Raw genomic sequence first — 117,743 nt, forward strand, 5'->3', positions numbered from 1 at the left:
CCCAAGTGCCACCTGCCACCCTGCTCCCACCACCAGGACTCCCTGGATTCCTGAACCACCAAGTGGAACCACCCCTGCTCCTCTGCCTCTGGCCTGACACATCAGGGAGCTTTCAGGACCGGCAACTGGCCTGCAACTGTTCTGATGGGTTGGTGCTTGTGCTATTGTGGTTGTTAAATGTTTGAAGCATCACCCCTGGTGTTGGACACTGAAAACACAGCAACTGCTATGTGTTTGCTTGTGCAGGGGAAGAGTGGTTATGATCCACAGGAAGAGGCCTGCCCCAACCCACCATGGGCAGTCACATGAGAAACCTGTTGTTTCCTTTCTCCCTCCTCCCTGAAACTCACACCAGAGAAGCAATCACAGGAAGGGGGTGAGTGTGTCAGAGCTCTCTCCCTGCCCCTAGCAGCTGGAGCTTTAAGTCTGCCTTTCATGGAGTCATGGAGTGGGGCTGGGAAAGAGTTTTGAGTCAAATGTGAAACTGAAACTTTAACTAATTGAGGTCAGTTCAGTCATTAAAGGTGACGGAGGGCTTCCTTGGTGGTGCAGTGGTTGAGAATCCGCCTGCCAATGCAGGGGATACTGGTTCGAGCCCTGGTCCAGGAAGATCCCACATGCTGCGGAGCAACTAAGCCCGTGTGCCACAACTACTGAGCCCACGTGCCACAGATACTGAAGCCCACGCCTAGAGTCCATGCTTCATAACAAAAGAAGCCACCGCAATGTGAAGCCAGCGCACTGCAATGAAGAGTAGCCCCCGGTCGCCGCAACTAGAGAAAGCCCGTGCGCTCAACACAGCCATAAATAAATAAATAAATAGAGAAATGAATTTATTTTTAAAAAAGTGATAGAAATAGTGGGGTAGGGATGGGTGGGAAGGTGAAAGGAATCTACTCCCTTCATCCAGGCGCTGACCTTCTGTCTGCTATTGCCCATCTCTGGCACATCTCCTTCTCCCTGGCCCTGGAATGCTCAGCCACTGAGCCCAGGGCAGGCCCTGTCCTTTGGCCACACACACACCCTAGCATGCCTGGTTGCCTCTTAAGACGTCTAAGAACCTTTGGGAATACCAGAACAGATCAAGGCATGTAGGGGCCAGCCTGGCCATTAAAGGAGGTGAGCTGACATGTGGCCCCATGGCCTCAGTCTCTACTTGTGGAAATACCTGTCTCAAGTTGTGCTGATCAGATGCCATCTCTGGGAATTCGGAATTTTGAGTGGAGAGGCACAGAAATCTCAGTGTCAATGGACCAGAAGCCCTTTGATGGTGGTGCTCTAGGAAGAAAGCCCTGTGATCTCTTGCTGGGGCAGGGGAGGGAGTGTCTGTAAGTCTGCCCTTGTGGCAATTTCTTGGCTGTTCAACCCTGTCTTGGAATCCATGATCTATCCTTGACCCTTCTAATGTTCATCCCCTGCTCGCCCCTCCTACCTTCTGCCTTTTTCCCCTTAAGTTAGCCAGAGCTAGTTCCTATGGCTTGCAGCCAAGCCACTCTCAACTAATGAAGGCCATGTAAGGTGAGAGACAGGAGATGCAATGAGAAGGAATGCCAGCAGAGCACACTCTGGGCTCACGTTGAAGGGGCCTTTGAATGATCTCAAAGGTCCTGGAGGCCTTTGAAGGGAAGACGGGTGGCTCTTCCTTTATGTATTTATTCTAGCAAGGACAGGGAGGGTGCATGAGGAGATGGTGAAGTGGAAGTTGGGGCCTCTGTTTCAATCATATCTACATCATTCACTTTACTCGCTGTGTGACCTTGTGCGGGTCACCTAACCTCTCTGGTTTCCTCATTTGTAAAACCGAGAAAAAACTAGAACCTACCTTACAAGGTTGTTGTGAGGATTAAATACAACAATGTATCTTTTATTTATTTTATTTTTATTTTAATGCATCTTTTTTTAAAAAAAATCTAAGTATAATTGATTTACAATATTGTATTAGTTTTAGTTATACAGCAAAGTGATTCAGTTATACATTATATATATATTTTTCAGATTCTCTTCCATTGGAATTCTCTTCCATTCCATTCCCTGTGCTATACAGTAAATCCTTATTGTTTATTTTATATATAGTGGTATATATCTGTTAATCCCATACTCCTAATTTATCCCTCCCCTCACCCTCTTTCTCTTTTGGTAACCATAAGTTCGTTTTCTATGTCTGTGAGTGTGCAACAATGCATCTTAATTGCTTAGGAAAAGGCCAGAGATAGAGCCAGAAAATAACAAGTAACAACAAAAGAGAGTGACTGGACAGTGGTCACTGACTTCAGACGCTTCTAGAGAACAGAGATGTTTTGGGGGCGGGAGACTTGGTGCAGAGGAGGAGGATGGGAAGAGGTGGAAGATTCTGAGGTCAAAGTTTGGTGGAACAATCTGGAAAAGGGAAATAAGGACACCTTCTCCTTTGAGGTGATGGGAAGGGCAATTAGGACAAACACTGGAAAAATTGCAGGTAGGCGTGTAAGTCAAGAGACTTCCTCCCCTCACACAGGCCTCCAGTCTTTGTGAAGCAGCCCATCTGCTCAATGAGGGGCTGGATGAGGAAGGTTCATCTCCTCCACATTCACAAGCCTGGGTCTCCTTTTTCATGTGAGTCCTATGTCATTCTTCTCTTAACTTGCATCATTTATTCATCCATTTAATATATATTTTTGGATTAAATGTACTAATACTAAGTGCTAAACTCTGGGCATACAAACGTGAACCAGACTGTATTAGCCAGGGTTCTTGAGAGAGACACAACTAAAAGCATTTATCTATCATCTGTCTATCTATGTATCTATCTACCTACCTAGAGAGAGAGAGAGAAAGGGAGAATGAATGACACCTACCTTTATGCAGGCTGAGAAATCCCAAGATCTGCCGCCAGCAAGCTGGGGACCCAAAAGAGCCTATGGTGTAAGTCCCAGTCCTAGTCTGAGTCTGAAGGCAGAAGCAGACCAATGTCCCAGCTCAGAGATAGTCAGGAGAGAGAGCAAATTCTCCCTCAGCTTTTTGTTCTATTCAAACCTTAGTGGATTGGATGAGGCCCACCGCTATGGGAAGGGCAATCTGCTTTACCGAGTCCATTACGTCAAACACTAACCTCATCCAGAAACACCCTTGCAGACACACCCTATATGGCCCTGTCCAGTTGACACATGAAAGTTACCATCATGAAGACCAACATGGCAACCCCTCTCATGGAGTTTACAGCCAAACAGACATAAAGTAACCAATAATTATGTAATTACACATTGTTGTCACAATATGCCATGAGGGAAATGACAGGATGCTTGACCGAGTAAGGGGGAGCAGAATTCGGTGCCAGACTGGAGGTGTGGGGAAGTGCCTCCACGAAGATGGCATCTAAAGGACTGGAAGAGGCCAGCTGCATGAGAGAAGAGCAAGAGTGTGCCAGGCAGAGAGACTGCATGGGCAGAGACCTTGAGGTGAGGAAGAGTGACTTCTCACATGAGCTCAGAGGAGAACTTTATGGCTGGAGAGAAGTGTCTTTGCTGAGAGAAGACCACGGCCAGGAGTTTGGATTTTATCCCAAGTGCCATCAGACTGCTTCGTGGCTGCGGGTGAGTAACACGAACCGCCTGAGTCACACTTTTAGGGATTACTTGGGCTTCTAGGTGTTCTAGGGTTGGGGGCCTGAGAGCTGGAGTGGCTGAGGGGATGGAGGTCTGGACTGGAAGTACTGGCACCCTATGGAGACGGGTAAGCAGATAAGAGCTGTCGGGAGAAGAGTCTGCAGACCCGCTCCCACGACCTCCCACACCTAGAATATGGGAGGTGATCGGGAGCCTGGCCCATCATTCCAGATATTGGGGGCATCTGGGTGCTGGGTGCAGGGAAGGTGCCTGTGCATTAGGGTTCTGGGGGTGAGTGGTGAAGCCTGAGGGGAGCCAACCCATGGAGAGTGAAGTGCTAAGCTCTTTCCTCTCTTCCTGGTAGACAACAGGTAGCTAGACTGAGTTTCAAGGGCACTTCTGGATCTGAGTTCCAGCTCCTGCTCTTGGGTGAGCATGTAGGAAGGGAAAGAGCAGACTTCAGGAGGCTTCAGGACAGGTCTGAATGGAATCCCAACTCTGCCCTATACTCTCTACTGGGGCTTCACTGATGCCTGGTGTCCTCCTCTCAGAAGCAGGATTAATCATGGTCCCAGGACCCTCCTACACTGTTGGTGGAAATGTAAATTGGTGTAGCCACTATGGAAAATGTTACGGAGGTTCCTCAAAAAACTAAAAATAAAGTTGCCATATGGTCCTGCAATCCCACTCCTGGGCATATACCCAGACAAAACTATAATTTGAAAAGATCTATGCACCCTTATGTTCATAGAAGCACTGTTTGCAATAGCCAAGACATGGAAACCCCCTACATGTCCATCAACAGAGGAATGGATAAAGAAGAGGTGGCACACGCACACGCACACGCACACACGCACACACACACACACACACACACAATGGAATAATACTCAGCCATAAAAAAGAATGAAATAATGCCATTTGCAGCAACATGGATGGATGTAGAGATTGTCATACTAAGTGAAGTAAGTCAGAAAGAGAAAGACAAATACCATATGAGATCACCTATATGTGGAATCTAAAATCTGACACAAGTGAACTTACATATGAAGCAGAACCAGACTCACAAACATAGAGAACAGACTTGTGGTTGCCAAGGGGAGAGGAGGGAAGGAGTGGGAGTCTGGGATTAGCAGGTGCAAAGTATTATATATAGGATGGATAAACAAGATCCTACTGTATAGGCACAGTATCCTGTGATAAACCACAATGGAAAAGAATATGAAAAAGAATGTGTATATATATATATATGAAACTGAATCACTTTGCTACACAGTAGAAATTAACACAACATTGTAAATCAACTACACTTCAATAAAATAAAATTTTTTAAAAATCCCAGGCTCATAAGATTTGTTGTCAGGATTAAGTGAGGTGATACATGAAAAAATACAGCATGGTATCAGGCACATAACAGGGGCTCCACAGATGGAGGTTGCTTCCCAGTGCCTAAAGAAAGTTCTAGTTTCTGGTTGAGACTAGGGGATGATCAGTCTGGGGCTGTGTGATCCGAGATGGGTCTGCAGCCTCAGTTACCCTCTCTTATTTGCAGACAGAGCCTGGATACTTTGGGCCATCCAACCCTATCAAATGGGGGTAAAGAATCACCAGATCTGGAAGGCAGAGCGGTAGCCTAGGGCCAGAGAAGGACAGGGCTCGAAGTGACCTGGAGAAAGTCTTACTGTCTCAAAATTGGAAACTCAGGGGTGACTCCTGAGAATCTGCATTTGTGTATCATAAAATTTGAGAATTGCTGACTTGTCCATCTTAGTTATTTTCAGTTCAGGGAAACTGGAGGCCAAAGGAGGAGAAATAAAAGCAGGGTAGTTGGTGCCCTTGGGTGAGGAGCATTGGATGGGAAAGAAAGGGCCCCAAAATAAACCAGCTGTGCATGGGGTGAGGACACAGGGTTTGCCTGCATCCAGGAAGTGTTTTTCCCATTTAAAAAGAACAAACGAAATGCTTCTACAATTTGAATTCTGAAAGGAGAATTTGCAGGTGGGAAGACCTCCAACTAAATCACCAGTTCGCCCTGCCATCCGCCCCCAACAATGGCGAGCACTAATGGGGCTGCGGGACAGGTATGCACTGTGAAGCCTGTGACAGTGGATGAAATATTGAAATACTAAGATACCAGTTGGCAAATGGCAAGCAGCAACTGCAATAAATAGTACAATTAATTATTTATAAATATGTTATAATATAAGCTCATCCGTTCATTGGATACCATCGTGACCATTGATAAACGAGCCTCTTAAATAGCCACTTCCGAGAAACACCGATGGCATTCTGCTGCTTTGCTCACATCCCCGTCCACAGCACACGCCACATTGCTCGTTCTTTAGGAAGAACTCTGCTGTGTGCTTTAGAGGAATCATCAGTTTATCTTTATCCTCAAATTACTCACTTGTTAGTGATTCTAAATAGTTGACCCTTTACTTTGGTTTTATTGTGGCTGTGTTCTAACACTGGTATAAGTAGTAAGTCAGCAGGGTTTTGTTTTCTTAAAAGATCCAGAACCAACTAGTGTGGCACTTGCACCATTCAGAAATGGCCATTATGTTCAGTTCAAATCCAGAGTTGATATTGATCATGGTTGGATCATACAAATGGAAACACGATGACCAATATAGGAAAAGGAATTGATTAAGGAATTAGAATTTATTCAATTGTTGGGATTCGTTCAGGGCGGAGTGGGGGAAAGTGTATCTTTGTTCCTCAGTGTCTGGGGCCTCAGTTGGGAAATTTTGACAGCCGAGGGCTAAAGTCATCTGGAGACATCTTCACACTCATGTTGGGTACTTGATGCCGGTGTTGATGGGGATCTCAGCCGGGGCTGCTGGGAGTGGACATGTGACTGAGAACTGGAAGTGATATGCCTCGCTTCCTCATACAGACCTCCCAGGCATGATCCTTTCTCCTCTCCATCTATCAGATGAATGGAGAGGATTTCAGGGACCCAGAAGAAGGCAGAACCCTAAGACGGGGGAAGTCTGGGTCTCTGAATGACCGTATAGAGCAAAGACCTCACCATCCTACATCGGATGGTGACATGAATAAGAAATATCTTTCTATTAAGCTCAGCCATTTACATCTGGAGATGTTTGTTCCAGCAGCTAACGTTACTCACCCTAACTAATAACCATCTCCGATCATTTATTGAAGTTCTGAATGACTGGAGATGTTCAGCTGGTGAGATCTGGTGTTGGGAACATCCATGGTGGTTTTTCTCACCATCACAACTGTTACGTAAGCCCTGTTTATAGTCACAGGTTGGTCTTGTAGCTTGTATTACTTAAAATGTGTTTGATGGCATTTTAATGATCACATATGCCTTTTTTGACTAATGGTCACAGCTCATTATATTGGCATTTTGTTAGGAAAAAAGAGGAATTCCATTGTCTTTCTATCACCAAGTTTACAAACCACTCATGTCTGGATCCATCTCTTCTGCCCCCATGAAAATGGAAAGTGTTCATCTCCTATCTAAAGGCAGTCCAGGGTACAAAAGCTCTCCACTCTACCAAATCCAATAGCAATTTTATATTCTTGTCCCTCTTAATCCCTTCAACAACTTTCAATGCAGTCGAACAAACTCCTCCTTGAAAAACTTTCCTCATCACCTTCTGTAACACACCTTTCCTGTAACTCACTGGCCTCAGCTTGGCCCCGTTTGCAGGCTCTTCAGTTAGGTATCTAATAGGAATCTCAAATCACACACATCCATATTAGAACTTTTGATTAATCCTGCCATGTCCATGCCTCCCAGACATCCCCATATAAATACATGGCACCACTATTTATCTCGTGGCTCAGACCAGCCACCTAGGAATCATTCTCTTCACTTCCCTCTAATACCTCCAAACTCTAATCAATCAACAAATCCTACCAAGTCTACCTTCAACTGATATATATTAGAATCAGTTGATTTCTCTCCATCTCTGCTTTTATTACTCTACTTCCAACAAGCATCATCCTTTACGTGGATGATGGCAATAGCCTTGGAATTGGTTTGCTTTCCTATACTCTTGTTCCTATATTGTCTATTCTCCTCACAGAAATGAGAGTGATCTTTTATTTTGTTTTTGGTTTTGGTTTTTTTTGCGGTACGCGGGCCTCTCACCGTTGCGGCCTCTCCCGTTGTGGAACACAGGCTCCGGACGCGCAGGCCCAGCGGCCATGGCTCACGGGCCCAGCCGCTCCGCAGCATGTGGGATCTTCCCGGACCGGGGCACGAACCCGTGTCCCCTACATCGGCAGGCGGACTCTCAACCACTGCGCCACCAGGGAAGTCCGAGAGTGATCTTTTAAAAGCCAAAGTTGTGCTTTCACTTCCCCTAACATACCAAGTTCTTTCCTGCTTCAGGGCCTTTGCACGTGTGGGTGTCTTTTCCTGGAACATCCTTCACCTGCTTGTTGAACGGCTGACTATTTCTAATCTTTCAGGTTCAGATCTAAATGTCACATCCTCAGAGAGCACTTATCTCCCTGTAGAAATTAGGTTCTCCCTCTCTACTATTCTCTATCACAGCACCCTGTTTACTTTTTAATAGGACTTGTAATTATATTTTTGTTTACTGGTTTATATTGTTAAGTTGTCAATCTTCATGAGACAGGTGCTGTGGATTGAATTTTATCCTCACAAAATTGATAAGTTGAAATCCTAACGCCCAATATGACGGTATTTGGAGACAGGGTGTTTAGAAAGTAATTAAGATTAAATAAAGTCATAAGGGTGGGACTCTAATCCTTTGATAGGTCTGGTGACCTTAGGAAAGGAAGCGAGAGGGAATTCCCTGGTGACCCAGCGGTTAGGATTCCGCACTTTCACTGCTGAGGGCCCAGGTTCAATCCCTGGTCGGGGAACTAAGATCCCGCAAGTCGCATGGCCAAAGAAAAGAAAAGAAAAGGAACAGAGGGATCTCTCTCTATCTCCCCGCTCCGCCACAAAATGTGCACACAGAAGAAAGTCCACGCAAGAACACAGAAGAAGAGAACACAGAGAAGGTGGCTGTCCAAAAGCCAGGAAGGGAGCCTTCCCCAGGAACTGAACTGGACTTCCACCCTCCAGAACTGTGATAAATAAATGTCTGCTGCTTATACCACCCAGTCTGTGCTATTTTGTCATGGCAGCCCGAGCTGACTAAAACAGCAGGCTTCCACTTTTTCATCCCCTACACTTAGCATAGTGACTGCTACGTGTAGGCAGGTAAAAATTATTTGCTGAACAAATGAATGAGCTGCGTACAAGCTTCTCCCGACTTGCACCACTGCTTCAGCTGTCTCTGCCACCCCCAGGCCAATCCTCAGATAGCCCACCTGGGCTGCTTTGAGGGAAAGACAGAGCTAAATGTCACACTCATGTCACAGGTATTTGAAGAGCAGCTCTTCCTTTCTCCTGCCCCCCCCCCCCACCCTGTCTGAGAGATTCCTGATGGATGACCACACCCCTTCCCTCTGCTTAAGACAGCTCTATCCAGAGCCAAGCTTAGCTCATCAAGATTGGCACATGAGATGAAACCTCTTTGCCTTCCCTGGACTAACAGAAACCAGCTCTGTTGAGAAAACCAGGCCTGTCTGCTTGGTCCTCACTCAGGACTGGGTTAATAGAAAACTGGGTTTGGGGTTTTCCAGGCTTGTTCCTATTTTCTGTGAGTAACCGTGGCCTGCAGTGCAATGACCTGTGAACAGCGGGGAGGAGGCCTGGGTGTTACCCACCCTGCCTCGGGCATGGAGGTCGGTGCTTCTTTTGGGAGCCCCCGTGTGGGGAGCTGGGGGCGCTGCAGCAGCCTTCCTAGGACACAGGCCACGCTTGAGGTGCAGAGCGGAGAACTCAGGCCCTGGTCCTGGGTAGAGCTCCGCGGCCTCCCTGTGTGGTCATGGGTGAGGCTGGCTCAAAGCTGCCAGAGTTACATCTCCAGCCCAGACCGCTGAAGTCCAGATCCGGAAACCCAACAGCCAAATGTCTCAGAGGCATCTCTCCACTTCTCACCACCTGCACTGCCACCTCCCTTTCTCGCCTGACCCCGCCACGTCCCCACCACGTGTCCATCCCTGCAGTGACCTCCCTGCCTCCAGCCTTGCCCCGCAGTCCATTCTCCTCACAACAGCCAGGAGAAGCTTTGAACACACAAGTCAGATGATGTCACCCTTTTGCTCAGAACCTTCCAGTGACTTCCCAGCCCACGTAAAGGCCAAAGCCCTCCTGTTGGCTACGAGGCCCCCCACCATGGGCTCCTCCCTCCCATCCTCACCTCTGGTCCCATTTCATAGGACTCACCCCACTGTTCAATCTCTTCTGCTACCCTGGCCTGTGTTCGTCAGAGTACTTCAGAGAAACAACCAATAGGATCATATTATAACTATGGTGAGAGAGATGGATTTTAAGGAATTGGCTCACACTGTTGTAGGGGCTGGCCACGTCTATAATCTACAGGGCAGGCCAGCAGGCTGGAAATTCAGGCAAGAGCTGATGTTGTAGTCTTGAGTCTGAGGGCTGAAAACTCAAGCAGAAGTTCTGTGTAGTCCGGGGGCAGAATTCCTTCTTCCTCAGGGGCAACTCAATTTTTGCTCTTAAGGGCTTCAGCTGGTTGAATGAGGTCCCCCCACATTACAGAGGGTCATCTGCTCTACTCCAAGTTGACGGATTTAAGTGTTCATCACATCCCCAAAAATGTCTTCAAAGCAACAGCTAGACTGGTGTTTGACCAAAGAACTGGGCACCATGACTTAGCCAAGCTGACACATAAAATGAACATCACGGGACTTCCCTGGTGGCACAGTAGTTAAGACTCCGTGCTCCCAATGCAGGAGGCCTGTGTTCGATCCCTGGTCAGGGAACTAGATCCCACATGCATGCCGCAACTAAGAGTCCACAGCTAAGGAGCCTGCCTGCCGCAGCTAAGACCCAGTGCAACCAAAAATTAATTAATTAAAATTAAAAAAACAAAAAGAACATCACATGGCCTCTTTGTCATTTCTTGAAGACAGGGTCATCCTTTCTCAGGGCCTTTGCCCTCACTATTTTCACTACCCAAATGTTCTGCTCCCAGATATCCACATGGCTCCTAGACAACCCCATAGCCCATTCCCTCCCTTTCTTTGGATTTTGCTCAGTGTCACTTATGGAAGCCTTCTTTGATAGCTCCATCTTAAGTTACAAGCCCTCCTCCGGCCCTAGCTCTCGCAGGCCTTCTCTGCTGGCCTTCCCTATGTGGTGATCTCAGGTGAGGCATGTCTCAAAGGTGCGATTTTCTACTGTTACTGTCCATTCATAAACAATTTTGTCATAGACTAGAAGCTCCTTCGTAAACAGACCTTATTTAACTTGTACACTGGCCAGAGCGTCCGCTGTTATCTCTCTGCTTCAAACTCTCCTTTCTGTACTCTCCCTTGTGAGGTTGGAGCTGGGACTCTGACACCCACATTTCTCCTTTGTGAACTGGCTTCCTGTTAGGCTCTGTCATGAAGGGACGCTACAGGGTGTTTTAAGGGTACCTGGGATTTGATTAATGTGTGTGACACACAGATATGGAATTGACCATCGTGAAGGAAGAAGTTTGCTCAGTTCCCTAGAAACAGGAGGCATGGCACACACACCACTCAGGGTCACATGGCGAAGCACCAGGGTGGGTCAGGGGGCAAAAGGCGTGAGGAATAAACATGGGCAAGAGTTCTTATTGTGGTTTTCACTGGAAGGAACAGGCAAGGCAGGGTAAGCAGGCTTAGGGTTGGCTAGTTTGAATAATTTCAGTGGTCTCTGAGGTATAGGGACTGTCCTTAGTTGTCTGGTACCCGGCCTTGGAGTGATTAGGGTGGATGGATAGTGGCCCAGAGTGTGAGAGCTCAACAGAGGAGATGGCTGGGATCATGGGCTCTGGATCAGTTGGTCTGCATATGAAAAGAACGCTCTAAGGCAAGTTGTTTGCCATCTCTAATGGGGATGTTAGCTAGCCTTAGAAGAAGCAATCCCTCCAAGGTCAGTAAGGCCCCAGAATGCCCAAGCAACAAATAGCAGGAAATTAAAAGGTGTGATTAATACACAGGGAGAGAGAACACGCAAGGACGGTGGTAGCAGAAGAAACTTGCTTTTGGTTTCCTATGGGCTCTCTGATGGCTTACACTTTCTGAGTATCACCCCAGGGATGCTTCTAATCCCTGGTAACAGCAGTTCCTTCCTGTAGCAGCAGCTGCATCCAGTCACAATCTCCATCACTTGCAGAGACAGCTCCATGGTGACTTTCTCCGAGATACCAGCATGAGCTGGCCAGTGCCCCGTCCCCGAGACGTCTGGTTCTCAGCCCCGTGGGACCCTCTTCCAGGTTCAGGGACACCAACAGCATCTAAGCAGTGACTCATCCTTAGGGATGTGAGTTTCAGCTCTGCAGTGCCCCTCTTCTACGCTCAAGCGTTTTGATTATTCACACTTCCTCCCTTAGTTCCTTCAACCCTGGGGGTGGTAGCTGCTTCCTCCAATTGCTATGTCTATGATAAATTGGTGTCTTTTTTATTGCTCTTTTACTTACCTCATTAACAACTGTATATCTAGTATGCCATGATTTATAATCAGTTCTCTCTGTTCAAATAACTGGTGGGGTTCTGTCTCCCCATTGGACCCTAGCTGATTGAGGAATTGGTACCAGAAGAGGAATTTTTTGACAATGCTTTGGTTGTGTTCTTGGAGTTGAACTCAGTGCTGACCTCCTTGACGATGGGAAATACTAGCAATCCATGGTGTGCAGTGACTTCATGATGGATCAAATTTTCACCTGTGGTTGATTGTGTGAAAGGGCTATTTGACAGAGTGGCTGTTTCACTTGGTCTTAGGGCACTAATAAGAACTACAAGGACTATGGTGTGGGATGAATCCTTCTGAATGCCCTAGAGTGCCTACAGAGAGGGAATGACAAGCTCAAATGAATAATCAGTTGGGATTAAGGCTGAATTTGAGGAGTACTTAACATGTTTTAGAAATGGATGGTATGACTCTCACTCAAAGATGATTTGATTATACAATGATTATTGCAACTTTGCATCTCGTCATTCAGGGTAGAGAATTAGATGTCTTCGTTTGAACGAAGGACAGTTGTAACTTGTTAGAAAGAAAAATAGAGTGTTTTTAATTTTCTTAAGGAAGTTAAAATATGTGAAGAAGGTACATAGGGATGCTGAATAGCCAAAGGGACGGATTGTGTCATTAAGGAATCTGTTTTCTGTTGGCTCCAACCCACCCTTCTATACTCTACATCGTGATGCTGGGGCAGGGACCAGAGTAACCATATTTCTGCTTTGCCAAAAGCAGGTTCCTCTTAGGCATTATGAATAGGTGGTACGTGACGGGGCTACAAGATTGGAGGAGGAGGAAGGAACTGGTTTCTTCCCTTGGGCTTCCTGAACTTGTGAACATCCTCCAGCGATGCTTCTTCACCCTGGCCGCAACACTTCCTTCCTGGGGAGGATGCTGAATCTAGTTTGCAGTATTTCCAACACTTGCGTACCAACCTTATTGTGCTTCACCCAGAAAATCCAGCAACAGCCGAACAGTCCCCCCTCCTCAGAAATCTGAGTTTCAGCTCAGCAGGGCCACTCCGCTAAGCTTGAGTTTTAATAATTTAAATATCTTCCATTTGTTCTCCCAGCCTAAGGGGCAGTAGATGCTTCCTTAATTGCTGCCTCCAAGATACCTTACTGTTCTTTTCTTGCATTGTCAGTTAACCGGTTAATAACTTTATACCTAGGTAACAATTCTTTATATTAAAATCTCTGCTCAGGGTTTCCCTGGTGACGCAGTGGTTGAGAGTCCACCTGCTGATGCAGGGGACACGGGTTCGTGCCCCGGTCCGGGAAGATCCCACATGCCGCAGAGCGGCTGGGCCCGTGAGCGTGACCGCTGAGCCTGCGTGTCTGGAGCCTGTGCTCCGCAACGGGAGAGGCCACAACAGTGAGAGGCCCGCGTACCGCAAGAAAAAAAAAAAAAAGCTCTGCTCAAATAACCAGTGTAATTTCTATCTCTTGATCAGACTCTTCCTGATACACACACACGTTTCAAAGTGTCTTTCAAATGGAGAATAGTGCCTGACATTGTAGGCACTCAAAAAAATATTTGTTGAACTAACGGCAATAGCACTTAGTGAGTTCTTACCACCTCAGGCTTTGTTCGGAGTGCCCTACATGTATCATTTCATCATCAAAATAATCTCATGAGATAGGGACTCTAATTCCTAATAAAAAAATAAATACTGATATGTGGTCAGTGATTAAACTGACTGTACTGCTGGGTAAGGCAGGGAAACTTGATCTAGTACGGAAGTTAGACCATGTAAGATTGGGTCTTCAGATGAAATGTTAGCAAACAACTCAGGATGATTAGCTAAAGCATAGAGGGTTTACTCTCAGGTAGGGAATCTACAAGGAAAAACAGGGCTCATGAAGACTGACTCCCAGTCCAAAGACAAGGATCGGCTTCTAAGAGCAAAAGGCACTGTACAATATAAGGAGAGGTGACTGGCTGGTTAAATAAATCTTTAGCTTGTCGGCACAAGGCTGTTTGGCTTGTAATGAAGCAGAGCCCCAATTCCATTTGTGGCTTTTAAGGACTTTATTGACCCAGTAGGTCCAGTAGGTTGAGTCCAAGTAGTACATCTGAAACACAGATCACAAACATAACAAGTTCATCATCAGGCTGGCTTTTTTTTTTTTTTTTTTTTGCGGTACGCAGGCCTCTCACTGTTGTGGCCTCTCCCGTTGCAGAGCACAGGCTCCGGATGCGCAGGCTTAGTGACTATGGCTCACGGGCCTAGCCGCTCTGCGGCATGTGGGATCTTCCCGGACCGGGGCACGAACCCGTGTCCCCTGCATCGGCAGGCGGACTCTCAACCACTGCGCCACCAGGGAAGCCCCAGGCTGGCTTTTGTTTTTGTTGTTGATTTGTTTTCTGCTGATTCTGATCAGTTCTCCAAGAGGGATGCACTTTGGTTCCTTCTTTTGGGACCCTGATTGTTTGTTTTCTTGCATTTTATTAGCAATACAGGCTCGAGTCATGCAGTATACCGCATATGCTCAAGACTCAGCAAAAATTTCCTTTTATCACCTCATTTTTACTGATAAGGAACCTGAGCCACAGAGCAAGTAAGTAACTTTCCCTTGGTCACACAGCTGGCAATAGAGCCAGAGGTTGGTAGGGTTGCTAGGTGCCTTACTCTTCATGGGACTCAATTTCCTGATGCCATTATGCCCCGCAGGTACTCACTGAGGCCCAGCCTCCCTAGTCAAGCAGACTGACTTTAGAATTGTTAAAAGTTGGTACATTTAACCAGTTTGATACACTGTTTCTATTGGGAAGAGAGAGAGAGAGAGGGAGGGAGAGAGAGAGAGGGGAAGGGAGGGAGGGAGGGAGGGAGGGAGGAAGGAAAGGAAAGAGAAAGAGAGAGAGAGAATGAAAGAGAGAGAATGAGAATATAGTGTGGTTAAGAGTATGGATTTTAGTGGGAAATAGATCGAGGTTAAAATCCCAGATCTGCTTTATGCTGCCTAAAACTGCTGTAAAATAATCAAATTACCTAGTTTTTCTAAGGCTCAGTTTCCTCATCTGTAAAGTGAGGGAAATAATACTTAGCAAGAGGGGCACTCAGTTTAATCTATTTTTAGGTAATGCTTTTTAGAACAGCCCTACCAATTTATGATCTATGACTGCCCTCTAGAGGTAAAATTAAAACATTGTCTCCATAACCATGCTAAATACAATCCCTGAGAGCCTCTTTCTTCCCAAATTGTCCAGCCAAAAAGCAGTAGTTTCTGCAAATCAAATTGCCCAATAACAACTGGTCTTTAGTGACTCCAATATTTTTGAACTGAAATATCAGACTTCCTTGAAGAGAAACAGGAAGGCTTGGACCAGTTGCGTAATGCAAGGCAGAATGGCACCAAAGAATTAATTGCCATGAAAAATAAGTTACCCGCCACCACCAATAACACACACGCGCACACACACACACACACACACACACACACACACACACGGCATGAAAGCCAGCTGGCTTCACAAACAAGTTTTCCACACTTTAAAGAAACAAATTATCCCTATCTTATGCCAACTATTTCAAATACACTGCTTCCCAACGCCCCGCCAAAAAAAAAACCCCAGAAAAAAACCTGGAAAATCTGACCAGTTTATTACGGTAAAATGGTTCACTACCCTCATCTTAAACTTTTTGGGGTTTGGAAGTTTAGAAAGATGATGCAGTGTGTAACTTGTGTATAAACACCCTTAGCACAGATGGGACCAGTCCCCTACAATTAAATATGTCAATATCTCTGCCATAAAACATACTAAGTGGGACAAATAAAAACTGTAAATAGTCTCACAGATCAAGTTTAGTGGCCAGGTGAGTTTGCTGAAAATGTACCCCCCCCCCAAAGAAAACCTGTTGCTAGTTTTCAGAACTTTTTGAATTTTGGAATTGCAGATAAGAATTGTAGACATATATAACTGATGTCAAACCAATCTGGGATGCTAGTATGAGAAAAGAAAATTTAGCCCAAACTCATGAATATATTTGCAAAAATCCTAAGATAAAATGCTAACAAATAGAATCTGGCAACTTATAAAAAAATCATATATCACGACCACCGGAATGGAAGGTGCAGTACCACCACTGTGATTATGGGTTCAAGTTGGTGATCAGACCCATGAGACACAAATAGATTTTTTAAAAATATTTATTTATTTATTTGGCCACACTGGGTCTTAGTTGTGGCACATGGGACCCTCGTTGCCGCGTGCGGGATCTTCATTGCAACATGTGGAATTTTTAGTTGCGGCATGTGGGATCTAATTCCCTGACCAGGGATGGAACCTGGGCCCCCTGCATTGGAAGCATGGAGTCTTAACCACTGGACCACAGGGAAGTCCCACAAATAGATTTTAATCTAGAATATAAAGCAGGAGATATGGCAGATGCCATTTTCATCTTCCTGGGAGGCCCAGCAGCTACCCAAGTTCACAGATTCTTTTGTCACTTACCCACAGGTCATGTACAGGAGAGCCAAGGTGTGTGAGGGTCACCTTGACTTACAGAAGCTGCAGCCTCTATTTCCCACCAATAATTTACACCATTTTGGATGTGTAAGCCCATTGACAACCCCCCAAAACTTAAGCACACAACAAAGGAGGTGTACACTATAACCCCCTTTCATCTTAACTCTACTGTTTCTAAGGAAACATTACTGTGGAAGATCAAGTTCAGTGTCAGGCAGGCTTGCATCAGCCCAGGTCCGATATTAACTTTCACTTTACTCACAGAAAGATAAGTTAACATTAGGAAATCTATCACTGTGATTTGCTAATTAACTGATAAAGGAGAAAATCAGATGATCCTTTCAAAAACTCAAAAATACCGCTCAACAAAATGAAACAGAGATTCCTTATAAAAATGCTTAGCAAATTGAGAATAGAAGGCAACTTTTAAAAGGTATCCACCCCAAACCTGACCTTTATACTTAAGATGAAAGTTTGGAAGCATTTCCATTGAGTCAGGAGCAAAGGAAGATTGCTCACTGTCACCTTACTAATCACCACTATCCCGACTTCCTAGCCAATGTAATAAGTGAAATAAATACAAGGGATAAGAATTAGGAAGAGACAACACTGTTTCTATTTTCAGGTTATATTACTGTCAATTTAGGAAATCTACAGAAAAACTATTTGAACTAATAAAAGAGTTTGGCAGGGCTACTAGATATAAGATCAACATACAAAAATCAACAGATTACCATACTGATTGTAATAGGAATAAGAAACTAGAAGATGTGATAGGCAAAAAGTTACCATTCACAATGTCATTTAAAACGATCATGTATCTAGGGATATATCTTTAAAAAAACATGCTAGACATTTACAGAGGAAAATACAAAGTATTTCCGAGTTATAAAACGAATATTTTTTAAATGGAGAGATATAACATGCTTATGCATGGGAATACTATCATAAAGATGTCACTTCTCCCTTAAAATAAATCTACAAATTCAATTCATTCCAGTAAAAATGTATGAGGATTTTTCATGTAATTTGATAGGTGGATTCTAAAATTCATATGAGGGCTTCCCTGGTGGCACAGTGGTTAAGAATCCGCCTGCCAATGCAGGGGACACGGGTTCGAGCCCTGGCCCAGGAAGATTCCACATGCTGCAAAGCAACTAAGCCCCTGCACCGCAACTACTGAGCCTGTGCTCTAGAGTCCGCAACCCACAACTACTGAGCCCGTGTGCCGCAACTACTGAAGCCCACTCACCTAGAGCCCGTGTGCTTTAGGTGTGTTGTCCACAACAAGAGAAGCCACCGCAATGAGAAGCCCGCGCACCGCAATGAAGAGTAGCCCCCCTCGCCGCAACTAGGGAAAGCCTGTGCGTGCAACAAAGACCCAACGCAGCCAAAAATAAACATAAAAATAAATTAATTAAATAATTTTAAAAATAAAATAAAATTCATACGAAAGAGTAAGCACCCAAGAATATACAAGGTAATTCTGAAAAAAGAACAAGATACAAGATATAAAAATTTATCATTAAACTATAGATATTAAATAGGATAGAATTAATTCAGGATCATTCTAAAGGGGTAGAGAGCCCCAATACAGACCAAAAACACTGGAGACGATATATGACAGAAAGGGCACAATCAATCCTACAGGATGATAGAATGGGGGCATTGGACCATGTTAATAAATAACATAAGAACTATAATATAGGAAAAATCAGCTTTCCATCTGGAAAATCTCTGTAGATCAACAGGAAGAAAACAACCTAATGGGGGGAAAAAACCCTAATGATATGTTCTAGCAAATCTCAACATAGGAAAACACCATGGCCATCCTCAGCATCATTAATATTCAGATAAATACAAATCAAAGCCACACTGAGATACCACTTCACACCAACTAGGTTGGCTATAATAAAAAAGACATACAATAACAAGTGTTGGCGAGGACGTGAGAAACTGGACCCCTCATACATTAATGGTGGGAATGTAAAGTGGTTCAATTGCTTTGGAAACAGCAAAAATGTTCTTTATTGTCTCTCTCTCTTTTTTTTTTTTTTTTGCGTTACACGGGCCTCTCACTGTTGTGGCCTCTCCCGTGGCGGAGCGCAGGCTCCGGACACGCAGGCTCCGGACGCGCAGGCTCAGTGGCCATGGCTCACGGGCCCAGCCGCTCCGCGGTATGTGAGATCTTCCCGGACCGGGGTACAAACCCGTGTCCCCTGCATCGGCAGGCGGACTCTCAACCACTGCGCCACCAGGGAAGCCCTATTGTCTCATTTTTATAGATGAGGAACCTGAGCCACAGAACAGTGAAACAATCTGCCCTTGGTCACACAGCTGGTAAGTGATACAACCAGACTTAGACAGAGTTCCTCTAAAAGCTGAATGCAGAGTTACCATATGACCCAGCAATTCTATTCCTAGGTATATGCCCCAAAGAATTGAAAACGTAAGTCCACACAAAACGTGTACAAGAATGTTCATAAAAGTATTATTCATAATAGCCCACAGTCCATCAACTGACGAGTGGATAAATAAAATGTGGTATATTCATATAGCAGATTATTATGCAGTAAAAGGAAATGAAGTACAGACACATGCTACAGCATGGAGGACCCTTGAAAGAATTATGCACGTGAAAGAAGCCAATCACAAAAGACTACATATTATGCGATTCCACTTATATGAAATATCCAACATAGGCAAATCCACAGAGTCAGAAAGTCAATCAGTGGTTGCCAGGGGCTGGGGGGCAGGGGTAACAGGGAGTGACTGGTATGGAGCATCTTAGGGGGAGGGATGAAAATGTTCTAGAATTAGATAGTGATGATGATTGCACACCTTTGTGAATGTACCAGAAAACACTGATTGAGCACTTTAAGGTGGTGAATTTTATGGTACATGAATTATGTCTCAATAAAGAACATGTTAAGTACCTTTCAAGTAAAACGAAACAAAAACAAAAAACAGAATCGACCAAACTCACTATAGATGTCTGTCAGAAAATCCTGCCCAAGCATCTGATTTGCCACATCTGCCCAAGCCCTCCTCCTCCCCTGCTGGCCCTCCGCAGGCTCCTATTCATTCTCCTCTTCCTCTGCTCGCCCTCACCTGTCCACTTCCATGATGTCAGCTCCACAGGCTCCCGAATTTCGGTCTCCATCTCACACTCAGCACACCCCTAACCAGCATCCATCCCTACTCCTGCACACCTGTTCCTTTACCACAGGAAAGAACACCGCCAGCCACCTAGTCATCAAGGCAAAAGCCGGGGAGTCGTCCTAGTGACCTCCCAGCCCCTTCTGTCCCACCTCCTGGTTCATTTGTCTCCACCTCTGCAGCCTCTGGCTTACTTCAGGTTGCATTGTCTCTTGCCTGCAAACAGACAAGAGGCAGAGAGCAGAACCGTATACACATCATTCCCTCACCTCCATCTCACCAATTCATTCACCACTCTGCAACCTGAGTGATTTTCTAAAAGACAAATCTAACCCTGTTACCTCCCAGTTTAGAACATAGCCTATTCTTGACCAATAACGGCTAACAACGATTGTGATTCACTTGTTGCCATTTGCTAAGCATTTTGTATGAATTATTTAATGCTGCAACAACCGTATGAGGTAGAAATGATTATTATTACTCCTGCATTATGGATAAGAAAACCAAAGCTGATTTTTCTGTACCTGTTGAATGTGATTAATGTTAAAACAACTTTATTGAGGTGTAATTTACATATCATGAAATATGCGCATTGTAAGTGTGTACTTGGATGATTTTTAGTAAATATACAGTTTGACAACTCTGTAAGTCACAACCCAGTTTTAGCACATTTCCATCATTCCCAAAAGTTCCCTTGTGCCCATTTTCAGTCAGTCCCTTCTTCCACCCCCAGGCCCAGGCAAACAGCTGATCTACTTTCAGTGACTATAAATTTGCTTTTTGTGGACATGTTATAAAAATGAATTCATACAATATGTAGCCTTTTGTGATAGTGTTTACATTGTGTTTTTGAATTTCACCTATGTTGTAGCATGTAAGTTTTATCCTTTTATATAGCTGAATAGCATTCCATTGTATGGCTATACTATCGTTTGTTTATCCATTCCCAGTCGATATTCAATGGATTCCACTTTTTAGCGATTTATGAACAATGGTCCTATGAACATTTCATGTGCAAATCTTTGTGTAGACATACGTTTTTACTTCTTTTGGATAGATACCTAGGAGGAGAATTGCTGGGTCATAAATAGAGTTTAAATTTTAGTAGTTGCCAAACTCTTCAAAGTGGTTGTACCATTTTACATTCCCATCAGAAATGTATGAGGACTCCAATTTCTTCACACCCTCACCAACATTTCTTATTATCTTTTTTTATAGCCATTCTAGTGACTGTGTAGTGGTATCTTATTTTTGTTTTAATTTGTGTATACCAAATGATTAATGATCTTGGGCATCTTTTCATGTGCTCGTTAGCTCTTTGTACCTTCATATCTTCTTTGGTGAAATGTCTACTCAAATTTTTGCCTATTTTTAAATTGGATAATATATTTTCTTATTATTGAGTTGTAGGAGTACATTATATATTCAGGATATATATTCTTTATCAATCATTGAGAGTGAGGTATTGAAAAGCCAAAACTATAATTGTTTATTTCTCTTTTCAATTCTATCAGTTTTTGCTTCATGTATTTTGGGACTTCTTTGTTAGGTATGTATAGATTTATAGTTGTTACATCTCCCTGATGTCTTGACTCTTTTATCATTATAAATATTCCTCTCATTGCCAGTAACATTTCTGACATTAACACAGCCACTTCAGCTCTGTTAGAGTTACAATTTGCATGGTCTCTTTCCATCCCTTTACTTTCTACCTGCCTGTGTCTTTGAATCTGATTTGTGTCTCTCATAGATAGCATATAATTGAATCTTGCTTTTAAAAAAAAAAATCCAATCTGACAATCTCTACTTTTTGATTGAATTGTTTAGTCTATTCACTTTTAGTGTAATTATTCATATGGCTGGCTTTATGCCTGTCATTTTGCTATTTATTTTCTATATTTATCCTGTTTTCTTTTGTTTCTCTTCCCTCTTTGACTGCCTACTTTTGTGCTAAAATATTTTTTAGAGTACCATTTAAATTTATTTGTTGATCTTTTTTAAATGGTATTTTATTGAGTCATCCAAATTCACTCAAGAACTTCAGCCATTTTACTTACTCAAACTATATTTGTAAGTAGAGTGGTTGCTCTGGGGACTGCAGTATTCATCCTGACTTACTATAATCTTCTTTAGGTTAATATTAGCTTAAAAACGGTTAAATATAGCAACTTTGCTCCAATATAGCTTCATTTCATACCCCCTCCTTTGTGTTATTATTGTTACATGTATTACATCTATATATGTTATAAGCCCAACATACAGTGTTATAATTAGTGGTTCATAAAATCTTATATCGTTTAAAGAAATTAACAGGAGAAAAGAGAATATATATTTGTACAGTTTTTTAGTAATTAATTTTTGGCTGCATTGGGTCTTCGTCACTGCACGTGGGCTTTCTCTAGTTGCGGCGAGGGGGGCTACTCTTTGTTGTGGTGCACGTGCTTCTCATTGTGGTGGCTTCTCTTTGTGCAGAGCACGGGCTCTAGGTGCGCGTGCTTCAGTAGTTGTGACATGAGGGCTCAGTAGTTGTGGCAAATGGTCTTAGTTGCTCTGCAGCATGTGGGATCTTCCCGGACCAGGAAGGACCTGCGTCCTCTGCGTTGGCAGGCGGATTCTTAATCACCGCGCCACCAGGGAAGTCCCTGTACGGTTCTTTTTTTAAAAAATAAATTTGTTTATTTATTTATTTTTGGCTGCATTGGGTCTTCGTTGCTGCGTGCAGGCTTTCTTTAGTTGCGGTGAGCACCGGTTTCTCACTGCAGTGGCTTCTCTTGCTGTGGAGCACGGGCTCTAGGTACGCGGGCTTCAGTAGTTGTGGCATGTGGGCTCAGTAATTGGGCTCGCGGGCTCTAGAGCGCAGGCTCAGTAGTTGTGGCAGACGGGCTTAATTGCTCTGTGGCATGTGGGATCTTCCTGGAACAGGGCTCGAATCCGTGTCCCCTGCATTGGCAGGCGGATTCTTAACCAACGTGCCAGCAGGGAAGTCCCTGGTTCTTTATACTTAACCACATATGTCACTTTTCTGGTGCTCTCCATTTCCTTCTGTAGAGTCAAGTTACCACTGGTGTTATTTCCTTTCACTGTGAAGGACTTTATTTATATTTCATGTAAGTCAGGTCTGCTAGCAATGAATTCTCTCAGTCTTTGTTTATCTGGGAAAGCTTTTTTTTTTTTTTTTTTTTTTTTGCAGTACGCGGGCCTCTCACTGTTGTGGTCTCTTCCGTTGCAGAGCACAGGCTCCGGACGCGCAGGCTCAGTGGCCATGGCTCACGGGCCTAGCCGCTCCACGGCATGTGGGATCTTCCCGGACCGGGGCACGAACCAGTGTCCCCTGCATCGGCAGGCAGACTCTCAACCACTGCACCACCAGGGAAGCCCTGGGAAAGTTTTTATTTCATCTTCATTTATTTTTTTAAATTCAATTTACTTAAACTAAAAAAATAATCCATTTGTGAAGGATAATTTTTTTGGACATAGAAACTTTTGTGAACAGGGTTTTTTGTTTTTTTTTTTTTCTTTCAGCATCTTGATTATGTTATTCAAATGCCTTCTGGCCTCTGTTGTTTCTGTTGAGAAAAGGCTTGTCAGAACTGTACTTAAGAGTTCTTTTTTTATTTTTTGACTGCACTGTTTGCGGGGTCTTAATTCCCTGACCAGGGATCGAACCCAACTCCTCAGCAGTGAAAGCACCAAGTCCTAACCACTGGACCACCAGGTAATTCCCCTTTTTTACTTTTTATTTTGGCCGAGAACTCTACTTGTGAGTTCTGATGTGCTGTTTTTCTCTTGCTGCTTTCAAAATTTTCTGTGTTTTAGGCTTTTAGCAGTTTGATGATAATGTGTCCAAATGTGGATTTCTTTATGTTTATCCTACTTGGAGTTCTTTGGATCTGTAAATGAATGTTTTTCCTTAAAATCAGGACATTTTTTGGCCATTATTTCTTCAAATATTTTTTCTTTCTCTCTCTCTCTCTTTTTTTCTTTCTGAATTGCTGGGTCATATGGTAATTTTATGTTTAACTTTTTGAAGAAGCACAAAACTGTTTCCAGAGTGGCTGCGCCATTTTACATTCCACCAAGAATGTATGAGGCTTCCAGTTTCTCCGTATTTGCTGACACTTGTTTTCACTTCTTTTTTCAATCATAGCCATCCTAGTGGGTATGAAGTGGTAACTCATTGTGGTTTTGATTTGTATGTCCCTAATGACTGATGACATAATGACATTGATTTTTTTTTTAGCTTTATTGAAATATAACTGACCTATAACATTGTGTAAGTCCTAGGTCTACAACGTCTTGATTTAGTACACTTATATATTGCAAAATTATTACCACCATAGTTAACTAATACCTCCATCATGTCACATAATTACCATTTCTTTTCTGTTGTGAAAACATTTAAGATCTACTTTTGGGACTTCCCTGGTGGTGCAGTGGTAAAGAATCTGCCTTACAATCCAGGGGACGCTGGTTCGATCCCTGGTCAGGGAACTAAGATCCCACATGCTGTGGGGCAACTAAGCCCGCGCAGCACAACTACTGAGCTCGCGCGCCTCAACTAGAGAGAGAAAACCGGCACGACACAGCTAGAGAGAAGCCCGTGCGCCACAACAAAGAGCCCGGTTCCGCAATGAGAGATCCCACATGTCTCAACGAAGATGCTGCAACTAAGACCCGACACAGCCAAAAATAAAATAAATAAATAAATAATAAAGCTTTTAAAAAATCTACTCTCTTAGTAATCTTCAAGTATATAATACAATATTATTAACAATGAATCTTCAGAACTTATTCACCTTATAACTGGAAGTTTATACCCTTTGAACAATATCTCCCCATTTCCTCCACCCCCTCAACCCCTGAAAACCACCACTCTACGTTCTGTTTCTACGAGTTCAGCTTTTTTAGGTTCCACATGTAAGTGCTATAATGACATTGATCTTGTCATGAACTTTTGATCATTTGTATCTCTTCTTTGGAGAAAAGTCCTTTGCCCGTTTGTTAATAGGGTTGTTTGCCTTTTTGTTGTTGGGTTTTAAGAGTGCTTTTCACATTCTGGACAGGAGACTCATCACCTATATCATTTGCAAGCATATTCTCCCATTCTGTGGGTTACCATTTCACTCTCCTGATATTGTCCTTTGAGGCACAATAATTTTTAGTTTTGATGAAGTCTAATTTACCTATTTTTCTTCTGTTTCTTGTACTTTTGGTGTCTTATCTAAGAAACGATTGCCAAATCCAAGGGACAATTTTTTTTGGACACTATCAATTGTTTATTTTTTATTGAAATATAGTTGATTTACAATGTTGTATTAGTTTCTGGTATATAGCAAAGTGATTCATATATATATATTTTATTCTTTTCCATTATAGGTTATTACCAGATACTGAATATAGAGTATAATATTCCCTGTACTATACAGTAGGGCCTTGTCGTTTATTTTATATGTAGTAGTTTGTATCTGCTAATCCCAAACTCTTAATTTATCCCCCCACTTTCCCCTTTGGTAACCATAAGTTTGTTTTCTTTTTTTTGCGGTACGCGGGCCTCTCACTGCTGTGGCCTCTCCCGTTGCGGAGCACAGACTCCGGACGCGCAGGCTCAGCGGCCATGGCTCACGGGCCTAGCCACTCCGCAGCATGTGGGATCTCTCCGGACCGGGGCACGAACCTGCATCCCCTGCATCGGCAGGCGGACTCTCAACCGCTGCACCACCAGGGAAGCCCATAAGTTTGTCTTCTATATCTGTGAGTCTCTTTCTGTTTCATAAATAAGATCATTTGTATCATATTTTAGGTTCCACATAACAAGTGATATCATATGGTATTTGCCTTTGTCTGACTTACCTCACTTAGTATGATAATCTCTAGGTCCATCCATGTTGCTGCAGATGGCATTATTTCATTCTTTTTTATAGCTGAGTAGTATTCCATTGTATATATACTTGTATATATCTATATACTGCATCTTCTTTATCCATACATCTGTCGATGAACATTTAGGTTATTTCCATGTCTTGGCTATTGTAAATAGTGCTGCTATGAGCATTGAATCCAGTGTTATGAGATGATATTGAAAGGAAGGAAAAGTGGCCACAAGCTCTAGGTTCTGGCATACCTGGACATCTGCTGCCAGTGAAGAAAAAAGTCCATAGCTAGCAGAGAGAATGTTTTAACTTCTAATCCTTCAAACAGTCTCCATGGTATAAACACTGACTCAAAGGAAGACTCCTGGAGAGTGTGGTTGCCAAGAATGGTGGGATCTAAGTTGGCTTTTTCTTTTCCTTAGGGGTTCCCACTGCACCGGAGCCGCCACTCATGCCTGGGCTCCTCCTTAGGCTTTTGCTCCACGGAAATGCACCCAGTGTCAGCAGCCCACATCCCATGCTTCATTCATCAGATATTAAAACTCCACTAAATGCCAAGGAATTGTGAGTGGGATGGCGTGACAGTGGTAAACAAACTGACATAGACTCTGCTCTCAAAATGCTCCTTCTGTAGTAGGAGAAAGGGGATTTTAAAAAGTAGATACAAAAAAAAATTAAATACAACTTGTGCTAAATGTGAGCACAGTGTCTAACTACTCCCTTCAGAAATGCAGGAGAGAAACAGATGTGGCCCACTGTCTCATTCACTTCACCTACCTAACGCTCTCTAAATATGGGAGTTCCAAAATGTAATGCCCTGTTGAAAAGATACGAATCCTTTCTTTTTTTTACACCTTTCCTTTGGATTTATTCTTCTTCACAAGTGAAGCAAGTACTATTAGAATTCTTTTAATTGGGCTCAAACATTACAATGCATGAATCCTTTCTATAGCCTACGAGGTCCTGCTTCTATGCCCCAGATCATCACTGACCCCACAGAAGCATCTAGACATTGATGTCTAGAAACATCTCATGTTTCTATAGAGCATTTTATAAGAGAGGGCGTATGGTATATAATAATTATAACTGGTCTGAAATGCATGCCCTTGGGCCCAGTCCTTTCTGGGAGTCCCTCCAAAGGAAATAATGGGGTCTTTAGAAAAAAGCTGTACTGCTAAAGATAGTTACTATAACTTTGTATGTTCAATAAACAAATTCAATACTCAGTTTTTATTTTGCTAATGTGAGCAAATGACTTGACCTCATTGGGCATCATGGGTAAAACTGGGTGATAATCTCTACCTGAAAAAGTTTATGGGGCTTCCCTGGTGGCGCAGTGGTTGGGAGTCCGCCTGCCGATGCAGGGGACGTGGGTTCGTGCCCCGGTCCAGGAGGATCCCACATGCCGCGGCGCAGCTGGACCCGGGAGCCATGGCCGCTGAGCCTGCGCATCCGGAGCCTGTGCTCCGCAACGGGAGAATCCACAACAGTGAGAGGCCCACGTACCGCAAAATAAAAAAAAAAAATTAAAAAAAAAAAAAAGTTTATGAGGACTAAATATCTGAGGAAATAGCTGCCTAGCACTAGGCCTGACACAGAGCAGGTGTGTCCTCTATGGGTTCACTTCACCTCCCCTTTCTGACTGTACTGCATTGTATTCCATACCTGAATAGGTACACAGGAATCTATATAGATTTTATATTCCCACCACTCCCCTCTCAGTGGACTGAATTTGCCCAGGCACCTCTCGTCTTCCTCTCCTGGCATGCTGAATGGTAGCATTCAGGTGTTGGATGGTTGGACTGTCCTAACCTCGACCACTGTCAAGTGTCCTTTCCCTGGTGCTAGCCCGCCGCCTCTCCTGGTTCCCAGGCACCCCAGCCTGCGGTCCACGTGCAGGGGCAGGAGGCGCTGGCCGCCTCCATGCTGGCCGCAGCACCCCTGCAGGAACAGAAACAGATGCTGGGTGAATGACCCATGTGCTTGCAGAAGAGGGGGTCAGAGCTGCTACTGACCTGGACACCAGCGTCCCTTCTCTACTGGGATGCCACTGGGTTTTTCACGGAATACCTTCCCACAGGTGAATGTTAGTTCCCGCTCATCCAGATGATGCACTCAAACCTGGCTGGGAAGATTACGGGGATGCTGCTGGAGATTGACAACTCGGAGCTGCTGCACATGCTGGAGTCCCCCGAGTCTCTCCGCTCCAAGGTGAGCAGGTTCCCAGACCCCCACGGCTTCCGCTCACTCGGCTCAGGAGGACACGGGGTGGCCTTGGACACCCAGGGGCGGCAGAGAGAAGGGTCTGCTGCCCCTGTGACCTCCTCGTGCCTTGCCTGTGACCTGAGGGCTGCCGGCACGTGGGTATCTGGGAAAGCGGTCAGCACCAGGAGAGGCCACCGCTGGGCCTGGGCGCCAGGGAGGGGCGGAGGGGCTCTCCTCAGGTGTCACTGACCACCTGGAGCTTCTCACAGGTGGATGAAGCTGTGGCGGTCCTACAGGCTCATCATGCCAAGAAAGAAGCTGCCCAGAAGGTGGGCGCTGTTGCTGCTGCTACCTCTTAGACAAGGACAAACCGTATGTTTGGCTATTTCATTTCCTGCGATGGTTTTGATTTACAATCATCTTCCTAAAAAGGCAGAAGGAGGAGGGAACGGAGAGAGCCCTGCTTCTGTTACTGCTTATCTTGCCCACTTATCCTGTTACCTTTGTGCCTTATCTGTCATCTGAAGTTAGAGAAAGGAGGGGATAAGCTGTGAGTTATAAAGGGCAAACAACAGTTTCCACTGTGGTTTTCTTCTACAATTCTCTGACAACAGTGGGGACCCACCATTTCAATTCAGTTCTGATACCATGGACCCCACAGGTTAAGGGCTCAGTCCCAAAAGACTGCCCCTACTTCAGACACCAGCCACAAATGGGGTCCCTAGGCTACCCACACTTATGCTCAGCCAACTACAAATTTGGGTTCCCATGAACTGCACCCCCCCAGGTTTGAAAATTTGCAAGAATAACTCACAGAACTCAGGAAAGAGGTATACTTATGATTATAGATTATTATAAAGGACACAACTCAGGAAGAGTCAAATGGAAGAGAATAATAGGGCCAGGTGTCAGAGCAAGGAGATGCGGAGCTTCTTTGCCCTCTCCAGGCACACCACCCTCCCAGCACAGCCATGTGTTCACCAGCCCAGAAGCTCCCCGAACAAACCGCATTTAGAATTTTTACATGTGGTTTCACTATCTAGGCATGATTGATTAAATCATTGGCCATTGGTGATTGAACACAATTTCCATCCCTTTTCCCCTCCCTGAAGGTCAGGGGTTGGAGCTGAAAAGTTCCAACCGTCTAATCATGTGGTTGGTTCCTCTGCTGAGCAGCCCCCATCTGGAAGCTATCTGGGGGCCTGTGATGGATAATTTTATATATCTACTAGACTATGTCATAAGGTGCCCAGATATCGGCTAAACGTCGTTTCTGAGTGTGTCTGGGAGGGTGTTTCTAGATGAGATTAGCAGTTGAATAAGTGGACCCAGTAATGCTGTTGCCCTCTGTAAGGTGGGTGGGCCTCATCCAGTCCATGGAGGGCCTGAACAGAACAAAAGGTGGGGGAGAGGAGAATTAGCCCTTTCATCTGCCTAATGACTGAGCTGGGACATCTCAATTCATCTCTTCCTGCCCTTGAACTGGAATTTATACAATTGGCTCCCCTGGTTCTCATAATAAATCTCTCCATATGTATCTATATGATGTATATATATTTCTCCTATTGGTTCTATTTCTCTGAAGATTCCTAACTAATACAGGACCCCACTATGCGTCACCACCTTAGGGTAAACTCAGGTATGGTCAAAAGGTTCATTATGAATTTAAAAAGGCCCTCCTAGGGCTTCCCTGGTGGCGCAGTGGTTGAGAATCCGTCTGCCAAGGCAGGGGACACGGGTTCGAGCCCTGGTCCGGGAAGATCCCACATGCCGCGGAGCAACAAAACTCGTGCGACACAGCTACTGAGCCTGTGCTCCAGAGCCCATGAGCCACAACTACTGAACCTGTGTGCCACAACTACTGAAGCCCGCGTGCCTAGAGCCCGTGCTCCACAACAAGGGAAGCCACTGCAATGAGAAGACCGCGCACCGCAACAAAGAGTAGTCCCCACTCACCACAACTAGAGAAAGTCCGTGAGCAGCAATGAAGACCCAACACAGCCAAAAATAAATAAATAAATAAATTTATTAACAACAACAAAAAGGCCCTCCTGTCATTCAGGAAATTTCAGGGGTTTTAGGGGCTCGGTGCTAGGTACTGGGGACAAAGACCAAATATATATATATATATATATATATATATATATATATATATTATACCATATCCACATAAAGGACACCTGGTCAGGTTCCCCTCAAGAGTGACCTGTTGGTCTGGAGTAGTGACAGTTTCACAAGGGGATTTTGTAATCAGATCTCACAGCCTCATTTCTATGAGCGGCACCCCTCTGGTTTGGCCTAAGGATGCTGAGGTTGGCTGTGTTTGCATCCACTGCTTAGCTCTGGGAATGCAGACACAGGCCTTGTTGTCAAAGAGGGAGACAGACACACACATGACTACAGTCACAGGGTGTGTTTCAGTCAACTGTTGGACTTGGAGGCCATGGCACCTCTCTGAGGGGTAAGTAGGACCTCCAACAAGGACAGGTGGATGCCTCCAGATGGAGAAAGGAGAGAACCAAATGGGCAGAGGCAGAGTCAAGAGAATCAAGCACATGTTAAGGGCCAGGGCTTGTGTGTTGGTAGGGCTTGACTTGACGTGGCCATGGCCCCTTGTGAAGGGCTCTAAGAGCCTTGTCATCAGTAGCACTGATTAAGAAGGGAACTCTAGGGCTTCCCTGGTGGTGCAGTGGTTGAGACTCCGCCTGCTGATGCAGGGGACAGAGGTTCGTGCCCCGGTCCGGGAAGATCCCACATGCCACGGAGCGGCTGGGCCAGTGAACCATGGCCGCTGAGCCTGCGCGTCTGGAGCCTGTGCTCCGCAACAGGAGAGGCCACAACAGTGAGAGGCCCGTGTACTGCAAAAAAACAAAAAAAAAAAAGAAGGGAACTCTAGAGAGTTGAGCTTTGTTTTGATGAAAGATCATCCTGCGAACAAGTCAGAGGGCAGACTGGAGAAGGGGGGCCACCATCAACTCTTCCTTAGTCTCAACTGCATTAACCTCCTGGTCTCCAGGTTTCCATCCAAATCATTCTGGGCATAGCGGTCAGAGCACGGTTTTATTTTTTTATTTATTATTTATTTATTTGGCTGCGTCGGGTCTTAGTTGTGGTATGCGGGATCTTTCATTGTGGCACACAGGCTCTGTGTTGCGGCGCAGGCTCTTTGTTCAAAGCTGTGTCCCCTGCATTGGAAGTTGAATTCTTAACCACTGGACCACAAGGGAAGTGCCCCAGAGCATTGTTTTAAAACATAAATGTGACAATGTAACTCCCTATCACAACCTTCAGTAGCTTCTCAAAGCCCCCAAATCCTCCACGTGGTTTACAGGGCCCTGCATCAAGCAGCCCCTGCCCACCTTTCCTGCCTGATGTTTCATGCCATTCCCCGCCCCAGCTCCCACACCTAGCCTTTCAGTTCATTTAATCCACAGAAGTTGTCTCCTCTCCCTGAAACCCTTTTCCCTGCTCCATCCTCTCTCTGGCTCCTCTTCCTCCAGGTTTCAGCTTAAATGTGGCCTCAGGGAGGTCTTAACCAACTGCTGTATTTAAAATAAGTGGCCCCATTACTTTGTACCACTTAAGTCAATCAATGATTTATGTATTAGCTGATTTATTCCAAGAGTCAGCAAACGCTTTTCCCAAAGAGCCAGATGGTAAATGTTTCAAGCTGTGTAGGCCCTGGGTTTGCCTTTGCATCCTGAAAGCACCCACAGATCAATACTAAAAGGAATGGGCAAGCCTGGATTACAATAAAATTTTTTTGGAATTTTTTTGATGAAAATTGAATGACATATAATTTTCACATGTCACGAAATATTATTCTTGTTTCGTTTCTTTTTCTTATCTTTTTTTTCTCCAGCTCTTTAAAAATGTAAAAATCATTTGTAGCTCCCGGGTTGTCCAAAAACAGACGGGCAGGATGGCCCGCGGACCGTAGTTTGTTGGTAGTTTATTACTTGCGGACACCGGCTGACTCCTCACAGGATTGTTTTCAGCACCACGGAACGCGGGCAGCGCTGTACACCCACCGAGATACACCTGTACAGCGCCCGCCGCTCAAAGGGAGCCGGAGGCGGGTTGGGCCTAAGCGGGAGTGGGCGGGGTCTGCGAGAGCGGTACCCGGGGGCGGGGCCTTGGGGAAGGGGGCGGGCTGAGCGTAGGCTTCCGGCGGAAGAGTGCGGGAGCAAGATGGCTACTACCAAGCGAGTGCTGTACGTGGGTGAGCAGGCGCGGGCTCTGGGTGGAGTCTGGGCGAACCGGGCAGCTAGTGGGCCGTGGTGTGGAGCTGGACAGGTTTCCGGGCGCGGAGGGCGGCGAGCAGCTGTCTAGGCCGTATCTTTGGCAGTTTTGCTTGGCCTCAGGGTGTGAGCCTGAGACGTAACGATCTTTGCAGCTCTTCCAAGTCCGCCAGGCTCTGACAGGAATCTCTTCACCTCCTGGGCCTGGGGCAGTGGTGGAGGAATATTAGGGAACTCTGAATCCTCGCGCCCATTCACTTTATGTTCACAGCAGTGAGGGCTCAGCCCCCGCTGTTGCCCTAAGCAAAAGAGTTCCCAGACTAGCCGGCTAAAAATGGGAATAACCTCAGTAGCACAGTTTGATGAGCGGTTTGGTGGGGACGGACACTGGTGATATGGGCCTGGGTGCGGGGAGAAGTGACCCCTCCATCTGGAGAGGTGAGAGCAAGCTTTGAGGATGCGGTGACGCCGCAGATGAGCCGGAGTTAGCCAGGTAGTAGCTGAAGTAGAAGCAAGTGTGTTTACTGAAAGGGAGCAAAATCCCAAAGGTGTAAAATAGCCTCACACTTGGAGGCAGGTGTATCATTTTGCGGGGAATCAAAGGGAAAGAGGCTGAAGAGGTGGGCAGGGGCTTATGAAGAGCCTTGCGTATACTGCTAAGCTTATACTTTATCCTTAGGACAGTGGGAAACCTTTGAAGTAGTTTAACCAGGGAAGTGATGGGTTAAAATCTGCACATTCCCGGGATCTTTCTAGTTGGCTTTGTGGAGGAGAGGAAGGTCAGTTATGAAGCTATTGCAGTAATCCTGGGGCTAGATGAGGGTCTGAAAGAAGGGTGAAGAGAGGGGTGTGCATCATAAGTAGGTGTGAGGGAGCATATGAGAGGGATGTTTATGAACCCAAAGGACTGGATGGAAAGACCCCTCCCCTTGGTGGTAGCATGCTAACTTTTACAGCAGGGACTTCTCAAGATGGGCGGGGTCTTGAGAGAATAGAGGACAGTGTCTCAGAAGGCCCTTGGCTTCTTTGCAGGTGGACTTGCAGAGGAGGTGGATGACAAAGTTCTTCATGCTGCTTTTATCCCTTTTGGAGACATCACAGATATCCAGATTCCTCTGGATTATGAAACAGGTAAGTCTTTTTAGTGTCTCGCCTGCTCAGAATCCTCCTGCAAGGAAAAGAGCTTAAAAAAATTTTTTTAAGTTATATCACAGTGCATTCTAAATATGCATTGGCCAGCATGACAGTGATCTTGGTGCAGAAGGGCTGTTCTGAGGCTTGTGGTTGTGAGCTATAACATGCTTTGCAGAGAGTCCCATCTGTTGCATTTGAGCAAAGACAAACTTTTCAGTTAGCCAGTAGGAAGATAGGTTTTGAGCTACATGGAGATCTGTTGTTTTGAACTACCTGCCAGACACTCTAGCGCACCTGCTCCCTTCTTGGCGGCTGTGCTATTAAACAGGGTAGCAGGAAAGCCCAGCTTCAGCAGTGGGGCCTTAGCCTCTGTGTACCTGGGAATAAGCTTTCCATCAATTAGTATCACATTTGTAGTTCAGTTTTCTATTTTAACCTTTGTTGTCATTTTTAAGATTGGAGTTTTAGGCCCAGATCTGATAGGGATAGAGTAGGCAGCTAGTTTAGAAATCCCACTAGGGGATCGTAGATAGAGAGGGAACTTTGGCAGACTCCTGTAAGTTAATGATCACTCAAGAAAGCAGGCTTGCTTAACAACAAAACTATACATCAAGTCAGTGATGCCTGCATCCTGCTGGTTGAGGGCAGTAAGTTAATGATCCCTAGGACACGCTTCTCTGCACACACTAAAAACAAAAACATAGGGGAAAGGTGACATTATGCTGGAACCTGAGGTGATTTACCATATTTTAGTGTATATTACCGCCTTTTTGCTCATTTCCATAGCGCCATGACAGTCCAGGTTGGACCAGATAGGGTCAAAAACTCCCTTGCCCAACCTGTAGGAGGAGTTAATTATGGAAGACTCGAAGAATGAGGAAGAAGGTGGTCTTCTCCCCCTCCCCACTTTTCCTTTAATTATAAAACTGTATGTAGCCCACTGAGTTCTCTGTGGGGCACTGTCTTTTCCTGCCCCCTTGTATCTCTCAGAAGTGTCCTATACTAATAAATCACTTCTTGCCTGTCACTTTGCTTCTCACTGAATTCTTTCTGGGCCAAGACGAAAGAACGTGAGCTTCATTAAGTCCTAAGACGTGTTTTGAGGTTTTAGCAACCTGTGCTCTACTGAGTCCCGAGTCGAGTTGTGTGTTTCAGCTGTGTCATCAACCTTGCATATAATTTTAACCTCCCTGGGATCTTTATATGTTATAAAAATGATAAGGTTATATTGACTCTCTAAGGTTAATTGGTTAATTAAACTAGTGCTGTTGTGCACTTGGCCTTTCTACTTAGATTAGTGTTTTGCTGAGGATAAAGACAGTGTCCTTACCCAGGTTTTAGGATTCATGCTTTATGCACAGTTGATGTTCAAAATGTATGCTTGGAATGAATAATTGATGGGTTAAATGACTTCATTTTTCTAGCTCCTGCACGCAAAGGTTAAGGTTTTAATTTGGCTTTGGTAAAAGAATTGAATGCTGCTTTTAGAGATTAAAACTATAGTTGATTATTCAGCTATGTTCACTACAGAACAGTTTAATATTGCTTGAAATGTTATTTAAACTAGAAAGAATCAAAGAGTAAGATTCCTTCTTCCTAAATCGTGATTGTGTAGAATTTCAAATGAATGGATAAGGCATGCAACTGACTTCACTTTCCTCCTGACCACCTGCTTCCTCCCATTGCCCCACATGATAATTGCTTGGCTTTGTTTGCCTTTTTTCAGAAAAGCACCGAGGATTTGCTTTTGTTGAATTTGAGTTGGCAGAGGTGAGAAAATTCTGTTACCTATGTTAAGTCTTTGGCTTGTGTCATTATTGTTACTGATTACAAAGGGAGCTGTTCTCCATTTGGTTGGGTTTTGGGGTGCTGATGCTTCCAGAGAGATAAGAAGTGCTATTTGAAGGAAAGTTTCCCTCACTTAATCAAACTGTAGGCTGTGGTTAACATCGTAGACAGGTCCTGCGCCTCTTGCTCTGCAGAGCTCTTGTGGCACTGGTGATTATTTCTTTGTCTTCCACTAAATAGCCAATAGCTGAAGTCACCCAGGAAGTGCACGTTGTTAGACACATACAACCTGGGCAGGGAGTATAAATAGACCTTTTCCTGTGAGGTTGGGTTTTTTTTTTTTTTTTTGGCTACTGAGTATGTTTAGACACCACAAGAAGCATTTGACTGCAAGCCTAAACTTTTTTTTTAATAAATTATTATTATTATTTTCTATACAGCAGGTTCTTATTAGTCATCCATTTTATACACATCAGTGTATACATGTCCATCCCAATCTCCCAATTCATCCCACCACCACCACCACCACCACCACCACCCTGCCGCTTTCCCCCCTTGGTGTCCATAAATTTTTTCTCTACTTCTGTGTCTCAATTTCTGCCCTGCAAACCGGTTCATCTGTACCATTTTCTAGGTTCCACATATATTGCAAGCCTAAACTTGTCCCTTGTCTTTCCTTGGCAGGATGCTGCAGCAGCTATCGACAACATGGTATGGCTAGGAATCCTCCTCCTTACAGAAGTTGCTTTTTGGTGGTACAGAGGGCACTTATTCATACATGAGTTTGCTGAACCTCCAAAGTTACAAGGTTGTATGGGCAAGTACAGATTATCATCATATGAAAATATTCACTGTGAATTGATCGCTTTTTTTTTTTTTAACATCTTTATTGGGGTATAATTGCTTTACAATGGTGTGTTAGTTTCTGCTTTATAACAAAGTGAATCAGCTATACATATACATAGAATTGATCACTTTTGATCAATTTGATAATAATGTAAATGCTAACTATCCTTGTTGACCAGTCTCTCACTGGCTGCCTGAGTCTAGGATAGGAAATTGCAAGCACAATGCAAATTGATTGCACAATGAAATTGCATATTTTACAAAAGAGGCAGGATTTCATGAAGTGTTAGACCAGTTAACAATTGAGAAGAGAAATTCAACAAGGATAAAGATAGGTTATGCTACTGATGCAAATGATTGGAATAGCCTGGAGAGCTCCTTGGGGAAAATGATGGAGCTCTTGATTATGTATTCCCTCTTCAAGATGCTTATGATTTTCACAGCAGGTAAGAAATGCAAAAATATCATACTGATATTTTGATAGTATTTTGTTGGAAAAATACTACAGATTAATCAGCATCCATTACATCTTTGTCCTATAAATTAGCACATAAATTAAACCTGAATTTTAACTATAAGACATTTATTTTCATTATTTTTAGTTTCATCACAGTAAATTCCCAATCAATCTTTTTTCCCTTCACTTTTTACCATGAAATTTTCTTCACTGCCTTAAGTGAATTCACATTCAGTGACTTTTCCTGGTACCAGTTATCTTAGGATAATAAGGTTTTCCTTTATTCCTGTTCTCTGTTTCCCATTCACCAAACATATTCCTCAGCTCTCAGAGAGAGAGAGAGACCATTTCTCACCACTTAAAGCTGATCTTGACTTTTGGAGGTGAACTCGGGTACTTGGAAACTGCATTTCTCCTTGTAATTTCAGAGTGCTCTGAACCCAGAGTCACCTTTGGAAGCACAGGCCGTTGGTGGTATTGAAAGAAAGGTCAGATACATGCTACTATATATAACATAGATGTACAACAAGGACCTACTATATAACACAAGGAACCATATTCAATATCTTATAATAACCTACAATGGAAAAGAAGTCTGAAAAAGAATATATATACATGTGTATATATATATATATGTGTGTGTGTGTGTGTGTATATATATGTATATATACACACACACACATATATATGTAAAGTATAACTGAATCACTTTGCTGTACACCTGAAACATTGTAAGTCAACTATGCTTCAACTTTAAAAAAAAAAAAAGAAAAGAAAGAAAGGAGGTATGTGATGGCTCCAGGGAGGAAATTCCCTGCAACCTACAGACTGCTTTGCAGTAGGTGCATAGCTTGGGTGCTAGGGGCTCAGGGGTTAAGGGAGAACAAGTCATGAGCTTGTCTCAGATTTTTCAGAAGGAAATGGAAAGCTGTCTGACTTTGTTTTAACCTAACAGAGTTTAAGCAGCTGGATTTTCAATCTTTTCAGAATGAGTCTGAGCTCTTTGGACGGACAATTCGTGTCAATTTGGCAAAACCCATGAGGATTAAGGAAGGCTCTTCCAGACCAGGTGAGTAGGAGCAATACAGATTCCCCATCACATCCTCCAGTTTGGCCTTGGTTGCCTTTCTGTCCCGATTTTCTTGGAAGTGGGAGCTGAATGCTACTCTGGTGGACAGGAGTAGAGCATGGTTTACATTGGCGAAGGACATGCGCCACCTTTGTGGGGAAATAAAAAGAGTTTGAGCTTCTCAGCCAAGCCAGGGTAATTGTTTGCTTTATGAGAAACGCAGCCTGATCTCTTACCTGTCCCCATTTTCTGAACACTCCTGGCAGGTTCCGTCAAGGGCTGGGACTGGCAAAGGCTGCACCTTTCCCTGGGGCATAGCTTTTTCACTTAGTCCTGCTAAGAGCCGGGCTTCAGGGCTGGCAGTCTCTGAAAGGTGGGAACTTTCCTTACCGTGGGAGTTCCCAAAGTGGAGTCCTGTGGCTGAGAGGGCCACAGAGCATGTTCTGCTTTGCTGACCAAAGCAGCTACTTAGCAGCTGGCTGATAGCTTGAATTTGTTCTCATTTGCCTGCCTCTTTCCTTTCAGTTTGGTCCGATGATGACTGGTTGAAGAAGTTTTCTGGGAAGACTCTTGAGGAAAATAAAGAGGAAGAAGGGTCAGAGCCTCCGAAAGTGGAAACCCAGGAGGTGAGACTGAAGGCTGGCACTTCCCACAGGAGACTTCGTTTTTTAGGTTTTTATGGAAATTTGCAAACATATATACAAAAGCAGGGAGAATGAAAAATGAGCTTTTAGTGTTTTGGTGGAGGTGCTAATGAGTGAACTAAAGGGAAGCTTTAGGCCTCTTGTCCTTGTGCTCTGCGTGAGGAGCTTCTCAGCTCTGCCTGGGTTCTGTTCTGTGATTGCCGCCGACGAGGAGGAAGCCTGAGGTGGGGAGGGGTGGTGAGCGCACCACTGCAGCCCTCCTCATCAGTCCCCCCCATCACTGGGGCTTCCTGTCCTGATGCAGGGGAGGCAGGGCTGGGTGGGGGTACCTTCCTGGCAGCCTGGGCACAGGTTTGAGGTTCTCCCTTCCAGAGAACCCGCCTTGGCACTTCCTCCTGATTCTCGGCATACCTCTCTAACCATTGCCTCTCAGGCTGCCTCTCCCCTTCTTCTAAACGTTGTTCTTCTGAATTTCTTGACTCACAGCAGCCCTCTCCCCTCTCTGCCAGAACAGTGGCAGTCACTCTGATTTTGCACAGCCTCTCCTGTGCTGTTGACTTTCCTGGCCTCTGTTTCTAGTCCTGAGCTTCAGATGTTTCTGCTGCAAGTCTCGCCCTCCCTTCTCTAATCCCGTTCTTCCTGTGTTCTCAAACTCACCACCTTGCCACCATCCATCCACATTGACCTCAGCCAGAAATCCAGATGCAAAGCAGAGCACATAAATGGCCCTCAGTCAGTGGAGTAACCCTAGGTCACTCTAGACGCCTCTTTAAAATAGAGCCAGAACATCATATTCTGCCAAGTTTTTCTCTTAAATCTTCTTGAATCCATCCTCCCCTGATTACTCCATCGTCCCAATGTAACTTCTCGTCTCATTTGGATAATTGCAATAGCTTCCTAACTAGCCTTCTGGCTGCAGCCTTGCTCTCCTCCCATCTTTTATAAAGGCAGCTAGAATGATCTTTTTAAAGCATACCATGGATCATCTGACTCTCCTGCTGAGAACTTTTCAGTGGCTGCCCATCACCTGTCCCGTGAGATAAAGTCACGGGGGGACTCTCCCAGCCTTGACCCTGCCCGCCTCTCACCTTGTAGTCCCCACTTTACGCTATTGGTAAAACAGTCTTTGTATTTCCCTGTATGTCTTTGCTTTTGTAAAGGCTACGCAAGTGCTTATTGCCTTTCCCTTTCTAGTCAGTAAATTCTGTGAGGATAGGGGCCTCGTATTAATAAAGGCCTTGTTAATAAAAATGTGGAATGTGAGGTGGGGTAATGTGATTAAGAACATGGACTTGGTTGGGGGATGGGGGGCTTAGGTGTGAATTCCAGGCTCACCACTTAGCACCTCTGTGACCTTGGGCAAGTTACTGAACTTCATTGTACCTCAGTTTCCCCATCTATGAAATGGGAATGATGGTAGGTAGCACTGATCTCACAGGTGGTTGTAAAGATTAAATGAGCTGATTACCTAAAACGTTGAGAATAGTACCCTGTACATGGCAAGTGCTATGTGAGTATTTGCTGTTACAACTATGCTACTGCTGTTGTTAACAGCAGATAATAGTCACGGCGTCCTCAGTGCCCAGCGTGACACCTCAGCGAGTTTGTCAAACTGAAGCACAAACAAGAGCACTTGAGTTTTCTCTTTGGAGCAAATGTGACAGCTGTAATAAATATCTCCTCTGCCCAGCCTTGTCTACTTGGAGTATAAAGCAAGGTCCCAACCACCTCCATTCTGAGCACTTAGGCCCTCCTTGCTTCCACTGCAGCCAGCCTGTGGATATGCAGGGCTAAGCATAGAGGAAGGGGGTGGTGTTGCACAAGTGGGTCCGTTTAACTGACTAAGGTGGGTGGGCTTGAACTGGAAGTTGAAGTTGTTGAGAGTTGTGTGTTTTGAGCCAGAAAAGCATTGTTCTGTGACTGCAGGGGAGAGTGAAGGCGAAGCGAGCTGACGTGTCTCAGGGAGTGAGATGAGATAAAATGCCTGAGGGGTGGGGCTCCGGGTAGACAGTGCTGAGGTCTCCTGTCACTGGGTGTCTGGCTGGGGGCCATGGCCACGGCCTCCGCCTTCTGCAGCCCCATCAGGGCCCAAGGCCTTTCCTGTCGGTGCCTTGCTCAGCCCGCTCGCTGCAGTGGGTTCTGGGGTGTCTTCAGAAGAACACTCGCTCTCCTAGTCAGGGAGTCAGGCTGTTCTCTCTAACCTGGCCATTTCTCCTGCGTCTAGGGAGAGCCCGCTGTAAAAAAGGCCCGGTCAAACCCTCAGGTGTACATGGACATCAAGATTGGGAACAAGCCAGCAGGCCGCATCCAGATGCTCCTACGTTCAGACATCGTTCCCATGACAGCAGGTGAGCAGGACTCCGGTCAGGCTGGCCGGGAAGCTGGGAGCTGAGCAGTGAGCCTTTCCAAGGTTCTCAGTGCCTTAGTTCTTGTGTCCTTGACGTTGTTTCTGACCTGAGTTGATTTGCGGCATCTCAGATCCTGGGATCTATTAACAGATGAGTCAGAGCAGGCATTTTTGAAGCTTTAGAAGTGCTGGTTTACTACTTTTTTTAAATATAAATTTAATTAATTAATTAATTAATTAATTTTTGGCTGCATTGGGTCTTCATTGCTGCACGCGGGCTTTCTCTAGTTGCGGCAAGCGGGGGCTACTCTTCGTTGCGGTGCCTGGGCTTCTCATTGCGGTGGCTTCTCGTTGCGGAGCACGGGCTCTAGGCACGCGAGCTTCAGTAGTTGTGGCGCGTGGGCTCGGTAGTTGTGGCTCACGGGCTTAGTTGCTGCACAGCATGTGGGATCTTCCCAGACCAGGGCTTGAAACAACCCCTGCGTTGGCAGGTGGATTCTTAACCACTGCGCCACCAGGGAAGTCCCTGGTTTACTACTTTTTAATAATAGTTTTTTATTTAATACAAGTAAATGTGTATTCATGGTTTAAAAAAAAGTATACACACATAAGTATATTCCAACAATATTGAAGACAATGAATTGAAAACCTAAGTCTTTCTTTCTTCTCCACATCTAGTCCTACTCTCCAGAAGTAACTACTGTTAACTAACAGTTTCTTGAGTATTTTTCATTTGCTAAATATTGACTTCTATTTATTCTTCTTTTAATCTAAATTTTATTATATAGACATATAGTTTAGAATGTTAATTCCACAAAGCTTGTTTTGAAAAACAGCAGTGCCCCCATGTTGTCCTCCCATCCTGCCGCATCCCCCCCTTTGCTGCTTCTCAGAGGCAGCCAATTTCCCCTCTTAGCTGATTCTTTTGGTTTTTACCTCCATATTGGTAGATAACAGATTTATGTTGCTACTTTCTGTTTTTTCTTCATTTTAGGCATCTATTGGCTTCCCACTTCAGAAGATAAGGAATTAGCTTTCTAAATCACCTTCCCTGATCCTTCATCCTCCTTACATTGTTACCATAATTGTGTTTAGGTCATAGGTTATTCTAACTATGTAAGCATCATTCTGTGATAACTTCCTTTCATGCATAGCACTTTGTTTTCCCTGGAATTCATAATTGTCTTGTTTTCACATTTGCTTAGTCTTCTGTGCATATATTCCTGAGTCTCTCCGAAATTCTCCTGCTTCTATAAATCTCTCATCATGTTCAAATACATCAGATATTCTGTCAATTTCACTGTTCCTCCTTGGAGCCTTCTGACCTCCTCTGGCCTGGACCAGTTGCTTTCCAGATACCACTGCATAGCTATTGTCATGGGATCTCCTATTTTCGCTTATGTTGGAACCTCTGTTGTCTTTTTTGGTCTATTCTCTTGTTTCGTTAGAAGACATACTTCTGTAGCTTCTGGAGAAAAGAGCTTGGAGGATAAGTTTTTTGAGACTGATGTGTGAAAATATCTCCTTTCCCACTTGATGGTTTTGTTGTAAAATTGTAGAGAAGTCTAGTATTCTGATTCTTGGTCCTTTATACAAAACCTTTTTAAAATTTTCTGCCTAGAGCTCAGCTGTTCAGTATGGTAGCCACTAGCCACATGTGACTATTTAAGTTTAAATTAATTCAAGTTAAATAAAATTAAAATTCACTTCCTCAGTTACACTATCCAAATGCATAATAGCTGTTAGATAACACTGGTCTGGAGGCTTGGAGTGTCTCTTTGTCCTGTGTTCTGAAACAGTGTGCCTTTGGAGTAAATCTCCTTCCATTCGTCATGCTGGATATTCAGTGGGCCCTATTATGTTAGTTTTCTCTTCCTGCTGTAACAAATTATCACAGACTTAGCAGCTTACAAGAACATAAATTTATTATCTTAACTGTTATGAAGGCCAGAAGGCCAAAACAGGTCTCAGCAGGCTAAAATGAAGATGATGGCTGGGTTGCTGCATTCCTTACTGGAAGCTCTAGGAGTGGATGGATCTGTTTCCAGAGACAGTGAGGTTGTTGGCAGAATTCAATTTCCTGTATCTGTAGACTGAGGTACCCATTTCCGTGTGGGCTGCCAGCTGAGGGCTGTTCCCAGCTTCTAGAGGCTTGTGGTCCCCTTCTTCTATCATCGCAGCCAACAGTGGTAGATCCAGTCCCTCTCAAGTTTCTATTCTCTCCTGCCTCCTCTTCCATCCACTTCTAACTCTCTTTCTGACTATAGATGGGAAAGGTTGTGATTGTATTAGGCCCACCTGGATAATCTAGGCTACTCTCCCCATCTCAACATCCATAATCTTAATCACATCTGCAAAGTACCTTTTGCTGTGTACAGCATAACATAGTCTCATGTTCCAGGGATTGGGACATAGATATCTTTGGGGAGCCATTATTCCGCATACCACACCGATCAATCAGGACAGTCCTATCTTTTGGTTTGGGAAAATTTCCTTGGATTATTTCTTTGCATTTGTCCCTTCTGATTTCTCTCTTCTCTCATTCTGGAACCTTCCTAAATGTCCTTTTTCATAGCATCCTGTGCTTATTTCATGCATGTACTGCCATTTCATCTTGGGAGATTACTAAAGCTTCTTTTTCCTATACAGCTTATGTTTCAGGTTACTTTTTTCTGAGTTTTTAAATTTTGTTTTGCTTTGTTTGTTATTGGTCTGTTTGCTTGTTTTGGTCTTTGCTTTTCACATTAGATGCCTTTAAGACTAGGGCCCTAAAAATCTGCTTGGAAACTCCCTGGATATTGGTAAGGCTTGCTGACTGAGGCTTCCACTGCAAGGTGGTTCTCTCTCTCTCTTGGACCCTGGATGGTCAGTATTCCTGAGTTGTTGTCTCTTGGACAAAGCGGAGTCCACAGAGAAGACTCTAGTCTCTTGCTAGTGGTCCTGTTTACAGCTCTTTGCCATCATGGTTGGGGGGGGTGGGAACAGTATATAAAACTTCACTTGATCTCCATTTGTCTTTATGGTACCTCGACCCTCGGCTATGTGTAGTGCATCCCAGAGCATAGACCCTCTGCTTTGACATACCAGAGGGCAGACCTCCAGCCTGCAGCCAGGGCCAGGGAAGGGAGAGGATCTGGGGGCTAGCTATTTTTTTAAACAGGCTTTCAATCACACTTACTGTTTTTAGAGCCATCTTCATTCTTGGCTCTGAGCTTTTGGCATTTCTGCAGCATAAATCGAATTGCTCTCGGCTTTACCAGCTTAAGCTTCAGGTTTGTTAGGTCTGCTATATCAGTTATGGCTCATCTATTTGTCTTCTAGGTTTCAAAGATTTTTGTTGCTGTTGTCTTTTCTCTTGCTCCTATTTTTTTTTTTTTTTTGGTCATTTTATCCATTTTTTAAGTGTACAATTTACTGGCATTAATTGCATTCACAATGTTGTACAACTATCACCACTATCTATTTTCAAAACTTTTTCACCACTCCAAAGAGAAACTCAGTCAGTACCCATTAAACAACAACTCCCCATTCTCCTCTCCCCTCCGCCCTGGAACATTTATTCTATTTTCTGTCTCTCAGAATTTGCTATTCTAGACATTTCATATAAATGGAATCATACAGTAGTTGTCCTTTTGTGTCTGGCTTATTTCACTTATCATCGTGTTTTCAAGGGTCATCTGTGTATCCATGTTTTGTTCATTTTTATGACTGAATAATATTCCATTGTCTGGATAGTCCACATTTTGTTTATCCATTCATGTGTTGATGGACACTTGAGTGTTGTTTCCACTTTCTGGTTATTGTGAATAATGCTGCTGTGAACGTTTGTGTACAAATATGTGTGTGTGTTTTTTAAATATAAATTTATTTATTTATTTATTTATTTATTTTGGCTGTGTTGGGTCTTCGTTGCTGTGCGTGGGCTTTTTCTAGTTGCAGCAAGCGGGGGCTGCTCTTCATTGCGGTGCGTGGGCTTCTCATTGCAGTAGCTTCTCTTGTTGCAGAGCATGGGCTCTAGGCTGTGGGCTTCAGTAGTTGTGGCATGTGGGCTCAGTAGTTGTGGCACGTGGGCTCAGTAGTTGTGGCTTGTAGGCTCTAGAGCACAGGCTCAGTAGTTGTGGCGCACGGGTTTAGTTGTTCTGCGGCATGTGGGATCTTCCCAGACCAAGGCTCGAACCCGTGTGCCCTGCATTAGCAGGTGGATTCTTAACCACTGCGCCACCAGGGAAGTCCCCAAATATGTGTTTAAATCCCTGTTTTCAATTGTTCTGGGTGCTTACCTAAGAGTGGAAATGCTGTGTCATATGGTAATTCTAATTTGACTTTTTGAGGAACTGCCAAACTGTTTTCTACAGTGGCTGCACCATTTTACATTCCCACCAGCAACGTATTAGGGTTCTAATTTCTTCACATCCTCACCAAAACTTGTTTTCTGTTTATTATAGCCATCCTAGTAGATGTGAAGTAGGATCTCATTGTGATTTTGATTTGCATTTCCTTAATGACTAATGATGTGGAGCATCTTTTCATGTGCTTAGGGGGAGGAGCCGTTTGTGTATCTTCTTTGGAGGAATGACTATTCAAGTCTTTTGACTATTTATTTACTGGGTTGTTTGTCTTTTTGTTGTTGAGTTGTAGGAGTTCATTATATATTCTGGATGTTAAATGCTTAAGAGATAATGATTTGCAAATATTTTCTCTCTTTCCCTGAGTTGCCTTTTTACTTTGTTGAGAGTGTCCTTTGATGCACAGAAGTTTTCATTTTGATGAAGTCTAATTTGCCTATTTTTTCTTTTGTTACCTACACTTTCGGTATCACAGTTAAGAAACCATTGCCAAATCCAGAGTCACAAAGAGTTGCCCCTGTGTTTTTTTTCTAAGATCCTGTTTGGTTTTTCTTTTAAAAAATTGCTTTACTGCCAGTTTAGTGTAGAACAGAGCTAGAATGCATGTGTTCACTCCTTCTTTAACTAGAATCCCCTCTAGTCCTTCAAGATGTCAGTATCTCAGAGGTTTATAATGAGCATGTCATATTTTGAAATGAAAATATGAACATTAAATACAACAGTTTTTCAGAGCCTAGTTAGAGGTTTCATTGGTTTGTTTTTTAACTTGGGTACCTTTTCCTTTCTCGGCGCCAGAGAATTTCCGCTGCCTGTGCACCCATGAGAAGGGCTTTGGCTTCAAGGGCAGCAGCTTCCACCGCATCATCCCCCAGTTCATGTGCCAGGGCGGTGATTTCACCAACCACAATGGCACTGGGGGCAAGTCCATCTACGGGAAGAAGTTTGACGATGAAAACTTCATCCTCAAACACACGGGACCAGGTGGGACCCGATCAGTGGCTGGTGATCGGTGGGCTGGGCTGGGGCAGGATGACTGTGTGGGGGGAGTGATGGGCTGTGGTTCTGGCTGACAGGTTGGGGGTCTGGAGGGGACCCACCCAGTGAACAGAGGAGAGGTGTTGGGCCTGGCTAAGCAGAGTGAGCTTGTTTCCATTCATGTACTGCCCGTCCCCCAACCACGTCCGCACTCCCTGTCGGCCTAGCTTACATTCTGTGGTCGGCCAGTGTAAGCCCTTGTCTTCCCTCAGCCCCACTACCTGCCTCGCTCTGTCAGGCTCATCCAGTAAAAAAGTTCAGTGCTTGGTCCCCCAGCAACTAGAAAAAACACAGAACTGTACTGAAATTTATGACCAAAGCTCTTCAGGAGGCCCTCGGCAGCCGTACTAGATAGAGCTCCCTAGTTAACACTCAGTCCTGGTCAGAGATAACAATTCCATCCCTTCCTTCATTCCCGAAGCCTTCATGTCACCCTCTGCCTCAGCTGATGCTTGGCCTCCTGCATCTGTCCCATGCCCGCTCTGACTTCCCTCCAAGTACAGGGGCTGAGCTGTCTTCCCTCTGCTTGTGGCCTGGACCCCTACTCCTCTCCCCTACTTCAGAACCTGGCTTCTGTGGATGTACCCCTGCAGCCTTGTGTAACGCATTTCCCCTGCTCTGCTAGATCAGTCCTTCAGCATAAAAGCGCACAGCATCCATCTTTCAAAAAAGTCTTTGACTGATGTACCCCCTCAGCTATCACCCATGCCTCTGGTCCCCATTGTAAGCAAAACTTCTTGAAAAAGTTATGTAGACTCCCTGCCTCCCATTCTCTCTGTCCCCCACTAGACCGACTTCTAGTGCCACCTGTCCACTGAAACCACTCTTCTCAAAGATGCTGGCAGCCTCCATCTTGCCAATAGTCGGTTCCAGGTCCTCATTCCATTCCCCCTCCCAGCAGCATTTACGCTCCTCCCTCTACTACCAGACGTCCTCAGGGCCGGGAGCAGGGTGGAGAGGGTCGATGTGGTTGTTCTCTCCCCCAGGCCTGCTCTCCATGGCCAACTCTGGCCCAAACACCAACGGCTCCCAGTTCTTCCTGACATGTGACAAGACGGACTGGCTGGACGGCAAGCACGTGGTATTTGGGGAGATCACGGAAGGCCTGGACGTCTTGCGGCAGATTGAGGTGGGCGGCCGCCCGGGCCCCCGGTGCACAGCCGTGTGGGAGGGCAGGAGCTGGGGCTCCAGGGCCTGGAGAGAGAGGCCACGGCTGCTGCTGCTGGGGGTGGGGGGGCAGGGGGCGGGGCGGGTATCCTGAGCTGCCCTTTCCTCTCCACCCTCCCTCCCTCCCCTGATTCCTCCTCTTCTGTTTTGCCTGCAAAGGCCCAGGGCAGCAAGGATGGGAAACCCAAGCAGAAGGTCATCATCTCCGACTGTGGGGAGTACGTGTGAGAGGGCAGCTGTCAGCCCGGGGAACCGGCAGCCAAGGTGTCCCGTTTGCAGCAAGCAGGGCTTTGTGTCCTGGCGCTTCCTTGGGGTCAGCGTGGGGCAGCTCCTCTGCAGGCACGGCCTGGGCCGCCTCTGGCTCTTCCCCAAGTGGGGCCGTGGGCCAGGGTGCTGCCCTCCCCACCGTGGACGGCTGTGCGTGCCCTTTTCAGGCTAGGGCCTCTCCTGGGCTCACCTGTGTGGATCCTAGACGTTTTCTTCTGGTAAAATAAATTCTCTTTTTTGTACTGCTGCTTCCAGCTAGTTCCTGGGAGTTGTCAGAGGTTGCATCTAAAGCTAAACTGCCCCCCAAGACAGGTTGGTGAAGGAATAGGAAATAGCGTCTTCCCCACAGCTTTTCTTTCTTCCCTCGGGCAATTCCCTGAGATGTCGGGTGATATATCTTTAAGCCAGATACCCTTGTCAGACCATTGTCAAGACCATGGGAATCAAAGACGGTGGAAAAGTTCCTATCTACAGTGCCTCCACTCCCAAATCATGCTGCCAGTCTCGTAGCCAGTGGGTGTACTGCTCAGTCTCTGTGATTCATTTGCTCACTTTCATTCTACAGGTTTTTAAAATGGTATTTTATTACTCAAAATGCCTTCTCCATGCCAGGTACTGTACCTATTTGTCAGGAGACAAGAGGTCAGCAAACCCGTTGGGTCTAATCCAGCCCACTGCCTGTTTTTGTGAATAAAGTTTTATTGGAACGCAGCCACACCCATTTGTTTACATATTGTCTGTGGCTGCTTGCTCACTGCAGTGACAGAGTTGAGTAACTGGTGACAGATACTGTATGGTCCCTGTATTAGAGTTCCCAGAGAAACAGAACCAGTAGGGTGTGCGTATATGTTCATAGAGAAAGAGATTTATTTCACGGAATTGGCTCTGCAGTCGTGCGGGCTGAGAAGTCTGATAGCTGCAGGGCAGGCCAGCAGGCTGGAGCCCCAGGAAATAGTTGATGTTGAAGCTTGAGTCCAAAGGCCGTCTGGAGGCAGAATTCCTCCTCCCTCAGGTGATCCCAGTCTTTCTGTCTTAAGGCCTTCAACTCACTGGATGAGGACCACCCCCATTATGGAGGGGTCATCTGCTTTACTCCAAGTCTACTGATGTAAATGTCAATCACATCAGAAAAATACCTTCACAGAAACATCCAGACTGGTGCTTGGCTAAAAAGTTGATAGCATGGCTTAGCTATAAACACAAAATTAACCAATGCCGTCCCAAAGCCTAAAATATTTACTATCTGAACCTTTGCAGAAAGTTTGCTGACCACTGATGAGACAAGTGGTCTCACCCATGCTGAGCTCACAGTCTGGTCCCTCTGTGCAGCCACTTCCTGGAGCTCAAGTCAGACTGGCTTCTCTCCGCTTGCCCTCCATGGACTGGTCAGCCAAGTGGCTCTAAAGGAACCCTGACCTGCTGAAGGCACTGAGCAGAGACTGAGCCCTGTAGCCACTAGATACCTCCCTCTGGGGTGGGGTCACTCAGACCATTCAGAGTCTACCCGGCTGGGCTTTTACATGTTGAGTAGAAATCTGGACGAGGCAGGAGTGTGGCCTGTTGTCCCCTGGCCCTGGTGACCCCAGGAGAGCTCCTGTTTAGGGATGATGGCACTCTGGCTCTACCTCTGGCTCCCATGTGCCAAGTGGACTCCTGGCCCTCAGCTGAGCCCCCTTTGCTGCAGCTGACCAGGTTTCTGTTTCCTTGGGCCTCAGATGTACCACAGTTACCCCTGATCCTTATGGAGCTGCCAAAAGAGACCCCCCATCTCAAGGCCCAGGCGCCCCCTCTGAGTGCAGACTGTGGCCGTCACAGGTCAGTCTACCTGACTGCCCACAGCGTTAGGGCAGGCTTTAGTGAAGCAGGGTGATGGCAGTGACTTCAGGGCTTTTATAAGAGCCAAGAAAGGGTATGTATGAAGAGCTTAGTACAGCCAGCCCCCCAAGAGAGGACCGACTCCTGACAGCCTAGGGAGCTTGAGACCAGCCAGCAGGTTGGGAAGCTCAGTGGGTTTGGAGCTACAGTGGCCTTCCCAGTGCCTCTCTGGGTGTCCACAGGTGTTAACCCACTGTTTCCACACCAGAACCCTGTGCAGAGGTCAACCAAGGCTCAGGTGACATGACTGTTCAGGTCACCGAGGATGACGTGGCAGAGCTGGGGTCGGAAGTGTGGCCATCTCCCCATCAGTCATAATGGAGTCCTGGGGTGTTTCCTGAGCTCTAGCCTCAGTCTACAGCAGGGCAACCCCAGGCCTGTGGGGAGACAGTCATGGTCTCCATGGTCTCCATGGTTGGCCTGGGCCCTACTGTGCCAGGCAGGACAGGGAGCCCAGAGTGTGGGGAGCAGTGGCCCAGCCACCTTGCTCAACCTGACCCTCTGTTGCTCAGGAGGGCTCTGGCTTGTGGGAAGTGGACCCGGGGCATTGTGGGGCCTTTGCTGCAGGCTGAAGGTCAAAGCTGCCTTCCTGGGACTGCCTGGCCTCCCCGTCCACGTTTCCATTGCTCTGTTGCTCCAGCACCAGGACTGAGAACATGGGGCTGGGCTTTGCTCATGCATCCCCTCACTAGCTCCTCCAGGGCCAGGCCCCACCTGTGCAGGCCCTGTGAGGGCTGCATGGAGGAACAGACCCGGGGGTGTAGCCCTGGGACCAGTCCTGTGACTGCTGGACTTTCTCACAGCGTGTCTATTCCAGATGCTGCCAGCACAAGAAAGAGGTTGTGGGACCTACTTTTTAGTGGTGAAAACTGAGTCTTACGGAGTTAGGTGATAGAAAACTAGACAGCCATATTTTCAAAAAATATTTATTAACAGGGAAAATTACACCATATAATAAAATGGGAAAAGCACATCTAAAGCAGTTTATATAATATAGTATGATCCCAATTTTGTACAAATAACTATCTGTAATATGTAAACATCTATATTTTATATGTATTCTAAGAAAAAAGCCTAGAAATAAATTCAAAAATTTTCTAGCATGTTTATCTGACTTAGAGGATTATAGTGATTTGAATTTATTTTTTGTTTTTTCTGAACTTTTCTCCAAAACTGCATTACTTTTGTAATAAATGAAAAGCACATTTTTTTAAAAAGTGGGTCAAATGCTCACAAAAGGCCTCCTCATAAGGAATAACACTTGGGATGGACAACCCCTGTTTAAACTGCCAAAAGGGCACCTGGTGGTGCTGAGTGCCCTCAGCAGGCCACTGGGATCCCCTTGTCTCTGGGAACACAGAGCACAGTGTCACAGCCCTGGCCTGCATAACTGGGCACTTGTCCCAGGCCTTTAAAGCAGGTGAGAACACAAGTCCTGCCCTCAAAGGATTGCGGTGGGAAAAGCACAGCTCTGAAATAAAACACCACAGGATACATCCTGGGAGGAGGAGAGGTTTAGTGGACAAGCACAGAAGGTGCTCAAAACTAGCAAATTCATTTGTAATAATACCAACAGGTACCAGTTGTTAAGCATTTACATGCCAGATGTTGTCCTAAATGTTTGTGTCCATATATGATCTTTTTAAATAACTTGGAAGGAAAGCCAGTATCCTGCTCTACAGAGGAAGAAGAACCAGGATTCAAATCCATTTGGCTCCAAAAATCTGTGTTCTTGCTGTGCTGCCTCTTTTCCTATTTCTTAGGGATTTTTCCAGAACATGTTACTACCTTAGTTTGAAGACAGTGAACCTCACATTATGATGACTTGGTCTTGAGGCCGGGATTGCATTGCAAACACCAAAACTGTTGTGCATTTCACCTTAGCCTTTTTCCCTACGTGTCCTCCCTGCCTATCAACTGTCACTGATTTCTTACTGATGTCAGTGAGTCTGAATTGACCACCCTTATTTATTCTAGTTGGCCAGGTAAACAAGCCAGGCCCTGAGCAAGGGTACTGCAGCTGCAATGCTTGGCTAAGCAAACAGATAACTCTCGGGATAACATACATGGGCTTCATGTCCACTCACAACTGTTCCACTCCTCGGGGCTTTTCCTATTTGATTTCATTTGGTAACTGGATGGCAAAAGTTGCTGGAAGTCTGACGGCCAGGTACATAAGCAATAACTTACTGTTTTTCAGTTGTTCTGCTTGAAAAAGGGTTGTAACCCCACTCCTGCTGTGCACAGCTTGATTGGTAGATGAGGTGTACTCCACATCTACCAACCTTTGGATAATATGACAGACATTCTTGGTGTACCCGACCAAGCTAATCACTGGCTGGGCCTAAAAATACCAAATTAAAAAATTGTCGGGGCTTCCCTGGTGGCGCAGTGGTTGAGAGTCCGCCTGCCAATGCAGGGGACGCGGGTTCGTGCCCCGGTCCGGGAAGATCCCACATGCCGCGGAGCGGCTGAGCCCGTGAGACATGGCCGCTGAGCCTGCGCATCCGGAGCCTGTGCTCCGCAACGGGAGAGGCCACAACAGTGAGAGGTCCACGTACGGCCAAAAAAAAAAAAAAAAAAAGTTGTCAAAAATAAAAAATTAGTTGTCAATTCCATTTTAATGGTAGTCATTGATGAAACTACCATTAAGACTACCATTTTTTTCAGTAATTTGTAGCTGGTGAGCTAACATGTTTTGATTTTTCCACTTCCGCAATAAAAAACAATTTGAAATTCAGAAAATTACAAGTAAAAATTTTCAAGTGAAAAAAGTTAGTTCTCAAAATAATCTGCTATTTTAAGATTTATATTTACCTAAGAGACAATCCTCCATGTTGGGAAGAGAGAACTGTTAGGTAAGTACTAGAATAACAAACAGGTTCCATGTTACGTGCCAGCTCTGATTCGTGATGGCCACCTGAGCTCCGTGTTCAGGGTTACCAGGCTGCCTCTGGGCTCAGTGTGAGACAGGGTTGGCAGACAGATTCCCTGGCTGAAGGCCCTTTTCAGATCAAAAAGTCCATGCTTCATGTTACAGATGGGAAATAGGTCCAGAGGAGGAAGCCACCAAGTCATGTTCCCTAACATGTAGGCCAGAGCTTAGATCCCTACACTGATGGGGAGCTCACCATTTTCCAGTCTCCTGTGTCCATGGGGAGGGTCTCTTCCTGTGCACTGGCTCCCAGAGGCCCTCCCAGGTCCAGGCGGAGGGGCTGCTGTCCTGCAGCAAGGCCCCAGCCTCCACCCCTCCTGCCAGACCTGCGCTCCCGGAGCCCCTCCTTGGGGCACAGAGTGAATTCCAGGGCTGCACGTCCTGGGCTGTGCCTGTGGGTTGGGGCGGGCCCAGGCTGTGCTTTTAATGACACAGTATTTCAGGGTTCGGGCAGCTGGACGCAGTCTGCTCCACCAGGTAAATTACAGGCTTACCAAGTCAGAAATCAAACACTCCAACTGCCGGCAGCCGCTCCAAGGAGAGCAGAGGTTTCCGGGAACCTCCCCACCCAGCTCAGCTTAATTGCTGCCTGTCACTCCCGTGGGATCGGGGCCTTTTCTCTGGCTCACAGGACCCCAGAGACAGGACAGGGCTCCTGGGCACACAGGGTGACGCAGACTTGGCTGAACAGTCTGTTTCTGACAGCTTCTGGACACGGGCAGGTGCTAACAAGCCTTGCCCTCGCCCCACGCCTGGCCCCAGGCTGCCCCGTGTGCCAGAGCACTGGAGGCAGGAGATGGCAGAGAGTTTTCACTCCACATGCCAACTCTAACCTGTTGGTGGTGGCCACCTGGAGTTCTGTGCTGGTCATTTTGAAATTCTATCCAGATTTGAAAGAAAAAATATCAAGGTTGATTATTGATGACTGCCGTGCAGAAGGTTAAGGGAAACTATGTCACCCGTGCTGGGCATTGTCACCCTGGGCCACCCGATGTAGCCACCATACTTGGCTCAGCAAAAAGATAACTTTTCCACAGACCTGAACTCCTGATGGTTCAACATGGTGACAGACAGACGGGGTCAATAAAGCCCCCAGGATTTTTTGTTTCCCTAAAGTGTCCGTGCCCTGCACGTCTTCCCCAGACAGCAGAGGCAGGTCAAGGGAGGAAGACAGGGAAGATGAATGCCATCGGCCTTGGCCCTAAATCATGCTGTTCATTTAGCTCTTTCTGGAGGCGACCCACATGCCTCCTTGTGGCCAGCGGTTTGGTAATTCAGATCCACAAATATAGCCCACCAAGGGCAACTCCACACTCTAACAGAAGTGACCAGAAATGCCCAGTTTTGCACCTGGGAAGGGCAGGCATCTGGAGATGGACCAGGACCTGTCTACACATCCCCAGACCCTGTCGTGGACGGTGAAGGGCCTGAGGTGGCCATCCTGGGCTGCAGGTGCCTCTGAGTTCGTCCCACATCCTCCCACAGCTGGGCCAGCAGTGGACAAGGGCAGGTCCTCAGACAGGACTCTCTGCCAGCCCCAAAGAACGGTCAGCCCGTGCCTCTGGGGAGGGGCTGGGGTAGGACCCTGCTGCGGACGCAGACCATCAGGCCGCAGTTCCACCACCGCCTCAGGCGCCGGGCGGGGGCGGGGCAGAGGGGTCTGGGGAGGACCAGCCCCTGGCAGGATGTGGGCAGCGGAGGGGCGCCCTCGCTGCCGCCCTGCCTGAGCTGTGAGGGCGCTGGGGGGTGCCCCCTGCGGAGGGCTGACCTGACCCGGTAAGGGCGGCGCAGCAGGCGGGGCGGGGCCTCAGTGGCAGCCGCAGGCGCGGACCACCATGTTGCGGTGCTTGCGCAGGATGACGTTGTTGCTGCTGTCGTAGTAGAGCACGGAGGTAGCGCTCAGCTTGGTGGGCGCGCAGCACGCCTTGGGCACCGCGTCAGGCTTCATCAGGTGCACCTGGCGGGGAAGGGGCGGCAGGCAGAGGCGTGAGAATCGCGGGGACCTCGTCCCAGCCCCCAGCTCCTGCCGCCCGGGCTCCTGCCGCTCGCCCCTCCCCGGCGCCATCTCGCCCCGCAGCCCGGCAGGTGCTGGCGCGAACTCTGCCCCGGCCCCGCCCCCTTGGCCACCCCAACCCCTCCCCCAGCCCCGCCGCTGCCCTCAGACCCGGCCAGGGCACCTGTGGCTTCTGTCACAGCCCCTCCCGTCAGACAGGACGACCCTGACCCTGCTGGCCCCCGGCACGTGTCCCAGGTCCTGCCTGCGCCCCTGCAGCGCCGCCCCCGGGGTCCCCTCTGCTCCTCTTTTGTCCCTGCGCTTCTGCAACGTCCCTGATCGTGTCTTGTCCGCATGAGCTGTTTCTGGTCCGTCTCCCCCTCCAGACTGGGAGCCGGTGAAGGTCCGTGTTACACCTGCTAGCGGCCAGACTTCTAGGCTCACCCTTGGGGTGTCCGACACTGTTGTTCCTCAAAGCACCTCCACCCTTCCTAACAATTTCTAGGCAGGGATTTTTCTGGGCAGATGACCACTGAGGGCACAGGGACCGAGTCACCTGCCCAGTTCCATGGCTGAGGCCGAGGCCGCGGCACGACTGGGACCTGGCACGGGGATCTCGCTACCCTCCTCCAAACAGCTCTACCCCTAAAGACAGTCCGACTGAGTGAGCTCTTGCAGCCTCTACAAAAATATTTATCTGGAGACTCGGCAGGATGAGCTGCCGTTCACCCTGGACTCTTCATCGGGGCCCCACATGGAAGGGCCCGGAAGGCAGCCCCCCAGCCTGTCAGGGGCTGGAGAGAAAAGGGAACCTGCTTCCATCCACCGGGACCTCCCAGTCCTCACGGAGGCCGCTGAGCAGGACCTGGGCGAAGCCGTCTCATGGGGGGCCCTGTCCGGCAGCCTGGCCGCCGGTCCCCAGAGCCCAGCCTTACCCCAGAAGCCCCAGCTCTGAGCAGCCTGCTGCCAGGACAGGCTCCATCACCCCTGACCTTCTTCAAGGAAGGCAGCTCCCCAGGGGTCCAGCAAATCCCATGTGACCATTGGGAAAGGAGGCATTATCCTGGGGTCCATGCTGCCTTAACTCATTTGCTCTAGGGCATCACCTTGAACAACCTGTAACTACAGTGTCCAGGTCAATGTTCTAGAAAGAAGCCTCAGCACTAAAAACATTTCAAACACTTAGCGGTAAGCAGCAGCAACAGTGTTCCTGTCAGAAACGTTTTCAGCGTTTAAAGTTTCCCCAGACACCGGGGCATCAAAAGCCTGAAGAGGCACAAAGAGCCCGGAGGGACCCAGAAAAAAGAGCCACGGGAAAGGAACAGGAGGGGAAACCAGAAGGGCACAGGGTACCTGGGGACTCGTGCACAGGAAGAGGGGGCAGAACCCACATGTGTGTCACCCACCCCGACCCTGAGGGCGTGTGTGACACACAGGAGGCCGAAAGTGCCAGTGAACATGGTGCACGTGTGTGTTCCGAGGGCACAAGTAGCCGTGTGGGATGCCCGCCTATCATGCACGGGCTGTGCCTCTGACCACCAGCAGGCGGGCCTTTGTAAGTCTGGTACCCACCGCATGGACGTGCAAGTCCCCCACGTGCACGTCTGTTTAGGTGCACGGGTTGGGGGTGGCCCACACGGGGACCAGTTTCTGCAGGGCTGTGGGATTTCACTGCACGTGCACGCAGAAAGGTTTTTGTAAGGCCAACTGGCCCGAGGCAGCGGAACGCAATCAGACTCACAGGTTGCAGCCGACCGAAACTTTCCGGACCACCCAGTTCCAGGAACTGACCTGGGGACTTTCCACCTGGCCCAGCCTTCCCGCCTTTCGAGGGGCGGGACTAACGGTCCCTCACGATACCGAAAAGACCACCAAATAAGGAATACCCTGCGCACTCCCGGATTCACCACACCCCTTTCCCTTCTTCCCCTATAAATTCTGCCCAAACCCTCGCCCGGGGCGCGACTTCTCTGGCCCCTTTCTCTCGGACCAGTGAACCTCGCCCGGGAGTGTACCCCGGGAGGAGAGCGTCTCCTCCGTTTTTGGTGCCGTTCCTTACAGTTTCCATGTAGAGAAAGCTCCCTGACACAGTAGTGCTGCCATCACCTGCTGGCTGCACGCGCCCCTCTCCTCCGCAAACCCCTCCCCTGGGCGTCCAGGCAGAGGGACGCGGTACTGACCAGGGACTGCAGGATGGCGTGGTTGGTGGCGTTCATGCAGGAGTCCAGTGGGAAGGAGCACTCCCCTTCACAGTAATAGGCTGAGTAGCCTTGGGGGGCGATGACCCAGTCCTGGGGGCAGGTAATGGGAGAAGGTGAGTCCCATCCATGTGCCCCTCCCGAGCCCCCCAGTCCAACACCTGTCACAGCACAACTCAGGGCTGCCCCTTACCCTCCCTCAGCCTCAGGGCCCACCAGCCCACCCTCGGGCCCCTCCCAGGGCAGTTTCCCCCAGAGGTCTGACAGCCACCGGAAGACCCTCAGCAGACAGGGCTGGGCACGATCTCCGTCCCCCTCATGCGCCATCAGCGCTCAGCTTCATCCTCCCCAGCTCACCCCCAGTCACAGCAAAGGCCAGAGGCACTGCCCACCCTGGCCTCAGTTTTCCTGCTGCAGCTCTGACATTTTATGGCTAAGGATTCAGACAGTCTCCATTTTCATGGTTTTCACAAAAAAGCACTTTTCACTACAGAAGCAACACATTCTCCCTTTAGAGAACTTGGGAAAACACAGAGGAAAGTAAAACAAGAAAATGCAAATCCCCCATGTTTCTACCTCCTCTTGAACATACACTTGCCATCATCAAGGTGGGGACTGTCATTTAGGAAAGAAGGAGAGTCAGGAATTACCAGCCAGCCAAGGTCCTGGAAGCTGACATAGAGCTCATGCCGACGGCACACCTGTCGGCCGTGGGAGCCGTGGACGTCGTCTGCGGGGGACAGAAGGGGCAAGGTCTTTGCTGGGGTTCCTGCTTTGTGCACCTACCACGGGGAGCTCCTGGGGCGGGGGACGCCCTGATGGGCTCATTTGTTGAGTAAATGAACGATGGGAAACTAACCCATTGGGTCTCATAAAGCCCATCTCTGCAGCTCTGCTGGCACCGTGACCCTGGTCAAGAACCTTCGATGGCTCCAGATGATCCCCCGTGGTTACAGTCACCCCACGCTCAGCCCAGCCTCCCCTGACTTTCAGCCTGTGACTCCCCATGGTCCACTCAGCAGCCCGGGGACCCTCTGCTGCCCAGCAGCCCCTCCTCCTTTCCTCTGGAGACACCCCCGACCTCATCCGCCTCTCCATGCACGCCCATTCCACAGGACAAGTGGCTCCCACTGAGGCCAAGCAAAGCCTGGCTCCCCGTGAAGGAAAGGAGGGCACCAGGGGGCTCTGATCCCCAGGGGCTTGGCCTGGTAGGGACACCTTCACACAAACGCTTGGATCCTGCAGGGAGCCCGGGGCAGCACCGAGGGCCACCAGGGGCACCTGATTTTGACGGGGGGGTGGGGCGGGGGCCTGGTGAGCCAGGGAGGACAGGAAGGGACTTCAGGGTGGCGAGGGCAGATGCTCAGAGCCCTGGAGACCGTGCCGTGGCTGGTCCCCAGGGTCAGGGGCAAAGTGGTGTCAGGAAAGGTGGCTGGGTGACGGACAATCAGCCTGACCCCACTGAAGCCAGGAGGGTTCTGTCCCCACCACCTGGTCCCAACCTCACCGAAGATCCCCGGCAGTTTGTTTGGGGGCGGCAGCTCGTTGGTTCTTTTCGGCAGCCTCCTCTTCAGGGGCCTCACCGCCCGAGGGGCTCGGACGGGGCTGGGGCTCGCCCTGAAAAAGGTGACCACGAAAGGCTGTTTGGAGCGCGGTGCCTGTTGCCCCAGCAGACCGGCCAGGCCAGGATCCACGCTGTGCCCTGAGACGGAGAGAGCAGAGAGGGCGGTCACTCGAGGGTGGGGCCCTGCATGGGGACACAGCAGGAACCTCTCTGGGGGCGGGCCAGGAGCACGGAGCCTGAGGCTGCAGGGGACCCACTGGGCCTCGGTTTCCTCCTCTGAAGACCCGAGTCCCAAGTCCAGCCCCAGCCCCCAGCGGGCAGGTCTGCAGGAGCGGGGGAGGGTCCTCGGGAGCACAGGCTCGGGATTAGTGATGGTCCAGGGCACCGCCTGTTGGGACAGCGCTTTACAGCTTTCAGTCAGTTCACGTGATGATCTCAACCAGTCTTCATGGTGACGCCAGACCCATCACTTCACTGAGAAGCATCAGAGCCCCTCGGTGACGGCTCAGAGCACCACTACCGGGGACTCTCAGAACCAGGGTTCCCATCCATCTCGGGGCCCCGAGGCCCGAGTTCTACCTTCCACCCCATCCTTTCTGGGGATCAGTGTAGGATTTACAACACCCGGCTGGCAGGAGCGGCTGCCAGGACTCAGTGCTTGCTCTCCTGAGTACCACCCAAGAGTAGGCCACTCACCGATGCCCCCAAATGAGACCCTAGGCTCCGCGGGCAGAGACATTTACCCCAAGTCCACGTTCAGACACGTGCATCTAATTCCAGAGCCCTTCTTATCCATTTAAGTTCTCAACCAGCGGGTTTGTGGTTTGAAAAGGAAGGAAGAGAGAAAAGGCTGTGGGCAGAGACATGACTGGGGCCTCAGCCTAGGAGTAGTGATGCTGGTAAAGCTGGGATTTTACCCGCAGCTGCTGAAGCCTGAGGAGGCCGGAAAAACACGCTGCTTCTCCCCGGAAAAGTCACCTCCACCAGTAAAACCATGTTCCTGTACCTCTTTGCAGTTCCAATGCCCTCTTGTGTTTTAATTGTCAAAGCGATATATAACAACTGTAAAGAACCTTAGAAAAAATATCACCCATAAAACCCCTCCCCCGCTACAACGCATCATTTTCATTTTTCTGGGCTATTTTCATGTTAATTTAAATTGTGAGCGTAAGAAAGAAGTCTATATTTTCCCCAATTTTTCTACATAAACTTTTTCTCGGTTGTTAAGTCTCAACTATGAACATTTCAAATGTATAAAATTCCCTTGAGTAGATACATCTGAATATTTAGATATTAGTTCATCTTTAGACATTTATTTCCTGGCTTTCATCATAAAGATGAGAATGTGATAGAACCTCTTCCTTTCCTTTCCCTGTGGAATTTTCTCACACTAAACAGCAGGGCATGACTACAAGCTCACTGTTAATGTTTCTTAAAACCCAGGGCCGAACATCCCACTTCCAGCTACATTTCACCCCCGTGTTGCAGCAGTGATGCACAGGCATAGACACACATGCACATGTATGTATGTGTACACACACGTGTGCATTTATACAGCTAGTGTACACGTGCACATACATAAACATGTGTGTTCTATTCGTGGGTCTCATGAGCCTCCACTGCACGTTACAGGTCAGGGACATCACCGGCCCTTACACAGCTGTGCTTTAGCCCTGAGTCCATGGGCCAGGGTTGACTAAACAACCTTTGACCTATGACATCACCTGCCACAAACACGCACTGGGCCCATCAGAGGTGCCACTCAGGGATGACCCTGCTGAGACAGGAGCTGACACTGGAAGGGGCCCAGGGAGAAGCCGTTCGGGGAGTTTGGGTCATGGCAGGTTAGGGTCACGAGGAAGAACAGCAGGCCCGTGAGGAGGCAGAGCCACAAGACACACAGCAGCCCTTCCACAGAGGGAAAGGCTCGTGAGGGCACCAGGAGGAGGCCGTGGAGCGATGGGGGCAGGCGGGCGGCTGTCCACGCGGCACTGGAGCAGAGCTCCACACCTGGTGGACGCATGGGGTGGCCTTGGCCCGGCAGCCCTCCAGGCTTGCGTGTGCAGCAGCCCTGTCCTGTGAGTCCCTGGAGAGCCCTGTCCACTGAGAGGGCAGGGAGACCTTCGGTGCTCCCGAGGCTGTGCTCACTGTCGACTTTTCTTGTGCAACTGTCTGGTCAAGGATCGTATTGGGGTCTCCTGGGCGCAGAGAGATTGGGTCACAGGGCAGGCCCCGGCTGTCCAGGAGGTGGCCCCCAGGCTGCCTGGCTCTGGCGGGACCCTTTCCAGAAAGCAGAGGCAGGAACTTCAGGAACCTCTGAGGCCCAGGGTCCCTGCCTCTAGACCTGAACTGTGAGGGTGCTGGCAGGCATGCTGTCCCCTTTGTGAGAGAGGTGGGGTGTGTGGCCACACCTCGAGATGGGGGCCACACTGTGGCCTCCCCCGGCACGCAGACCCAGATGAAGATGCTGCTCCCCTGGGCCAGGAAGGCCCCTGACACCTCCAGCCTCCCCCCATTTCTGAGTCTACCCCATCAGGGCCCGGATGTCTTGGCAGCTGCCCTGCCCTATCCCAGCCCTGGGGATTCACGCCCCCTCCCCTGGGCCAGGCCAAGATTGCTCCCATCTCTCCCCAAGGCCTCTTTCTGCTCTGGGTGCTACCTGCCCCTTCCCTGCAGCCCCTGCCCCACCTCAGCCTGCGGTCATGGATGTGACCCTAGTGCCACGTTGAAGGACAATCAGGACGCCTGGCTGAAACCCTTGGAGGGGAGCCAGCTGTGACCAGGTGTGCTTTTGTCCCACAGGGTATTTATTTCCTCACCGCATGAGAACTAGGAACTCAATGCTTTTCCTTCTTGCTACTGTTGAACAGACCTGTAACTCGTCTGCCTCTGGAAACCTCTGCCTGTCCCAGGCTGATGCTGGAGGACGTCTCCCACCAGGCAGGGCAGATCAGTCCTCCCCAGAAGCCCCAGAAGGTGTTGCACAGTCCACTCGATGGCGTCCATCCACTGCCCGCCTGGTCACGGTCCCCTGACACTCTGCGGCTGTCCCCTCAGGTGCACTGTCTCTCCACTCCAGGATCCGGGCCTCCCGTCAGCGTGAGGCCGCAGGGAGCCTCTCTGAAAGGCCTTCCTTGACCAGCTGGAGCTTCCTGTTCTTACCCACGGGCTCCCATCCATTTTGTGCAGCCCTAGAGCCGCACTGAGAAAGCGCAGCCTCCATGGCAGGCCTGGGTTTGAACCCCACACACGCATGCACGCACGCACACACGCACGCAAACGGAAACTCATTTTTTTCTGTTTAGTTTGTGAGACTGTGGATTCAGGATGAAGTACGTCACCGCCCCTCATGGGTTTCAAGGGAGTATGAACAAGAGGCTGGTTTAGGCTCCGTAACAGAGAAGACGGGAATAACTGTCTGATCTGGATGACACAGGAACGCTATGATTTAAGAGAAAACCCATCTAAGTCCACCGACCGGGTTTCTAGAACTCCTCCCATCCTAAGCCGCAGCCTTTGGCCACACACAGGCGGCCGTTTATTCACAGAGGAGACTTCTCGGAGAAATGTCTGCACCAACGGTCTCTCCCCCTTCAGTTGCCCCTATTACCAGTTTACTGGCCGCCTAGACGGTCTTGCTTCCCTTCTAGAGACATCTATTTAGCTACAAGGAGGAGAAATGTGAGAGGCAGAGGAGGTGAGGCTACAAGGAAACAAAACTTAGCGACAAAATGAAAGTCCCCAGAAGGAAAGTCAATAGAGCCAAAGGAAAAAACCTTTCATTTAGACAGCATTTCTCCTGGTGACAAATTCACATTTATGTGTGTATGTTTTCATAGTTCCAGTACACTAAAATGGTGCCTTCCGCAGACTCCGGGTGGAGTTGTTCCTCCCCCATCACTTTTCCCTACATTTCATGATTCATTCACAAGAGCAGGAACTTCAGTGAAACCTTTCCCATGGGATCATCTCAAGCTGCATAGAATTTAATGTAAATACCACAGACAGGGAGGAGGGTGATTGGAGCAGAGCTTTCTCAGAACTCACAGGACATATAAGGTCAGTGCCTCTGTTTTCCTTTTGTTTTTAATTAAAAGCATGTCCCTCTTGAGAGAACAAAGCCTATCCAGTGGCAGCCAGTCTGGGATGGCAGGAGAAAGCCGGCCAGATGCTGGTGAAATGCAGAAATGTGATTGCGGCTTTCTCAGGATGCAATCCAGGAGGTTAAAGGGAGAAGCACACGCTCTGGGACCAAGGTTCATTTTCCGGCTAGGTTTAGACGTGCTGCATGGGGCTGAGATTCGGGGAGATGGCAAAGGTGCTCCCCGTGCTCTTTTTGATGTCCTCCACCATCAGGCCGTCCCAGAGCTCGATCAGGGTCAGTCCTCTCACGTCAAACACAGCCTTCTCGGTGATGATTTCACCTTCTCTGTCAAAGCGGTCCACGCACCAATTCCCAGTCAACAGTCTGGTGCATTTCTCTAAGATTTTGGGTTCACTGGCCTTGGTGGAGTGCTCCATGGTGACCATCACTCTGGTCTTGGTACCGGACACCAGATCCATCGCACCCCCCATTCCTTTCACCTTCTTGCAGGGTATCATCCAGTTAGCCAGGTCACCATATTTGGAAACCTGCATGGCTCCCAGCAAGGTTAGGTCGATGTGTCCCCCCTTGAATCATGGCAAATGATTCATCGCTGGAGAAAAAACAGCCCCCAGGAAGAAGGGTGACTGTTTGCTTGCCCGCATTGTTGAGACCTGCGTCCACCTCCTCTTTCAGTGGAAACGGACACAAGCCCAAGATTCCATTTTCACTGTGAAGATGAACGGTTATACTGGGGCTGATGTAGCTGGTGGCCAGAAGAGGGATTCCTATGCCCAAACTGGCATACAGGCCGTCCTCAAAGTCAAGAGCTGCCTGCTTGAGGATCTGTGTCCTTATACTATCTGCAGACTTGCATATTTCATCATCCTCTTTCCGGATCATTAAATGCTCGTTTCTTTTCTCATATTTTCCCCCCTGTATTCCTCGATCTAAGTAAATGTTAGGAACATGGATGTCCTCTAAGTAAATGTTAGGAACATGGATGTCCTCTGGGGCAAACGACACCAGGTCCACAATTTCTTCAATCCCCACCACTGAGGTTCTCGCAGCTTTGCACATGGGCACGTTGAAGTTCCTGGCACTGGCCCTGAAGATGACGTTTCCTGCCCAGTCGGCCTTCCACCCTTTCACCAAAGCAAAATCGGCCGTGACGTCGTGCTCCAGAAAGTACTGCTGTCCGTGGAACTCCCTCACCTCCCTGGGCTGACTCAGGATGGAGATGTGGCCGTCCTCTAAGTACTTGCTGGGTGCGCCTCCCTCCTGGGCCAGGGTCCCGTAGGCCGTGGGGGTGTGGAAGGCGGGCACGCCGGTGCCCCCCCGCGCGGATGCGCTCGGCCAGGGTGCCCTGGGGCGTGATCTCCAGCTCCAGCTCGCTCACCAGGTACGGGTGCTCGCAGAGCGAGTTCTCCCCCAAGTACGAGCAGACGATGCGGGTGATCTGCTTGGTCCCCAGGAAAAGGCCGAGCCCGAAGTTCTCCTCCCCCACATTGCTGCTGACCACTGTCAAGTCCTTCACGCGGGTCTTGAGCAGCGCCCCTATCAGGTTCTCCGGGATCGCGCAGAGGCCGAAGACCCGAACCATGATCCTCGCGCCGTCCGGGATGTCTCTCACGGCCTCCACGTAGGACTAGGCACGCGCGCGGGCGCTGCTGGTGAAGCCGCACACACCGCCCGTCGCCAGCGCGGGCACCTAGCGGCCATCGTCCGCTCCGCTCCGGCTGGGGCTCCGGCCCCGGGCCCAGCGGGGACAGGCGGCGGCCGTGCGCGCCCCGCCCGCGAGTCACAGCGCAGGGGGCCCCCGGCTGGCTCCCCGCCGCCCCGCTCTGTCTCCGCGCTCCGAGGGCCCGAGGCGCCGGGCTTCCCGGGCCGCGAAGGCAGGAGGCGGGACCGGGCCGGGAAGGCGGGAGGCGGGACCGGTCCGGACCGTCAGGCGGGACTGGAGGGATCCGGGGACTGGCGCACGGAAGCCCTGAGTCGACGTCCCTCTGGGGAAGCCTGGGCGCTGTCTCCTTCCTCTCCATCGTCACCCTTCCTCCCCGGCGCGTTACTCCCGTCCCCCTGCCCCCAGATCCACCTGCACGTCAGTGGTTCCCACACCTGTGTTCCCAGCACGTACTGTCCTGGAACCACATTTGTCACAACTAATCAACCAATACTGGTATCTTATTATTTACTAAACATCACGATCTACTCAGATTTCATTAGTTTTCTCCAGCGTCCTTTTTCCAGGATCCCACCCAGGGTCCCACATTGGCATATAGTCATCACAACTCCTTAGGCACCTCTGGGCTGTTACAATTTCTCAGACCTCCCGTGTTTTTTTATGACGTTGACAGTTTTGAGAAGTACCGGTCAGGCAGGTGTCCTGTAGAATGCCCTTCAGTTTCAGGTCGTCTGATGTTTTTCTCATGGTGAGACTGGGGTTCTGGGTTTTGGGGACGAAGACCATGGAGGTGAAGTGCTGTTCCCACTCCGTCAGATCAAGGGTGTCTGGGAGCTACATGACGTGTTCATGGGAGCCTGAGCACCCAGCTGAGGGGTGCCGCTCAGGTTGCCCCTGCAAAGGTACTGCCCCAGCCCACGGCATACTTTGGGAAGCAAGTCTATAAGCGCAGCCCACACTGAAGGAGGGGGAGAGATGCTACACCCCCTTGAGGGGGAGTGTCTCAGAGGTTTGTTTTATAGAACGCTGAATCAGATCCTGTCCCCCTCCACTGCTATTAAATAAGATGACATTTATTTCAGAGTTACTGTTTTGCCCACTTCTCTCAGCCTCCTCACAGCCGTTGCCTAGCCCTCTGTGTTCCAGCCGTGGTGGCCCCCGCTGTACTGCAGACACACCAACCCTGGGCCCACCAGGAGGCTCTGCCCCAAACACCTGCTAAATGAATGAAGGTGTGAATCCTCATTCTACAGATGAGGAAACCGAGGCTTAGGAAGGTAAGTAACCTGCCAAGGTCACCGAGTTAGAAGGCTGCAGAGCTGAGATTCACACCCAGGCCTCTGCCTCAGAGCCTGAGGGTGTGAGCGCTTCCCCTCGCCCAGCCCAGGACGGAAACTCCTGGTGCAGAAGGCAGCTCCGTAGAGTAGAAAGAATCTCCCATTTCTTGGGGAGGGAAAACATGGACTCACTCTGAGCAACACAGCTGTTGGTCCTGCAGAAGGAGAGGAGGGACTCTCGGCTGGTAGGGGGTCTCCTGCTGTCCTGCACTGCGGAAACCTCACTCTCTACCCACTGAGCCCTCGCATAGGGGTGGAGGTATCCCCCAGCAGCACAGGTGGAAAAGGCCAGGCCTCCAGGGCCCCGTGAGGGCCTCGAGCTGTGCCTGCTGCCAGCAGCTTCCTCGGAGGAGCCCCCAGGGGAAGGTTCGCTGCTGACCCGAGTCTTACCATCATCTGTTTCCACATAGAGGCGGAGTCCCAGGTCCTTGTTACGGTTCAAGAGCCAGCGGTCACTGGCTGCTGTCACGTCCAACACCAGCCAGCCCTCGTCCCCAGATCGGAGCGTCTGAAGATCCAAAAAGAACAAGTCAGACTCCCTGTGGACACGAAAGAACAATTAACCGAGGGCCGGCACAGCTGCCTATGTGTTTCCAGTGCCCTCCTGGGGGACCATTAGTGGGGCATCTACCCCGCCTGGCTCTGACCTGGGTGCCTTACATGCCTTTTCTCACTGCGGCTACCGTACAAAGGTGTTACTGTGCCCGTGTACAGATGCGGAAACTGAGGCTCAGGAGCTCAGTGACCTGCCCATGTCCCACAGCTAGGACAGTAGGGTGGGGACTTGAATCCAGGACTGATGCTGGGCCTCTCCCCACGGTGACACGAGGCCTCGGGCCAACCATCTTTGTACTTTGAGGGTGGGCTGCCCAGGAAGCTCCCCTTCTGTCCTCTGGGAAATGTACCCCCTGGCACCCAGGGCTGGGCCGGACCCTCCGACAGAGGCTTGAGTGGGCCCGTGGGGCTCAGGGCAGGCACCTGTTGGACTTCTCCAGGACCACCTCGAACATGCTGACGTGGAGGGTCCAGTTGAGCAGGTGGGTACTGGGCAGCTTGTAAATCCGGAGCTCCGCGGCCGTGACGGCCTCCCCCGCCGGGATCTGGGTCAGGTCAAAGCGGAACTCCTTCCACTGGGGCTCCTGGTGGCCCAGGGTGCGGTCCCGCTCCACTGCAAGACAAAGTGGGACTGGCCGTCACTTGTGGTTCCAGCTCGGGCTCCGGGGTGGGCAGGGCCGGGTGGTACCTGGGGGCCCGGGCAGTCTGGGTGGGACCGCTCCCTGCTCGAGAACAGGCTTGTCCCAGCTCTGCCTCCTGGGTGCCGAGAGGGCTCGGGGAGCTGTGTCATGAGGCGCCCGGCACGGCACCTGGCACACGGCGGTGCCACAAGGGCAGTGTCCATGTCTGGTCCGCAAGCCCCAAACCCAGCTTGCCCCGCTCAGCACCCCGCTGGCTCTGGGACCCACAGATGGGGCACAGGACAGGTCCCTCCTCTGGGGAGATGGACATCAGACCCAAGGCAGGAAAGGGCCACGGTGGCAGCAGGGACATAGCTGAGTGCACTTGGGCAGGACGGGGCTCCCGGAGTCAGCCGGTATGTGGATGGGAGTTGAGGGGAGAGAGGGCTTTGGAGCTGGGCCTTGAGGGGTGAGAGTGAATTTGCCACGATGTCAAGGGAGAAGGATGCTGCAGAGGCAGGGTCCAGCCTGAGCAAAGGCCTAGAGCCGAGGAACGACAGCACCGGCAGGGAAAACAGCAGCCATAAAGCCCAGCAAAGGGTGGAAGGACGGCAGGACCCTCTTTGGAACAAGGGGAAGGAGGAAGCGGGGCTGGAGGGAGACACGGAAAGAACCAGGAAGAGGTGAGGTAGGATGACAGCTCCTGGAGATGCTGGGTCAAGTGCTGGGGAAGCTGGAGGGTCCCACGGCATGATCTGAGCAGGCTTCCCAGAGGAGGTGACACCTGAACTGGCCTTGAAGGATGGGACTGACTCTTGGTAGGTGGATAAGGTGGGGGAGAAGACATTCTAGGCAGAGGTCCTGCACAGGTGTGAGGTGCTGGGGCCGCCCACCACCCTGCAATGTGCGGCTCAGGGCATAAGTCTGGCTGTGGCCTGACTGCGGAGAGCTGGAAATTCTGGCCTCGGAGCGTGGGCTGTGCTCTGGCCAGTTGGGGGGTCAGGGCTCTGGGCAGGAAGGGAGTGTGGTTTAAGGGTAGAGTGGAAGCTATGTGTGGAGGCGAGGGTAAAGCCCAGGCTGGAGGGGACCCGAGGCAGGCCAGTGGCAGGGCTGCTCTAACAGTCTGGGCAAGAGACCACAGGAGCAGAATAAACCCCATATTTCCCCAGCTGCCCGGAAATGCCCAGGACGGTATATTTAGAGCGTCTCACTTTAGCCTCCTGTCACTTTCAAACACTAAAAATCTGTGTTTCCGCAAAGCAGGGGCGGGAGCCTCCCAGAGCCTTCCCCCAAAACCAACACTGAGATTTTAATTACATGTCTGTGAGTCTTTTTAAAAATTCTCTCTCTGGCTACTGGACTCAGAGACCACAAGTCACCAGGCTGGTGGCAGAGGCGGATGTGGGAGCACTTCCTGTCCTTGCGGTGGAGACCTGGTCCGGTGATGAATGGGCAAACAGCTGTGCTGGGCGGGGCCAGTGGACACATGTTTGGGCAGGAGATGGGTGTTTCATCCCCTGACCAGGGAGGAGGGAAAATAGAACCTCCATTGTCTGACAGGGTGCTGGACCCGCAGTAAATGCCCAGCCACGAGCCAGGCTGTTCCAGGGGCAGCGTGTCATAGGAGGATCCGGGTCCTCCCACAGAGGCAGGATGTGGAGGGCAGGGTTCTGGACGTTTGCCGAGTGATGCTCGCCATGAATATCACCACACGAGTCCCCTCCTCCCTACACACTCAGACACAGAGCTTTGGGGACAATTTCCATGGATTCGGTAACTGCAGAGACCACCTCGGTTACGTGACTGTGTAAGCATCCCTGATCTGCAGGATGAAATAGGTCCAGGCTGTTGGCTGTCACAGGGTGTGGCCCTGAGAATACGGAGGGGTCACTCAGCCATGCCCTGAACCTGACCCCTCTCAAAGCATTCTTATATATCTGCCCCCAAGGCACAGTGGGTGACCCTTGGTGGGTCACTGGGAGCCTCTGTCTGCAGGCCTGACACTGACTCATGTTGGATCCAGGACTGAGGGAACAACCACAAACCTGCCAGCTCCTGCGGGCACCAGACTCTGTAGCCTCCCTCGCTTGCTGAGCTGGAGGCCCGCGTGTGCTGGGTCAAGAGAGCCCTGTTCACCTGGGGTGACCCCAGTTCCAAACTTCCATCCGGTGGGTTTGTGAAATCAATGCCCACCACCCCCTCACCCCCACAATAGTTCCAGCACAGGGAACCGCCCACCCCAGCAGTTCCAGGCAAGCACTAGAGGCGGGACATTTTTAGGAGAATGATTTTCATCAGAAATTGGTGAAATATCCTGAGTGTGGAACTGGGTAAAGAGAGTGACTCCTTTATCTGACAGTCAGTGGGGAGGGGAGGGCGAGGCCACCTGTGGAGTTGCAGGTTTTTCAGTGCCTGTGGCTTTGAGTTAGGAGAGAGAGTTCCCAAAAGCTGGGAAAGCATTTTCTGGCACCTCTATTTCCCCCTTGTTAACTGTGCAGACCGAGCCTGTTTTAGCCAGAGAGGCAGCTTAGGGCATCCTGGAGGGTTCTGGCCAGTGGTCAGGGCCTCACTGCAGGCCTGTCCCTGCACTAACCAGGTATGGAAATACCCTCTGGGCCTGGTCTTCTCCTGTGTGAACTGGGAAGGAGGAGACACCCAGCTTTCCTCACAAGTCCATGAAAGGACTTTGTAAACAGTCAGGCAATGGACTGGGAGGGACGGCTGTTCAACAGGAGTTTGGGATGAGCCTGACTTGCAACCTCCCAACTTTGAGCCAAGATGAGATACCCTCGAAGGCCACGTCAGCAACTGCAAGGCCATGGGGTGGAGGGGAAGGGGAGATTCTGAGTGATTGTTTTCTAAATGAGTGTACTCATCATTCATTTATTTATTCATTAATTTATCAAGTTCAATTTATAAACAAATTTATCAGGTTCTTACGGTATGTAAGAGTCTGTTCTGACTGGGAGCACGGCAGTGAACAGACAGAACAAGACAGTGCATTCCCAGTGTTTACAGTCTAACAGGGGAGACAGAATAGAAACAAACAAGACAAATAAAATAGGGGATGCCATTTCTATTGTAAGTAAAATACAGAGCATTATGGTTTCAAGAGGATTGGAAGGGGTCGGGGGGCTTGTCCTTGGATGCACAGTATGGCCTGTGAGAAGGAAATAGGTAAGTGCAGATGTGCGTATTCTCACATGGTGCTGGTAGGGATACCGTGGAAAGGAATTTGGCAACATCCTTTTGCAATACCCTGGCAAAATTACCTATGAATTTATCCTTTGACCCAAGATTCCCAAAGACACACTGGCAAAGATATGAAAAGACAGGCACAATGCACTTCATTGGGCACAGGGAGCAGACAAAGGTATGTCTGGCTCCATAGGCACCTTGACACGTTTATTTTCCACAAAATTATAAAAAGCTGCCCAAAATGTTCAATCACTGAACCAGCTTTTCTGTCTGGAGAAGCAGCAGCAAATTAATTTACTTTCCAGATCGCCTTAATGCAGCCCCCAGAACAATAAACAGTCACGATTCACCAGTGGGTGCTAACTGGACCCTCGGCCTTCGCCTCCAGCCCCTGATAAACCAGCTCCAGACCCCGCGGTTGAGGGAAGGGCCCACAGGAGGAGGCGGCCTCCACCACCATGTCTATGGCCCTCATTCTGCCTTTCCATGTCTGAGGCCCTGCACCCACAGCTCAGACTCCAGATGCCACCCACCCAACACCTTCATCGGCTTTGGCTATTTTTGTGCCCTCAACAAAATGTAGAGTCACCCGGACAACCTAAATCTGTCTTGTTCCTGACCAAAAAGTAAGACTTCAAAAGACACCCCCTTCCTCCAGTCCAGTGTGGCTATTAAGAGAATGGCATCTTCTGACCTGACAGTCCTTCCTGCCCTCAAACCCTTCCCCAGCCCCTCAAGGCCCATGGGAGGGTCTTACGCTTGGCTCTCCTGTCCAGCCACCGCCCCTCACCCACACAGGCTGGCCCTGCCCATCCTCACGGCCTCCTGGGCCTTCTGGTGCAAACACCCTCCCCCTGGAGTCCCTCCTCGAAGCCGCTCTCTCCGGAGTTGCCCCATCCCGCCAAGTATAAAGGCTACTTTCTTCTCGGTCCAGCTGTGAAAGCCCCCTTGCCCGCCTCTGAGCCCACACACATCAGCCTGCCGGTCTCTCCCTGTCCCTGTCCCGGGGGTCCCCGTCCCTGGCTCTTCTGCCCTCTGGACGGTGACCACTTTGAGGACAGAGACTGAACAATGTGGGGTGGAAACGGGAGGCCTCAGCAGTCTGCTCATCCCGGGGGCCCAGAGAGGGGAGGCCCGGCCCCTCATCCCAAGGGCTCCTGGTCCCCAGGACAGCGGCTCAGCATACAGCAGCGCAGCCCCTGGGCTGGGGCGTCCTGCTGGTCTGGGAGTGGCTTCCACGTCACTGAGGGTTTCCAACCCAAGCCACCCATGTTCTCACTTTACTGTGGGACTCGCCTCCGTTCACGGCCCGTCCCCCGAGGTGGAGGACAGGCTCCCTTGGGGCCCCGGAGGCGGATGGGCTGGGCCCGTCTGGCTGGTTCTGCTGGTAACAAGGCCGAGGGGCCCCTCAGACCTAAGGAAACACCCGGGTCTTTGCGGCCCGTGCGGGTGTCGAGTGAGCTGTAGAATCCATCACCCCCCCGGTTCTGCCCCTTCAGGGCTTCCTCCCGCCCAGGAATCTCAGCGCTGCCCAGAGCAGGCCCCCTGCTTCACTCCTGGGGGTATTTTTAGTCAGTTCTCATTACTGACTTTTTCAAGAGCTCTTTCCATAAATGGCTCTGTGCTTATAATTACTGGTCCAGGCCTCGGCCGGCTTCAGAGCCCAAATTAAAAGGGAACAACCTGCCCACTGCACCACATCAAGCCCGCCAAGGCCAAAAATAGATCCAAGGAGATGTGAGCAAGAAGGATGCGGTTCCTCCAGTTCAAACCCAGGAAAGGCCTGAACTGTGGGGCTTTCCAGAAGGACGTGGTCACGGTGACACATCCCCTCTCTCCCGTGGGGAATGGGTGCCCGTGAGGAGTGGCGGGTGTCCTCCCGCCCTGTGCCTCAGCCCTGGAGGAGCCCCATCAGTGGGCAGGGAGGGTGGGGGACACATTCTTTTGTGGGAGCTGGAAAGGGCTTCGTGGCAACCCTGCGTAGATGGGAAACTGAGGCCCAGAGCGGCAGAGACTTGCTGGGGGTCACGTGTCAGGTTAGGGGCCCTTCACGTGGACTTGCAGACTTGGAGCCCATATAAAATGAGTGGCCCTGGACTTTCTGGGTGGCGATACTGGTATGCGGGAATCACCTCTCCACAAGATTCTTCCATCAACAGGTACCTGAGAGGTGGCCTGCTGAGGCCACTGTTCTCCAGGCAGGGCCCTGCGGGTACTTGGGTCCCAGGGGAGGGACAGGGTGATCTGCAAAGATGGGGAGGCTGGAGGGACCTCCCTGGCGGCCCAGTGGTTAAGATTCTGTGCTTCCAATACAGAGGGCGCTGGTTCCATCCCTGGTCAGGGAACTAAGATCCCACATGCTGTGTGGCGTGGCCAAATTATAAAAAAAAAAGCAACAACAAAAAAAAGACGGGAGGCTGGCCCTGCTTATGTGCCATCCGTCCAGGCCCAGAGTCAGATTTGGTCCCTGTTCTGAGGTTGTTCATAGTTTCTTAGTAGGGCCAAGGGGTGGGTAAGAGAAAAAGGGACTAGATGTGCCCCTGAATCAGACAGGCAGAAAGCAACTCCATTCCTAAGAGAAATACAGATGATCAAGGTGGAGGGCGCTCGTGGAGGTGCCTTGGGGAGAAGTGGTCAGAGAACACTTTTCTAGGAAACATAGTTGAGAGTGGTGGAAGAATTCTGACAAGCAGAAATGGAGTAAAGTATCTGAGGCAAAGCACGGAGGTGGGAAATAATGTGTCAGCTCCCATTTTTTGAGCACTGAACTGTATGTCAGGCACCATCCTGGGCACGTTACACAGGCCATTTTTGTTAATGTTTACCTAACTGTGTTAGTTATCTATTGCTGTGTAACAAATTACCCCAAATATAGCAGCTGAAAACAACCAACACTTATTATTTCACATGGTTTCTGAGGGTCAGGAATCCAGGTGCTTAGCTGGGTGGCTCTGTCTCAGGGTCTCTCATGAGGTGACAGTCAAGCTGTCAGGTGGGGCTGTGGTCTCTGGAGACTTGACTGGGATGAACAGATCCACTTCTAAGCTCACACTTGTGGCTGAGGGTAGAGGCTCCTCATGTGGACCTCTCACGACATGACCTTTCCTCAGAATGAGTCATCTTGGGGGGTGGCAGGTAGAGCCCAAGACGGAAGCTGCAGTGTTTTCATAACCTAATCTTGGAAGTGACACAGCATCCCTATTGTCACATCCTATTGATCACAGACCAGCGCTGGCCCAGTGTGGGAGGACATAAGGGTGTGAAAACCAGGAGGCAGGGATCATTGAGAACTATACTGGAGGCTGGCAACCACAGCAACCCTGTGAAAGAGGCATTCTTCACCCCATTTTATAGCTGAGAACACCGAAGATCAGGGAAGTTAACTGATTTGCACAAGACCACACCCAGAAGCCCCCAAGGTGGGATGAGAGTCTAGGTGTATCTGTCTCCAAAGTCTACATTCTTTCTCCCCATCCACAGCCTCATCAGGTTGGGGACATGTCAAGGGAACACCGCAGGGTTCTTGCAGGACTAGAATGTCAAATGCCGAGTGCCAGGCTGGTAAGAAGGAACACGCAGAAGGTCCCAAGCAGGAGAAGCCACGAGTGGATTTTCACTTGAGTAACTGCGGTTCCAAGAACAGGCTGAGAGCTTTTTCACCTCCATGTCTCCCCTTTGCCTGGACACCTTCTCCCTTCACCCGCTTCTGACTAAGTTCTACCCTTCTTTCAAGGTCCAGCACAATGCCACCTCCTTCAAAGCCTTCTCTGTCCCCCAGCCAGGAGGCCATTCATTCCTCCCCCTCTTCTGGCCTTGTCCATCCCCCACAAATGAGAGCGGGACCTGGTCTGTCTTCTGCAGCACTGAACCTTCATGCTCGTATCTGAGTGGGGGAATGGCCATTTCTCCCACTTTGCAATCATTTACATTGAGTTGTCTGTGGGCCTATCTTTCCCACAGTAATGAGCGGATCTTGGGCTGGGGCTTGTGCTTTGGAGTGGGCACCAAGATAACCAGGGAGGGCAACAGCACACAGTAGGTTCCCAGGAGTGTTTGTGAAGCAATGACCTCAGACTGAAGGATCCAACTTTCTCCATACCTGGGTCTTGCAGCCTTTGGCTTCCCCAGAACCCTTCCTGTATTCAGAGCCCTAGACTGTTCTGAAGGAATGGCTGCGGCTCAGGGGGCAGAGCCAGCAGTTAAAGGAAATAACTGGGTTTTACTTCTGGTCTTGTCACTGACCAGCTGGACTTGGGCTAAAAACAAACAAACAATCAAACCAGGCTAACATTTACTGAGCATTTACCAGGCACTGTTTCAGCCCTTTACATAGAGTAAGTCATTTAATGCTCATAGCCATCCTAGGAGGCAGGAACTATTATCGCTCCCATTTTACAGATGAGGAACCTGAGGCACACAGCAGTAAATAACTTACACAAAAGTCATATAAATATATCTTAGGTCAGACTTCCTGGGCAACAGGCTGAGTGGGTAGGTTTAGTGCAGAGTGTTCTTGCAGGGAACAAGCAGGAGTGGGCACAGTCGAACAGTTGACGCAATCACAAAAGGGCCAGCCCATCCCATCTGCACGGGGAGCTCTGGGCTAATGGCCCTTCACAGTTGTCCCTCCTTGAGGCAAGGGGCCTGGGCATTTATACCCCAGTAAGCCAGGATGTGGGGTGCCCTCAAGGAGGGTGCCCAACCTTGAGCAAGAAGCTTGTGGATTGATGTTGAGAGAAGGACCCAGCCGTCAGCAGCCCACCCTCCAAGCAGCTGGTGCAACAAGTGATGCAGTCCCAAAGAGAATATCTGGGGAGCACCGCAGCATCCACTAAAAACAAGTGGTAGAATGGGGATCTGATTCTGGAACCGTGCTCTTACCACTCGGCTCCAGGTCCCCAAGTAAATGATGGGGGCGGGAGGGTAGACAAACACAGCAGGCTCTTCCGCGTAATTCTGGCTACGGTTTACTGAGCGGTGCCAGGCACTTGCTAAGTTTTTCAATGCCTTAACCTGTATAACCATTGCACTATGGTATAGGTATTATTATCCTGATTTTAAAGATGAGGAAACTGAGATGCTGAGACTTCAAGTAACCTGTTCAAAATCTCACAGATCTCAAGTAGCAGACCCTGAATTAAAACCTGGTCTTCCCCACTGTGCTCTCCCACCTCCAAGGCCAACCCTCCTCACTGCTATGACCCAGTTTTCATATCTGCTCCTTTGGATCGATCTGGGCACCCAGGACCTTGGGCCAGTCACTTATACTCTTTGAGACTAGACTTCTCCCCTGTCACCTAGGGGCAATAGTAGTCATTTACCTCAGAAGGGTGAGAAAAGACTGAGAAGATGGGGGCGGGGAGGAGTAGCCAGTCGTCAGGGATTCATAGGGCACACCATTCTGATGGCCAAGCAGGGTTTTGGAGAAAAGAGACCCACCTTCAACTCTTGGAAAGAGAAATACCCTTGGAAACCATCAACAAAATGAAAAGGCAACCTACTGAATGGGAGAAAATATTTGCAAACCATATTTCTGATAAGGGGTTAATATCCAAAATATATAAAGAACACATACAACTCAATAGCAAAAAAACAAACAATACAAATTTTAAAATGAGCAGAGGAACTGAATAGACATTTTTCCGAAGAAGACATACAAATGTCCAACAGGTACATGAAAAGGTGCTCAACATCACTAATCATCAGGGAAATGCAAACCAAAACCACAATGAGCTATCACCTCACACTTGTTAGAATGGCTATTATCAAAAAGACAAGCAGAAAAAAAAAAAAAAAAAAAAAAAGACAAGCGGGGCTTCCCTGGTGGCACAGTGGTTGAGAGTCCACCTGCCGATGCGGGGGACGAGGGTTCGTGCCCCGGTCCTGGAGGATCCCACATGCCGTGGAGCGGCTGGGCCCGTGAGCCATGGCCGCTGAGCCTGTGCTCCGCAGCGGGAGGGGCCACAGCAGTGAGAGGCCCGCGTACCGCAAAAAAAAAAAAAAAAAAAAAGACAAGCGATAACAAGTATTTGTGAGAATGTGGGAAAACGGGAACTCTTGTGCACTGTTAGTGGAAATGTAACTTGGTGCAGCCACTATGGAAAATAATATGGAGGTTCCTCAAAAAATTAAAAATAGAACCACCATATGATCCGGCAATCCCACTTCTGGATATATATCCAAAGGAAATAAAAACAGGATATCAAAGAGAAAAAAGTGTAAGTATGGTAGTGGTCATTTTGCAATATGTACAAGTATTGAATTATTATGTTGCACACCTGAAACTGATATAATATTATATGTCAATTATATCTCAATTTAAAAAAAGATATCTGCACTCCCATGTTCATTGCAGCATTATTCACAACAGCCGAGATGTGGAAATAACCTCAGTGTCCACCTACAGATTAATAAAGAAGATAAGACGCGCGCGCGCGCACACACACACACACACACACACACACACACAAGGGAATGCTATTCAACTATGAGAAAGAAGGAAATCCTTCCATTTACGACAACGTGGATGAAACTTGAAGGTATTATGCTAAGTGAAGTAAGCCAGAGAAAGACAAATACTTCATGATATCACTTATATGTGGATTTTAAAAAGTTAAAAAGTTAAAAATTCAGAAGAGTAGAAAAGTGGTTGTCAGGAGCTGGGGGTGGGGGAAATAGGGAGAGGTTGATAACAGGGTACAAACTTTCAGCCATAAGTTGAATAAGGTCTGAGGAGCTAATGTAAAACGTGGCGACTATAGTTGATAACACTATTATATAATTTTGAAATTTGCTAAAAGAGTAGAAATTAAATGTTCTCACACACAAAAAAGAATACATATGTGAAGTGATGAATGTGTTAATTAACTAGATGGGGGGAATGTTATATGTATATGTATAGCAAATCATCCTGATGTACACTTTAAATAACTTACAATTTTATATGTAAATTTTATACTTCAATAAAGTTGAAATAAAAATAAATGAATAAAAGGTAGATAGATAAAAAGAAAAATAATGTGGTCACTTAATAGTCACTTTCAAGACGGATAAAGGATTTATTGTTAAGTGAAAGACAAAATGGCAAAACAGTGGGCATTTAGATTCCACTTTGTAAAAAAGAATAACACAAATTGATAAAATATCAGGGCCGGTTGCTGGGGAAGGGCTAAGCTAAAGGATTAAACATTGGTTCTCCCTGAGGTAGACAGAGGATTATTAGGAGCTTCCATATTATATGTTTCTAGACATATGGTCTGAATTTTCTATCATGAAATTCTATAATGTATCCATACGGTATGAATTTTCTACAATGAATATGCATCAGTTCTATAAATCCCAAAACAGATATTTTGAAAATCACGTTCCTAGTTTATAACACAAGCTCACATTTAATACAGTCCAATTCAGCAGCACGAACTGCACCTAATGAGGGGCCCTGAGCCAGGGGGAGAGGCAGCTTCTGTGTAGGACAACAGCAAAGGATGTGCAGGCAGGGAGACAACCTGCTGTGTACCTTGGGAAAACCACCAAAGTACCCTGAACCTCAGTCCTCTTTTTTTTTTTTTTTTTTTGTGGTACGCGGGCCTCTCACTGCTGTGGCCTCTCCCATCGCGGAGCACAGGCTCCAGACGCGCAGGCTCAGCGGCCATGGCTCACGGGCCCAGCCGCTGCGCGGCATGTGGGATCTTCCCAGACCGGGGCACAAACCCGTGTCCCCTGCATCAGCAGGCGGACTCTCAACCACTGCGCCACCAGGGAAGCCCCCTCACTGTCCTCTTTTTAAAGAAAGATGTGACAGTAAATGTGAGATGAGATGAAAGGACAGACATGGAGGTTCTGGGCATGTGGTCATCCCTGGGTGTCATCTCACACAATCCCTGAACAGCCCCTAGGGTGGGTACCATGAGTATCTCCATTTTACAGAGGAGAAGACTGAGGTTCCTAGAGGTGGACTGAAAATCCAGATCACACTGAGAGTAGTGGGTGGAGTCATGATGCAAATTCTGTTGAGTCCCAGGCCAGAACCCCCAGCCCAGTCCTGCCTGCCCTCCCACTGTCCATCCGCTCCCGGTTTCCAGAGAGAGGCGTCACTGTCTAGACCACGTGACAATCACCTGTGGCTGATGTACTGTTATCTGTCTCTCTCTCCCACTGGAAGGTCAGCTCCACAAGGGGGGACTTAGTTTCATTCCCTGTCATATTCCAGGAACTAGAACAGAGCCTGGCACAGAGCAGGTACTACATGACAATTTGTGGAGTGAATTCAGGAAAATATGCAAGAATTGCTTACTAAAGAACCAAAGAAAGTGACCCCGGGGCTCACGGAGGTGAAGGTCAGGGGGCTGAGCAGGACCCGGGCCAGGTCCCTCGCTCGCACTGAGCCCTGCGTCTCCCGAATCCGACAGCCTCAGCTCATCCCCACCCGTGTCCTCAGCCACCCAGGATCACGGGAGTGAATCAGTCCAGTCCAGGGAAGGGTCAGGACAAAAGTGAAGATGGCCCATCCAGTTCTGACTACACTTCTGCCTGCAGTGCTGTTTGTGCCTCAGTTTCTCACTCTAGAGCATGGGCACCTGGTGCTCCAAGGAGAGGATGCGGAGAAGGGCTCAGGAGGAACATGCAGAGGTGGCCTCTGCTGCCTCATTCCTCCCTCAGGGCTGGCTGGGCCGGCTGAGGCCCTCGGGGGTCCAGCCAGTCACACCGAGCTGGGTGGAGGGATGGGTGGTGGTGTGAGAAGCTGCCTCCGAGGATCCACAGGGCCGGAGCCACAGGGCCGGACAGGAAAGCAGAGGCCCAGAGAAGGGAAGGGATGTGGCTCGGGACGGGCAGGAGTCCACGGCAGGCCCAGGAGGGACAAGAACCTGGGCGCTGCCTCCCAGATCAGGGCCTCCTCCCCTGAGCTCAGGCGGCACCAGGGACAGACTCCGTCCGCTCCTCAAGGGCACTGGCCCCGTCACTGTGTCCTGGCCAAGGGGAGCCAAGAGTCCACAGGCGGAGATCAACAGGCAGGGCCCAGCTCTGACCGCAGCCCTGGCCCCCAACACAGGCCCTGTCAGTCACGACACGGCTCCTAAAGCATCTGCTCAGAAGCAGAGGCCTGACCCCTGGACGGCAGGCCCAGGCCTCTGGGTCCTACAGGTGCCACTGACGGTCAGGGGCCTGGCAAGCACCAGGCCCGACTGGCTTCTCAGGAGCTGATGAGGCCAATAGCAGAGGTGGAGCTGGAGCCAACAGGTGTGGGAGCCTCGGCGTGGGCGCTGATGCCACAGCAACTCTGCTATTAGATTCCACGGTGGTTCAGGGGCCGCTGACCTTCAGGGGCCTGGAGCCGGAGCCAGGAAACAATCCTGGTAGGTTCTATCCCCCACATCAGCCTAGGTAATTACCAGTTAAAACTACTCGAACTGAAGGAGTTTTACTAGTGCAATTAGTACATGAGAATAAAGAAGGCCCTCAGACAGCTGGCTGGACTGCCCACAGGCCAGGCTTCCACTGAACAAAGATCTGCTTGTTAATCCACAGCGTCAGAGGCTTTAGATCTTCATGAAACACACAGAGGTGGTGTGGGAAGAAACTGGGATTTGGAATGCACAGCCTGGATGATGCCATGGATGTGCTGTGTGACCCTGGGTTGGTTATTTAACCTCTCTGAGCCCATGAAATGAGGCTGGTAAAACAGCTTCACAAATTGCTGCATGGGTGAAATGAGTATTTATAGGACTATGGAACTTCAAATGCTAGTTTTTATTCAAAAACAGATAGAAACACCTTTGGCTGACTTTAAAAATCTGTTTCTGGGTTTCACATGTCTATAAGACATGTGGGGACATTTCCATCACATCCACACCAAGGCTGAGCAGCAGCTGGGAGGGTCTGGTATCAGCACTGACCAGGGCCAGGTTCACCCTAAAAAGGGGGCTGACTTTCTGCCACTCCCCCTCTATCAACCTATCACACAACAACTCTGAGGATGGATCACTAGGAGTCCCATTTTACAAGCAGAGATCTGAGGCTCAGAGAGGGCAAGGGACTTCCCTAAGATCACAGAGCAGAAGCTGGAGGGCAACCAGCTCCTCCTGAGCTCAGGGTGCTGCTCGACTCACAGCAGCAGCTCCCACCAGGGCTGTGCACCCCTTGCCCCAGGGGATGCTGAGGGAAGAGGGGCATGGGCTAGGCGGTGACTCACTCAGATGGACGGCTCCCCTGGAGGCATTCTCAGGGTGACTGCATCCACAGCTCTTCTTGGTCCTGAGCCCGGGGTCAGCTTGCTCCCAGCACAGAGCTCCAGCCTCAGTTCCACATGTGGTCGCCTCTGTCCCAAGTCCCCACCCCTGCCCTCTAACCAGGAAGGTGGCATCTAGAACCCACCAGCCCAAGTCCTGTGCCTGGCACTGGGCTCTCCGCAGAAGTTAACGGCTGCCTCCTGCTGCTCGCTCCCCAACCTGAGCCCATCACAAGCTCTGGTTTGGGGGGGACGGGCCTCCTTTAGGCAAATGGTTGAAGACCCACAAAACTTACTGTCACTCTGACCCCTGGGTTCCTCTGCCGAAATCCCTCTGAAAGCTCTCTCCACCTTGAAAGCCTGCCCTCCTAACAAAGAAATGTCACCTCCTTGAGCTTGGCCACGTAGAGGCCACATTGTCCTGAGCAAGACACTGCCTCTCTGAGCCTCCCTGTCCTCATCTGGGAGATGGGGATGAATGTCATGTTGCTAACAAGGTTGCTGGGAGGGTTAAGAGCGGTGCTGTAGGTGAAGGGAGGCTGGTGACCATGGCAAGGGTCCTCTCCCTGCTCTGGGTCCCACAGCTCTCCCCACGTGGGGCTGAGCTGTAGTCCTTGGGTCCCCAGGTCCATCCTAGTGTCTGCCTCAGCCCAGACTCCTGCCCCTCACTGGCCACAGACAGGAGGCAAAGCAGGTGGGGGATATATGTTCATGAATGTAGATTAAAGAGAGTTTAGTAATGGGAAACTTATCTTTGAGAACTTTAAGGGTAAATGGCTCCACGATTTGGAGTATAATTTCTGCAGAGAGGAAAAGCTGGGCTTTACGTGGGAGAACAAAGAAGGTCCAAGCTGCCCATCAGGTCATTCAATGGCCTGGACACTCATTCCATGACAAGCCAAGTCCCGGGTGTGAGCCCAGGGTGACAAGACCACAGTCCCTGCCCCGCTGAGCTCAGAGTCTACTCCTTCCCCACCGTCCCACCCCGCAGCAGCACCCCACCCCTAGGCGGCCCAGGGAAGTGGCTGCTGTGGACTCAGAACATCTGGGTCCTCATCTCTACTCTGGTGCTTTGATGATGTGACCACGGTTTTCCACGCTGAACTTTGTCCCTCTCTTCAGTACCGCCCTTATCAACGTGACAGCATCACAGCCTCTGTTTACTCATCTGCCTCCCTTTCCAGTACCAGACTGTCTTCCTGGCACTGCCCGCGTCCACCCGACACTACATGAATCTTACCATCAGATGTATTTGGCTGCGGGTGAATGTACGCCTCTGGGACTCACATCCCTCATCTGTCCCTGACGGATCGGCAGCTCACCGACCCCCAACCCGCTGAGACTTCGCTGCCCTTACCCGGGCGGTTTTTCCTCCCGCCTTTCCTTGTCCACGACAAGGGGATTCCCCGCTCCCAGCAGGGCGCTCGCCCTGCCCGAGGTGGCGCACACGCCCCTGCAGCCCGCGCTCAGCCCCCGAGGGGCCCCTCGGCCCGCCGTCCCCCACGTGCCTTCTCGCGGGGTCGCCGCCGCCCACCCCGGGCCCGCTCTCACCCATGTTGACGAAGCTCATGACCAGGTCGGCGCGGCCCAGACGCCGCTCGGGGGTCCCGCCGTCCTCGTCGTCGTCGCCGGCCATGGCGCGATACATGTCCAGCATGAAGAGCGGCGCGGACGCGGGCAGCCGGGCGGCGGCGGGCGGCGCGCGGGGCCGGGGCCGCCCGGGCAGCCCGAGCACCGCCAGGATCTCGCGCTGCAGGTAGCGGCGCTCGCGCGGGCCCAGGCGCCGTTGCGGGCAGCCGGGCGACGGGCGCGGGCCGGAGGCGCCGCCGCCGCTCAGCGCGCACAGCGCCAGACCCAGCAGCCAGAGCGGCCCGGGGCGCGCGGCCATGGCGGGACCCGGGCGGCCTCACCGCGCGCGCATCCGCTCCCGGCCGGGATCGGGGCTGGGGCCGCCCCGACGACGAGCGGCGGGCCGGGCTTGGGGCCGGCGGGACGGGGCGGGCGTCGCCCGCGAACGCAACGCAGTCCCTAGAGCGCCCGGCCCGCGGCGCCTGTCGCGGCTCCGAGTAGTCGGATGCGGCAGCACCTCCTCGGGCAAGGGCTCATCCGGGGACCGGGGACCGTCGGCTAGTCTGTCTGTGCCGCCGCGCCAGACAGTCCGGCTGCTGCCGAGGCAGCTCAGCTCAGAGGCGGAGGGCGAGCTCCCGCGGGGCTCCGGGAGGCGTGGACCCTTAGTCTGTGCAGCGAGCCTCGGGCCGAGGTGGCCTCTCTCAGTCCAACTTGCAGCCGTCGGGTCCCGCCCCCTCCGGACCCGACCAATGGAGTACAGGGGCGGGGCCAAGGCCGGGGAACATAAGCCCCAGGAAGGGGCGCTGGAGGGCGGGCGCTGATGCCCCAGAGATACTACCCACTTGTGGGGGGGCGGGCGGGACTGGCGAGGAGTCCGCAGCCCCGCCGTCGGGGGCCTCGCGGCCGTCCTGGGCTCCCTTCCTGCCGCTGGCCACGCTGTCGGGTGGCCGCGGGGACTCGGCCGGGGGACCCAGGGTAGCGGTGGGGTTCGGGGAGACCAGACCCTGCGCTCCAGCGGGGCGTGTCCTTGATCGCCCTTCCAGAGCTGGATCCCAACTCTCCGTCCGGCCCGCAGAGTGACCTTGCAGCCTCAACTGGTGCGCGGAGTGTCGCCCCAGGACCCGAAACGCCTCAGGTGGGTGACAGCCAAGCCCGAGAGTGGGGCGCATCCCTCTGCCAGCAGCCGGGCCCGGGTTCCCAGCCACCGCAGCTCCTCGCCGGCCTCTTGGTGCCTTCTCCGCAGTCCCCTTGCGTGCGTCTTTGGGAGCTCTTTCCCGGACACCTGACGCCGGCTCCGTCACTGCTCCTGGCGCGCCCACCCGCCTGGCTTCCGCGCGCTCCCGGCTGGCGCCTCCGGCGGGCCGCCCCGGCAGCTCCAGCAGCCGTACTGCCACCACTAGGTCTGGCTGGGCGCCCTTCGGACCCCGGTGTCGGTCCAGCAGCGCGCGGGATACGCGCACCCGCTTCCCGCCTCCCGCCGGTCAAGGAGCTCTGGTGCCCTTCCTGAGCCTTTGCGCATCTGAATTGTCACGGCCCTCAGCGGCTTGCGAGAGAAGGCTCCTCACGGAAACTCCTCCATTGACTAGCCCCCTTCTGCACACGCTGCTCTTCCCTAGGCGCCTTCTCACCGCATTTATTCGTTTATGGTAAGGCGCTGCGCTGAGAGGAAGAGACACTTAGACTGAGCTCTGAAGGCCGGAAGGAATTGGTTGAGTTGAAGGAAAGGTCAGTGGGAGGAGAATGTTCCAGGCAGAGGAAATAGCTTGTGCGAAGGCCGAGACTCCAAGAAGCATAACAGTGGCAGGTGACAGTGAGCACTGTCCATGTGCCAGCCGTGTTCTGTACCATTTCTTCGTGCTCACACGTTGTCATAGGGTAGATACCTAACCGCCCCTCCCCCACCTCATTTAACAGACGAGGAGACTGAGGCACACAAGGGTTAAGGGACTTCCCTCAGGTCACACAACATTGGAGCTGGGCTGCAGCAGGTGGGCACATGCAGGTGAGCTGTTCAGTGGAGGCTGGAGAGCCTGGGGGGCAAATGACCAGCTGAGGGTGAGGCTGGAGGCACTGACAAGGGACAGACCACAAAGGGCCTTGGAAGGCTAGAAGCGGGCTCTGGGCCCCTGGCCATAATGGTGCCCTAATGTAAATTCAAGATTAAACTTTAAAATTATGTCCAATAAAATTCACGTTTTTCCAAGATCACTTAAAAATTTAAGTATCAAATAAATCCTTAAATAATCATCTGCTGTTGCCTTAGCAACAACGCCTAGTCTGTCTTACCCAACAGATAGATTTTCACACCACGTGTAAGGTGAGATAAGAATGCTGAACTTTATCATAAGGATAATGGAGATAAGCCATTGAAAGTGCCCAAGACAAGACCAGAGCCTGGATGCAGAAGGGACTCCAGGTTGGAAGGAGGGAGACTGGAGTCAGGACCCAGGGCAGGTACAGTAATAGGAGGGGAGGAAGGAAGACAGTAGCAATGGGTGGAAGGCAGAGGAGAAGGCTGTTTAGGAGGCTGAATCCACAGGGCTTGGTGACTGCATGCAGAGGCAGGGGGCCAAGTCAAAGGGGTGTCCTCTTTTCACACTTTGTCAGGGTCTCTGAATCTCCTGCCCCCTTCACTGTCCCTATGTCCCTGGGCATCCCTCTGCATCCCCCTTTGAGTCCACACCACATCACTGGGGGATCTCAGATGGAGCCTGTAACTCTCTGGTTGTGTATTGTACAATGCTGGCCTCCCAGCAAGACTGCAAGCAGCCCAGTACCAGTATTCTTGTAATAGATGAGATCATTTATCTCAATTTCAGATGAGTGGAAATAACTGTGATCTTTAAACAATAGGCTCACATTCCCATAAACCTAAACAGCAGGTTATAGCCAGTCCAAAGGGCATCACCCCACAATTCAGTTTAGCAACAACCACAGGGGGCGCTCTGTGCTGTGCTCCAAGCCAGAGGTGAAGCGGATCAGCTCCCCGCCCCCAAGAGGCCCCCACTCTAACAGGGGTGGCCATCAGGTGAACATACAATCTTTTCCAAAAGCAGAATGCGCTCTGACAGAGGGGCCGGCAAAGTGCCTGGAAAGACAGAGGAAGTGGGGACAGGTGATCCTCGAACTCCTGAACTGGAAGGGAACTGAAATGAGGAAGGTTTCTTGGAGAAAGTAGTGTCAAATAAGGGCTTCCCCAGCCACCTGGCAACTCTGTGACCTTGGGCAAGTTACTGAACCTCTCTCAGGCTGTCTCTCATCTACCAGCGAGGCTCATGATTGTAGGACTGTACACAGAGCACTTAGCACAGTGACTGGCACACGGGAAGCACTCAATACATGTTAGCTATTGTTATTGTCACTATTATTAACGTATTATTATTACACTATTCAAAGCACTAAAAAAACATTTTTCCTGATTACGAAAACAGGTTGCTTATTGCAGAAACTTTTGAAAATACAGAAAGATTAAAAAAATCACCAAACCCATGTTCAAGAGATAATCACTGGTAATATTTGGTGTATTTTTCTTAAACACATCTGTACATTTTTTGTTTGTTTGTTTGTTTTGCGGTACGCGGGCCTCTCACCGTTGTGGCCTCTCCCGTTGCAGAGCACAGGTTCCGGACGCGCAGGCTCAGCGACCATGGCTCACGGGCCCAGCCACTCCGCAGCATGTGGGATCTTCCCGGACCGGGGCACGAACCCGTGTCTCGTGCATAGGCAGGCGGACTCTCAACCACTGGGCCACCAGAGAAGCCCCATCTGTACATTTTTAATGCAAAAAAAAAAAACAGGATCACACTTGTTCTATTGACTTAAAATATATTGCAATATTTCACCATGCCGTTGATTATTTCTCATGTGTTTTTTTTTTTGGCTTCATGGTATTTTTTCATCACATGACTATCATAACATTTAACCAAGTATACGTGATTGAATAATATGTTTTTTTAATATTATGCACATTGCTGTTACAATCTTGTCAAATAATCTGTGCTCACCCATGGTGATTTCTTTAGGATAAATTTCTAGAAATGGAATATTTGGGTCAAAGAGCATACACAGTTTTTAAGGTTTTTGCTACGTATTATCTACTGCCCCAATAGTATGAGGGTGCCCATTTTCTTTAACCCTTGCCAACACTAGGTGTTATTGTTAAATATGTAAATAAATAAGTCTCTGCCAATTTGTCAGGTAAAAACACCTCTCTACCGCTGTCATCTGCACGTAGGGGAATTACTGACTGTTTTCTTCTTGAAACACTCTCCTCCCTCGGCTTCCAGGACCCCTGCTTTCCTGCCTCTCCCCTTTCTCCCGACTACTCCGTCCTACATACTTCTTTTTTTAAAAAAAAAAAACTTATTTATTTATTTTATTTTTGGCTGCATTGGGTCTTCGTTGCTGCACGGGGGCTTTCTCTAGTTGTGGTGAGCGGGGTCTACCGTTCGTTGCAGTGCACGGGCTTCTCATTGCAGTGGCTTCTCTTGTTGCAGAGCACGGGCTCTGGGTGTGCGGGCTTCAGTGGTTGTGGCACGTGGGCTCAGTAGTTGTGGCTTGTGGGCTCTAGAGTGCAGGCTCAGTAGATGTGGCACACGGGCTCAGTAGTTGTGGCTCGTGGGCTCTAGAGTGCAGGTTCAGTAGTTGTGGCGCACGGGATTAGTTGCTCCCGGATCCTCCGGGACCAGGGCTCGAACCGGTGTCTCCTGCACTGGCAGGCGGATTCTAAACCACTGCGCCACCAGGGAAGTCCCAGGCTCATATTTAAGATTTCAATAAATATCTGTGAATTTACTAGTCTCTGACAAGAGTAGCCTCCACCCTTCATGAATCCTTGCTCACTATCGCGTGGGAGCAACGAACAGAACAAAGCTGTGTTGGAATGTGGGCGTCGGTGTCCAGTAAGGCTTCCTCTCTTGCTGTGTGCCTAGCTTTCTTGCACGCCAACCACAAATGCAAATCCCTGAACTTTCATTACTGAAACCACAAGGTTAAATTCATGATCGCCAAGACCTACTCTATATAGAATATGAAAAAGAGACAGCAATTTAAAAGAGCAGAGGGAGGGGCTTTCCTGGTGGCGCAGTGGTTAAGAATCCGTCTGCCAATGCAGGGGACACGGGTTTGAGCCCTGGCCCAAAAAGATCCCACGTGCCACGGAGCAACTAAGCCCGGGTGCTACAACTACTGAGCCTGTGCTCTAGAGCCCACGAGCCACAACTACTGAGCCCACGAGTCACAACTACAGAAGCCCGCGCACCACAACTACTGAAGCCTGTGCACCTAGGGCCCGTGCTTCGCAACAAGAGAAGCCACAGAGATGAGAAGCCTGCGCACCGCAACGAAGAGTAACTCCCACTCGCCGCAACTAGGGAAAGCCTGTGTGCAGCAACGAAGACCCAACGCAGCCAAAAATAAATAAATAAACAAACTTTAAACAAAAAAGCAACCCCCCAAAAAATTAAAAAAAAAAGATATCCAGTCCACTGAACCTTCCAATTTCTCCCTATCCATCAACTCTTATCTGCCTTTTATTTTGCTCTTTACCCAACTTAAGTTTCACGTTCCACTGTTTTTTTCAGACTCACGTTCTATTGTTTTAATCACTTCCTGCAAACATCCTGAACACAATTGCCCTCAGTACTTACCTAACAAAACTCCAAACTCTAGATGAACGTAACTGCCCATCTCCTTTGTGCCTGCATCCAGGCTGCTCAGTACTGCTGAAGAACACAAACAACTGGCCATATAAGTGACACTGTAAACTCATAGTCACCAGCCTCAAGGCTGCTAAACACTTCTATTATGTTTTGTTGCTTAGATACACTGTTCTCAGACTTCTGTCTTCCCTTCTACCCTGCTCATGCTCAGCAGATGACCTAATGTTCTACTTGACAGAGAAAATAGAAGCTATCATACAGCTGCCTTCTCCTCCCTTCCTTCCCTCCTATCCAAGGACTCCTTTTGTGCACAGAATTCCATCCTCCAGATTGCTGGGAACTTTGCACTATTCTTTGGAGGGAAGTGATATAGTGTGAAGGGAGAAGAATTAGGAGAGAGCTGCAGAGGTGCTTGTTTTAAGATGCAAATCTGGGGCTTCCCTGGTGGCTCAGCGGTTGAGAATCTGCCTGCCAATGCAGGGGACATGGGCTCGAGCCCTGATCTGGGAAGATCCCACGTGCCATGGAGCAACTGGGCCCGTGAGCCACAACTACTGAGCCTGCACGTCTGGAGCCTGTGCTCTGCAACGAGAGAGGCCGCGATAGTGAGAGGACCGTGCACCGCGATGAAGAGTGGCTCCCGGACTTCCCTGGTGGCGCAGTGGTTGAGAGTCCGCCTGCCGATGCAGGGGACGCGGGTTCGTGCCCCGGTCCGGGAAGATCCCACATGCCACGGAGCAGCTGGGCTCGTGAGCCGTGGCCGCTGCGCCTGCGCGTCCGGAGCCTGTGCTCCGCGGCGGGAGAGGCTGCGGCAGTGAGAGGCCCACATACCGCAAAAAAAAAAAAAAAAAAAAAAAAAAACAGTACGAAGAGTGGCTCCCGCTTGCCGCAACTAGAGAAAGCCCTCACACAGAAACGACGACCCAACACAGCCAAAAATAAATTAATTAATTAAAAAAATATACTTTATAAAATGCAAATCTGGGTATGTTCATTCCCAACAGGTAACCCTACAGCACCTTCCTATTGCTCTCAGGATTTAAAAAAAATGCTTGACATGGCTCTCATCGATACATAGTTCACAAGAAAAGAGATGCAAGCAACCTTTAAATATATTGAAATATGCCAACTTCACTCATAATAAGAAAAGTACAAATTTAAATTACATTGAGCTAAAATTTCTCACCTATCAAAAGAACAAAAAAATCAAAAAGTTTATCAACACAGGCATGATGAGGCTGTGAGGAAATAGGTACTTGTACATTCCTGATGGGAGTACAAAAATAGTACGATCTCTACAGAGGGCAATTTGACAGTATCTATCAAAATTTCAAACACATTTACACTTAGACCCAGCAATCCCTCTTCTGAGAATTGATTTTATAGACATATCTCTGCACCGAGAAATGACATATGTAAAAAGGTGATATTCAATATATTTAACAAGTGGATATGATCATTAAAATGTATACATGTATGTGTCTATATATGTATAACAATAATTTAAAAATAGTCCCTCTTATTGTCTAATTTATCTAAGCTATATCTTATATGACTGTCTAACAAGTGATACAAATTGTAGGTGCTAACCTGTTCATCAAATTCTTCTAATGATTTCCAAATCATATATTGGTTTTTAGAAGTTGCGGGCATATTGTTTGTATAATGCAGCTGTCACTAGCTAAGTGATATTCTTGTCTGAGCCATGATTTGACGTTAAACTCTTCTAATGCTTTCTCCGCTAAATTGATCATCTGTAGGTGACGTGTCCTCTCAATCAATAGAGAATTTATTCTTAAAAGCAGTCATGGGCTTCCCTGGTGGCGCAGTGGTTGGGAGTCCGCCTGCTGATGCAGGGGACGTGGGTTCGTGCCCCGGTCCGGGAAGATCCCGCATGCTGCGGAGCGGCTGGGCCCATGAGCCATGGCGGCTGGGCCTGCGCGTCCGGAGCCTGTGCTCCGCAGTGGGAGAGGCCACAGTAGTGAGAGGCCCGCGTACCGCCAAAAAAAAAAAAAAAAAAAAAAAAAAAAAAGCAGTCATATTATTCATAGGGCTGAAACTTTTCTTCTGTTATAATTGCTCTTAGTTCTTCTGAAGTAACAGCAATTATATTCAAAGTCCTTCTAACAATTATAATACTGTGTGAGATTATTAAAAAAGGTTTCAGGGTTGTTGACTGGAGTCGGTAACATGAAAAGTCTTACATTTGTATATCAAATCATTGAAATTGTATAGAAAAATATATATACAGTGAATGAAATTGAGCGTCCCTTTAGAAATTTTACTACTGATATTCTCCAGTTTAGATGTGTGAGATTTGTATGTATCATACAGTATCTCTATTACCAATCAAATGATGAAGGTCATTAATTTGAATGTCATATTTAAATAGTTGGCTTAAGGTTGTTGATCGTTATTTACCTTCAACTCACATAACTTTGCAAGCATCCTTTGACCAAGTTTCAGGATTCAATAAGAAGTTAGGAGAATTTAAAGTTCATTGTATATTTTACTTCTGTTCAAATAACCACTTTGGCTTGCTACAACGAAACGTGCTGGGCCCTTGGCCCTGAGTTCCTCAGCTGTGCTGCAACCCACTGCCTGTATAGGTTCCAAACTGGCCCCACTATATCACCACAAAGGTCTTGGAGGCATATGTTTGTATGTGGGGGAGAGTGAGCCATTAAAGTCTTTCCATTAAGGATGGGTTTGCTTTCTGGCTTCCCTATCATCCTCTGTAGTTATTGACAATTGCCCTCCCCTTGGGTCACATTCCTTTTGTTGGGTCCCTGGATAAAGAGGATAGTTCTAGGAACCGGGAGCATACACTGACTCCTGGTTCTATATAAGCAGTATGAGTCTTGTACCTTGTCAGAGACCATGCTCCAAAGACCATAATCAAAGACCCACCGGGAATTTCCTGGCAGTCCAGTGGTTAGGACTCCACACTTCCACTGCAGGGGGGCTAGGATCCCACAAGCCGCATGGCGTAGCCAAAAAAAAAAAAAAAAAATCAAAGACCCACCTTTTACTTTAGCCACCAAGTCACAGAGATGACACAAGTCCCAGGTCAACAGATCGGTCTAAGCTCTCTTGTGTGGTTGCAATGGGTACGATTGTATGCATGTATGGTTGTCCACACCTCCTGTTAGATTTGAATTAATGCCATAGTTTAAGCGGAACAATCCACCTACAGCACAAGAAAGGAAGCTCAAAGATTATCTGAAACAACCCCTACCGATCCCTCTGGGACTTAGTCATTTGGCTGAGTCAGGGATGCTGGGGTGCACGAATGAGGTCACTCCTGCAGCCTGGCCTCGCCCTGCTGATTGGGATTCTGCTGATGGTGTCTAACCCGAGTTTCTGATAGGATGGCCTATTCATGCGAAGATTTGAACCCATTTAAAAATGTGTAGGGCTGAGGGGTTGGATTGTTGAGAAAGGCAGCCACCATGGGCCCTGAGAGCCCCTGTCTATCCTTGCTGGGCTAAACCAAACTACCTGACACTGAGCAGTCTCTGCAGCTTTTCACAAAGATGATGGGACAGGTCAAGGAGACCACAGGAGACTGATGTACCCATTCACTCTCCGGAGGATGAGACTGGTTTGCTTCTCGCTTCAAAATGTTCTGGGCCCTTGCAGCCACTGTGGAAAATAGCACGGAGGCTTCTCAAAAAACTAAAAATAGAACTACCATATGAGCCCGCAATTCAATCCTGGGTATATATCTGAAGATAAACAAAAACACGAATTTGAAAAGATACATGCACCCCAATGTTATAGCAGCATTATTTACAATTGCCTAGATATGGAAACAACCTAAGTGTCCATCAACAGAGCAATGGATAAAGAAGATGTGGTACATATATACAATGGAATACTACTCAGCCATTAAAAAGAACAGAATTTTGCCATTTATAGCAACATGGATGAACTTGGAGGACATTATGCTAAGTGAAATAAGTCAGACAGAGGAAGACAAATACTGGGGGACTTCCCTGGCAGTCCAGTGGTTAGGGCTCCGTGCTTCCATTGCAGGGGGTGTGGGTTCGATGCCTGGTCAGAGAAGTAAGATCTACATGGCGTGGCCAAAAAAAAAAAAAAAAAAGAGAGAGGCAAATACTGTATGTTATCACTTATATGTGGAATCTAAAAAATACAACAAACTAGTGAATATAACAAAAAAGATGCAGACTCACAGATACAGAGAACAAACTAGTGATTACCAGTCGGGAGAGGGGTGAGGAGAGGGGCAAGATAGGGATTGGGGATTAAAGTATATAACTATTAGGTATAAAATAAGCTACAAGGATATATTGTACAAAATGGGGAATATAGCCAATGTTTTATAATAACTATAAATGGAGCATAACCTTTAAAAATTGAGAATCACTATATTGTACACCTGTAACTTATATAATATTGTACAACAACTACACTTCAATTAAAAAAAAAAAAAAAAGCTCGAGGGACTTCCCTGGCAGTCCGGTGGTTAAGACTTCACCTTCCAGTGCAGGGGTCGCTGGTTCAATCCCTGGTCAGGGAGCTAGGATCCCACATGCCTTGCGGCCAAAAAAACAAAACATAAAACAGAAGCAATATTGTAACAAATTCAATAAAGACTTTAGAAATGGTCCACATCAAAAAAATCTTTAAAAAAAGGCTGGGCCCTTGGCTCTGGTTTCCTCCGGTGTAGCTGTGGCACAATCCATATTTCGTGTGCAGCCTCTATCCGGGTGCATCACGTCACCCACGTGGGACTTGGAGGCAAGGGAACGGGCACCATTATACTGATAGTCCTGCCATTGCTGTGCTATGAGTAATAGGTCGCCTTGCTCAGCCTCTGTGGAGTTGTGGCAGCGTTGTTACCTGCCGTCCTCTATGAGGTTAGAGTTCTTCCCTGACGGTCTTTTACTCTCTGTTTTGTATTTCCCATCCCTTTGTCTCTCTGTGCCTGATTCTGGGTACTTTTTTCTGACCAGTCTTCTAGCTCACTAACTGTCATCCACTGAGTTTTTACTTTGAGTCATTGTATCTTTCAACTTGATTCTCTGTATTCATTTCTTAGGGCTGCAGGAACAGAGGTCCACAAACTGGGTGGCTTAAAACAACAGCAATGAATTCGCTCATAGTTCTAGAGGCTAAAAGTCTGAAATCAAGGTGTCAGCAGGGTTGGTTCCTTCTGGAGGCTCTGGGGGAGAATCTGGTCCACACCTCCATTCAGGTCATTGCCGGCTATCCTTGGTGTTCCTTGCCTTGTGGCTGCATCACTCCTATCTCTGCCTCCATCATCACATGGATTCTCTCCCTGTGTGTTTTCACATCATCTTTTTGTAAGGACACCAGTCATCTTGGATTAGGGACCCGTCCTACTCCTGTACGACCTCATCTAAACTTCTAATTACATCTACACTGACCCTATTTCCAAATCAGGTCACATTCTGAGGTATTGGGGGTTAGGACTTCAACACATCTTTTGGGGGGGACACAATGCAACCCATATCACTTTCCTTATCGTTCTGTCTAGTTTCCAGTTCTCTGCTGAAATTCAAGCTTGCCTTTTATATCTTTGAATGTAGGAAGTTATTTAAAGGTCTGTCTATAGCTCCAATATCTGAAGCCTCTGAGAGTCAGTTTTTCTTATCTCTTGTTCTACTGGTCTTGTTCATGTTAACTCCTCATGTGCTTGTTGTGTGTTTGTGTGTGCACACATGCATGTGCTGGACAGTCACTGTATTTGGAAAATTCCTTGTAGGAATTTCAGGCTGAGGGTAGTATTAGCTTCCTCCAGAGAGTAAGTTCAGAGAGGACTTACTTTTTTGTTTTTGCCCAGCACCTGGAGAAATTTGCAATCCGGGATCGCCTTAGTACAATTTCAGGGATTGTGATGGTACAGAGTGGAGGTAAATTTTTTTTTTTTTTTTTTTTGGCTGCTCCCTGTGACGTGCGGAATCTTAGTTCCCTGACCAGGAATCGAACCCGGGCCCCCTGCATTGGGAGCATGGAGTCTTACCCACTGGACCGCCAGGGAAGTCCCTGAGGTGCATTCTTTATGAATATCTATCTACTTCCCATTTGTCCTTACATACGCCCAGAGGTTAGCCTTTTAGTGTCCTAACTCAAAGGGAGGGGCGTTCACCACGGAGCCCTCCTTGATGGTCCTTGACTCCAAATCCTGTCCCTCTTACCCTGCAAATTTGTGGGAGTACTACTCAGCTTCTAAGTCTCCCCCTCAGGGGAAAAGCAGCCCCAAACGTAAGCTCACCTCCCTGAGCCTCTACACTCCCAAGAGTCTTGGCCCAGTCTTGGTAACTCTTCACTAACTTATTATCACTCCACTGCCTTTGTGCTAGTTATTGATTGCCAAATAACGAATAATTGCTAAACTTAGCAGCTTAAAATAATAAACATTTATTATCTTACACAGGTTCTGAGAGTCAGGATCCAGGATTGGCTTAGCTGAGTGGCTCTGGCTCAGGGTTTCTCATGAGGTTGCAGTAAAGCTGGTAGCCAGGGCTGCAGTCATCTGAAAGCTTGACTGGGGCTGGAGGACCCACTTCCAAATGGTGCACTCACACCTGGTGAGATGGTGCTGGTTGTTGACAGGAAGCCTCAGTTTCTTCACCTCGTAGACCTCTCCCTAGGGATGCTTGAGTGTCCTCATAACATGGCAGTCGACTTCTCCCAGAGTGAGAGCAGGAGGAGACCGCAATCTCTTTAATGGCCCAGCTGTTCACGGTCACTTACACTCTATTTTATTCATTAGAAACAAGCCACAAAGTCCAATCCACACTCAAAGGAGGGGGAATTGGGCTCTACCTCTTGAAAAGAGGCATGTCATCAATAATTGGACACATTTTAAACCCATTCACTTGTTAAGTAGAATGATTTTTAAATGATTCTACTTTGTCCAACTTTTGTCCAACTTTTCTATTCCTCAAAAACAGGATCGATTAGAATTACCCCATCCATAATAACCTGAAGCACAAGACTATCAATTTGCTTTTTTTTTTTTTTTTTTTTTTTTTTGGCGGTATGTGGGCCTCTCACTGTTGTGGCCTCTCCCGTTGCGGAGCACAGGCTCCGGACGCACAGGCTCAGCGGCCATGGCTCACGGGCCCAGCCGCTCTGCGGCATGTGGGATCTTCCTGGACCGGGGCACGAACCCGTGTCCCCTGCATCGGCAGGCGAACTCTCAACCACTGCGCCACCAGGGAAGCCCTATCAATTTGCTTTTTATTCTAGAAATGCAAATTATCTGTCTCATTTTGTTCTGATTCTTGCATGTTAATAAATACTCTAGGCTCTTCAGATTTGGACACAGCAATAAACGATATCCCAGGCTGTGATGGATTATTATTGTTCTTTCTTCTTTCTTCTTTCTCCCTGGAAAGGAAGATTCACATTTAAAATATTTAAAAGAGGGACTTTCCTGGTGATGCAGTGGTTAAGAATCCACCTGCCAATGCAGGAGACACAAGTTCGAGCCCTGGTCCGGGAAGATCACACATGCTGTGGAGTAATAAGCCCATGTGCCACAACTACTGAGCCTGAGTGCCACAACTACTGAAGCCCGCATGCCGCAAGTACTGAAGCCTGTGCAGCTACAGCCTGTGCTCCACAACAAGAGAAGCCACCACAGTGAGAAGCCCGCGCACCGCAACTAAGAGTAGCCCCTGCTTGACACAACTAGAGAAAGCCTGTACGCAGCAATGAAGACCCAATGCAACCAAAAAATAAATAAATAAATTTTTAAAAATATTTAAAAGAAATGTTAAGAAACATCCAACATTTCTTGTCTCTTCATTTTGGTGTTTGTTTTTAAAATTTTACTATAAATCTTAAATTTACAAATATCAAAGCAGTGCATTCATCCTGCTGAACAAGAATGAAAATGAACCAGTAGAAGCTCAGTGAAAACTAAAATATTTACAAGCAGTAGCAGCTAGATAATTAGAAGAGAATGATAAACCGGTGATGGTTCTAAAATACAGAGTGTTCTGTAAAGGCTTCTCAATACATCAACACAGTCACCCTGCAGCATGGGCTATAGTCCCAACTGGTCCTGGCATTTTTTTTTTTCTTTAAATTTTTATTAATTAATTTATTTTTGGCTGCATTAGGTCTTCATTGCTGCACGTGGGCTTTCTCTAGTTGTGGTGAGCAGGGGCTATTCTATGTTGCTGTACGTGGGCTTCTCATTGAGGTGGCTTCTCTTGTTGCGGAGCACGGGCTCTAGGCACGCAGGCTTCAGTAGTTGTGGCATGCCGGCTCAGTAGTTGTGGCTCACGGGCTCTAGAGCACAGGCTCAGCAGTTGTGGCACACAGGCTTAGTTGCTCCACGGCCTGTGGGATCTTCCCGGACCAGGGATTGACAGGCAGATTCTTAACCACTGTGCCACCAGGGAAATCCCAGTCCTGACATTTCTAATTGTCCGGAAGGCCCACTGGGCGAGTCCTGACATCCTACAACCATAGCTTGAACTAAAGAGTTATAGCAGAATTGTATTAAGTTATTGATTGTTACGGCTACAATGGTACTATTTACCAAACACTACAAAAGTATTTCAATATTTTAACAGCTGGTATAACCTTGCCCATGATACTCTTGCTTAATTATCAGCCCTGGGTAGGCAAGTTTATTCACTGCAGTACTGTTTGTGATAGCAAAAGTCTGGAAACAACCCAAGTGTAATTAAGGAAGGAGCTAGCTAATAAACTCTGCTACATCCCATCATGTACTAGAGAGCTCATAGAAGAAAGCTCTCTATGGACTAATTAAACTACAAAACACCTTTTCAAGTGAAAAAGGTAAGATACAGAGCATGGTATGCCCTCCTTTGAGTGAAACAGGGGTGTGAATGAATAAGAATGCGTATTTCTATTTGGTTGTATTTATTCACCTGAAAAGGATACATAAGAAACTAATAAAGTGGATTACTTACAGGGCATGGATGAGGTAAGTGAAGGAACGCAGATAGAGGTAGCAGGAAAGCCTTGTAAAGTGTACGTTCTATATGTTGCTTCTTGGATGTTGTGAATATGTTACTTAACCAAAATATTAAATAGAATAAAAATGTGTTGAATTAATGAATGTTCCATATGACCCTAAGGAACTTCTTTTCCCTAATCGAAATCTCAGTTTCCCCACGTGGCCTGGAGGACCACTGAGGGTCTTCCCATCCCTGGTTCCCCTACTTTGCGTACAGGCTCTAGGACTCTGGTCTACTGCTCTGGCCCCAGGCCTGATAGAGGGTCAGAAGGGGTCTGCCTCATGTCAGGTGCCTCCCTCCTCTTAAGTCAGGCTCAGGGTTGTCAGCGCTTCAGTCCCAGTGCTGGTGCCTGGGGCCACTGAGCCAGAGAGACAGTTCTCCATTTGGTCCTCCAGTGGGATGGGGCCAGCAGGATCACACGGAGGGACCAACCAAGCTCTGTGCTTTACCTAGAAGCCGAGTCTGTGCTCACCTGCTCAGATGGTGCCCCTGCTGGGGTTGAGGGCCGTGGTGGGGTCTTGGCGCTCTCACCACATCGCATGCCTCTGTCCCCTCCCTGCCCACAAATGTGACTCCCTACTGCACTGATGTTGGAACCCTCCTTCCCAACTGTAGGCACCTGGCTTCTGTCTGGTGGCCACTGTGGGCTACGTGCTTCTGTATACTACCTCTTTGCATCCTCACAGCAGTTCAGTTTGGCAGATAAGGAAACTGAGACCTAGAGAGGGTTCGGGGCTACAGCAGAGGTGGGGAAGGGGGAAGCAAAGACAGTTGAAGTAACCTTTCAATGAACTCACTTAAGTGAAGGGATGCTGGGAGCTGGGTGTGGTCAGAAGACAGGGAGCAGAAAGGTACAGGGTGACTGAGGCTGCAGAGGCAGGCGGGGTCCCAGAGGGCTTGGCTGAGGGACTTGGACAGCCGTCCAAGATGGGGCATTGGCAGATGGAGCAGGGTTGAGGATTTTGGAGAAATCCAGATCATGAGGCCCGGTCTAAGAGGTACAGGGGATATAAGAGGAACCAGAACCAGCAGGGCTTGGTGACTGGTAGGACGTGGAGGTGGAAGAGAAGAAGGGGTAATGATAATGATGGGAAGGTATTGGGCACATCCTGTGTGTGACCCAGTAGCAAGTGTTTTATACTCACTGTTATACTTAATCCTCACAACATCCTGATGATGTTGGTACTACTATTATCCCCATTTAACAGATGGGGACTGGGGCTCCAAGGGATAGGATCCTTGGTGGAGGACACATAGCTAGCGCCCAAGTCCTTGGGAGTTACTGTTTTCTGGCGGCCACTTCGCCCGGGTGCTAGGCTGCTAATGTCCACCAGGGGGCAGAGAGAAGCCAGGCATTCAGACTCAGGCTCCAAGTTTGCCTGAACTTCCTCTTGGCCTTTCTTTGTGGTGAGAGATCTTGGTGATCAGGGATCTGACCTCTGTTTCTCACTTTACAATAGGATAAACCAAGGCCAGGGAGGTATAGTGACCGACCCAGGTGGCATAGCCGATCAGAAGCAGAAGTGGGACCAGAGCCCAGGACTCCAGCCTCCCAGCAGCTATGACCTTGGCCCTAGACTCAGGTGACACTCAGCACCTGGTGGGGAGACGGGGTGGGCATGGATTCTGGACTGTGATCGGGGCTCCTCCCCTAGCTGTGAACTCCACAGACACCCGTGGCCCCATGCACAACCCACACTGCCCTACAAACAGAAGGGATCCAGCTGCATCTCCTGAACAAGGCTCATCCTCACTAAGTCATTACCCAGCTCTTTGTAAAATGGGGAGATCGCCTAGCTCACAGCAGTGCTGTGAGGATTCATGCAAAGCACTAACACAGAGGAAGTTCTCGAGAAGTGGTGGCTATATTATTGTTGCTGTTGCTGTTTTTATTATTAATAGGAAGTTGTCCAGCAGCCAAGGGAGATGGGCATCATTTAGGCCCGTTCTGTAGAAAAGGAGGTGAGGCTCAGGGAGTCCCACGGCAGCAAGGGGCGGGGTCCTGGCACCCCGGGCCCGGGCAGCCACACCTGCCCCAGGAGGTGCCTCTTCCTCTGGATGATTCTTTCACTCATTCATTTGTGCAGGACTCACCCCGAGCTGGCCCTGTCGTGGGTACAGGGTGCCATGCCCTGGGCCCTGTGGTGAATGATGGGGACTGAAATGAGCAGAAACACGCTTGCAGGCCCTGAGCCTATGGGCTCCCTGGTCTGGGCACTGAGCAGTGAGCCCAAGGGCCAGAAAGCCAGGCCTGAGTATGCCGGCTCCATGCCCCCCGTGTCTGATCTTCCACACAGACTGACACATTGCAGGTCAGAGCATCTCCTGGGTAGCATCCTGCCCCCAGAAGAGCCTCAAGGCTACCAACAGAGCTGGGAGCTCCTCATTCAGGGGCTACTCCGGGGCCAGGGAGTGCTGCCTGGGAAGAAGTCTCCTCCCAACGGTGTTGGGGGCTTTTTCTAAGAGACCCCTCCTGAGTCCTTGCCCTGCTGTCTGGAGTTGGTTTGGGCCAGTGAAGAGGGACCACCTCTGAAATGGCCTCCTTTTGTCCAGCCCGGGGAATATCCAGGTCAGGGGGACAGGGTTTGGCCTGGGAATCAGGGGCCCAGGGTCATGGTTCGGGGATTATCCTCCCAGGCATCGTTGCTCCTGCATAAGACAACACAGCCTGGATCTGCGCACGCTCACATAAATGAGAAGCAGGCGGGGGTTGAAGGCCAGCTCCGCGCCCTGCTCCACTTAGCACAGCTGGGGGCCCTGGAGGGAGGCTGCGTCCACCTGGAGTAAAGAACTTCCTTTCCCGAATCATCATTAAGCACCACACGGGCTGGCAGTGGCCCTGATGTCAGGGGTCACTAGAGCACGGTGGTGGGGTAAGCCTTGATGTCGGCCAGGGCTGGGAGCTGGGCCTGGGCCCTGTTTGAATGAAAGAGCTGCAGTGTGGTGGTCTCTTGCCCAGATTTGTGCTCCCGAAGTTTTGCTCACAAGAAGGAAGGAAGGAAGGAGAAGGAACAGGCTGGCCACCCCCTCAGGAGGCTGCACCTCCCCTTTGAGGAGCTTCTAGTGCGTTGCTCAAGATATGTCTAACACAGGGGCTTCCCTGGTGGCGCAGTGGTTGGGGGTCCGCCTGCCGATGCAGGGGACGCGGGTTCGTGCCCCGGTCCGGGAAGATCCCACATGCCGCGGAGCGGCTGGGCCCGTGAGCCATGGCCGCTGAGCCTGCGCGTCGGGAGCCTGTGCTCCGCAATGGGAGAGGCCACAGCAGTGAGAGGCCCGCGTACCGCAAAAAAAAAAAAAAAAAAAGATATGTCTAACACGAACCATACCACTGCCCTCGGGGGTCCAGAGTTTTTTCCACTTTTCACTCTCCTGGGCCCCTAGTCCAGACTTACTCTCCCAGATGCCTGGTGGCATGTCCAAATCCCTCTGCAGGGCCATTGGTTCTTTACCACAGACTCACGTCTGTCCGGTCTGCTCCTCTGAGCAGCCATGGCTGTTGAGACGGACCTCCTGGCTGGGAGGAATGCCAGGCCCTAGAGCCGTGAAGCCACCTGCCCTGTGAAGACACCTTGAGGGGCGTCTTGAGGGGGGTGGGGGATGGCAGTAACAGGAGATCCAGGCAGCCCAGCAGAGCCCCTGGTTGGGAATGGGGTGAGATGAAGGCCTCCCTCTGGGACGCCCATCCCAGACAGTCAGGCAGGCGTTCCAGGCTGTGCATCGAGGCCTCCCCGTGGCCTCCTGAGGCCGTGTAAGGACCCGACCTGGCCTGGCCCGGAGGTCAGATTCCTCAGCCGAGGCGCTGCAGGCACAGGAGAGGCGGCCAGTGGAGGCGGGAGGACTCCTTTGTTCCAGGTATTTTCTCAACGGCGGGGCCGGGCTGCCTGCCAGGTGCCAGGGCGCGGCTCTGGCCCCCCTCGCGCACAAGCAGCTTTGCCGCCAAGCTCTGCGCCCGGCCCAGCAGCTCCTTCCCGCGCTTCCTCTGCCAGTCCCGGCAAAGCAAGAGGCAGGACCCGGGGTTGGGGGAGGGCGGACAGAGCGGGCCCCCCAGCCTCCTGTCAGGACTCACTCAGGGCTCCTCGTGGTGTTCGGCATTGAGAACTACTTTCTTCCGGGAGAATGGGTTAAAGATGTATAAAAATACAAACTTCGGCTCAAGAAAATATGATAAAACTGCAACGTTGGGCATGGGCTCTGTCTAGATGTGAATCCCAGCTCCATCACCTCGTAGCTGTGTGACCATGGCAGGTTACTTGCCCTCTCTGTACCTCAGTTTCCTCATCTGAAAATGAGGGATGATAGTTGTACCTACCTCGGGGGAATGTTGAGGATCTAACAAGCTATTACATGTAAAGCTCTCAGAACAAAGTCTGGGGCAGGGTAGGAGTTGTAGAAGTGTTTGCTGAGAGTGTGATGGTGACGTCAGTGGGGTTAACGTTAGCCCAGACTCTTGACAGCACAAAACGAAAACCGCTCCAGCAAGTTGAGTAAAAGAGGAATTTAATACAAGTCTTCTGCGGTGTCACACGGAACCCCAGGGTAGGGGGCAATCAGACCTCAAGGGAATGAGGATTCTGATTAAAACCCTGGAGCAGACAGCAAGCTTCTCTCCCTCCCTGGGCCTCACTGTCCTAAACACATGGCCAAATGTGACCCGCTCTTGGTTCTCAGGGCAGGTGAGCAGCAGAAATGGACTGGCATCTCTGAATCCCAACAGCAAAATCAGGGGAGGGAGAACGCTCCCTGGGTTCTGCACGAAGAGCCCATCAGCTGTGGCTGAGGGCGCAGCCAGGCGCCCAGTCCTAGTGCCCGGAGACAGCAGCATGGGCTGGACAGCTGTTCCCCAGAGCATCTAGCTGCCCCAGGGGTGCTCTGGAGTAGAGTTCAAAAAACTTGTGCACTAATCCTGGTGTTGCCTCGGGAAATCTCTACGTCTCTGGACCCTCTTCCTCTTCCATGGTCCTTTATCTCGGCACTTGGGTTGTATTATAATCTTGTGTTTGTGTATCTGTCTTCCTCACTAGGCTGTGATTTTCATTCATTCTTTCAACATAAATGTCTACCAAGCACCACCCATACGTTAGGGATACAGAGATGAATCCAACTCAGTGGTTGCTCCTTCCCAGGGGCTCCTTCCTCAGTGTGGCGTGGGGTGTCATCGTGTGAAACAGGTCAGCTTCAATGTCCAGTTCTGCCCAAGTTCAGGTGCTGCAGACTTTCCCACACCACTGATACTCAGCGTCAGGATCCCACCTTTTGTTTTGTGAGGCTTATAATGTCCCTAAGCTGTTGTGGAAAGTGGGTGTCCACAGGAAATGGCTCACTTAGGGCATGGCATGGGTGGGCATCACTCCTGCTGGGTGATTCAAGGGCAACAGCAGGTAGCTGACAAGAGAAGGACTTTACCGGCAAGTGATCGTGGCTCCTCAGCACAGGTGGTGGCAGTGCTGATGCAGGGGGCCATGAATGGTTACTGATGTTGGCTTGGCTGTCATAGCACAACCTCGCCCAGCTGCCGGGCAGTCTCGACACTGACTCTGCTCCTCTCCACATCTTTGCTTCCATCTCAGACCACCCTGATCTCCAAGATCAACTCCTGTCCCCATTCTCCACCTGAGTGACCCCTAACCAGCCTTCCCTAGGCATCCTTCTATGCTCTTACCAGTCCACCACTGGGGACTGAAGAGCGGGTGGGTTATAAAGGTATAAACTTTACATCGTGCTTCCTTTAGGACCCCCTATTTGGGTTTCCATAAAGCCCACCACTTGGCTTTCAGTATTATTCACATTGTCCACATTGAAGCCTAGTTTGGAAGTTGAAAACCTAAGCATAGGTATTTTCTCCCCTTTCTCTTTGTATTGTACTCTTGCTATAAAAATACTGCTTTTTTTTTTTTGCTAAAAATACTGCTTCTTGAAGGCAATGTGAATGACTCTGAGGGACTAGGCGGAAGGTCACATACAAGGATGTGTGGAAAAGAAAAGCACAAAGATTTATATTTCAAGATGTTTTCCTCCTACACACATCATCAAATAATTGTAAAAACAATATGATAGGGTCTCTAGTTCAGGTCTGCAGAGTTTCCAGAGTGCTGGCATGTGGTGGGAGGAGACAGCAGGGAGGCCTGTGCAGAGGAGGTGATACTGAGCTGAGCCTTGAAAGGATGAGTAAGAATTTCCAGGGACATAGGAGTGTCCGGAGAGCATTGCAGACAGCATCAGTGGGTCTGAAAGAACGTAGAATGATGGAAGGAAAGACTACTATGTACCAAGCACTGTTTTAATAAGAAGTACATTTAAAATATTAATTTAATCATCACAACCACCAGAGTTTTTAAAAGATGAAACTAAGGCACACAGTGGTTAAGTTATTGGCCCCAAAACTCATACATGGTAAGTGGTAGAGCTGGGATTCAAGCCTGAGACACTTGGCCACAGAAGCTCTATAACACAAACTATTCTGTATATGGAGGCATCGAAAGTGGCTTTGTGAAGGCGGGAGGGAGGTTCGGCTGAAGGACTGAGGGGAGAGACCACAGAAGACCTTGTACAGCATCTTAGGAGCTCAGACTTTATCCTGAGAGTAAAGAGGGGTCCGTAAAAACTTAACCAAGAGAGAGGGGCATACAAGATGCAATTTCAACGATAATGGATCGGAGGGGGCAGGACCAGAGGCAGAGACCAATTAGGAAGTGGTATTATGAGTCTACATGAGAGATGACATGACCTGAAGAGCAGAGACAGAACAGATGGAACAGGAATGTTAAGTGGGTAGAATGGTGTGAAAGAGCCACAGCCTAATGACAGGAACCTGTGGATGTCACCTTATATGACAAAAAGGACTTTACAAATGGGATCAACTTAAGGACCCCCAGATGGGTAGATTATCTTGGGTCATGTGGGTGGGCCCTATGTAAATCACAAGGGTGCTTAAAAGAGGAAGACAGGAGATCAGAGTAGTAGGAGGAAGGCAATGGGAAAGGAAGGCAGAGACTGAAGTGATGCAGCTATAAGCCAAGGAATGTAGGCAGCCTCTCGAAGCTGAGACAAGAACAGACTTTCCCCTGGAGCCTCCAGAGGGAACCAGCCCTGCTACACCTTGATTCTACCCCCGTAATACTCATTTCTGACCTCCACTACTGTCAGATAGTAAAGTTGTGTTGTTTTGAGCCCTTAAATTTGTAGTTATCTGTTACATAAGCAATAGGAAACAAATACACATGGTTAAGACCCGATGACCATGTAGTTGTGCAAGAAGGAAAGGGAGGGGACACAGAAAGGGTTGAGGATGATGGCCAGGATTTGGGCTTGGGTGATGAGGCTGGTAGTGGGATCACTATAATCAGGATTGAGGACAGTGAGAAAGGGGCAGTTCGGGGACCGGTGGGAGGGTGGGACGTTCACTCTTGCACATATCAAGATTGAAATGCCCAGGTGAAGTGTCCAGGAGGAAGGTCTGGAGCCTATGACAGAGCTTGGACACCTGTGTGCACAGGCTCTGGTCTGAAACTGTTGGGAGACCCCTGTGGCCAGAGACATGGGTTTCCTTTTCTAGCTCATACCCTGTGATATTGGGTCAAAAGGCTCTCCTAAATGCAGCCGTTGAGCACCTAAGGCCCCGTCCTAGCACCCTCCTCATACCCCTCTTTGGACTGGGTGGCAGACTTAGTCCAGATGGCAAACAAACTTGACTCTTCCAAAGAGGTGCCCAGTATCACCTTTGGTGGCACAGGAAGCCTCACACCTGCCAGGGCCTTGCAGGGGGTGTGACCTTCACCCACAGGGCAAAGGTCCAAGTAGATGAGCTCTGCTGACACTTCTGGGTGAGCTCTATGGGATCCCACTGGTTCATTGGAAGACGCAGTGTAGTGCATGAGCCAGTTTACCTCAGGTGTACCTGGGGACAGCACCAAGGTGTCTCTGACAGGGACAAAAACATCTCAGTGGAGTTTCCCACGGGTCAAACTGAACATTCAGACTCTGAATACAAAGTGCGTGGGGTGAAAGTCACATATGGTTAAAAAAACAGAACAGAAAACCAAAGCCTGCTCATCCTGCAAAACAAGTGGGAGCTGAGGCCTGAGAGCAGATGAGATCATTGAGATCATTCAGGGAGGGCTTGTGGCCCAAGAGGAGAAGAGGGCCAGGGAACCCAACTTCCACAGGGTGGGCAAAAGAAGACGGTGGGGGGGAAACCCTGACATCCTCAGCTTATATCCCCAGGGCTGACATCCAGTGGGAAGTCAACAGATGCTCAATGACTGGATTCATTTGTATTTTATCTTCTGTAGAATACAAAAAGGAAAGAAAGAGTATGTGGGGAAATATGTGTACCGATAAAAACAACACCACAAAAACCAAATGTACATTTATTTTCCAAATAATTGAATTAAGCATGTAAGTGTGAAACTGGATTCTACTCCGAAAGGGCTTAAACTATAAACAAGATGAATATAAAGTGATCTCAGGAAAATAATGGTCTTACCGGTGAATAAAATAACTGCAAATTCAGTTGCCTTAAGACAACATTATAGGCCCATAAAACTAGAAAAAAACAAAGATAGGTAACGAAGCCCCAAGTTGGTGAGGCTGTGGGAAACAAGGGCACCACCAGCCACAGGTGAGAGCAGCGTGGCCATCTGGACAGCAGCTATAATAGCGTGCATACCCTGGAACAGGGGTCCTTAAGTTGCACATAAAAGAAATCCATTTAAGCAAAACTGGGGTTTTAATAAGGAAGCGGAGGTATCCAGAAACCCAAGGAAGCACCTGAGGCCTGGGCGGGGTCAGAAACCAGGAATCGGGAAGCCAGTAGGAACCTCTCTCTCCTCCTCATCTGGGACTCCTTTGCACATCTGCTTCTTCTCTCCTTCTCTGCAGATCTTTTTGCCATGCACCCATTCACACAACGAATATTTATTTTACGTATATGCCCAAACACCACATTTCTGCATTCAAGTGTACCCAGCAAAGACTGAGTCGCTATCTGAAATTCTCGGGAGGAGGAGTCTGATTGGCTCAGCCTCGGGTCCTGCACTGCTCTGATCAGCTAGAACCCAGCGGGGCAGGGTATTTCTTATCTCCAAGTGGGTTGGAAATCTCTGATTCCTTTTTCCACAGGAAGACCTCCATGTAAATTAGTAGATGTGATTAGATAAACTGGGGAGGGGATGTCCCAAAGCAGAGAGACAGCTAACATTAACCATTAACCCACCTAGAACTTCTGAACTCCAGGCCCTGCTTCCGGACAGAACATCTTTTTCCTGCTTCCACATTCCAAATCCTTACAGTCCATTCTCCACATACATAGCAGCTAGATATATCTTTTTTTTTTTTTTTTTCCGGTATGCGGGCCTCACTGTTGTGGTCTCTCCCGTTGTGGAGCACAGGCTCCAGACGCGCAGGCTCAGTGGCCATGGCTCACGGGCCCAGCCGCTCCGCGGCACGTGGGATCTTCCCGCACCGAGGCACAAACCCGTGTCCCCTGCATCGGCAGGCGGACTCTCAACCACTGTGCCACCAGGGAAGCCCTAGATTTATCTTTTAACATGCAGATCAGACTATATTCTTCCACTGCTAAAATCAAACAGACAAAACAACAAAAAACAAACCAAAAAAAAAACCTCTCCAACTCCTTCCAGTGGCAATTAGGATAACATCCTTACTTACCATCACTCTAATTTTAATTTAGCACCTCCCCTCCACCCCGTTACCTCCCTGACTTTATCTCTTATAAATCTCCCCCTCCTTCACTCTGCTGTAACCCTCTGACCTTGCTTGTCCTCGAATAAGCCAAATTCATTCCCATCTTAGGGCCTTTGCATTTGCTCTTCCCTCCCCCCTATTTTCGTACAGCTGACTCCGTTATCATTCCAGACTCAGGTGACACCACCACCTCAGAGGCTCTTCCCCGACTGTCCCATTTGAACTAGTAACACCTACCTCAACACACGTAACTCCAGTTACCCTCTAACCTGTTTTTTAGTTTTTTCTTCACAGGACTTAATACCTGTTGAACTTCCCTTGTTTGTTTACTAGTATATTTTCTTTCTCTCCATATTAGAATGTAAAGTTCTATTTGAGCAGGGACCTAGATATTTTCCCAGCAGCAGAACTGAGTCTGGTACATAGGAGATACCACATAACACGGAAGGAAGGCCTGAGTAACTTGGTTTCAGTGTGGGACCACCAGGCACAGCACTTCGCAGCCAAGGCTTTGGAGCTGGCCGCCTGGCTCACCAGTCCCCCACCCCCACCCCACCCCCCGCCCCTGTGCTTCCTGTGTAAACTCGCACAAGTTGCTGGACTTATCATATGTAAAATGGGGAGGATAACAGTACCGCTCCCATGGTATTGAGGACTGAATGAGTTCACACATGTAAAAAAGGGTTTACAAAGTGCCTGCCACAGAGTAAGGCCTCAACGTGTTTTCACTTACTATTCATTATTAATCACTAGTCCATTCATTTTTGAATTCTTAAAATTCACCTTACATTGTTCCGCCCTCCATATCTCCAATTTTATCTTCTTTTCATAGCTTTATCGGGCGTCCTCCGGATTCTGAGAGACCATCTGAAGTTGGTTTTCCGTACTAAATCAACTGACGGTGTTCAACCTGGCCGTCACTGCTTCTATGCAGTTTTTAATTCAATATTTAATATTTTAATCCTTATCCTTCCAACAAATGATTCATATGTTGGATTGCTAGCTCTGCATTACTTATGTACATCTTTTTGAAGCCTATTGAAACATCCATCAGGCATTGCCTACATTTTCTTCTGTTCCTTGCGACAGGTCTTTTTCTGAGGTAGGCAGCTCCTCTGAATCTTCAGAGAAGTGATAAGCCACCCTCTTTGCAGCTGCAGAATATTTCTTACTTAGCCTTACGGAGGGAAGTCTGTATCCAGGGTAACCAACCATCCTGGTCTGCCCGGACCGAGGGGTTTCCCAGGACATGTCACTTTTTCGTGCCAACACCAGGAAAGTCCCAGACTAAACAGGACGAGTTGGCCACTCTACCTCCAGCTGTAGACGGCGTCAAGGAGGTGCTCTGTCACATTGGTATCGACGCTCCTCCAAATCTTTCACAAAAGGAGGAAACCATTTTCTAGTACTTAGAACTACTAGCCCTTCCAAGCAGCATTTAAACATGTGACAGTGTCTCGGAAATAAAGGAAAACACCATCAACTCCAAGCCTCCCACTGGCTCTCTCCGTCCTTTGGTAACTTAAAGATCAGACCACACTCACTATGGCCACTCTCTCTCCTCCTGTTTATTCCTCAAACTTCTGAGATATGGCTTCCACTTTCTAACCATCCACTGACACTTCCCTTGCCAGGGTTATCACTAAAATCCACTGAAATTTTTCTCATTCCTTATCGTATGTGGCCTCTCTACACGTTCTCCCCTGCTGCCCACTCCCTTCTCAAACTCTTTCAGTGATCCCAGCCTCCCGGTTTCTCCCCTCTCACTACTCCTCAGTTTCCGATGCAAGCTCCTCTTATGCAATTGTCCATGTTCCTCGAGTTCTGTTCTGGACCTTTTCTCTTCTCACTACACCCCCTGCTCCAGTGACCTCATCTCGCACAGCTTCAAATACCATGAGTGCTGATGACTTAGAGATCCCTATCTCCCAGAATTCTCTCCGGGCTCAACCTGAATATCCAGTTCCTTACTGTACCTCCCATTAGGATTCTCTGCAGACACTTCAATCTCAACAAGTCCTCAACTGAACTCATCTGATGCCTCTAGCCAATCCTCAGACATTCTCTTCCTCCAGTGCTCTCCATCTTGGCCAAAGGACCCACCATCAACCAACTGCTCAATTCTTGACCCCTTCTACTTCCTCACAATCACCAAGTCCTGTCAATTCTACCTGGTAAATACTAGAGCCATCCCCCCGGCCTCTATTGTCTCCAGGCTGTCTCCAGCCTATTAGAGTGATTTCTCCAGTACACACGTCTGAGGTTGCTCTCTTGGGGTTAATGGTTTACAGGGCCCTCTATGACCTGGTTCCTACAGACCTCTCCAGACTCTCTCCTAACACTTCCCTACCTGACTCACTCCTGTCACTTTTTCTGGTGTTTTCTTAGATGTCATTTCCTCAGAAAGTCTTCCCAGACTCCTCTGAACTGGGTCAGGTGCAATCATGAGTATTCATTCCCTGGACATCTCTATTATAGCATTTATCACACCCACTGAAATAGCCTGAGAGACTTGAACTTCTTTGAAGACAAGAACTGTCTTGTTCACTGATATACCTCTAGCACCTAAAATGGTGAAGAGCAAGCATTAAGTCTGTCGAACAATTTAAACAGACATTCCTAATCATAAAGCTCTTATCTGTTCATTGGATTAGGCTCCCAAAGTTCTCGACTTGCCTTCGTGTTAATCCAGTTCAAGTTACTGTGAGCCTGAAGAAAAAAACAACTACTCTTTTGGAGTGCTCATTCAAAATAGCTAGAAGCAGCATCACACAATAGAAAGAACACAACTCGTAAACCAGGAGACCAGGGTTCCAGTCACAGCTCCACTGCTCTTTGTGCTGTTGTGGGTGACCACTTAGCCTCTCTGAGCTTCAACTTCTCCATCTGCGAAATAAAATGGCTACTCTAGATCAGTGATTTTCAAAGTGTGTTCCACAGGGGAGGAGACTGAATCAGAGGGTCCAGAGGCCCGTGACCCACCAAGACCCCAAGCCACTCTGTTCCTATCTATATTATATATTGGAATTCAGGTGAGGTTTTCCTTAGAGAAAGAAAAAAAAGGATCCAGAGCTAAAGCAAGTTTGAAAACTGAACCATATGATCACTGAATTCCCTGCTCTCTTTACATGCTGACATTTAAAACAAATGAAAGGCAGGAGTGTCATTATCAAGAAGGTAGTATCTAAAAAGCATGTGAGGACTCTGTGAACATCTGAAGAGGTGGGCTGGCACTTCCGTCTGCCATTAAGAACTCACTGGTTGTCATGCAACTTTACCTCAATATACAGATCTAGTAGGACGCAGAGACTTTTTTTTTTTTTTTTTGCGGTACACGGGCCTCTCACTGTTGTGGCCTCTCCCGTTGCGGAGCACAGGCTCCGGATGCGCAGGCTCAGCGGCCATGGCTCACGGACCCAGCCGCTCCGCGGCATGTGGGATCCTCCCGGACCGGGGCACGAACCCGTGTGCCCCGCATCGGCAGGCGGACTCCCAACCACTGCGCCACCAGGGAAGCCCAGAGACATTTTTGAATCCACAAATAACATCTATATAATCATCTTTATCCCTCAATCCCCTTGATAATAACCAGGAATCTCAGACCGAAAAGATACAGGCCTAAATGGTTCTCGTCCAAGTCTTGCTTTCAGATGGCTCATCACTCCAAATCTGGTGACTCAAAGGCTGACCCCAGCCTCACAGGTGAGATGCACTGTCCTGGGGGCCTTGCACAGAGAGGGCCTTCCTTTTGCATGAAAAGTACTCAGCAGTTAGTGTGTGTGTGCCACTGAGGACTGCAGTCAGAAGACTTGGGCTTCTCTCCTCATTTGCCACTTACTTGCTCTGTGTCACTGCTGTGGACACATACGGTTTGCTCTACTCAGCATCAATCCCATCCCCTCCTCCTTTCTGAAAACTGTTTTCTTCCCCCAGCCCCATTCTAATCCTAAGGTTCTAGAGTGAGTTGCCAAGTTCTCGGGTGACTAGTTCTCTTGATTAATCTGGGGTAGGGGGTGGACAACAGAATTCAGCTCTACTCAGAGTCCTTTCTTGGGATTTCTAAATTTTGGACTCGGGTCCACTTCTGATGTGAGGCGTGGAAGCTTCCAGCGATCAACTGGTTGGTGTGGAGGAAAGAGTGAAGTCAGCATACAGAGAAGAGAAAGGAGGGGCAGATGGTGTTGGTGGTGCGAGTCCCTGGTGGCAGTTGTTCCTGATGCCCAGAGGCACCTGACCTGCCCTCCAGGAGGGGCTTGGTTGTTCAACTGTCCATAGGTTCCATGAGCCAATAAATCCTTCTTTATACCTAAATTAGTTCAAATTGGATTTTAGTCCCTTAACAACTGACACCAACCCTACATTAAGTCACTTAAATAGTATCAGTCTGTTTCTTCATTTGTAGAAACTACTTCAAAGATTTTTGGCAAAGACTAATGAGATATGTAACTCTGTTAAAACCATACTGAGCTATAACTATGTAAGGAGTGACTACGACAGATGTCTGATGGTGAAGATAAATGCAAGTGCTAGCCCAGTGGTTTGGACATAGCATAAGACCACCCCTGCTGCTACAAAAGCAAGTGTCTTGGGCTTCCCTGGTGGCGCAGTGATTGAGAGTCCGCCTGCCGATGCAGGGGACACGGGTTCGTGCCCCGGTCCGGGAAGATCCCACATGCCGCGGAGCGGCTAGGCCCGTGAGCCATGGCCGCTGAGCCTGCGCGTCCGGAGCCTGTGCTCCGCAATAGGAGAGGCCACAGCGGTGAGAGGCCCGCGTACCGCAAAAAAACAAAAAAAAAAACAAGTGTCTTGCTCACCAGAAGGCAGTTACTCCACAGTGGATACCCACTGCTTGTCTGTCCAGTTACCCTCCCTCCCAGCAACCCACACACCCTACCTCTGGAAATCACTCCACTTCCATTCCATCCACTTGGTTTCCATGGGAACTGCCCTATCCTTTCAAGACTCCATCCTAGTCCGGTTGATGGGCCTCAGGGTAAACGCCAGACCCAAGCTAAGCTAATGAATCCCTTTCCTGGGACTCTGTGTTTTTTTTTTTTTAATTGTGGTAAAATACATGTAACATAAAATATACTATCTTAGCCACTTTTTTTTTTTTTTTTTTTTTTGCGTTACGCGGGCCTCTCACTGTTGTGGCCTCTCCTGTTGCGGAGCACAGGCTCCGGACGCGCAGGCTCAGCGGCCATGGCTCACGGGCCTAGCCGCTCCGCGGCATGTGGGATCTTCCCGGACCGGGGCACGAACCCGTGTCCCCTGCATCGGCAGGCGGACTCTCAACCACTGCGCCACCAGGGAAGCCCTATCTTAGCCATTTTTAAGTGAACAGTTCAGTGGTGTTAAGCACCTCATATTGTTCTGCAACCGATCTCCAGAGCTTTTCCTTCTTGCAAAACTGAAACTCTACACCCATTAAACAACTCCCCACTTCCTTGCTCCAGGCCCTGGCAACCTCCATTCCACATTCTGTCTCTATGAATTTGACTACTTTAGATACTTCATGTAAGTGGAAACATACAGTATTTGTTGTTGTTGTTATTTTTTAAAACATTTATTTATTTTTGGCTGTACTGGGTCTTTTTTGCTGTACGCGGGCTTTCTCTAGTTGCGGGGGCAACTCTTCGTTGCGGTGTGCGGGCTTCTCATCGCGGTGGCTTCTCTTGTTGTGGCTCACGGGCTCTAGAATGCAGGTTCAGTAGTTGTGGCACACGGGCTTAGCTGCTCCGCGGCATGTGGGATCTTCCTGGACCAGGGCTCAAACTCGTGTCCCCTGCATTGGCAGGCGGATTCTTAACCACTGCGCCACCAGGGAAGCCCCAGTATTTGCTCTTTTTTTGACTGGTTTATTTCATCTAACATAATATCCTCAAGGCCTATCCATGTTGCAGCATGTGTCACAATTTCCTTCTTAATGCTGAATAACGTTCCATTGTATGTATCTACCACATTTTGTTTATCCATTCACCTGTCGATGGACACGTGGAGGTTATTTCAACCTTCTGGACTACTGTGAATAATGCTATGAACGTGGGTGTACAAAAATCTCTTCAAGACCCTGCTTTCAGTTCTTTTGGGTATATATCCAGAAATGGAATTACTGGATCCTATGGCAATTCTATTTTTCAGTTTTTTAGGAACCACCAGACTGTTATCCATAGCAGCTGTACCATTTTACATTCCCACCAACACAAGGGTTCCAATCTCTCCATATCCTCATCAACACTTGGGATTTTTTGTTTTTTGTTTTTAGATAGAATCCGTCCTAATGGGTGTGAGATACCCCGGCACTTTTGAACTTAGAACCAGAGAAAGCAGCAGCACAATCTCTCAGCTGTAAAAGCTGGAAGAGGTAAAGCTTCAGTGCTGTGGGCAGTCCTGTCTCCCACCAAAGAGAAAGCCTGTTTGCATGGCAGAAACAAGAGAGGGAGACTCCACAGCACCAGGGTAGGTGGTACTGGCTGTACCTGGGGCCTTGATCCTTTCCTGTGCTTGAATCTCATGAGGCACCTCAATAACCCTATCATAAGATCACCTTTTTGCTTAAGGTCATTTGAACCTGGCTTGTTTCATTTGTAACCGTAAGTCTTACCTAACAGAAACATCTTAGTAGGAGGGTTACTTCTTCAGGAATCTTTTCTTGCTTTTTCTTGTCTTGATTCCTTCTTATACATAGATTCTTTCTTATACATATACATTCCTTCTTATACACAGATTCCTTCTTATACATAGATGGGATATAAATAATTTGTACATCTGAAAACCCCTAAAGGAATGCCTTTAGAGAAGTACAGCTTAATGGTTACAGCACAGGTTTTAAGGCAGCCCAAACTGCCTTCATATCCCCCCTCAAGGAATGTTTAGGGACTTCCCTGGTGGTCCAATGGGTAAGACTCTGTGCTCCCAATGCAGGGGGCCCGGGTTCAATCCCTGGTCAGGGAACTAGATCCTGCATGCATGCCCCAACTAAGATCCCGTGTGCCGCAACTGAGACCCAGCATAGCCTAAACAGATAAACACATAAATAAATAAACAAATATTGAAAACAAAAAAGGAAGAAAGAAATGTTTACCGAGTGCTTTTCAAGCAGCAGGCCCCTTGTAGGTGCCAGGGATAAAGCAGTTAACAGTGGACAAAAATTCCTGTCCTCACAGGACTTTCTCTCTAGTCCTCAGCAAATATTTGCATGTCTACTCTGTGCCAACCATCGTTAAGCTCTCTGTATACATATGCCTGTTTATAAAATGGGAATAATAAATTTCCTTGTCCATTTAAAGAAATCATTATAAGGTATGCATGTACTTAACACAAAATGCCTGACACACAGCAAAACACCCAATGAAGAGTAGCCATGTTTACATTTAGACATGGAGTCATGTCCTGTCTAAACCAGCCTTAGTATCTATTGGGTACCCACTGTGTGCCTCACATTTGCCTTAAGATAGGACTCACGTCATGGCAGGACTTACTCTCCAACGAGAGCATGAGATAGTTACAGGTGATATGTGCTGTAGCAGAGTAATGAGGAGGGAAAAGAATATGGTGGCTAAGAACACAGACTTTGGAGCCACCCACCTGGTTTCAAATCCCAGTGTGCCCTCCAGAAAATCACTTAACTCTTCTACTCCGTTTCTTCAACTGAAAAACAGAGCTAATAACAACGATGATGTAAGGACTAAATGAATTATATGTAAACTACTTAGAACATGCCTGGCACGTAGTACCATATGCTACTATTATGTAGTAAACTGCTATGGGAACACGTAGGAAGGAAAAACTAAACCTCTCTAAGGAGCCAAGGAAGCTTTGTCTAAGGAGAGGACATCAGATCTGGGCCTTGAAGGATATGCAGGAGTTCACTAAGTGAAGAGTAGGGGAAAGGGCATTTAGGTGAATGAGACTGTTTGAGCAAATGAGCTAACTCATGAAGAAATCATATGCATTAAAAAACAACAACAGGGCTTCCCTGGTGGCGCAGTGGCTGAGAGTCCGCCTGCCGATGCAGGGGACACGGGTTCATGCCCCGGTCCGGGAAGATCCCACAGGCCACGGAGCGGCTGGGCCCGTGAGCCATGGCCGCTGAGCCTGCGCATCCGGAGTCTGTGCTCTGCAACGGGAGAGGCCACAACAGTGAGAGGCCCGCGTACCGCAAAAAAAAACAAAACAAAAAACAGTAACAACTAACAGCTGAAGCCTGGTTGGATGACAGATAAAGCCTGAGGCCCAATTTTTAGCCAGTAGCCCCATTTTTAGCCAGTAGCCCCGTGGACCACCAAACCAGTCAGTTTTGAGTCAGAGCTTGCCCTGATAACTTCTGGGAACTGACACCATACTATAAACCAACACTTTAGTAGCATTAACAATTTTTTCCCCAATGAAGCAAATAAATCCAATTTATACCAACCACTTACTAGGCACTGCAGTGCCAAACACTATGCTGCTTTCAGAAGGACCTCATTTAATCCTTACAATGTCCCCTGGAATGGAGGTAATAACTCCATTTTATATACGAGGAAATTCAGGCTGCTTGAACAACCTTCCCAGGCCCGCACAGACCGCATATTAAGACAGGAAAGCCTTCAGCTGCAGGTACAAATAGCAGTTTCTTTTTTCTTCCCCCACATCAAAAGAAGTCTGGAGGTAGATGGTTACAGCCCTTAGTTCAGGTATTCTGCAATACCACCAAAATACCTTCCATCTTTCCTTTCCACCATCTTTAGAGCATTAGCCATTGGCCCCAAGGCTCACTCAGTCTCATGTTCACTGTAACGATTTTTAATTCTCATCTTAAAATCTCAGCAGCCAAGATTTTGTCAAGCTTTACTTTTTGAAATATTTCAGGTCAGCTCATACAACTCACTAATTTCACAGATGGGGAAATAGAGAGATTTGCCCCTAGCGAGCTAGCAGAGCTAATTAGTTAAACCAGTGTTCTTTCCATGAGACTAATTTAGTGGAGACTCCAAGTTGCCCACCAAAATCTGTTCTCCCATTCTTTCTTGGCTTGACTACATTTCTCAGCCGCCTTTGCAGGTTAGGTGTGGCCACGTAACTAAGTTCTTGCCAAAATTAAGTGAGCAGAAGTATGTGTGCCACTGCAGGGTCCAGGCCTTAAGGCATCTGGCGTGCCTGCTCCACGCTTTGCCTCCTTCCCACTGGCTGGAACCAGAGATGAGCCAACTTTAACCAGGCAGGTGTTGACAATGCCCCCCAGAGGGTGGAGAGGCAACATGATACAGGGAATCTGTGTCCCTGAATGACCGCTTAGAGTGGAGCTGCCCCACTGACCTGGACCGCTCACTTCGGAAATGTTAACTCCCCTCAGAGTTGTTATGTGAGGAGGAAACAAACTTCTTTGTTCTTTAAGCCACTGTATTGTTGAGTCTCTTTGTTACAGCAGCTTAGCCTTTTACCCTAACTAATACAACCAGGCAGCGTCCTTTGTACGTATTCAAAATAGCTTTACCAATGACCCGTTAGCCATCTTTTCAGAAAACAGCCCTAACCACCCAAGTAGGTGATAATCAAATAATGAAATTCCTTCCTGTGGCTACTATCCCAAGATTTCTTCATCTTAGTTAAAAGCTATTTAACAATTAAAGCAGATTATTTATGCAGAAATCCACTTAGCTGTGAGGCTTTCACACAACTAATTCAACAAAGATTTGACTTTCTAGATGCTGGGGATATAGAGACAGGTTACTGCATTCATAAAAGCTTACTTTCTAGTGTTTTTTTTTCTGTGTGTTTTTATTGTTGTTGTTTTAATGCTGTACTGCTGTTTTTTTTTTTTTTTTTTTTTTTTTTTTTTGCGGTACGTGGGCCTGTCACTGTTGTGGCCTCTCCCGTTGCGGAGCACAGGCTCCAGACGCGTAGGCTCAGCGGCCATGGCTCACGGGCCCAGCCGCTCCGCGGCATGTGGGATCTTCCCGGACCGGGGCACGAACCCGTGTCCCCTGCATTGGCAGGCGGACTCTCAACTACTGCGCCACCAGGGAAGCCCCTGTACTGCTGTTTTAAGCAGAAAAATCTTCTTTGTAGAATGTGGGATTGAGGCTAAGAACATAAATAATTGCTGAGAATTACAAAGGCTCAAACCATGTACCTAGACTATAGATGAAATGTTCTTTTGCTGAGCCCTAAAAAACAAGCAAAGTATTTTAAAGACTAAGAATCCACCTCTCTTTCTGGAGTCAAAGTATTTCCTACCAACTTAAAACAGCATTGTCTGAACTACAAGAAGTGTCTAAAGTCTAGTCAAGATTTCTGCTTTATCTGTCAATTATCTCTCAATAAAACTGATGGGAAAAGGTTTTTACTGACAGAGGTAGATGGACCTAATAGCTTGCTGAGTGCTGGAATTAACCGCCAAAGCCATTTAGATAGCACCGCCATGGACTGGAGACTCTGGGTACCTGCGCTGAAAGGCTCTGCTTGTCTAGGGATTATCTGAGGCAAGATGGTACAAAATGGCATTCCTTATCCTCACTCCAGGCTGAACAAAATGCCCAAAGCTGGCCCCTTCCTGCTCTCAAATGAGATTTGGTATGAGATTGGGCAGTTGAGTGAGAGAGGAGACCTCAGGCTTGTTCTGGCTTTGTCACGACTTGCTCTGTGCCTGTGGAACATCCATGTTTTGGGCCTCAGTTTCCGCGTCCATACAAGAAGGTGCTAAGGAGCCTTTCATCTCTACATATAGGAAGATCATTAGACAGAGCTACTCCCTTCCCTACGTACAACAGCAAAGTCATTCAGAGGGCAGCAGGCAGACAGGGGACATCCACCTCAAGGCAGTGCCTCAGGCCAGGGCACCAAGGAGATTCCTAGTGAGGGTTCTGCCTTCCTCAGGCCCTCTGCTGCTGGTAAAGGAATTCCATCCCGCTGAGTCTAAGAACAGGGGTAGCAGGCACAACCACAGTGCCTTAAACTTAGTTAAATATTGGGCACTTTGATTCTTCTTTTTCAAGAAATCCCTGATTTCCAACTGCCAGAGAGATAGCAGTGAGTCAGTTCAACGAGAAGTTACTGCTCCAGGTATTTCAGATGGAAGGATTAAAGGTTTTTAAGGAAGGATTATTAAAACTAGTTTTTCCTGCTTCTCCACTGAAACTTTTTTTTAAGCTTTAAAACATATTTAGCAACTTGTGTGAAGAGCATTTCAGAGACTAATGTTCCTCCTTAAAACCAGCCACCTTAACACAGGGCTCAACAGCTTGAACTCTTAATTCTGTGGCCTCGCCTCAATCCCGGCTTTGCCACTTACTAGTTGGGTGCCTTTGCTGAGCCCGTTTCCCCATTGGTAAACATGTATAGAAACAGCGTCTCTTTCCCGGGGCTGTATGAGAAGCTAATGTATATGAACTGCTTGGTCCCCCTTGGCTCACAATAAGTATTCACCTCCACTTCCAGTGGGAAGATGCCGCTTCCCACCCCATTAGCTCCTGAAGTGGTTAATAAACTGATTGGGAAAATTACACATTTAATCTAAAGAATAAGATGACGTGGATTCAATGACAATTTCTTCTCTGACCAAAGAATACATTTATTCTTGAGATTCAAATCAGTTAACGTGGGTAAGTCTCAATAAAACTCAAGGGGGCCAGGATATCCCACAGACTGGGGGAGGAGAAACCACTGAAGTCAAGTTGAGAAGCCCAGCTTTCCAGACCACGGGGTACCACGTGCAGTCTTGGCTTCAGACTCCTGCCCCAGCATCCTGCTGTGTCACACCACGCACCTCGACACACACCTCCCCACCCCCCACACACCCCCACACACCAAGCACGGGCAGGACTGTGGATTACCTGCACTCACCGCGAGTGTCCTTTCTTTATAGCCCTTATTACAGCTGTAATTATTTGATCAATGTGGACTTTTTTGATCATTGAATTCCCAGAGTCCAGCACAGCACCTGGCACATAGTAAGTTCTAAAATACCTGCTGGCTGAATGAAAGGGCTGGCCATAGCTTAAGATTTCCTCAGAGGCTGGTTTTGGCCTAACCCTGGCATCTGAATGAAGTTCAGTATGCTTATGGCCTGTGCTCAACTGGGGGACCCTTGGGAGGGTGGTAAAGAACAGAAACGGGAGACCTACCAGAGGAGGCAGGGGAAACCCATGCACACCCAGGTACTGCCAACAGGTAAGGTAACGGATAAAGACAGTATGTGCTCTTTGTTATCTTTTGGGTAAGGGGAAGAAATAAGAATATATATTTATATTTGTTCATATTTATTGATACTTAAAAAAACACTTGAGAGGTATGTAAAAAAACTAATAAGTGGTTATCTATGGGAGGAGAAGGGGATGGAGGTAGGAGTGAGATTTCTCAATGAATGTCTTTGTCTT

The 117,743-nt window shown here is 48.7% G+C and overlaps 3 protein-coding genes across 6 annotated transcripts; 1 reads left to right on the top strand and 2 right to left on the bottom strand.

The window, feature by feature from the left end:
* Nucleotides 1-32,009: 32,009 nt before the first annotated feature.
* PPIE (peptidylprolyl isomerase E) lies at nucleotides 32,010-56,874 on the top strand. 4 transcript variants are annotated; one of them, XM_065874022.1, is made up of 11 exons: nucleotides 32,010-32,073; nucleotides 33,125-33,223; nucleotides 34,953-34,996; nucleotides 35,699-35,725; nucleotides 37,305-37,386; nucleotides 37,912-38,012; nucleotides 40,255-40,378; nucleotides 45,519-45,704; nucleotides 46,745-46,887; nucleotides 55,213-55,216; nucleotides 56,825-56,874. In XM_065874022.1, the coding sequence occupies exons 1-11, from the start codon at nucleotides 32,043-32,045 to the stop codon at nucleotides 56,872-56,874; spliced, it is 891 nt and encodes a 296-aa protein (XP_065730094.1). In that variant the 5' UTR covers nucleotides 32,010-32,042. The 4 variants fall into 4 exon arrangements, with proteins under 4 accessions (XP_065730094.1, XP_065730074.1, XP_065730103.1 ...); XM_065874031.1 differs by having other exon boundaries at nucleotides 32,043-32,073; nucleotides 40,294-40,378; XM_065874002.1 differs by lacking the exons at nucleotides 55,213-55,216; nucleotides 56,825-56,874 and adding an exon at nucleotides 47,085-47,153.
* Nucleotides 53,810-81,348, bottom strand: LOC136120542 (bone morphogenetic protein 8B). The gene is made up of 7 exons (XM_065873990.1): nucleotides 81,012-81,348; nucleotides 65,841-66,030; nucleotides 65,253-65,401; nucleotides 57,701-57,895; nucleotides 56,844-56,923; nucleotides 56,176-56,286; nucleotides 53,810-53,959 (listed from the first exon to the last, which is right to left on the bottom strand). The coding sequence occupies exons 1-7, from the start codon at nucleotides 81,346-81,348 to the stop codon at nucleotides 53,810-53,812; spliced, it is 1,212 nt and encodes a 403-aa protein (XP_065730062.1).
* On the bottom strand, nucleotides 62,033-63,883 carry LOC136130268 (succinyl-CoA:3-ketoacid coenzyme A transferase 2, mitochondrial-like). Its single transcript, XM_065886523.1, is given in 4 exon segments — nucleotides 62,033-62,431; nucleotides 62,433-63,179; nucleotides 63,181-63,489; nucleotides 63,647-63,883. Coding segments are annotated over 4 exon segments (1,692 nt in total).
* Nucleotides 81,349-117,743: the final 36,395 nt, after the last annotated feature.

Source organism: Phocoena phocoena, chromosome 1 (genome assembly GCF_963924675.1).
Source record: "Phocoena phocoena chromosome 1, mPhoPho1.1, whole genome shotgun sequence".
Classification (NCBI taxonomy): Eukaryota; Metazoa; Chordata; class Mammalia; order Artiodactyla; family Phocoenidae; genus Phocoena; species Phocoena phocoena.

Excerpts from the sequence above, each read along its gene's own strand:
- LOC136120542 (XM_065873990.1), bottom strand. The coding sequence starts at position 81,348 with ATGGCCGCGCGCCCCGGGCCGCTCTGGCTGCTGGGTCTGGCGCTGTGC. Across the intron at positions 66,031-81,011 it reads CATGAGCTTCGTCAACATGG|TGGAGCGGGACCGCACCCTG; the intron begins GTGAGAGCGGGC and ends TTTGTCTTGCAG. Across the intron at positions 53,960-56,175 it reads ACGCCATCCTGCAGTCCCTG|GTGCACCTGATGAAGCCTGA; the intron begins GTCAGTACCGCG and ends CTTCCCCGCCAG.
- PPIE (XM_065874002.1), top strand. The coding sequence starts at position 32,043 with ATGGCTACTACCAAGCGAGTGCTGTACGTGG. Across the intron at positions 32,074-33,124 it reads CAAGCGAGTGCTGTACGTGG|GTGGACTTGCAGAGGAGGTG; the intron begins GTGAGCAGGCGC and ends GCTTCTTTGCAG. Across the intron at positions 35,726-37,304 it reads CAGCAGCTATCGACAACATG|AATGAGTCTGAGCTCTTTGG; the intron begins GTATGGCTAGGA and ends CAATCTTTTCAG.